Source organism: Chiloscyllium punctatum, chromosome 15, assembly GCF_047496795.1.
Source record: "Chiloscyllium punctatum isolate Juve2018m chromosome 15, sChiPun1.3, whole genome shotgun sequence".
Taxonomy (NCBI): domain Eukaryota; kingdom Metazoa; phylum Chordata; class Chondrichthyes; order Orectolobiformes; family Hemiscylliidae; genus Chiloscyllium; species Chiloscyllium punctatum.
In genome coordinates this window covers 28078917-28223095 of record NC_092753.1, presented here as the reverse complement: position 1 = coordinate 28223095, position 144179 = coordinate 28078917, and positions in this window count along the sequence as shown.

Here is a 144179-nt window from a genome sequence, read left to right as displayed (position 1 = left end):
ATGAATGAATGCAGTTTCATACATTGAATAAATCAGTTAAGATCGTTACATTGAATGAATGAGACAAGCTCAAAACGTTGAATCAAAACGTCTTATTTAGTTCTTGGAATGAATGAATTATTGCAGTTTGTTTAATTGAATCAAGGCGTTAAGGTGTAGACATTGAATCAATGGGATAAGCTGGATTCAATGAATGAATGAATACCGCTTGTTTCAATGAATGAGTGAGTGTTGTTTGATTCATTGAATGAATGAATGCAGTTTTATCCTTTGAATCAATCAGTTATGCTCATTACATTGAATGAATGAGACAAGCTCAAAACGTTGAATCTAAACGTCTAATATAGTTCTTTGAATGAATGAATGAATGCAGTTTGCTTCATTGAATAAAGGCGTTAATGTGTTGACATTGAATGAATGGGATAAGCTGGATTCAATGAATGAATGAATACCGCTTGTTTCAATGAATGTGTGAGTGTAGTTTGATTCATTGAATGAATGAATGCAGTTTTATCCTTTGAATCAATCAGTTAAGCTCATTACATTGAATGAATGAGACAAGCTCAAAACGTTGAATCAAAACGTCTTATTTAGTTCTTGGAATGAATGAATTATTGCAGTTTGTTTAATTGAATGAAGGCGTTAAGGTGTAGACATTGAATGAATGGGATAAGCTGGATTCAATGAATGAATGAATACCGCTTGTTTCAATGAATGAGTGAGTGTAGTTTGATTCATTGAATGAATGAATGCAGTTTTATCCTTTGAATCAATCAGTTATGCTCATTACATTGAATGAATGAGACAAGCTCAAAACGTTGAATCTAAACGTCTTATATAGTTCTTTGAATGAATGAATGAATGCAGTTTGCTTCATTGAATAAAGGCGTTAATGTGTTGACATTGAATGAATGGGATAAGCTGGATTCAATGAATGAATGAATACCGCTTGTTTCAATGAATGAGTGAGTGTAGTTTGATTCATTGAATGAATGAATGCAGTTTCATACATTGAATAAATCAGTTAAGCTCGTTACGTTAAATGAATGAGACAAGGCAAAACGTTGAATCAAAACGTCTTATTTTGTTGTTAGAATAAATGAATTATTGAAGTTTGTTTCATTGAATAAAGGCGTTAAGGTGTAGACATTGAATCAATGGGATAAGCTGGATTCAATGAATGAATGAATACCGCTTGTTTCAATGAATGAGTGAGTGTAGTTTGATTCATTGAATGAATGAATGCAGTTTTATCCTTTGAATCAATCAGTTAAGCTCGTTACATTGAATGAATGAGACAAGCTCAAAACGTTGAATCAAAACGTCTTATATAGTTCGTTGAATGAATGAATGAATGCAGTTTGCTACATTGAATAAAGGGGTTAAGGTGCAGACATTGAGTCAATGGGATAAGCTGGATTCAATGAATGAATGAATGCAGTTTCATACGTTGATTAAATCAGTTAAGCTCGTTACGTTGAATGAATGAGACAAGCTCAAAACGTTGAATCAAAACGTCTTATTTTGTTCTTGGAATGAATGAATTATTGCAGTTTGTTTCATTGAATAAAGGCGTTAAGGTGTAGACATTGTGTCAATGGTATAAGCTGGATTCAATGAATGAATGAATACCGCTTGTTTCAATGAATGAGTGAGTGTAGTTTGATTCATTGACTGAATGAATGCAGTTTCATACATTGAATAAATCAGTTAAGCTCGTTACATTGAATGAATAAGACAAGCTCAAAACGTTGAATCAAAACGTCTTATTTTCCAGTTGGAATAAATGAATTATTGCAGTTTGTTTCATTGAATAAAGGCGTTAAGGTGTAGACATTGAATCAATGGGATAAGCTGGATTCAATGAATGAATGAATACCGCTTGTTTCATTGAATGTGTTTAGTTTGATTCATTGAATGAATGAATGCAGTTTTATACTTTCTATAAATCAGTTAAGCTCGTTACATTGAATGAATGAGACAAGCACAAAACGTTGAATCAAAACTAATTATTTTGTTCTTGGAATGAATGAATTAATGCAGTTTGTTTGACAGAACTAAGGCGTTAAGGTGTAGACATTGAATGAATGGGATAAGCTGGATTCAATGAATGAATGAATACCGCTTGTTTCAATGAATGAGTGAGTGTAGTTTGATTCATTGAATGAATGAATTCAGTTTCATACAGTGAATAAATCTGTTAAGCTCGTTAAGTTGAATGAATGAGACAAGCTCCAAACGTTGAATCAAAACGTCTTATTTTGTTGTTGGAATGAATGAATTATTGCAGTTTGTTTCATTGAATAAAGGCGTTAAGGTGTAGATATTGAATCAATGGGATAAGCTGGATTCAATGAATGAATGAATACCGTTTGTTTCAATGAATGAGTGAGTGTAGTTTGATTCATTGAATGAATGAATGCAGTTTTATCCTTTGAATCAATCAGTTAAGCTCGTTACATTGAATGAATGAGACAAACTCAAAAGGTTGAATCAAAACGTCTTATTTTGTTCTTGGAATGAACGAATTATTGCAGTTTGTTTCATTAAATGAAGGCGCTAAGGTGTAGGCATTGAATGAATGGGATAAGCTGGATTCAATGAATGAATGAATACCGCTTGTTTCAATGAATGAGTGAGTGTAGTTTGATTCATAGAATGAATGAATGCAGTTTCATACATTGAATAAATCAGTTAAGCTCGTTACATTGAATGAATGAGACAAGCTGAAAACGTTGAATCCAAACGTCTTATTTTGTTGTTGGAATGAATTAAATATTGCAGTTTGTTTCATTGAATAAAGGCGTTAAGGTGTTGACATTGAATCAATGGGATAAGCTGGATACAATGAATGAATGAATACCGCTTGTTTCAATGAATGAGTGAGTGTAGTTTGATTCATTGAATGGATGAATGCAGTTTCATGCATTGAATGAATGAGACAAGCTCAAAACTTGAATCAAAACGTCTTATATAGTTCTTTGAATGAATGAATGAATGCAGTTTGCTTCATTGAATAAAGGCGTTAATGTGTTGACATTGAATGAATGGGATAAGCTGGATTCAATGAATGAATGAATACCGCTTGATTCAATGAATGATTGAGTGTAGTTTGATACATTGAATGAATGAATGCAGTTTCATACATTGAATAAATCAGTTAAGCTCGTTAAGTTGAATGAATGAGGCAAGCTCAAAACGTTGAATCAAAACGTCTTATTTTGTTGTTGGAATGAATGAATTATTGCAGTTTGTTTCATTGAATAAAGGCGTTAAGGTGTAGACATTGAGTCAATGGTATAAGCTGGATTCAATGAATGAATGAATACCGCTTGTTTCAATGAATGAGTGAGTGTAGTTTGATTCATTGACTGAATGAATGCAGTTTCATACATTGAATCAATCAGTTAAGCTCGTTACATTGAATGAATAAGACAAGCTCAAAACGTTGAATCAAAACGTCTTATTTTGCAGTTGGAATAAATGAATTATTGCAGTTTGTTTCATTGATTAAAGGCGTTAAGATGTAGACATTGAATCAATGGGATAAGCTGGATTCAATGAATGAATGAATACCGCTTGTTTCAATGAATGAGTGAGTGTAGTTTGATTCATTGAATGAATGAATGCAGTTTTATCCTTTGAATCAATCAGTTTAGCTCGTTACATTGAATGAATGAGACAAGCTCAAAACGTTGAATCAAAACGTCTTATATAGTTCTTTGAATGAATGAATGAATGAATGCAGTTTGCTACATTGAATAAAGGGGTTAAGGTGCAGACATTGAGTCAATGGGATAAGCTGGATTCAATGAATGAATGAATGCAGTTTCATACGTTGATTAAATCAGTTAAGCTCGTTACGTTGAATGAATGAGACAAGCTCAAAACGTTGAATCAAAACGTCTTATTTTGTTCTTGGAATGAATGAATTATTGCAGTTTGTTTCATTGAATAAAGGCGTTAAGGTGTAGACATTGAGTCAATGGTATAAGCTGGATTCAATGAATGAATGAATACCGCTTGTTTCAATGAATGAGTGATTGTAGTTTGATTCATTGACTGAATGAATGCAGTTTCATACATTGAATAAATCAGTTAAGCTCGTTACATTGAATGAATAAGACAAGCTCAAAACGTTGAATCAAAACGTCTTATTTTGCAGTTGGAATAAATGAACTATTGCAGTTTGTTTCATTGAATAAAGGCGTTAAGGTGTAGACATTGAATCAATGGGATAAGCTGGATTCAATGAATGAATGAATACCGCTTGTTTCAATGAATGAGTGAGTGTAGTTTGATTCATTGAATGAATGAATGCAGTTTCATACATTGAATAAATCAGTTAAGCTCGTTACATTGAATGAATGAGACAAGCTCAAAACGTTGAATCAAAACGTCTTATATAGTTCTTTGAATGAATGAATGAATGCAGTTTGCTACATTGAATAAAGGGGTTAAGGTGCAGACATTGAGTCAATGGGATAAGCTGGATTCAATGAATGAATGAATGCAGTTTCATACGTTGATTAAATCAGTTAAGCTCGTTACGTTGAATGAATGAGACAAGCTCAAAACGTTGAATCAAAACGTCTTATTTTGTTGTTGGAATGAATGAATTATTGCAGTTTGTTTCATTGAATAAAGGCGTTAAGGTGTAGATATTGAATCAATGGGATAAGCTGGATTCAATGAATGAATGAATACCGCTTGTTTCAATGAATGAGTGAGTGTAGTTTGATTCATTGAATGAATGAATGCAGTTTTATCCTTTGAATCAATCAGTTAAGCTCGTTACATTGAATGAATGAGACAAGCGCAAAACGTTGAATCAAAACGTCTTATTTTGCAGTTGGAATAAATGAAATATTGCAGTTTGTGTTTAGTTTGATTCATTGAATGAATGAATGCAGTTTTATACTTTCTATAAATCAGTTAAGCTCGTTACATTAAATGAATGAGACAAGCACAAAACGATGAATCAAAACTAATTATTTTGTTCTTGGAATGAATGAATTATTGCAGTTTGTTTAATAGAATTAAGGCCTTAAGGTGTAGACATTGAATGAATGGGATAAGCTGGATTCAATGGATGAATGAATACCGCTTGTTTCAGTGAATGAGTGAGTGTAGTTTGATTCATTGAATGAATGAATGCAGTTTCATACAGTGAATAAATCTGTTAAGCTCGTTACATTGAATGAATGAGACAAGCTCAAAACGTTGAATCCAAACGTCTTAGTTAGTTCTTTGAATGAATGAATGAATGAATCCAGTTTGTTTCATTGAATGAAGGCGTTACGGTGTAGACATTGAATGATTGGGATAAGCTGGATTCAATGAATGAATGAATACCGCTTGTTTCATTGAATGAATGAATGCAGTTTCATACATTGAATCAATCAGTTAAGCTCGATACATTGAATGAATGAGACAAGCTCAAAACGTTGAATCAAATCGTCTTATTTTGTTCTTGGAATGAATGAATTATTGCAGTTTGTTTCATTAAATGAAGGCGTTAAGGTGTAGACATTGAATGAATGGGATAAGCTGGATTCAATGAATGAATGAATACCGCTTGTTTCAATGAATGAGTGAGTGTAGATTGATTCATTGAATGAATGAATGCAGTTTCAAACATTGAATAAATCAGTTAAGCTTGTTACATTGAATGAATGAGACAAGCTCAAAACGTTGAATCAAAACGTCTTACTTAGTTCTTGGAATGAATGAATTATTGCAGTTTGTTTAATTGAATGAAGGCGTTAAGGTGTAGACAATGAATCAATGGGATAAGCTGGATTCAATGAATGAATGAATACCGCTTGTTTCAATGAATGAGTGAGTGTTGTTTGATTCATTGAATGAATGAATGCAGTTTTATCCTTTGAATCAATCAGTTAAGCTCATTACATTGAATGAATGAGACAAGCTCAAAACGTTGAATCTAAACGTCTTATATAGTTCTTTGAATGAATGAATGAATGCAGTTTGCTTCATTGAATAAAGGCGTTAATGTGTTGACATTCAATGAATGGGATAAGCTGGATTCAATGAATGAATGAATACCGCTTGTTTCAATGAATGTGTGAGTGTAGTGTGATTCATTGAATGAATGAATGCAGTTTTATCCTTTGAATCAATCAGTTAAGCTCATTACATTGAATGAATGAGACAAGCTCACAACGTTGAATCCATACGTCTTAGTTAGTTCTTTGAATGAATGAATGCAGTTTGTTTCATTGAATGAAGGCGTTAAGGTGTAGACATTGAATCAATGGGATAAGCTGGATTCAATGAATGAATGAATACCGCTTGTTTCAATGAATGAGTGAGTGTAGTTTGATTCATTGAATGAATGAATGCAGTTTTATACTTTGAATCAATCAGTTAAGCTCGATACATTGAATGAATGAGACAAGCTCAAAACGTTGAATCAAAACGTCTTATTTTGTTCTTGGAATGAATGCATTATTGCAGTTTGTTTCATTAAATGAAGGCGTTAAGGTGTAGACATTGAATGAATGGGATAAGCTGGATTCAATGAATGAATGAATACCGCTTGTTTCAATGAATGAGTGAGTGTAGATTGATTCATTGAATGAATGAATGCAGTTTCAAACATTGAATAAATCAGTTAAGCTTGTTACATTGAATGAATGAGACAAGCTCAAAACGTTGAATCAAAACGTCTTACTTAGTTCTTGGAATGAATGAATTATTGCAGTTTGTTTAATTGAATGGAGGCGTTAAGGTGTAGACAATGAATCAATGGGATAAGCTGGATTCAATGAATGAATGAATACCGCTTGTTTCAATGAATGAGTGAGTGTTGTTTGATTCATTGAATGAATGAATGCAGTTTTATCCTTTGAATCAATCAGTTAAGCTCATTACATTGAATGAATGAGACAAGCTCAAAACGTTGAATCTAAACGTCTTATATAGTTCTTTGAATGAATGAATGAATGAATGCAGTTTGCTTCATTGAATAAAGGCGTTATTGTGTTGACATTGAATGAATGGGATAAGCTGGATTCAATGAATGAATGAATACCGCTTGTTTCAATGAATGAGTGAGTGTAGTTTGATTCATTGAATGAATGAATGCAGTTTTATCCTTTGAATCAATCAGTTAAGCTCGTTACATTGAATGAATGAGACAAGCTCAAAACGTTGAATCAAAACGTCTTATATAGTTCTTTGAATGAATGAATGAATGCAGTTTGCTACATTGATTAAAGGGGTTAAGGTGCAGACATTGAGTCAATGGGATAAGCTGGATTCAATGAATGAATGAATGCAGTTTCATACGTTGATTAAATCAGTTAAGCTCGTTACGTTGAATGAATGAGACAAGCTCAAAACGTTGAATCAAAACGTCTTATTTTGTTCTTGGAATGAATGAATTATTGCAGTTTGTTTCATTGAATAAAGGCGTTAAGGTGTAGACATTGAGTCAATGGTATAAGCTGGATTCAATGAATGAATGAATACCGCTTGTTTCAATGAATGAGTGAGTGTAGTTTGATTCATTGACTGAATGAATGCAGTTTCATACATTGAATAAATCAGTTAAGCTCGTTACATTGAATGAATAAGACAAGCTCAAAACGTTGAATCAAAACGTCTTATTTTGCAGTTGGAATAAATGAATTATTGCAGTTTGTTTCATTGAATAAAGGCGTTAAGGTGTAGACATTGAATCAATGGGATAAGCTGGATTCAATGAATGAATGAATACCGCTTGTTTCAATGAATGAGTGAGTGTAGTTTGATTCATTGAATGAATGAATGCAGTTTCATACATTGAATAAATCAGTTAAGCTCGTTACATTGAATGAATAAGACAAGCTCAAAACGTTGAATCAAAACGTCTTATATTGTTGTTGGAATGAATGAATTATTGCAGTTTGTTTCATTGAATAAAGGCGTTATGGTGTAGATATTGAATCATTGGGATAAGCTGGATTCAATGAATGAATGAATACCGTTTGTTTCAATGAATGAGTGAGTGTAGTTTGATTCATTGAATGAATGAATGCAGTTTTATCCCTTGAATCAATCAGTTAAGCTCGTTACATTGAATGAATGAGACAAGCTCAAAAGGTTGAATCAAAACGTCTTATTTTGTTCTTGGAATGAATGAATTATTGCAGTTTGTTTCATTAAATGAAGGCGTTAAGGTGTAGACATTGAGTCAATGGGATAAGCTGGATTCAATGAATGAATGAATACCGCTTGTTTCAATGAATGTGTGAGTGTAGTTTGATTCATTGAATGGATGAATGCAGTTTCAAACATTGAATAAATCAGTTAAGCTCGTTACGTTGAATGAATGAGACAAGCTCAAAACGTTGAATCAAAACGTCTTATATAGTTCTTTGAATGAATGAATGAATGCAGTTTGCTTCATTGAATAAAGGCGTTAATGTGTTGACATTGAATGAATGGGATAAGCTGGATTCAATGAATGAATGAATACCGCTTGTTTCAATGATTAAGTGAGTGTAGTTTGATTCATTGAACGAAGGAATGCAGTTTCAAACATTGAATAAATCAGTTAAGCTCGTTACGTTGAATGAATGAGACAAGCTCAAAACGTTGAATCAAAACGTCTTATTTTGTTGTTGGAATGAATGAATTATTGCAGTTTGTTTCATTGAATAAAGGCGTTAAGGTGTAGACATTGAGTCAATTGTATAAGCTGGATTCAATGAATGAAAGAATACCGCTTGTTTCAATGAATGTGTGAGTGTAGTTTGATTCATTGAATGAATGAATGCAGTTTTATCCTTTGAATCAATCAGTTAAGCTCATTACACTGAATGAATGAGACAAGCTCAAAACGTTGAATCCATACGTCTTAGTTAGTTCTTTGAATGAATGCATGCAGTTTGTTTCATTGAATGAAGGCGTTTAGGTGTAGACATTGAATCAATGGGAAGCTGGATTCAATGAATGAATGAATACCGCTTGTTTCAATGAATGAGTGAGTGTAGTTTGATTCATTTAATGAATGAATGCAGTTTCATACATTGAATAAATCAGTTAAGATCGTTACATTGAATGAATGAGACAAGCTCAAAACGTTGAATCAAAACGTCCTATTTTGCAGTTGGAATAAATGAATTATTGCAGTTTGTTTCATTGAATAAAGGCGTTAAGGTGTAGACATTGAATCAATGGGATAACCTGGATTCAATGAATGAATGAATACCGCTTGTTTCAATGAATGAGTGAGTGTAGTTTGATTCATTGAATGAATGAATGCAGTTATATCCTTTGAATCAATCAGTAAAGCTTGTTACATTGAATGAATGAGACAAGCTCAAAACGTTGAATCAAAACGTCTTACTTAGTTCTTGGAATGAATGAATGAATGCAGTTTGCTACATTGAATAAAGGGGTTAAGGTGCAGACATTGAATCAATGGGATAAGCTGGATTCAATGAATGAATGAATGCAGTTTCATACTTTGATTAAATCAGTTAAGCTCGTTACGTTAAATGAATGAGACAAGCTCAAAACGTTGAATCAAAACGTCTTATTTTGTTGTTGGAATGAATGAATTATTGCAGTTTGTTTCATTGAATAAAGGCGTTAAGGTGAATACATTGAATCAATGGGATAAGCTGGATTCAATGAATGAATGAATACCGCTTCTTTCAATGAATGAGTGAGTGTTGTTTGATTCATTGAATGAATGAATGCAGTTTTATCCTTTGAATCAATCAGTTAAGCTCGTTACATTGAATGAATGAGACAAGCGCAAAACGTTGAATCAAAACGTCTTATTTTGCAGTTGGAATAAATGAAATATTGCAGTTTCTTTCATTGAATAAACGCGTTAAGGTGTAGTCATTGAATCAATGGGATAAGCTGGATTCAATGAATGAATGAATACCGCTTGTTTCATTGAATGTGTTTAGTTTGATTCATTGAATGAATGAATGCCGTTTTATACTTTCTATAAATCAGTTAAGCTCGTTACATTGAATGAATGAGTCAAGCTCAAAACGTTGAATCCAAACGTCTTATTTTGTTGTTGGAATGAATGAATTATTGCAGTTTGTTTCATTGAATAAAGGCGTTATGGTGTAGTCATTGAATCAATGGGATAAGCTGGATTCAATGAATGAATGAATACCGCATGTTTCAATGAATGAGTGAGTGTAGTTTGATTCATTGAATGAATGAATGCAGTTTCATACATTGAATAAATCAGTTAAACTCGTTACATTGAATGAATGAGACAAGCTCAAAACGTTGAATCCAAACGTCTTAGTTAGTTCTTTGAATGAATGAATGAATGCAGTTTGTTTCATTGAATGAAGGCGTTAATGTGTAGACATTGAATGAATGGGATAAGCTGGATTCAATGAATGAATGAATACCGCTTGTTTCAATGAATGAGTGAGTGTAGATTGATTCATTGAATGAATGAATGCAGTTTCAAACATTGAATAAATCAGTTAAGCTTGTTACATTGAATGAATGAGACAAGCTCAAAACGTTGAATCAAAACGTCTTACTTAGTTCTTGGAATGAATGAATTATTGCAGTTTGTTTAATTGAATGAAGGCGTTAAGGTGTAGACAATGAATCAATGGGATAAGCTGGATTCAATGAATGAATGAATACCGCTTGTTTCAATGAATGAGTGAGTGTTGTTTGATTCATTGAATGAATGAATGCAGTTTTATCCTTTGAATCAATCAGTTAAGCTCATTACATTGAATGAATGAGACAAGCTCAAAACGTTGAATCTAAACGTCTTATATAGTTCTTTGAATGAATGAATGAATGCAGTTTGCTTCATTGAATAAAGGCGTTAATGTGTTGACATTGAATGAATGGGATAAGCTGGATTCAATGAATGAATGAATACCGCTTGTTTCAATGAATGTGTGAGTGTAGAGTGATTCATTGAATGAATGAATGCAGTTTTATCCTTTGAATCAATCAGTTAAGCTCATTACATTGAATGAATGAGACAAGCACAAAACGTTGAATCCATACGTCTTAGTTAGTTCTTTGAATGAATGAATGCAGATTGTTTCATTGAATGAAGGCGTTTAGGTGTAGACATTGAATCAATGGGAAGCTGGATTCAATGAATGAATGAATACCGCTTGTTTCAATGAATGAGTGAGTGTAGTTTGATTCATTTAATGAATGAATGCAGTTTCATACATTGAGTAAATCAGTTAAGATCGTTACATTGAATGAATGAGACAAGCTCAAAACGTTGAATCAAAACGTCTTATATTGTTGTTGGAATGAATGAATTATTGCAGTTTGTTTCATTGAATAAAGGCGTTATGGTGTAGATATTGAATCATTGGGATAAGCTGGATTCAATGAATGAATGAATACCGCTTGTTTCAATGAATGAGTGAGTGTAGTTTGATTCATTGAATGAATGAATGCAGTTTTATCCTTTGAATCAATCAGTTAAGCTCGTTACATTGAATGAATGAGACAAGCTCAAAAGGTTCAATCAAAACGATTTATTTTGTTCTTGGAATGAATGAATTATTGCAGTTTGTTTCATTAAATGAAGGCGTTAAGGTGTAGACATTGCATGAATGGGATAAGCTGGATTCAATGAATGAACGAATACCGCTTGTTTCAATGAATGAGTGAGTGTAGTTTGATTCATGGAATGAATGAATGCAGTTTCATACATTGAATAAATCAGTTAAGCTCGTTACATTGAATGAATGAGACCAGCTGAAAACGTTGAATCAAAACGTCTTATTTTGATGTTGGAATGAATGAAATATTGCAGTTTGTTTCATTGAATAAAGGCGTTAAGGTGTTGACATTGAATCAATGGGATAAGCTGGATTCAATGAATGAATGAATACCGCTTGTTTCAATGAATGAGTGAGTGTAGTTTGATTCATTGAATGGATGAATGCAGTTTCATGCATTGAATGAATGAGACAAGCTCAAAACGTTGAATCAAAACGTCTTAGTTAGTTCTTTGAATGAATGAATGAATGCAGTTTGCTTCATTGAATAAAGGCGTTAATGTGTTGACATTGAATGAATGGGATAAGCTGGATTCAATGAATGAATGAATACCGCTTGTTTCAATGATTAAGTGAGTGTAGTTTGATTCATTGAACGAAGGAATGCAGTTTCAAACATTGAATAAATCAGTTAAGCTCGTTACGTTGAATGAATGAGACAAGCTCAAAACGTTGAATCAAAACGTCTTATTTTGTTTTTGGAATGAATGAATTATTGCAGTTTGTTTCATTGAATAAAGGCGTTAAGGTGTAGACATTGAGTCAATTGTATAAGCTGGATTCAATGAATGAAAGAATACCGCTTGTTTCAATGAATGTGTGAGTGTAGTTTGATTCATTGAATGAATGAATGCAGTTTTATCCTTTGAATCAATCAGTTAAGCTCATTACACTGAATGAATGAGACAAGCTCAAAACGTTGAATCCATACGTCTTAGTTAGTTCTTTGAATGAATGCATGCAGTTTGTTTCATTGAATGAAGGCGTTTAGGTGTAGACATTGAATCAATGGGAAGCTGGATTCAATGAATGAATGAATACCGCTTGTTTCAATGAATGAGTGAGTGTAGTTTGATTCATTTAATGAATGAATGCAGTTTCATACATTGAATAAATCAGTTAAGATCGTTACATTGAATGAATGAGACAAGCTCAAAACGTTGAATCAAAACGTCTTATTTAGTTCTTGGAATGAATGAATTATTGCAGTTTGTTTAATTGAATGAAGGCGTTAAGGTGTAGACATTGAATGAATGGGATAAGCTGGATTCAATGAATGAATGAATACCGCTTGTTTCAATGAATGAGTGAGTGTAGTTTGATTCATTGAATGAATGAATGCAGTTTTATCCTTTGAATCAATCAGTTATGCTCATTACATTGAATGAATGAGAAAAGCTCAAAACGTTGAATCTAAATGTCTTATATAGTTCTTTGAATGAATGAATGAATGCAGTTTGCTTCTTTTAATAAAGGCGTGAATGTGTTGACATTGAATGAATGGGATAAGCTGGATTCAATGAATGAATGAATACCGCTTGTTTCAATGAATGAGTGAGTGTAGTTTGTTTCATTGAATGAATGAATGCAGTTTCATACATTGAATAAATCAGTTAAGCTCGTTACGTTGAATGAATGAGACAAGGCAAAACGTTGAATCAAAACGTCTTATTTTGTTGTTGGAATGAATGAATTATTGCAGTTTGTTTCATTGAATAAAGGCGTTAAGGTGTAGATATTGAACCATTGGGATAAGCTGGATTCAATCAATGAATGAATACCGCTTGTTTCAATGAATGAGTGAGTGTAGTTTGATTCATTGAATGAATGAATGCAGTTTTATCCTTTGAATCAATCAGTTAAGCTCGTTACATTGAATGAATGAGACAAGCTCAAAAGGTTGAATCAAAACGTCTTATTTTGTTCTTGGAATGAATGAATTATTCCAGTTTGTTTCATTAAATGAAGGCGTTAAGGTGTAGGCATTGAATGAATGGGATAAGCTGGATTCAATGAATGAACGAATACCGCTTGTTTCAATGAATGAGTGAGTGTAGTTTGATTCATGGAATGAATGAATGCAGTTTCATACATTGAATAAATCAGTTAAGCTCGTTACATTGAATGAATGAGACAAGCTGAAAACGTTGAATCAAAACGTCTTATTTTGTTGTTGGAATGAATGAAATATTGCAGTTTGTTTCATTGAATAAAGGCGTTAAGGTGTTGACATTGAATCAATGGGATAAGCTGGATTCAATGAATGAATGAATACCGCTTGTTTCAATGAATGAGTGAGTGTAGTTTGATTCATTGAATGGATGAATGCAGTTTCATGCATTGAATGAATGAGACCTGCTCAAAATTTGAATCAAAACGTCTTATATGGTTCTTTGAATGAATGAATGAATGCCGTTTGCTTCATTGAATAAAGGCGTTAATGTGTTGACATTGAATGAATGGAAAAAGCTGGATTCAATGAATGAATGAATACCGCTTGTTTCAATGAATGAGTGACTGTAGTTTTATTCATTGAATGAAAGAATGCAGTTTCATACATTGAATAAATCAGTTAAGCTCGTTACGTTGAATGAATGAGACAAGCTCAAAACGTTGAATCAAAACGTCTTATTTTGTTCTTGGAATGAATGAATTATTGCAGTTTGTTTCATTGAATAAAGGCGTTAAGGTGTAGACATTGAGTCAATGGTATAAGCTGGATTCAATGAATGAATGAATACCGCTTGTTTCAATGAATGAGTGAGTGTAGTTTGATTCATTGACTGAATGAATGCAGTTTCATACATTGAATCAATCAGTTAAGCTCGTTACATTGAATGAATAAGACAAGCTCAAAACGTTGAATCAAAACGTCTTATTTTGCAGTTGGAATAAATGAATTATTGCAGTTTGTTTCATTGAATAAAGGCGTTAAGGTGTAGACATTGAATCAATGGGATAAGCTGGATTCAATGAATGAATGAATACCGCTTGTTTCAATGAATGAGTGAGTGTAGTTTGATTCATTGAATGAATGAATGCAGTTTCATACAGTGAATAAATCTGTTAAGCTCGTTACGTTGAATGAATGAGACAAGCTCAAAACGTTGAATCAAAACGTCTTATTTTGTTGTTGGAATTAATGAATTATTGCAGTTTGTTTCATTGAATAAAGGCGTTAAGGTGTAGATATTGATTCAATGGGATAAGCTGGATTCAATGAATGAATGAATACCGTTTGTTTCAATGAATGAGTGAGTGTAGTTTGATTCATTGAATGAATGAATGCAGTTTTATCCTTTGAATCAATCAGTTAAGCTCGTTACATTGAATGAATGAGACAAGCTCAAAAGGTTGAATCAAAACGTCTTATTTTGTTCTTGGAATGAATGAATTATTCCAGTTTGTTTCATTAAATGAAGGCGTTAAGGTGTAGGCATTGAATGAATGGGATAAGCTGGATTCAATGAATGAACGAATACCGCTTGTTTCAATGAAAGAGTGAGTGTAGTTTGATTCATGGAATGAATGAATGCAGTTTCATACATTGAATAAATCAGTTAAGCTCGTTACATTGAATGAATGAGACAAGCTGAAAACGTTGAATCAAAACGTCTTATTTTGTTGTTGGAATGAATGAAATATTGCAGTTTGTTTCATTGAATAAAGGCGTTAAGGTGTTGACATTGAATCAATGGGATAAGCTGGATTCAATGAATGAATGAATACCGCTTGTTTCAATGAATGAGTGAGTGTAGTTTGATTCATTGAATGGATGAATGCAGTTTCATGCATTGAATGAATGAGACAAGCTCAAAATTTGAATCATAACGTCTTATATGGTTCTTTGAATGAATGAATGAATGCCGTTTGCTTCATTGAATAAAGGCGTTAATGTGTTGACATTGAATGAATGGGATAAGCTGGATTCAATGAATGAATGAATACCGCTTGTTTCAATGAATGAGTGAGTGTAGTTTGATTCATTGACTGAATGAATGCAGTTTCATACATTGAATCAATCAGTTAAGCTCGTTACATTGAATGAATAAGACAAGCTCAAAACGTTGAATCAAAACGTCTTATTTTGCAGTTGGAATAAATGAATTATTGCAGTTTGTTTCATTGAATAAAGGCGTTTAGGTGTAGACATTGAATCAATGGGATAAGCTGGATTCAATGAATGAATGAATACCGCTTGTTTCAATGAATGAGTGAGTGTAGTTTGATTCATTGAATGAATGAATGCAGTTTCATACAGTGAATAAATCTGTTAAGCTCGTTACGTTGAATGAATGAGACAAGCTCAAAACGTTGAATCAAAACGTCTTATTTTGTTGTTGGAATGAATGAATTATTGCAGTTTGTTTCATTGAATAAAGGCGTTAAGGTGTAGATATTGAATCAATGGGATAAGCTGGATTCAATGAATGAATGAATACCGTTTGTTTCAATGAATGAGTGAGTGTAGTTTGATTCATTGAATGAATGAATGCAGTTTTATCCTTTGAATCAATCAGTTAAGCTCGTTACATTGAATGAATGAGACAAGCTCAAAAGGTTGAATCAAAACGTCTTGTTCTGTTCTTGGAATGAATGAATTATTGCAGTTTGTCTCATTAAATGAAGGCGTTAAGGTGTAGACATTGAATGAATGGGATAAGCTGGATTCAATGAATGAATGAATACCGCTTGTTTGAATGAATGAGTGAGTGTAGATTGATTCATTGAATGAATGAATGCAGTTTCAAACATTGAATAAATCAGTTAAGCTTGTTACATTGAATGAATGAGACAAGCTGAAAACGTTGAATCAAAACGTCTTACTTAGTTCTTGGAATGAATGAATTATTGTAGTTTGTTTAATTGAATGAAGGCGTAAAGGTGTAGACATTGAATCAATGGGAAGCTGGATTCAATGAATGAATGAATACCGCTTGTTTCAATGAATGAGTGAGTGTAGTGTGATTCATTGAATGAATGAATGCAGTTTCAAACATTGAATAAATCAGTTAAGATCGTTACATTGAATGAATGAGACAAGCTCAAAACGTTGAATCAAAACGTCTTATTTAGTTCTTGGAATGAATGAATTATTGCAGTTTGTTTAATTGAATGCAGGCGTTATGGTGTAGATATTGAATCATTGGGATAAGCTGGATTCAATGAATGAATGAATACCGCTTGTTTCAATGAATGAGTGAGTGTAGTTTGATTCATGGAATGAATGAATGCAGTTTCATACATTGAATAAATCAGTTAAGCTCGTTACATTGAATGAATGAGACAAGCTGAAAACGTTGAATCAAAACGTCTTATTTTGATGTTGGAATGAATGAAATATTGCAGTTTGTTTCATTGAATAAAGGCGTTAAGGTGTTGACATTGAATCAATGGGATAAGCTGGATTCAATGAATGAATGAATACCGCTTGTTTCAATGAATGAGTGAGTGTAGTTTGATTCATTGAATGAATGAATGCAGTTTCATACATTGAATAAATCAGTTAAGCTCGTTACATTGAATGAATAAGACAAGCTCAAAACGTTGAATCAAAACGTCTTATTTTGTTGTTCGAATGAATGAATTATTGCAGTTTGTTTCATTGAATAAAGGCTTTAAGGTGTAGACATTGAGTCAATGGTATAAGCTGGATTCAATGAATGAATGAATACCGCTTGTTTCAATGAATGAGTGAGTGCAGTTTGATTCATTGACTGAATGAATGCAGTTTAATACATTGAATCAATCAGTTAAGCTCGTTACATTGAATGAATAAGACAAGCTCAAAACGTTGAATCAAAACGTCTTATTTTGCAGTTGGAATAAATGAATTATTGCAGTTTGTTTCATTGAATAAAGGATTTAAGGTGTAGACATTGAATCAATGGGATAAGCTGGATTCAATGAATGCATGAATGCAGTTTCATACGTTGATTAAATCAGGTAAGCTCGTTACGTTGAATGAATGAGACAAGCTCAAAACGTTGAATCAAAACGTCTTATTTTGTTGTTGGAATGAATGAATTATTGCAGTTTGTTTCATTGAATAAAGGCGTTAAGCTGTAGACATTGAATCAATGGGATAAGATGGATTCAATGAATGAATGAATACCGCTTGTTTCAATGAATGAGTGAGTGTAGTTTGATTCATTGAATGAATGAATGCAGTTTCATACATTGAATAAATCAGTTAAGCTCGTTACATTGAATGAATGAGACAAGCTCAAAACGTTGAATCCATACGTCTTAGTTAGTTCTTTGAATGAATGAATGAATGCAGTTTTTTTCATTGAATGAAGGCGTTAAGGTGTCGACATTGAATCAATGGGATAAGCTGGGTTCAATGAATGAATGAATACCGCTTGTTTCAATGAATGAGTGAGTGTAGTTTGATTCATTGAATGAATGAATGCAGTTTCATACATTGAATAAATCAGTTAAGCTCGTTACATTGAATGACTGAGACAAGCTCAAAACGTTGAATCCATACGTCTTAGTTAATTCTTTGAATGAATGAATGAATGCAGTTTGTTTCATTGAATGAAGGCGTTAAGGTGTCGACATTGAATCAATGGGAAGCTGGATTCAATGAATGAATGAATACCGCTTGTTTCAATGAATGAGTGAGTGTAGTTTGATTCATTTAATGAATGAATGCAGTTTCATACATTGAATAAATCAGTTAAGATCGTTACGTTGAATGAATGAGACAAGCTCAAAACGTTGAATGAAAACGTCTTATTTAGTTCTTGGAATGAATGAATTATTGCAGTTTGCTTCATTGACTAAAGGCGTTAATGTGTTGACATTGAATGAATGGGATAAGCTGGATTCAATGAATGAATGAATACCGCTTGTTTCAATGAATGAGTGAGTGTAGTTTGATTCATTGAATGAATGAATGCAGTTTTATCCTTTGAATCAATCACTTAAGCTCGTTACATTGAATGAATGAGACAAGCTCAAAAGGTTGAATCAAAACGTCTTATTTTGTTGTTGGAATGAATGAATTATTGCAGTTTGTTTCATTGAATAAAGGCGTTAAGCTGTAGACATTGAATCAATGGGATAAGCTGGATTCAATGAATGAATGAATACCGCTTGTTTCAATGAATGAGTGAGTGTAGTTTGATTCATTGAATGAATGAATGCAGTTTCATACATTGAATAAATCAGTTAAGCTCGTTACATTGAATGAATGAGACAAGCTCAAAACGTTGAATCCATACGTCTTAGTTAGTTCTTTGAATGAATGCAGTTTGTTTCATTGAATGAAGGCGTTAAGGTGTCGACATTGAATCAATGGGATAAGCTGGATTCAATGAATGAATGAATACCGCTTGTTTCATTGAATGTGTTTAGTTTGATTCATTGAATGAATGAATGCAGTTTTATACATTCTATAAGTCAGTTAAGCTCGTTACATTGAATGAATGAGACAAGCTCAAAACGTTGAATCAAAACGTCTTATTTTGTTGTTGGAATGAATGAATTATTGCAGTTTGTTTCATTGAATAAAGGCGTTAAGCTGTAGACATTGAATCAATGGGATAAGATGGATTCAATGAATGAATGAATACCGCTTGTTTCAATGAATGAGTGAGTGTAGTTTGATTCATTGAATGAATGAATGCAGTTTTATCCTTTGAATCAATCAGTTAAGCTCGTTACATTGAATGAATGAGACAAGCTCAAAAGGTTGAATCAAAACGTCTTATTTTGTTCTTGGAATGAATGAATTATTCCAGTTTGTTTCATTAAATGAAGGCGTTAAGGTGTAGGCATTGAATGAATGGGATAAGCTGGATTCAATGAATGAACGAATACCGCTTGTTTAAATGAATGAGTGAGTGTAGTTTGATTCATGGAATGGATGAATGCAGTTTCATGCATTGAATGAATGAGACAAGCTCAAAACTTGAATCAAAACGTCTTATATGGTTCTTTGAATGAATGAATGAATGCCGTTTGTTTCATTGAATAAAGGCGTTAATGTGTTGACATTGAATGAATGGGATAAGCTGGATTCAATGAATGAATGAATACCGCTTGTTTCAATGAATGAGTGACTGTAGTTTTATTCATTGAATGAATGAATGCAGTTTCATACATTGAATAAATCAGTTAAGCTCGTTACGTTGAATGAATGAGACAAGCTCAAAACGTTGAAACAAAACGTCTTATTTTGTTATTGGAATGAATGAATTATTGCAGTTTGTTTCATTGAATAAAGGCGTTAAGGTGTAGACATTGAGTCAATGGTATAAGCTGGATTCAATGAATGAATGAATACCGCTTGTTTCAATGAATGAGTGAGTGTAGTTTGATTCATTGACTGAATGAATGCAGTTTCATACATTGAATCAATCAGTTAAGCTCGTTACATTGAATGAATAAGACAAGCTCAAAACGTTGAATCAAAACGTCTTATTTTGCAGTTGGAATAAATGAATTATTGCAGTTTGTTTCATTGAATAAAGGCGTTAAGGTGTAGACATTGAATCAATGGGATAAGCTGGATTCAATGAATGAATGAATACCGCTTGTTTCAATGAATGAGTGAGTGTAGTTTGATTCATTGAATGAATGAATGCAGTTTTATCCTTTGAATCAATCAGTTAAGCTCGTTACATTGAATGAATGAGACAAGCTCAAAACGTTGAATCAAAACGTCTTATATAGTTCTTTGAATGAATGAATGAATGCAGTTTGCTACATTGAATAAAGGGGTTAAGGTGCAGTCATTGAGTCAATGGGATAAGCTGGATTCAATGAATGCATGAATGCAGTTTCATACGTTGATTAAATCAGTTAAGCTCGTTACGTTGAATGAATGAGACAAGCTCAAAACGTTGAATCAAAACGTCTTATTTTGTTGTTGGAATGAATGAATTATTGCAGTTTGTTTCATTGAATAAAGGCGTTAAGGTGTAAATATTGAATCAATGGGATAAGCTGGATTCAATGAATGAATGAATACCGCTTGTTTCAATGAATGAGTGAGTGTAGTTTGATTCATTGAATGAATGAATGCAGTTTTATCCTTTGAATCAATCAGTTAAGCTCGTTACATTGAATGAATGAGACAAGCGCAAAACGTTGAATCAAAACGTCTTAATTTGCAGTTGGAATATATTAAATATTGCAGTTTGTTTCATTGAAAAAAGGCGTCAAGGTGTAGACATTGAATCAATGGGATAAGCTGGATTCAATGAATGAATGAATACCGCTTGTTCATTGAATGTGTTTAGTTTGATTCATTGAATGAATGAATGCAGTTTTATACATTCTATAAGTCAGTTAAGCTCGTTACATTGAATGAATGAGACAAGCTCAAAACGTTGAATCAAAACGTCTTATTTTGTTGTTGGAATGAATGAATGAATGCAGTTTGTTTCATTGAATAAAGGCGTTAAGCTGTAGACATTGAATCAATGGGATAAGCTGGATTCAATGAATGAATGAATACCGCTTGTTTCAATGAATGAGTGAGTGTAGTTTGATTCATTGAATGAATGAATGCAGTTTCATACATTGAATAAATCAGTTAAGCTCGTTACATTGAATGAATGAGACAAGCTCAAAACGTTGAATCCATACGTCTTAGTTAGTTCTTTGAATGAATGAATGAATGCAGTTTGTTTCATTGAATGAAGGCGTTAAGGTGTCGACATTGAATCAATGGGATAAGCTGGATTCAATGAATGAATGAATACCGCTTGTTTCATTGAATGTGTTTAGTTTGATTCATTGAATGAATGAATGCAGTTTTATACATTCTATAAGTCAGTTAAGCTCGTTACATTGAATGAATGAGACAAGCTCAAAACGTTGAATCAAAACGTCTTATTTTGTTGTTGGAATGAATGAATTATTGCAGTTTGTTTCATTGAATAAAGGCGTTAAGCTGTAGACATTGAATCAATGGGATAAGATGGATTCAATGAATGAATGAATACCGCTTGTTTCAATGAATGAGTGAGTGTAGTTTGATTCATTGAATGAATGAATGCAGTTTCATACATTGAATAAATCAGTTAAGCTCGTGACATTGAATGAATGAGACAAGCTCAAAACGTTGAATCCATACGTCTTAGTTAGTTCTTTGAATGAATGAATGAATGCAGTTTGTTTCATTGAATGAAGGCGTTAAGGTGTCGACATTGAATCAATGGGAAGCTGGATTCAATGAATGAATGAATACCGCTTGTTTCAATGAATGAGTGAGTGTAGTTGGATTCATTTAATGAATGAATGCAGTTTCATACATTGAATAAATCAGTTAAGCTCGTTACGTTGAATGAATGAGACAAGCTGAAAACGTTGAATCAAAACGTCTTATTTTGCTGTTGGAATGAATGAATTATTGCAGTTTGTTTCATTGAATAAAGGCGTTAAGGTGTAGATATTGAATCAATGGGATAAGCTGGATTCAATGAATGAATGAATACCGCTTGTTTCAATGAATGAGTGAGTGTAGTTTGATTCATTGAATGAATGAATGCAGTTTCATACATTGAATAAATCAGTTAAGTTCGTTACATTGAATGAATGAGACAAGCTCAAAACGTTGAATCCATACGTCTTAGTTAGTTCTTTGAATGAATGAATGAATGCAGTTTGTTTCATTGAATGAAGGCGTTAAGGTGTCGACATTGAATCAATGGGAAGCTGGATTCAATGAATGAATGAATACCGCTTGTTTCAATGAATGAGTGAGTGTAGTTTGATTCATTTAATGAATGAATGCAGTTTCATACATTGAATAAATCAGTTAAGATCGTTACGTTGAATGAATGAGACAAGCTCAAAACGTTGAATGAAAACGTCTTATTTAGTTCTTGGAATGAATGAATTATTGCAGTTTGCTTCATTGACTAAAGGCGTTAATGTGTTGACATTGAATGAATGGGATAAGCTGGATTCAATGAATGAATGAATACCGCTTGTTTCAATGAATGAGTGAGTGTAGTTTGATTCATTGAATGAATGAATGCAGTTTTATCCTTTGAGTCAATCACTTAAGCTCGTTACATTGAATGAATGAGACAAGCTCAAAAGGTTGAATCAAAACGTCTTATTTTGTTGTTGGAATGAATGAATTATTGCAGTTTGTTTCATTGAATACAGGCGTTAAGCTGTAGACATTGAATCAATGGGATAAGCTGGATTCAATGAATGAATGAATACCGCTTGTTTCAATGAATGAGTGAGTGTAGTTTGATTCATTGAATGAATGAATGCAGTTTCATACATTGAATAAATCAGTTAAGCTCGTTACATTGAATGAATGAGACAAGCTCAAAACGTTGAATCCATACGTCTTAGTTAGTTCTTTGAATGAATGCAGTTTGTTTCATTGAATGAAGGCGTTAAGGTGTCGACATTGAATCAATGGGATAAGCTGGATTCAATGAATGAATGAATACCACTTGTTTCATTGAATGTGTTTAGTTTGATTCATTGAATGAATGAATGCAGTTTTATACATTCTATAAGTCAGTTAAGCTCGTTACATTGAATGAATGAGACAAGCTCAAAACGTTGAATCAAAACGTCTTATTTTGTTGTTGGAATGAATGAATTATTGCAGTTTGTTTCATTGAATAAAGGCGTTAAGCTGTAGACATTGAATCAATGGGATAAGATGGATTCAATGAATGAATGAATACCGCTTGTTTCAATGAATGAGTGAGTGTAGTTTGATTCATTGAATGAATGAATGCAGTTTTATCCTTTGAATCAATCAGTTAAGCTCGTTACATTGAATGAATGAGACAAGCTCAAAAGGTTGAATCAAAACGTCTTATTTTGTTCTTGGAATGAATGAATTATTCTAGTTTGTTTCATTAAATGAAGGCGTTAAGGTGTAGGCATTGAATGAATGGGATAAGCTGGATTCAATGAATGAACGAATACCGCTTGTTTAAATGAATGAGTGAGTGTAGTTTGATTCATGGAATGGATTAATGCAGTTTCATGCATTGAATGAATGAGACAAGCTCAAAACTTGAATCAAAACGTCTTATATGGTTCTTTGAATGAATGAATGAATGCCGTTTGCTTCATTGAATAAAGGCGTTAATGTGTTGACATTGAATGAATGGGATAAGCTGGATTCAATGAATGAATGAATACCGCTTGTTTCAATGAATGAGTGACTGTAGTTTTATTCATTGAATGAATGAATGCAGTTTCATACATTGAATAAATCAGTTAAGCTCGTTACGTTGAATGAATGAGACAAGCTCAAAACGTTGAATCAAAACGTCTTATTTTGTTATTGGAATGAATGAATTATTGCAGTTTGTTTCATTGAATAAAGGCGTTAAGGTGTAGACATTGAGTCAATGGTATAAGCTGGATTCAATGAATGAATGAATACCGCTTGTTTCAATGAATGAGTGAGTGTAGTTTGATTCATTGACTGAATGAATGCAGTTTCATACATTGAATCAATCAGTTAAGCTCGTTACATTGAATGAATAAGACAAGCTCAAAACGTTGAATCAAAACGTCTTATTTTGCAGTTGGAATAAATGAATTATTGCAGTTTGTTTCATTGAATAAAGGCGTTAAGGTGTAGACATTGAATCAATGGGATAAGCTGGATTCAATGAATGAATGAATACCGCTTGTTTCAATGAATGAGTGAGTGTAGTTTGATTCATTGAATGAATGAATGCAGTTTTATCCTTTGAATCAATCAGTTAAGCTCGTTACATTGAATGAATGAGACAAGCTCAAAACGTTGAATCAAAACGTCTTAAATAGTTCTTTGAATGAATGAATGAATGCAGTTTGCTACATTGAATAAAGGGGTTAAGGTGCAGTCATTGAGTCAATGGGATAAGCTGGATTCAATGAATGCATGAATGCAGTTTCATACGTTGATTAAATCAGTTAAGCTCGTTACGTTGAATGAATGAGACAAGCTCAAAACGTTGAATCAAAACGTCTTATTTTGTTGTTGGAATGAATGAATTATTGCAGTTTGTTACATTGAATAAAGGCGTTAAGGTGTAAATATTGAATCAATGGGATAAGCTGGATTCAATGAATGAATGAATACCGCTTGTTTCAATGAATGAGTGAGTGTAGTTTGATTCATTGAATGAATGAATGCAGTTTTATCCTTTGAATCAATCAGTTAAGCTCGTTACATTGAATGAATGAGACAAGCGCAAAACGTTGAATCAAAACGTCTTAATTTGCAGTTGGAATATATTAAATATTGCAGTTTGTTTCATTGAAAAAAGGCGTCAAGGTGTAGACATTGAATCAATGGGATAAGCTGGATTCAATGAATGAATGAATACCGCTTGTTCATTGAATGTGTTTAGTTTGATTCATTGAATGAATGAATGCAGTTTTATACATTCTATAAGTCAGTTAAGCTCGTTACATTGAATGAATGAGACAAGCTCAAAACGTTGAATCAAAACGTCTTATTTTGTTGTTGGAATGAATGAATTATTGCAGTTTGTTTCATTGAATAAAGGCGTTAAGCTGAAGACATTGAATCAATGGGATAAGCTGGATTCAATGAATGAATGAATACCGCTTGTTTCAATGAATGAGTGAGTGTAGTTTGATTCATTGAATGAATGAATGCAGTTTCATACATTGAATAAATCAGTTAAGCTCGTTACATTGAATGAATGAGACAAGCTCAAAACGTTGAATCCATACGTCTTAGTTAGTTCTTTGAATGAATAAATGAATGCAGTTTGTTTCATTGAATGAAGGCGTTAAGGGGTCGACATTGAATCAATGGGATAAGCTGGATTCAATGAATGAATGAATACCGCTTGTTTCATTGAATGTGTTTAGTTTGATTCATTGAATGAATGAATGCAGTTTTATACATTCTATAAGTCAGTTAAGCTCGTTACATTGAATGAATGAGACAAGCTCAAAACGTTGAATCAAAACGTCTTATTTTGTTGTTGGAATGAATGAATTATTGCAGTTTGTTTCATTGAATAAAGGCGTTAAGCTGTAGACATTGAATCAATGGGATAAGCTGGATTCAATGAATGAATGAATACCGCTTGTTTCAATGAATGAGTGAGTGTAGTTTGATTCATTGAATGAATGAATGCAGTTTCATACATTGAATAAATCAGTTAAGCTCGTTACATTGAATGAATGAGACAAGCTCAAAACGTTGAATCCATACGTCTTAGTTAGTTCTTTGAATGAATGAATGAATGCAGTTTGTTTCATTGAATGAAGGCGTTAAGGTGTCGACATTGAATCAATGGGAAGCTGGATTCAATGAATGAATGAATACCGCTTGTTTCAATGAATGAGTGAGTGTAGTTTGATTCATTTAATGAATGAATGCAGTTTCATACATTGAATAAATCAGTTAAGCTCGTTACGTTGAATGAATGAGACAAGCTGAAATCGTTGAATCAAAACGTCTTATTTTGCTGTTGGAATGAATGAATTATTGAGGTTGTTTCATTGAATAAAGGCGTTAAGGTGTAGATATTGAATCAATGGGATAAGCTGGATTCAATGAATGAATGAATACCGCTTGTTTCAATGAATGAGTGAGTGTAGTTTGATTCATTTAATGAATGAATTCAGTTTCATACATTGAATAAATCAGTTAAGTTCGTTACATTGAATGAATGAGACAAGCTCAAAACGTTGAATCCATACGTCTTAGTTAGTTCTTTGAATGAATGAATGAATGCAGTTTGTTTCATTGAATGAAGGCGTTAAGGTGTCGACATTGAATCAATGGGAAGCTGGATTCAATGAATGAATGAATACCGCTTGTTTCAATGAATGAGTGAGTGTAGTTTGATTCATTTAATGAATGAATGCAGTTTCATACATTGAATAAATCAGTTAAGCTCGTTACGTTGAATGAATGAGACAAGCTCAAAACGTTGAATCAAAACGTCTTATTTTGTTGTTGGAATGAATGAATTATTGCAGTTTGTTTCATTGAATAAAGGCGTTAAGGTGTAGACATTGAATCAATGGGATAAGCTGGATTCAATGAATGAATGAATACCGCTTGTTTCAATGAATGAGTGAGTGTAGTTTGATTCATTGAATGGATGAATGCAGTTTTATCCTTTGAATCAATCAGTAAAGCTCGTTACATTGAATGAATGAGACAAGCTCAAAAGGTTGAATCAAAACGTCTTATATAGTTCGTTGAATGAATGAATGAATGCAGTTTGCTACATTGAATAAAGGGGTTAAGGTGCAGACATTGAATGAATGGGATAAGCTGGATTCAATGAATGAATAAATGCAGTTTCATACGTTGATTAAATCAGTTAAGCTCGTTACGTTGAATGAATGAGACAAGCTCAAACCGTTGAATCAAAACGTCTTATTTTGTTCTTGGAATGAATGAATTATTGCAGTTTGTTTCATTGAATAAAGGCGTTACGGTGTAGACATTGAGTCAATGGTATCAGCTGGATTCAATGAATGAATGAATACCGCTTGTTTCAATGAATGAGTGAGTGTAGTTTGATTCATTTACTGAATGAATGCAGTTTCATACATTGAATCAATCAGTTAAGCTCGTTACATTGAATGAATAAGACAAGCTCAATACGTTGAATCAAAACGTCTTATTTTGCAGTTGGAATAAATGAATTATTGCAGTTTGTTTCATTGAATAAAGGCGTTAAGGTGTAGACATTGAATCAATGGGATAAGCTGGATTCAATGAATGAATGAATACCGCTTGTTTCAATGAATGAGTGAGTGTAGTTTGATTCATTGAATGAATGAATGCAGTTATATCATTTGAATCAATCAGTTAAGCTCGTTACATTGAATGAATGAGACAAGCTCAAAACGTTGAATCAAAACGTCTTATATAGTTCGTTGAATGAATGAATTATTGCAGTTTGTTTCATTGAATAAAGGCGTTAAGGTGTAGATATTGAATCAATGGGACAAGCTGGATTCAATGAATGAATGAATACCGCTTGTTTCAATGAATGAGTGAGTGTTGTTTGATTCATTGAATGAATGAATGCAGTTTTATCCTTTGAATCAATCAGTTAAGCTCGTTACATCGAATGAATAAGACAAGCGCAAAACGTTGAATCAAAACGTCTTATTTTGCAGTTGGAATATATGAAATATTGCAGTTTGTTTCATTGAATAAAGGCGTTAAGGTGAAGACATTGAATCAATGGGATAAGCTGGATTCAATGAATGAATGAATACCGCTTGTTTCATTGAATGTGTTTAGTTTGATTCATTGAATGAATGAATGCAGTTTTATACATTCTATAAGTCAGTTAAGCTCGTTACATTGAATGAATGAGACAAGCTCAAAACGTTGAATCAAAACGTTTTATTTTGTTGTTGGAATGAATGAATTTTTGCAGTTTGTTTCATTGAATAAAGGCGTTAAGCTGTAGACATTGAATCAATGGGATAAGCTGGATTCAATGAATGAATGAATACCGCTTGTTTCAATGAATGAGTGAGTGTAGTTTGATTCATTGAATGAATGAATGCAGTTTCATACATTGAATAAATCAGTTAAGCTCGTTACATTGAATGAATGAGACAAGCACAAAACGTTGAATCCATACGTCTTAGTTAGTTCTTTGAATGAATGAATGAATGCAGTTTGTTTCATTGAATGAAGGCGTTAAGCTGAAGACATTGAATCAATGGGATAAGCTGGATTCAATGAATGAATGAATACCGCTTGTTTCAATGAATGAGTGAGTGTAGTTTGATTCATTGAATGAATGAATGCAGTTTCATACATTGAATAAATCAGTTAAGCTCGTTACATTGAATGAATGAGACAAGCTCAAAACGTTGAATCCATACGTCTTAGTTAATTCTTTGAATGAATGAATGAATGCAGTTTGTTTCATTGAATGAAGGCGTTAAGGTGTCGACATTGAATCAATGGGAAGCTGGATTCAATGAATGAATGAATACCGCTTGTTTCAATGAATGAGTGAGTGTAGTTTGATTCATTTAATGAATGAATGCAGTTTCATACATTGAATAAATCAGTTAAGATCGTTACTTTGAATGAATGAGACAAGCTCAAAACGTTGAATGAAAACGTCTTATTTAGTTCTTGGAATGAATGAATTATTGCAGTTTGCTTCATTGACTAAAGGCGTTAATGTGTTGACATTGAATGAATGGGATAAGCTGGATTCAATGAATGAATGAATACCGCTTGTTTCAATGAATGAGTGAGTGTAGTTTGATTCATTGAATGAATGAATGCAGTTTTATCCTTTGAATCAATCACTTAAGCTCGTTACATTGAATGAATGAGACAAGCTCAAAAGGTTGAATCAAAACGTCTTATTTTGTTGTTGGAATGAATGAATTATTGCAGTTTGTTTCATTGAATAAAGGCGTTAAGCTGTAGACATTGAATCAATGGGATAAGATGGATTCAATGAATGAATGAATACCGCTTGTTTCAATGAATGAGTGAGTGTAGTTTGATTCATTGAATGAATGAATGCAGTTTCATACATTGAATAAATCAGTTAAGCTCGTTACATTGAATGAATGAGACAAGCTCAAAACGTTGAATCCATACGTCTTAGTTAGTTCTTTGAATGAATGAATGAATGCAGTTTGTTTCATTGAATGAAGGCGTTAAGGTGTCGACATTGAATCAATGGGATAAGCTGGATTCAATGAATGAATGAATACCGCTTGTTTCATTGAATGTGTTTAGTTTGATTCATTGAATGAATGAATGCAGTTTTATACATTCTATAAGTCAGTTAAGCTCGTTACATTGAATGAATGAGACAAGCTCAAAACGTTGAATCAAAACGTCTTATATTGTTGTTGGAATGAATGAATTATTGCAGTTTGTTTCATTGAATAAAGGCGTTATGGTGTAGATATTGAATCATTGGGATAAGCTGGATTCAATGAATGAATGAATACCGCTTGTTTCAATGAATGAGTGAGTGTAGTTTGATTCATTGAATGAATGAATGCAGTTTTATCCTTTGAATCAATCAGTTAAGCTCGTTACATTGAATGAATGAGACAAGCTCAAAAGGTTCAATCAAAACGATTTATTTTGTTCTTGGAATGAATGAATTATTGCAGTTTGTTTCATTAAATGAAGGCGTTAAGGTGTAGACATTGCATGAATGGGATAAGCTGGATTCAATGAATGAACGAATACCGCTTGTTTCAATGAATGAGTGAGTGTAGTTTGATTCATGGAATGAATGAATGCAGTTTCATACATTGAATAAATCAGTTAAGCTCGTTACATTGAATGAATGAGACAAGCTGAAAACGTTGAATCAAAACGTCTTATTTTGATGTTGGAATGAATGAAATATTGCAGTTTGTTTCATTGAATAAAGGCGTTAAGGTGTTGACATTGAATCAATGGGATAAGCTGGATTCAATGAATGAATGAATACCGCTTGTTTCAATGAATGAGTGAGTGTAGTTTGATTCATTGAATGGCTGAATGCAGTTTCATGCATTGAATGAATGAGACAAGCTCAAAACTTGAATCAAAACGTCTTATATAATTCTTTGAATGAATGAATGAATGCAGTTTGCTTCATTGAATAAAGGCGTTAATGTGTTGACATTGAATGAAGGGGATAAACTGGATTCAATGAATGAATGAATACCGCTTGTTTCAATGATTGAGTGAGTGTAGTTTGATTCATTGAATGAATGAATGCAGTTTCATACATTGAATGAATCAGTTAAGTTCGTTACGTTGAATGAATGAGACAAGCTCAAAACGTTGAATCAAAACGTCTTATTTTGTTGTTGGAATGAATGAATTATTGCAGTTTGTTTCATTGAATAAAGGCGTTAAGGTGTAGACATTGAATCAATGGGATAAGCTGGATTCAATGAATGAATATTTACCGCTTGTTTCAATGAATGTGTGAGTGTAGTTTGATTCATTGAATGGATGAATGCAGTTTCATGCATTGAATGAATGAGACTAGCTCAAAACGTTGAATCAAAACGTCTTATTTTGTTATTGGAATGAATGAATTATTGCAGTTTGTTTCATTGAATAAAGGCGTTAAGGTGTAGACATTGAGTCAATGGTATAAGCTGGATTCAATGAATGAATGAATACCGCTTGTTTCAATGAATGAGTGAGTGTAGTTTGATTCATTGACTGAATGAATGCAGTTTCATACATTGAATCAATCAGTTAAGCTCGTTACATTGAATGAATAAGACAAGCTCAAAACGTTGAATCAAAACGTCTTATTTTGCAGTTGGAATAAATGAATTATTGCAGTTTGTTTCATTGAATAAAGGCGTTAAGGTGTAGACATTGAATCAATGGGATTAATGCAGTTTCATGCATTGAATGAATGAGACAAGCTCAAAACTTGAATCAAAACGTCTTATATGGTTCTTTGAATGAATGAATGAATGCCGTTTGCTTCATTGAATAAAGGCGTTAATGTGTTGACATTGAATGAATGGGATAAGCTGGATTCAATGAATGAATGAATACCGCTTGTTTCAATGAATGAGTGAGTGTAGTTTTATTCATTGAATGAATGAATGCAGTTTCATACATTGAATAAATCAGTTAAGCTCGTTACGTTGAATGAATGAGACAAGCTCAAAACGTTGAATCAAAACGTCTTATTTTGTTATTGGAATGAATGAATTATTGCAGTTTGTTTCATTGAATAAAGGCGTTAAGGTGTAGACATTGAGTCAATGGTATAAGCTGGATTCAATGAATGAATGAATACCGCTTGTTTCAATGAATGAGTGAGTGTAGTTTGATTCATTGACTGAATGAATGCAGTTTCATACATTGAATCAATCAGTTAAGCTCGTTACATTGAATGAATAAGACAAGCTCAAAACGTTGAATCAAAACGTCTTATTTTGCAGTTGGAATAAATGAATTATTGCAGTTTGTTTCATTGAATAAAGGCGTTAAGGTGTAGACATTGAATCAATGGGATAAGCTGGATTCAATGAATGAATGAATACCGCTTGTTTCAATGAATGAGTGAGTGTAGTTTGATTCATTGAATGAATGAATGCAGTTTTATCCTTTGAATCAATCAGTTAGGCTCGTTACATTGAATGAATGAGACAAGCTCAAAACGTTGAATCAAAACGTCTTATATAGTTCTTTGAATGAATGAATGAATGCAGTTTGCTACATTGAATAAAGGGGTTAAGGTGCAGACATTGAGTCAATGGGATAAGCTGGATTCAATGAATGAATGAATGCAGTTTCATACGTTGATTAAATCAGTTAAGCTCGTTACGTTGAATGAATGAGACAAGCTCAAAACGTTGAATCAAAACGTCTTATTTTGTTGTTGGAATGAATGAATTATTGCAGTTTATTTCATTGAATAAAGGCGTTAAGGTGTAGACATTGAGTCAATGGTATAAGCTGGATTCAATGAATGAATGAATACCGCTTGTTTCAATGAATGAGTGAGTGTAGTTTGATTCGTTGACTGAATGAATGCAGTTTCATACATTGAATAAATCAGTTAAGCTCGTTACATTGAATGAATAAGACAAGCTCAAAACGTTGAATCAAAACGTCTTATTTTGCAGTTGGAATAAATGAATTATTGCAGTTTGTTTCATTGAATAAAGGCGTTAAGGTGTAGACATTGAATCAATGGGATAAGCTGGATTCAATGAATGAATGAATACCGCTTGTTTCAATGAATGAGTGAGTGTAGTTTGATTCATGGAATGAATGAATGCAGTTTCATACATTGAATAAATCAGTTAAGCTCGTTACATTGAATGAATGAGACAAGCTGAAAACGTTGAATCAAAACGTCTTATTTTGATGTTGGAATGAATGAAATATTGCAGTTTGTTTCATTGAATAAAGGCGTTAAGGTGTTGACATTGAATCAATGGGATAAGCTGGATTCAATGAATGAATGAATACCGCTTGTTTCAATGAATGAGTGAGTGTAGTTTGATTCATTGAATGGCTGAATGCAGTTTCATGCATTGAATGAATGAGAAAAGCTCAAAACTTGAATCAAAACGTCTTATATAATTCTTTGAATGAATGAATGAATGCAGTTTGCTTCATTGAATAAAGGCGTTAATGTGTTGACATTGAATGAAGGGGATAAGCTGGATTCAATGAATGAATGAATACCGCTTGTTTCAATGATTGAGTGAGTGTAGTTTGATTCATTGAATGAATGAATGCAGTTTCATACATTGAATGAATCAGTTAAGCTCGTTACGTTGAATGAATGAGACAAGCTCAAAACGTTGAATCAAAACGTCTTATTTTGTTGTTGGAATGAATGAATTATTGCAGTTTGTTTCATTGAATAAAGGCGTTAAGGTGTAGACATTGAATCAATGGGATAAGCTGGATTCAATGAATGAATATTTACCGCTTGTTTCAATGAATGTGTGAGTGTAGTTTGATTCATTGAATGGATGAATGCAGTTTCATGCATTGAATGAATGAGACTAGCTCAAAACTTGAATCAAAACGTCTTATATAGTTCTTTGAATGAATGAATGAATGCAGTTTGCTTCATTGAATAAAGGCGTTAATGTGTTGACATTGAATGCATGGGATAAGCTGGGTTCAATGAATGAATGAATACCGCTTGTTTCAATGATTGAGTGAGTGTAGTTTGATTCATTGAATGAATGAATGCAGTTTCATACATTGAATAAATCAGTTCAGCTCGTTACGTTGAATGAATGAGACAAGCTCAAAACGTTGAATCAAAACGTCTTATTTTGTTCTTGGAATGAATGAATTATTGCAGTTTGTTTCATTGAATAAAGGCGTTAAGGTGTAGACATTGAGTCAATTGTATAAGCTGGATTCAATGAATGAAAGAATACCGCTTGTTTCAATGAATGTGTGAGTGTAGTTTGATTCATTGAATGAATGAATGCAGTTTTATCCTTTGAATCAATCAGTTAAGCTCATTACACTGAAAGAATGAGACAAGCTCAAAACGTTGAATCCATACGTCTTAGTTAGTTCTTTGAATGAATGCATGCAGTTTGTTTCATTGAATGAAGGCGTTAAGGTGTAGACATTGAATCAATGGGAAGCTGGATTCAATGAATGAATGAATACCGCTTGTTTCAATGAATGAGTGAGTGTAGTTTGATTCATTTAATGAATGAATGCAGTTTCGTACATTGAATAAATCAGTTAAGATCGTTACATTGAATGAATGAGACAAGCTCAAAAGGTTGAATCAAAACGTCTTATTTAGTTCTTGGAATGAATGAATTATTGCAGTTTGTTTAATTGAATGAAGGATTTAAGGTGTAGACATTGAATGAATGGGATAAGCTGGATTCAATGAATGAATGAATACCGCTTGTTTCAATGAATGAGTGAGTGTAGTTTGATTCATTGAATGAATGAATGCAGTTTTATCCTTTGAATCAATCAGTTATGCTCATTACATTGAATGAATGAGACAAGCTCAAAACGTTGAATCTAAACGTCTTATATAGTTCTTTGAATGAATGAATGAATGCAGTTTGCTTCTTTTAATAAAGGCGTTAATGTGTTGACATTGAATGAATGGGATAAGCTGGATTCAATGAATGAACGAATACCGCTTGTTTCAATGAATGAGTGAGTGTAGTTTGATTCATTGAATGAATGAATGCAGTTTCATACAGTGAATAAATCTGTTAAGCTCGTTACGTTGAATGAATGAGACAAGCTCAAAACGTTGAATCAAAACGTCTTATTTTGTTGTTGGAATGAATGAATTATTGCGGTTTGTTTCATTGAATAAAGGCGTTAAGGTGTAGATATTGAATCATTGGGATAAGCTGGATTCAATGAATGAATGAATACCGCTTGTTTCAATGAATGAGTGAGTGTAGTTTGATTCATTTAATGAATGAATGCAGTTTCGTACATTGAATAAATCAGTTAAGATCGTTACATTGAATGAATGAGACAAGCTCAAAAGGTTGAATCAAAACGTCTTATTTAGTTCTTGGAATGAATGAATTATTGCAGTTTGTTTCATTGAATGAAGGCGTTAAGGTGTCGACATTGAACCAATGGGAAGCTGGATTCAATGAATGAATGAATACCGCTTGTTTCATTGAATGAGTGAGTGTAGTTTGATTCATTGACTGAATGAATGCAGTTTAATACATTGAATCAATCAGTTAGGCTCGTTACATTGAATGAATAAGACAAGCTGAAAACGTTGAATCAAAACGTCTTATTTTGATGTTGGAATGAATGAAATATTGCAGTTTGTTTCATTGAATAAAGGCTTTAAGGTGTAGACATTGAGTCAATGGTATAAGCTGGATTCAATGAATGAATGAATACCGCTTGTTTCAATGAATGAGTGAGTGTAGTTTGATTCATTGACTGAATGAATGCAGTTTAATACATTGAATCAATCAGTTAGGCTCGTTACATTGAATGAATAAGACAAGCTCAAAACGTTGAATCAAAACGTCTTATTTTGCAGTTGGAATAAATGAATTATTGCAGTTTGTTTCATTGAATAAAGGATTTAAGGTGTAGACATTGAATCAATGGGATAAGCTGGATTCAATGAATGCATGAATGCAGTTTCATACGTTGATTAAATCAGGTAAGCTCGTTACGTTGAATGAATGAGACAAGCGCAAAACGTTGAATCAAAACGTCTTAATTTGCAGTTGGAATATATTAAATATTGCAGTTTGTTTCATTGAAAAAAGGCGTCAAGGTGTAGACATTGAATCAATGGGATAAGCTGGATTCAATGAATGAATGAATACCGCTTGTTTCATTGAATGTGTTTAGTTTGATTCATTGAATGAATGAATGCAGTTTTATACATTCTATAAGTCAGTTAAGCTCGTTACATTGAATGAATGAGACAAGCTCAAAACGTTGAATCAAAACGTCTTATTTTGTTGTTGGAATGAATGAATTATTGCAGTTTGTTTCATTGAATAAAGGCGTAAAGGTGTAGACATTGAATCAATGGGATAAGCTGGATTCAATGAATGAATGAATACCGCTTGTTTCAATGAATGAGTGAGTGTAGTTTGATTCATTGAATGAATGAATGCAGTTTCATACATTGAATAAATCAGTTAAGCTCGTTACATTGAATGAATGAGACAAGCTCAAAACGTTGAATCCATACGTCTTAGTTAGTTCTTTGAATGAATGAATGAATGCAGTTTGTTTCATTGAATGAAGGCGTTAAGGTGTCGACATTGAATCAATGGGATAAGCTGGATTCAATGAATGAATGAATACCGCTTGTTTCATTGAATGTGTTTAGTTTGATTCATTGAATGAATGAATGCAGTTTTATACATTCTATAAGTCAGTTAAGCTCGTTACATTGAATGAATGAGACAAGCTCAAAACGTTGAATCAAAACGTATTATTTTGTTGTTGGAATGAATGAATTATTGCAGTTTGTTTCATTGAATAAAGGCGTTAAGCTGTAGACATTGAATCAATGGGATAAGATGGATTCAATGAATGAATGAATACCGCTTGTTTCAATGAATGAGTGAGTGTAGTTTGATTCATTGAATGAATGAATGCAGTTTTATCCTTTGAATCAATCAGTTAAGCTCGTTACATTGAATGAATGAGACAAGCTCAAAAGGTTGAATCAAAACGTCTTATTTTGTTCTTGGAATGAATGAATTATTCCAGTTTGTTTCATTAAATGAAGGCGTTAAGGTGTAGGCATTGAATGAATGGGATAAGCTGGATTCAATGAATGAACGAATACCGCTTGTTTAAATGAATGAGTGAGTGTAGTTTGATTCATGGAATGGATTAATGCAGTTTCATGCATTGAATGAATGAGACAAGCTCAAAACTTGAATCAAAACGTCTTATATGGTTCTTTGAATGAATGAATGAATGCCGTTTGCTTCATTGAATAAAGGCGTTAATGTGTTGACATTGAATGAATGGGATAAGCTGGATTCAATGAATGAATGAATACCGCTTGTTTCAATGAATGAGTGACTGTAGTTTTATTCATTGAATGAATGAATGCAGTTTCATACATTGAATAAATCAGTTAAGCTCGTTACGTTGAATGCATGAGACAAGCTCAAAACGTTGAATCAAAACGTCTTATTTTGTTATTGGAATGAATGAATTATTGCAGTTTGTTTCATTGAATAAAGGCGTTAAGGTGTAGACATTGAGTCAATGGTATAAGCTGGATTCAATGAATGAATGAATACCGCTTGTTTCAATGAATGAGTGAGTGTAGTTTGATTCATTGACTGAATGAATGCAGTTTCATACATTGAATCAATCAGTTAAGCTCGTTACGTTAAATGAATGAGACAAGCTCAAAACGTTGAATCAAAACGTCTTATTTTGTTGTTGGAATGAATGAATTATTGCAGTTTGTTTCATTGAATAAAGGCGTTAAGGTGAATACATTGAATCAATGGGATAAGCTGGATTCAATGAATGAATGAATACCGCTTCTTTCAATGAATGAGTGAGTGTTGTTTGATTCATTGAATGAATGAATGCAGTTTTATCCTTTGAATCAATCAGTTAAGCTCGTTACATTGAATGAATGAGACAAGCGCAAAACGTTGAATCAAAACGTCTTATTTTGCAGTTGGAATAAATGAAATATTGCAGTTTCTTTCATTGAATAAACGCGTTAAGGTGTAGTCATTGAATCAATGGGATAAGCTGGATTCAATGAATGAATGAATACCGCTTGTTTCATTGAATGTGTTTAGTTTGATTCATTGAATGAATGAATGCAGTTTTATACTTTGAATCAATCAGTTAAGCTCGTTACATTGAATGAATGAGTCAAGCTCAAAACGTTGAATCCAAACGTCTTATTTTGTTGTTGGAATGAATGAATTATTGCAGTTTGTTTCATTGAATAAAGGCGTTATGGTGTAGACATTGAATCAATGGGATAAGCTGGATTCAATGAATGAATGAATACCGCATGTTTCAATGAATGAGTGAGTGTAGTTTGATTCATTGAATGAATGAATGCAGTTTCAAACATTGAATAAATCAGTTAAGCTTGTTACATTGAATGAATGAGACAAGCTCAAAACGTTGAATCCAAACGTCTTAGTTAGTTCTTTGAATGAATGAATGAATGCAGTTTGTTTCATTGAATGAAGGCGTTAATGTGTAGACATTGAATGAATGGGATAAGCTGGATTCAATGAATGAATGAATACCGCTTGTTTCAATGAATGAGTGAGTGTAGATTGATTCATTGAATGAATGAATGCAGTTTCAAACATTGAATAAATCAGTTAAGCTTGTTACATTGAATGAATGAGACAAGCTCAAAACGTTGAATCAAAACGTCTTACTTAGTTCTTGGAATGAATGAATTATTGCAGTTTATTTAATTGAATGAAGGCGTTAAGGTGTAGACAATGAATCAATGGGATAAGCTGGATTCAATGAATGAATGAATACCGCTTGTTTCAATGAATGAGTGTGTCTTGTTTGATTCATTGAATGAATGAATGCAGTTTTATCCTTTGAATCAATCAGTTAAGCTCATTACATTGAATGAATGAGACAAGCTCAAAACGTTGAATCTAAACGTCTTATATAGTTCTTTGAATGAATGAATGAATGCAGTTTGCTTCATTGAATAAAGGCGTTAATGTGTTGACATTGAATGAATGGGATAGGCTGGATTCAATGAATGAATGAATACCGCTTGTTTCAATGAATGTGTGAGTGTAGAGTGATTCATTGAATGAATGAATGCAGTTTTATCCTTTGAATCAATCAGTTAAGCTCATTACATTGAATGAATGAGACAAGCTCAAAACGTTGAATCCATACGTCTTAGTTAGTTCTTTGAATGAATGAATGCAGATTGTTTCATTGAATAAAGGCGTTAATGTGTTGACATTGAATGAATGGGATAGGCTGGATTCAATGAATGAATGAATACCGCTTGTTTCAATGAATGTGTGAGTGTAGAGTGATTCATTGAATGAATGAATGCAGTTTTATCCTTTGAATCAATCAGTTAAGCTCATTACATTGAATGAATGAGACAAGCTCAAAACGTTGAATCCATACGTCTTAGTTAGTTCTTTGAATGAATGAATGCAGATTGTTTCATTGAATGAAGGCGTTAAGGTGTAGACATTGAATCAATGGGAAGCTGGATTCAATGAATGAATGAATACCGCTTGTTTCAATGAATGAGTGAGTGTAGTTTGATTCATTTAATGAATGAATGCAGTTTCATACATTGAGTAAATCTGTTAAGATCGTTACATTGAATGAATGAGACAAGCTCAAAACGTTGAATCAAAACGTCTTATATTGTTGTTGGAATGAATGAATTATTGCAGTTTGTTTCATTGAATAAAGGCGTTATGGTGTAGATATTGAATCATTGGGATAAGCTGGATTCAATGAATGAATGAATACCGCTTGTTTCAATGAATGAGTGAGTGTAGTTTGATTCATTGAATGAATGAATGCAGTTTTATCCTTTGAATCAATCAGTTAAGCTCGTTACATTGAATGAATGAGACAAGCTCAAAAGGTTCAATCAAAACGATTTATTTTGTTCTTGGAATGAATGAATTATTGCAGTTTGTTTCATTAAATGAAGGCGTTAAGGTGTAGACATTGCATGAATGGGATAAGCTGGATTCAATGAATGAACGAATACCGCTTGTTTCAATGAATGAGTGAGTGTAGTTTGATTCATGGAATGAATGAATGCAGTTTCATACATTGAATAAATCAGTTAAGCTCGTTACATTGAATGAATGAGACAAGCTGAAAACGTTGAATCAAAACGTCTTATTTTGATGTTGGAATGAATGAAATATTGCAGTTTGTTTCATTGAATAAAGGCGTTAAGGTGTTGACATTGAATCAATGGGATAAGCTGGATTCAATGAATGAATGAATACCGCTTGTTTCAATGAATGAGTGAGTGTAGTTTGATTCATTGAATGGCTGAATGCAGTTTCATGCATTGAATGAATGAGACAAGCTCAAAACTTGAATCAAAACGTCTTATATAATTCTTTGAATGAATGAATGAATGCAGTTTGCTTCATTGAATAAAGGCGTTAATGTGTTGACATTGAATGAAGGGGATAAGCTGGATTCAATGAATGAATGAATACCGCTTGTTTCAATGATTGAGTGAGTGTAGTTTGATTCATTGAATGAATGAATGCAGTTTCATACATTGAATGAATCAGTTAAGCTCGTTACGTTGAATGAATGAGACAAGCTCAAAACGTTGAATCAAAACGTCTTATTTTGTTGTTGGAATGAATGAATTATTGCAGTTTGTTTCATTGAATAAAGGCGTTAAGGTGTAGACATTGAATCAATGGGATAAGCTGGATTCAATGAATGAATATTTACCGCTTGTTTCAATGAATGTGTGAGTGTAGTTTGATTCATTGAATGGATGAATGCAGTTTCATGCATTGAATGAATGAGACTAGCTCAAAACTTGAATCAAAACGTCTTATATAGTTCTTTGAATGAATGAATGAATGCAGTTTGCTTCATTGAATAAAGGCGTTAATGTGTTGACATTGAATGCATGGGATAAGCTGGGTTCAATGAATGAATGAATACCGCTTGTTTCAATGATTGAGTGAGTGTAGTTTGATTCATTGAATGAATGAATGCAGTTTCATACATTGAATAAATCAGTTCAGCTCGTTACGTTGAATGAATGAGACAAGCTCAAAACGTTGAATCAAAACGTCTTATTTTGTTCTTGGAATGAATGAATTATTGCAGTTTGTTTCATTGAATAAAGGCGTTAAGGTGTAGACATTGAGTCAATTGTATAAGCTGGATTCAATGAATGAAAGAATACCGCTTGTTTCAATGAATGTGTGAGTGTAGTTTGATTCATTGAATGAATGAATGCAGTTTTATCCTTTGAATCAATCAGTTAAGCTCATTACACTGAAAGAATGAGACAAGCTCAAAACGTTGAATCCATACGTCTTAGTTAGTTCTTTGAATGAATGCATGCAGTTTGTTTCATTGAATGAAGGCGTTAAGGTGTAGACATTGAATCAATGGGAAGCTGGATTCAATGAATGAATGAATACCGCTTGTTTCAATGAATGAGTGAGTGTAGTTTGATTCATTTAATGAATGAATGCAGTTTCGTACATTGAATAAATCAGTTAAGATCGTTACATTGAATGAATGAGACAAGCTCAAAAGGTTGAATCAAAACGTCTTATTTAGTTCTTGGAATGAATGAATTATTGCAGTTTGTTTAATTGAATGAAGGATTTAAGGTGTAGACATTGAATGAATGGGATAAGCTGGATTCAATGAATGAATGAATACCGCTTGTTTCAATGAATGAGTGAGTGTAGTTTGATTCATTGAATGAATGAATGCAGTTTTATCCTTTGAATCAATCAGTTATGCTCATTACATTGAATGAATGAGACAAGCTCAAAACGTTGAATCTAAACGTCTTATATAGTTCTTTGAATGAATGAATGAATGCAGTTTGCTTCTTTTAATAAAGGCGTTAATGTGTTGACATTGAATGAATGGGATAAGCTGGATTCAATGAATGAACGAATACCGCTTGTTTCAATGAATGAGTGAGTGTAGTTTGATTCATTGAATGAATGAATGCAGTTTCATACAGTGAATAAATCTGTTAAGCTCGTTACGTTGAATGAATGAGACAAGCTCAAAACGTTGAATCAAAACGTCTTATTTTGTTGTTGGAATGAATGAATTATTGCGGTTTGTTTCATTGAATAAAGGCGTTAAGGTGTAGATATTGAATCATTGGGATAAGCTGGATTCAATCAATGAAAGAATACCGCTTGTTTCAATGAATGTGTGAGTGTAGTTTGATTCATTGAATGAATGAATGCAGTTTTATCCTTTGAATCAATCAGTTAATCTCATTACACTGAAAGAATGAGACAAGCTCAAAACGTTGAATCCATACGTCTTAGTTAGTTCTTTGAATGAATGCATGCAGTTTGTTTCATTGAATGAAGGCGTTAAGGTGTAGACATTGAATCAATGGGAAGCTGGATTCAATGAATGAATGAATACCGCTTGTTTCAATGAATGAGTGAGTGTAGTTTGATTCATTTAATGAATGAATGCAGTTTCGTACATTGAATAAATCAGTTAAGATCGTTACATTGAATGAATGAGACAAGCTCAAAAGGTTGAATCAAAACGTCTTATTTAGTTCTTGGAATGAATGAATTATTGCAGTTTGTTTAATTGAATGAAGGCGTTAAGGTGTAGACATTGAATGAATGGGATAAGCTGGATTCAATGAATGAATGAATACCGCTTGTTTCAATGAATGAGTGAGTGTAGTTTGATTCATTGAATGAATGAATGCAGTTTTATCCTTTGAATCAATCAGTTATGCTCATTACATTGAATGAATGAGACAAGCTCAAAACGTTGAATCTAAACGTCTTATATAGTTCTTTGAATGAATGAATGAATGCAGTTTGCTTCTTTTAATAAAGGCGTTAATGTGTTGACATTGAATGAATGGGATAAGCTGGATTCAATGAATGAACGAATACCGCTTGTTTCAATGAATGAGTGATTGTAGTTTGATTCATTGAATGAATGAATGCAGTTTCATACATTGAATAAATCAGTTAAGCTCGTTAAGTTGAATGAATGAGACAAGGCAAAACGTTGAATCAAAACGTCTTATTTTGTTGTTGGAATGAATGAATTATTGCGGTTTGTTTCATTGAATAAAGGCGTTAAGGTGTAGATATTGAATCATTGGGATAAGCTGGATTCAATGAATGAATGAATACCGCTTGTTTCAATGAATGAGTGAGTGTAGTTTGATTCATTGAATGAATGAATGCAGTTTTATCCTTTGAATCAATCAGTTAAGCTCGTTACATTGAATGAATGAGACAAGCTCAAAAGGTTGAATCAAAACGTCTTATTTTGTTGTTGGAATGAATGAATTATTCCAGTTTGTTTCATTAAATGAAGGCGTTAAGGTGTAGGCATTGAATGAATGGGATAAGCTGGATTCAATGAATGAACGAATACCGCTTGTTTCAATGAATGAGTGAGTGTAGTTTGATTCATGGAATGAATGAATGCAGTTTCATACATTGAATAAATCAGTTAAGCTCGTTACATTGAATGAATGAGACAAGCTGAAAACGTTGAATCAAAACGTCTTATTTTGTTGTTGGAATGAATGAAATATTGCAGTTTGTTTCATTGAATAAAGGCGTTAAGGTGTTGACATTGAATCAATGGGATAAGCTGGATTCAATGAATGAATGAATACCGCTTGTTTCAATGAATGAGTGAGTGTAGTTTGATTCATTGAATGGATGAATGCAGTTTCATGCATTGAATGAATGAGACAAGCTTAAAATTTGAATCAAAACGTCTTATATGGTTCTTTGAATGAATGAATGAATGCCGTTTGCTTCATTGAATAAAGGCGTTAATGTGTTGACATTGAATGAATGGGATAAGCTGGATTCAATGAATGAATGAATACCGCTTGTTTCAATGAATGAGTGACTGTAGTTTTATTCATTGAATGAATGAATGCAGTTTCATACATTGAATAAATCAGTTAAGCTCGTTACGTTGAATGAATGAGACAAGCTCAAAACGTTGAATCAAAACGTCTTATTTTGTTCTTGGAATGAATGAATTATTGCAGTTTGTTTCATTGTATAAAGGCGTTAAGGTGTAGACATTGAGTCAATGGTATAAGCTGGATTCAATGAATGAATGAATACCGCTTGTTTCAATGAATGAGTGAGTGTAGTTTGATTCATTGACTGAATGAATGCAGTTTCATACATTGAATAAATCAGTTAAGCTCGTTACATTGAATGAATAAGACAGGCTCAAAACGTTGAATCAAAACGTCTTATTTTTCAGTTGGAATAAATGAATTATTGCAGTTTGTTTCATTGAATAAAGGCGTTAAGGTGTAGACATTGAATCAATGGGATAAGCTGGATTCAATGAATGAATGAATACCGCTTGTTTCAATGAATGAGTGAGTGTAGTTTGATTCATTGAATGAATGAATGCAGTTTCATACAGTGAATAAATCTGTTAAGCTCGTTACGTTGAATGAATGAGACAAGCTCAAAACGTTGAATCAAAACGTCTTATTTTGTTGTTGGAATGAATGAATTATTGCAGTTTGTTTCATTGAATAAAGGCGTTAAGGTGTAGATATTGAATCAATGGGATAAGCTGGATTCAATGAATGAATGAATACCGTTTGCTTCAATGAATGAGTGAGTGTAGTTTGATTCATTGAATGAATGAATGCAGTTTTATCCTTTGAATCAATCAGTTAAGCTCGTTACATTGAATGAATGAGACAAGCTCAAAAGGTTGAATCAAAACGTCTTATTCTGTTCTTGGAATGAATGAATTATTGCAGTTTGTCTCATTAAATGAAGGCGTTAAGGTGTAGACATTGAATGAATGGGATAAGCTGGATTCAATGAATGAATGAATACCGCTTGTTTGAATGAATGAGTGAGTGTAGATTGATTCATTGAATGAATGAATGCAGTTTCAAACATTGAATAAATCAGTTAAGCTTGTTACATTGAATGAATGAGACAAGCTCAAAACGTTGAATCAAAACGTCTTACTTAGTTCTTGGAATGAATGAATTATTGTAGTTTGTTTAATTGAATGAAGGCGTAAAGGTGTAGACATTGAATCAATGGGAAGCTGGATTCAATGAATGAATGAATACCGCTTGTTTCAATGAATGAGTGAGTGTAGTGTGATTCATTGAATGAATGAATGCAGTTTCAAACATTGAAAAAATCAGTTAAGATCGTTACATTGAATGAATGAGACAAGCTCAAAACGTTGAATCAAAACGTCTTATTTAGTTCTTGGAATGAATGAATTATTGCAGTTTGTTTAATTGAATGAAGGCGTTAAGGTGTAGACAATGAATCAATGGGATAAGCTGGATTCAATGAATGAATGAATACCGCTTGTTTCAATGAATGAGTGAGTGTTGTTTGATTCATTGAATGAATGAATTAAGTTTTATCCTTTGAATCAATCAGTTAAGCTCATTACATTGAATGAATGAGACAAGCTCAAAACGTTGAATCTAAACGTCTTATATAGTTCTTTGAATGAATGAATGAATGCAGTTTGCTTCATTGAATAAAGGCGTTAATGTGTTGACATTGAATGAATGGGATAAGCTGGATTCAATGAATGAATGAATACCGCTTGTTTCAATGAATGTGTGAGTGTAGTTTGATTCATTGAATGAATGAATGCAGTTTTAACCTTTGAATCAATCAGGTAAGCTCATTACATTGAATGAATGAGACAAGCTCAAAACGTTGAATCCATACGTCTTAGTTAGTTCTTTGAATGAATGAATGTAGTTTGTTTCATTGAATGAAGGCGTTAAGGTGTAGACATTGAATCAATGAGAAGCTGGATTCAATGAATGAATGAATACCGCTTGTTTCAATGAATGTGTGAGTGTAGTTTGATTCCTTTAACGAATGAATGCAGTTTCATACATTGAGTAAATCAGTTAAGATCGTTACATTGAATGAATGAGACAAGCTCAAAACGTTGAATCAAAACGTCTTATTTTGTTGTTGGAATGAATGAATTATTGCAGTTTGTTTCATTGAATAAAGGCGTTATGGTGTAGATATTGAATCATTGGGATAAGCTGGATTCAATGAATGAATGAATACCGCTTGTTTCAATGAATGAGTGAGTGTAGTTTGATTCATGGAATGAATGAATGCAGTTTCATACATTGAATAAATCAGTTAAGCTCGTTACATTGAATGAATGAGACAAGCTCAAAACGTTGAATCAAAACGTCTTATTTTGATGTTGGAATGAATGAAATATTGCGGTTTGTTTCATTGAATAAAGGCGTTAAGGTGTTGATATTGAATCAATGGGATAAGCTGGATTCAATGAATGAATGAATACCGCTTGTTTCAATGAATGAGTGAGTGTAGTTTGATTCATTGAATGAATGAATGCAGTTTTATCCTTTGAATCAATCAGTTAAGCTCGTTACATTGAATGAATGAGACAAGCTGAAAACGTTGAATCAAAACGTCTTATTTTGATGTTGGAATGAATGAAATATTGCAGTTTGTTTCATTGAATAAAGGCGTTAACGTGTTGACATTGAATCAATGGGATAAGCTGGATTCAATGAATGAATGAATACCGCTTGTTTCAATGAATGAGTGAGTGTAGTTTGATTCATTGAATGAATGAATGCAGTTTCATACATTGAATAAATCAGTTAAGCTCAAAACGTTGAATCAAAACGTCTTATTTTGTTCTTGGAATGAATGAATTATTGCAGTTTGTTTCATTGTATAAAGGCGTTAAGGTGTAGACATTGAGTCAATGGTATAAGCTGGATTCAATGAATGAATGAATACCGCTTGTTTCAATGAATGAGTGAGTGTAGTTTGATTCATTGACTGAATGAATGCAGTTTCATACATTGAATAAATCAGTTAAGCTCGTTACATTGAATGAATAAGACAAGCTCAAAACGTTGAATCAAAACGTCTTATTTTGCAGTTGGAATAAATGAATTATTGCAGTTTGTTTCATTGAATAAAGGCGTTAAGGTGTAGACATTGAATCAATGGGATAAGCTGGATTCAATGAATGAATGAATACCGCTTGTTTCAATGAATGAGTGAGTGTAGTTTGATTCATTGAATGAATGAATGCAGTTTCATACAGTGAATAAATCTGTTAAGCTCGTTACGTTGAATGAATGAGACAAGCTCAAAACGTTGAATCAAAACGTCTTATTTTGTTGTTGGAATGAATGAATTATTGCAGTTTGTTTCATTGAATAAAGGCGTTAAGGTGTAGATATTGAATCAATGGGATAAGCTGGATTCAATGAATGAATGAATACCGTTTGTTTCAATGAATGAGTGAGTGTAGTTTGATTCATTGAATGAATGAATGCAGTTTTATCCTTTGAATCAATCAGTTAAGCTCGTTACATTGAATGAATGAGACAAGCTCAAAAGGTTGAATCAAAACGTCTTATTCTGTTCTTGGAATGAATGAATTATTGCAGTTTGTCTCATTAAATGAAGGCGTTAAGGTGTAGACATTGAATGAATGGGATAAGCTGGATTCAATGAATGAATGAATACCGCTTGTTTGAATGAATGAGTGAGTGTAGATTGATTCATTGAATGAATGAATGCAGTTTCAAACATTGAATAAATCAGTTAAGCTTGTTACATTGAATGAATGAGACAAGCTCAAAACGTTGAATCAAAACGTCTTACTTAGTTCTTGGAATGAATGAATTATTGTAGTTTGTTTAATTGAATGAAGGCGTAAAGGTGTAGACATTGAATCAATGGGAAGCTGGATTCAATGAATGAATGAATACCGCTTGTTTCAATGAATGAGTGAGTGTAGTGTGATTCATTGAATGAATGAATGCAGTTTCAAACATTGAAAAAATCAGTTAAGATCGTTACATTGAATGAATGAGACAAGCTCAAAACGTTGAATCAAAACGTCTTATTTAGTTCTTGGAATGAATGAATTATTGCAGTTTGTTTAATTGAATGAAGGCGTTAAGGTGTAGACAATGAATCAATGGGATAAGCTGGATTCAATGAATGAATGAATACCGCTTGTTTCAATGAATGAGTGAGTGTTGTTTGATTCATTGAATGAATGAATTAAGTTTTTTCCTTTGAATCAATCAGTTAAGCTCATTACATTGAATGAATGAGACAAGCTCAAAACGTTGAATCTAAACGTCTTATATAGTTCTTTGAATGAATGAATGAATGCAGTTTGCTTCATTGAATAAAGGCGTTAATGTGTTGACATTGAATGAATGGGATAAGCTGGATTCAATGAATGAATGAATACCGCTTGTTTGAATGAATGTGTGAGTGTAGTTTGATTCATTGAATGAATGAATGCAGTTTTAACCTTTGAATCAATCAGGTAAGCTCATTACATTGAATGAATGAGACAAGCTCAAAACGTTGAATCCATACGTCTTGGTTAGTTCTTTGAATGAATGAATGTAGTTTGTTTCATTGAATGAAGGCGTTAAGGTGTAGACATTGAATCAATGAGAAGCTGGATTCAATGAATGAATGAATACCGCTTGTTTCAATGAATGTGTGAGTGTAGTTTGATTCCTTTAACGAATGAATGCAGTTTCATACATTGAGTAAATCAGTTAAGATCGTTACATTGAATGAATGAGACAAGCTAAAAACGTTGAATCAAAACGTCTTATTTTGTTGTTGGAATGAATGAATTATTGCAGTTTGTTTCATTGAATAAAGGCGTTATGGTGTAGATATTGAATCATTGGGATAAGCTGGATTCAATGAATGAATGAATACCGCTTGTTTCAATGAATGAGTGAGTGTAGTTTGATTCATGGAATGAATGAATGCAGTTTCATACATTGAATAAATCAGTTAAGCTCGTTACATTGAATGAATGAGACAAGCTGAAAACGTTGAATCAAAACGTCTTATTTTGATGTTGGAATGAATGAAATATTGCGGTTTGTTTCATTGAATAAAGGCGTTAAGGTGTTGATATTGAATCAATGGGATAAGCTGGATTCAATGAATGAATGAATACCGCTTGTTTCAATGAATGAGTGAGTGTAGTTTGATTCATTGAATGAATGAATGCAGTTTTATCCTTTGAATCAATCAGTTAAGCTCGTTACATTGAATGAATGAGACAAGCTGAAAACGTTGAATCAAAACGTCTTATTTTGATGTTGGAATGAATGAAATATTGCAGTTTGTTTCATTGAATAAAGGATTTAAGGTGTAGACATTGAATCAATGGGATAAGCTGGATTCAATGAATGCATGAATGCAGTTTCATACGTTGATTAAATCAGGTAAGCTCGTTACGTTGAATGAATGAGACAAGCTCAAAACGTTGAATCAAAACGTCTTATTTTTGTTGTTGGAATGAATGAATTATTGCAGTTTGTTTCATTGAATAAAGGCGTTAAGGTGTAGATATTGAATCAATGGGATAAGCTGGATTCAATGAATGAATGAATACCGCTTGTTTCAATGAATGAGTGAGTGTAGCTTGATTCATTGAATGAATGAATGCAGTTTTATCCTTTGAATCAATCAGTTAAGCTCGTTACATTGAATGAATGAGACAAGCGCAAAACGTTGAATCAAAACGTCTTAATTTGCAGTTGGAATATATTAAATATTGCAGTTTGTTTCATTGAAAAAAGGCGTCAAGGTGTAGACATTGAATCAATGGGATAAGCTGGATTCAATGAATGAATGAATACCGCTTGTTTCATTGAATGTGTTTAGTTTGATTCATTGAATGAATGAATGCAGTTTTATACATTCTATAAGTCAGTAAAGCTCGTTACATTGAATGAATGAGACAAGCTCAAAACGTTGAATCAAAACGTCTTATTTTGTTGTTGGAATGAATGAATTATTGCAGTTTGTTTCATTGAATAAAGGCGTTAAGCTGTAGACATTGAATCAATGGGATAAGCTGGATTCAATGAATGAATGAATACCGCTTGTTTCAATGAATGAGTGAGTGTAGTTTGATTCATTGAATGAATGAATGCAGTTTCATACATTGAATAAATCAGTTAAGCTCGTTACATTGAATGAATGAGACAAGCTCAAAACGTTGAATCCATACGTCTTAGTTAGTTCTTTGAATGAATGAATGAATGCAGTTTGTTTCATTGAATGAAGGCGTTAAGGTGTCGACATTGAATCAATGGGATAAGCTGGATTCAATGAATGAATGAATACCGCTTGTTTCATTGAATGTGTTTAGTTTGATTCATTGAATGAATGAATGCAGTTTTATACATTCTATAAGTCAGTTAAGCTCGTTACATTGAATGAATGAGACAAGCTCAAAACGTTGAATCAAAACGTCTTATTTTGTTGTTGGAATGAATGAATTATTGCAGTTTGTTTCATTGAATAAAGGCGTTAAGCTGTAGACATTGAATTAATGGTATAAGATGGATTCAATGAATGAATGAATACCGCTTGTTTCAATGAATGAGTGAGTGTAGTTTGATTCATTGAATGAATGAATGCAGTTTCATACATTGAATAAATCAGTTAAGCTCGTTACATTGAATGAATGAGACAAGCTCAAAACGTTGAATCCATACGTCTTAGTTAGTTCTTTGAATGAATGAATGAATGCAGTTTGTTTCATTGAATGAAGGCGTTAAGGTGTCGACATTGAATCAATGGGAAGCTGGATTCAATGAATGAATGAATACCGCTTGTTTCAATGAATGAGTGAGTGTAGTTTGATTCATTTAATGAATGAATGCAGTTTCATACATTGAATAAATCAGTTAAGCTCGTTACGTTGAATGAATGAGACAAGCTCAAAACGTTGAATCAAAACGTCTTATTTTGTTGTTGGAATGAATGAATTATTGCAGTTTGTTTCATTGAATAAAGGCGTTAAGCTGTAGACATTGAATCAATGGGATAAGATGGATTCAATGAATGAATGAATACCGCTTGTTTCAATGAATGAGTGAGTGTAGTTTGATTCATTGAATGAATGAATGCAGTTTCATACATTGAATAAATCAGTTAAGCTCGTTACATTGAATGAATGAGACAAGCTCAAAACGTTGAATCCATACGTCTTAGTTAGTTCTTTGAATGAATGAATGAATGCAGTTTGTTTCATTGAATGAAGGCGTTAAGGTGTCGACATTGAATCAATGGGATAAGCTGGATTCAATCAATGAATGAATACCGCTTGTTTCAATGAATGAGTGAGTGTAGTTTGATTCATTTAATGAATGAATGCAGTTTCATACATTGAATAAATCAGTTAAGCTCGTTACGTTGAATGAATGAGACAAGCTGAAAACGTTGAATCAAAACGTCTTATTTTGTTGTTGGAATGAATGAATTATTGCAGTTTGTTTCATTGAATAAAGGCGTTAAGCTGTAGATATTGAATCAATGTGTTAAGCTGGATTCAATGAATGAATGAATACCGGTTGTTTCAATGAATGAGTGAGTGTAGTTTGATTCATTGAATGAATGAATGCAGTTTCATACATTGAATAAATCAGTTAAGTTCGTTACATTGAATGAATGAGACAAGCTCAAAACGTTGAATCCATACGTCTTAGTTAGTTCTTTGAATGAATGAATGAATGCAGTTTGTTTCATTGAATGAAGGCGTTAAGGTGTCGACATTGAATCAATGGGAAGCTGGATTCAATGAATGAATGAATACCGCTTGTTTCAATGAATGAGTGAGTGTAGTTTGATTCATTTAATGAATGAATGCAGTTTCATACATTGAATAAATCAGTTAAGCTCGTTACGTTGAATGAATGAGACAAGCTCAAAACGTTGAATCAAAACGTCTTATTTTGTTGTTGGAATGAATGAATTATTGCAGTTTGTTTCATTGAATAAAGGCGTTAAGGTGTAGATATTGAATCAATGGGATAAGCTGAATTCAATGAATGAATGAATACCGCTTGTTTCAATGAATGAGTGAGTGTAGTTTGATTCATTGAATGAATGAATGCAGTTTTATCCTTTGAATCAATCACTTAAGCTCGTTACATTGAATGAATGAGACAAGCTCAAAAGGTTGAATCAAAACGTCTTATTTTGTTCTTGGAATGAATGAATTATTGTAGTTTGTTTCATTAAATGAAGGCGTTAAGGTGTAGACATTGAATCAATGGGATAAGCTGGATTCAATCAATGAATGAATACCACTTGTTTCAATGAATGAGTGAGTGTAGTTTGATTCATTGAATGAATGAATGCAGTTTTATCCTTTGAATCAATCAGTTAAGCTCGTTACATTGAATGAATGAGACAAGCTCAAAAGGTTGAATCAAAACGTCTTATTTTGTTCTTGGAATGAATGAATTATTCCAGTTTGTTTCATTAAATGAAGGCGTTAAGGTGTAGGCATTGAATGAATGGGATAAGCTGGATTCAATGAATGAACGAATACCGCTTGTTTCAATGAATGAGTGAGTGTAGTTTGATTCATGGAATGAATGAATGCAGTTTCATACATTGAATAAATCAGTTAAGCTCGTTACATTGTATGAATGAGACAAGCTGAAAAAGTTGAATCAAACCGTCTTATTTTGTTGTTGGAATGAATGAAATATTGCAGTTTGTTTCATTGAATAAAGGCGTTAAGGTGTAGACATTGAGTCAATGGTATAAGCTGGATTCAATGAATGAATGAATACCGCTTGTTTCAATGAATGAGTGAGTGTAGTTTGATTCATTGACTGAATGAATGCAGTTTCTTACATTGAATCAATCAGTTAAGCTCGTTACATTGAATGAATAAGACAAGCTCAAAACGTTGAATCAAAACGTCTTATTTTGCAGTTGGAATAAATGAATTATTGCAGTTTGTTTCATTGAATAAAGGCGTTAAGGTGTAGACATTGAATCAATGGGATAAGCTGGATTCAATGAATGAATGAATACCGCTTGTTTCAATGAATGAGTGAGTGTAGTTTGATTCATTGAATGGATGAATGCAGTTTTATCCTTTGAATCAATCAGTTAAGCTCGTTACATTGAATGAATGAGACAAGCTCAAAAGGTTGAATCAAAACGTCTTATATAGTTCGTTGAATGAATGAATGAATGCAGTTTGCTACATTGAATAAAGGGGTTAAGGTGCAGACATTGAGTCAATGGGATAAGCTGGATTCAATGAATGAATGAATGCAGTTTCATACGTTGATTAAATCAGTTAAGCTCGTTACGTTGAATGAATGAGACAAGCTCAAACCGTTGAATCAAAACGTCTTATTTTGTTCTTGGAATGAATGAATTATTGCAGTTTGTTTCATTGAATAAAGGCGTTAAGGTGTAGACATTGAGTCAATGGTATAAGCTGGATTCAATGAATGAATGAATACCGCTTGTTTCAATGAATGAGTGAGTGTAGTTTGATTCATTGACTGAATGAATGCAGTTTCATACATTGAATCAATCAGTTAAGCTCGTTACATTGAATGAATAAGACAAGCTCAAAACGTTGAATCAAAACGTCTTATTTTGCAGTTGGAATAAATGAATTATTGCAGTTTGTTTCATTGAATAAAGGCGTTAAGGTGTAGACATTGAATCAATGGGATAAGCTGGATTCAATGAATGAATGAATACCGCTTGTTTCAATGAATGAGTGAGTGTAGTTTGATTCATTGAATGAATGAATGCAGTTATATCATTTGAATCAATCAGTTAAGCTCGTTACATTGAATGAATGAGACAAGCTCAAAACGTTGAATCAAAACGTCTTATATAGTTCGTTGAATGAATGAATGAATGCAGTTTGCTACATTGAATAAAGGGGTTAAGGTGCAGACATTGAGTCAATGGGATAAGCTGGATTCAATGAATGAATGAATGCAATTTCATAAGTTGATTAAATCAGTTAACCGCGTTACGTTGAATGAATGAGACAAGCTCAAAACGTTGAATCAAAACGTCTTATTTTGTTGTTGGAATGAATGAATTATTGCAGTTTGTTTCATTGAATAAAGGCGTTAAGGTGTAGATATTGAATCAATGGGACAAGCTGGATTCAATGAATGAATGAATACCGCTTGTTTCAATGAATGAGTGAGTGTTGTTTGATTCATTGAATGAATGAATGCAGTTTTATACTTTGAATCAATCAGTTAAGCTCGTTACATCGAATGAATAAGACAAGCGCAAAACGTTGAATCAAAACGTCTTATTTTGCAGTTGGAATATATGAAATATTGCAGTTTGTTTCATTGAATAAAGGCGTTAAGGTGAAGACATTGAATCAATGGGATAAGCTGGATTCAATGAATGAATGAATACCGCTTGTTTCATTGAATGTGTTTAGTTTGATTCATTGAATGAATGAATGCAGTTTTATACATTCTATAAGTCAGTTAAGCTCGTTACATTGAATGAATGAGACAAGCTCAAAACGTTGAATCAAAACGTTTTATTTTGTTGTTGGAATGAATGAATTTTTGCAGTTTGTTTCATTGAATAAAGGCGTTAAGCTGTAGACATTGAATCAATGGGATAAGCTGGATTCAATGAATGAATGAATACCGCTTGTTTCAATGAATGAGTGAGTGTAGTTTGATTCATTGAATGAATGAATGCAGTTTCATACATTGAATAAATCAGTTAAGCTCGTTACATTGAATGAATGAGACAAGCTCAAAACGTTGAATCCATACGTCTTAGTTAGTTCTTTGAATGAATGAATGAATGCAGTTTGTTTCATTGAATGAAGGCGTTAAGGTGTCGACATTGAATCAATGGGAAGCTGGATTCAATGAATGAATGAATACCGCTTGTTTCAATGAATGAGTGAGTGTAGTTTGATTCATTTAATGAATGAATGCAGTTTCATACATTGAATAAATCAGTTAAGATCGTTACGTTGAATGAATGAGACAAGCTCTAAACGTTGAATGAAAACGCCTTATTTAGTTCTTGGAATGAATGAATTATTGCAGTTTGCTTCATTGACTAAAGGCGTTAATGTGTTGACATTGAATGTATGGGATAAGCTGGATTCAATGAATGAATGAATACCGCTTGTTTCAATGAATGAGTGAGTGTAGTTTGATTCATTGAATGAATGAATGCAGTTTTATCCTTTGAATCAATCACTTAAGCTCGTTACATTGAATGAATGAGACAAGCTCAAAAGGTTGAATCAAAACGTCTTATTTTGTTGTTGGAATGAATGAATTATTGCAGTTTGTTTCATTGAATAAAGGCGTTAAGCTGTAGATATTGAATCAATGGGATAAGCTGGATTCAATGAATGAATGAATACCGCTTGTTTCAATGAATGAGTGAGTGTAGTTTGATTCATTGAATGAATGAATGCAGTTTCATACATTGAATAAATCAGTTAAGCTCGTTACATTGAATGAATGAGACAAGCTCAAAACGTTGAATCAAAACGTCTTATTTTGTTGTTGGAATGAATGAATTATTGCAGTTTGTTTCATTGAATAAAGGCGTTAAGCTGTAGACATTGAATCAATGGGATAAGCTGGATTCAATGAATGAATGAATACCGCTTGTTTCAATGAATGAGTGAGTGTAGTTTGATTCATTGAATGAATGAATGCAGTTTCATACATTGAATAAATCAGTTAAGCTCGTTACATTGAATGAATGAGACAAGCTCAAAACGTTGAATCCATACGTCTTAGTTAGTTCTTTGAATGAATGAATGAATGCAGTTTGTTTCATTGAATGAAGGCGTTAAGGTGTCGACATTGAATCAATGGGAAGCTGGATTCAATGAATGAATGAATACCGCTTGTTTCAATGAATGAGTGAGTGTAGTTTGATTCATTTAATGAATGAATGCAGTTTCATACATTGAATAAATCAGTTAAGCTCGTTACGTTGAATGAATGAGACAAGCTCAAAACGTTGAATCAAAACGTCTTATTTTGTTGTTGGAATGAATGAATTATTGCAGTTTGTTTCATTGAATAAAGGCGTTAAGGTGTAGGTATTGAATCAATGGGATAAGCTGGATTCAATGAATGAATGAATACCGCTTGTTTCAATGAATGAGTGAGTGTAGTTTGATTCATTGAATGAATGAATGCAGTTTTATCCTTTGAATCAATCACTTAAGCTCGTTACATTGAATGAATAAGACAAGCTCAAAACGTTGAATCAAAACGTCTTATTTTGTTCTTGGAATGAATGAATTATTGTAGTTTGTTTCATTAAATGAAGGCGTTAAGGTGTAGACATTGAATCAATGGGATAAGCTGGATTCAATCAATGAATGAATACCGCTTGTTTCAATGAATGAGTGAGTGTAGTTTGATTCATTGAATGAATGAATGCAGTTTTATCCTTTGAATCAATCAGTTAAGCTCGTTACATTGAATGAATGAGACAAGCTCAAAAGGTTGAATCAAAACGTCTTATTTTGTTGTTGGAATGAATGAATTATTGCAGTTTGTTTCATTGAATAAAGGCGTTAAGCTGTAGACATTGAATCAATGGGATAAGCTGGATTCAATGAATGAATGAATACCGCTTGTTTCAATGAATGAGTGAGTGTAGTTTGATTCATTGAATGAATGAATGCAGTTTCATACATTGAATAAATCAGTTAAGCTCGTTACATTGAATGAATGAGACAAGCTCAAAACGTTGAATCCATACGTCTTAGTTAGTTCTTTGAATGAATGAATGAATGCAGTTTGTTTCATTGAATGAAGGCGTTAAGGTGTCGACATTGAATCAATGGGAAGCTGGATTCAATGAATGAATGAATACCGCTTGTTTCAATGAATGAGTGAGTGTAGTTTGATTCATTTAATGAATGAATGCAGTTTCATACATTGAATAAATCAGTTAAGCTCGTTACGTTGAATGAATGAGACAAGCTCAAAACGTTGAATCAAAACGTCTTATTTTGTTGTTGGAATGAATGAATTATTGCAGTTTGTTTCATTGAATAAAGGCGTTAAGGTGTAGGTATTGAATCAATGGGATAAGCTGGATTCAATGAATGAATGAATACCGCTTGTTTCAATGAATGAGTGAGTGTAGTTTGATTCATTGAATGAATGAATGCAGTTTTATCCTTTGAATCAATCACTTAAGCTCGTTACATTGAATGAATAAGACAAGCTCAAAAGGTTGAATCAAAACGTCTTATTTTGTTCTTGGAATGAATGAATTATTGTAGTTTGTTTCATTAAATGAAGGCGTTAAGGTGTAGACATTGAATCAATGGGATAAGCTGGATTCAATGAATGAATGAATACCGCTTGTTTCAATGAATGAGTGAGTGTAGTTTGATTCATTGAATGAATGAATGCAGTTTTATCCTTTGAATCAATCAGTTAAGCTCGTTACATTGAATGAATGAGACAAGCTCAAAAGGTTGAATCAAAACGTCTTATTTTGTTCTTGGAATGAATGAATTATTCCAGTTTGTTTCATTAAATGAAGGCGTTAAGGTGTAGGCATTGAATGAATGGGATAAGCTGGATTCAATGAATGAACGAATACCGCTTGTTTCAATGAATGAGTGAGTGTAGTTTGATTCATGGAATGAATGAATGCAGTTTCATACATTGAATCAATCAGTTAAGCTCGTTACATTGAATGAATGAGACAAGCTCAAAAGGTTGAATCAAAACGTCTTATATAGTTCGTTGAATGAATGAATGAATGCAGTTTGCTACATTGAATAAAGGGGTTAAGGTGCAGACATTGAGTCAATGGGATAAGCTGGATTCAATGAATGAATGAATGCAGTTTCATACGTTGATTAAATCAGTTAAGCTCGTTACGTTGAATGAATGAGACAAGCTCAAACCGTTGAATCAAAACGTCTTATTTTGTTCTTGGAATGAATGAATTATTGCAGTTTGTTTCATTGAATAAAGGCGTTAAGGTGTAGACATTGAGTCAATGGTATAAGCTGGATTCAATGAATGAATGAATACCGCTTGTTTCAATGAATGAGTGAGTGTAGTTTGATTCATTGACTGAATGAATGCAGTTTCATACATTGAATCAATCAGTTAAGCTCGTTACATTGAATGAATAAGACAAGCTCAAAACGTTGAATCAAAACGTCTTATTTTGCAGTTGGAATAAATGAATTATTGCAGTTTGTTTCATTGAATAAAGGCGTTAAGGTGTAGACATTGAATCAATGGGATAAGCTGGATTCAATGAATGAATGAATACCGCTTGTTTCAATGAATGAGTGAGTGTAGTTTGATTCATTGAATGAATGAATGCAGTTATATCATTTGGATCAATCAGTTAAGCTCGTTACATTGAATGAATGAGACAAGCTCAAAACGTTGAATCAAAACGTCTTATATAGTTCGTTGAATGAATGAATGAATGCAGTTTGCTACATTGAATAAAGGGGTTAAGGTGCAGACATTGAGTCAATGGGATAAGCTGGATTCAATGAATGAATGAATGCAATTTCATACGTTGATTAAATCAGTTAACCGCGTTACGTTGAATGAATGAGACAAGCTCAAAACGTTGAATCAAAACGTCTTATTTTGTTGTTGGAATGAATGAATTATTGCAGTTTGTTTCATTGAATAAAGGCGTTAAGGTGTAGATATTGAATCAATGGGACAAGCTGGATTCAATGAATGAATGAATACCGCTTGTTTCAATGAATGAGTGAGTGTTGTTTGATTCATTGAATGAATGAATGCAGTTTTATCCTTTGAATCAATCAGTTAAGCTCGTTACATCGAATGAATAAGACAAGCGCAAAACGTTGAATCAAAACGTCTTATTTTGCAGTTGGAATATATGAAATATTGCAGTTTGTTTCATTGAATAAAGGCGTTAAGGTGAAGACATTGAATCAATGGGATAAGCTGGATTCAATGAATGAATGAATACCGCTTGTTTCATTGAATGTGTTTAGTTTGATTCATTGAATGAATGAATGCAGTTTTATACATTCTATAAGTCAGTTAAGCTCGTTACATTGAATGAATGAGACAAGCTCAAAACGTTGAATCAAAACGTTTTATTTTGTTGTTGGAATGAATGAATTTTTGCAGTTTGTTTCATTGAATAAAGGCGTTAAGCTGTAGACATTGAATCAATGGGATAAGCTGGATTCAATGAATGAATGAATACCGCTTGTTTCAATGAATGAGTGAGTGTAGTTTGATTCATTGAATGAATGAATGCAGTTTCATACATTGAATAAATCAGTTAAGCTCGTTAAATTGAATGAATGAGACAAGCACAAAACGTTGAATCCATACGTCTTAGTTAGTTCTTTGAATGAATGAATGAATGCAGTTTGTTTCATTGAATGAAGGCGTTAAGGTGTCGACATTGAACCAATGGGAAGCTGGATTCAATGAATGAATGAATACCGCTTGTTTCAATGAATGAGTGAGTGTAGTTTGATTCATTTAATGAATGAATGCAGTTTCATACATTGAATAAATCAGTTAAGCTCGTTAAGTTGAATGAATGAGACAAGGCAAAACGTTGAATCAAAACGTCTTATTTTGTTGTTGGAATGAATGAATTATTGCGGTTTGTTTCATTGAATAAAGGCGTTAAGGTGTAGATATTGAATCATTGGGATAAGCTGGATTCAATCAATGAATGAATACCGCTTGTTTCAATGAATGAGTGAGTGTAGTTTGATTCATTGAATGAATGAATGCAGTTTTATCCTTTGAATCAATCAGTTAAGCTCGTTACATTGAATGAATGAGACAAGCTCAAAAGGTTGAATCAAAACGTCTTATTTTGTTCTTGGAATGAATGAATTATTCCAGTTTGTTTCATTAAATGAAGGCGTTAAGGTGTAGGCATTGAATGAATGGGATAAGCTGGATTCAATGAATGAACGAATACCGCTTGTTTCAATGAATGAGTGAGTGTAGTTTGATTCATGGAATGAATGAATGCAGTTTCATACATTGAATAAATCAGTTAAGCTCGTTACATTGAATGAATGAGACAAGCTCAAAACGTTGAATCAAAACGTCTTATTTTGTTGTTGGAATGAATGAATTATTGCAGTTTGTTTCATTGAATAAAGGCGTTAAGCTGTAGACATTGAATCAATGGGATAAGCTGGATTCAATGAATGAATGAATACCGCTTGTTTCAATGAATGAGTGAGTGTAGTTTGATTCATTGAATGAATGAATGCAGTTTCATACATTGAATAAATCAGTTAAGTTCGTTACATTGAATGAATGAGACAAGCTCAAAACGTTGAATCAAAACGTCTTATATAGTTCATTGAATGAATGAATGAATGCAGTTTGCTACATTGAATAAAGGGGTTAAGGTGCAGACATTGAGTCAATGGGATAAGCTGGATTCAATGAATGAATGAATGCAATTTCATAAGTTGATTAAATCAGTTAACCGCGTTACGTTGAATGAATGAGACAAGCTCAAAACGTTGAATCAAAACGTCTTATTTTGTTGTTGGAATGAATGAATTATTGCAGTTTGTTTCATTGAATAAAGGCGTTAAGGTGTAGATATTGAATCAATGGGACAAGCTGGATTCAATGAATGAATGAATACCGCTTGTTTCAATGAATGAGTGAGTGTTGTTTGATTCATTGAATGAATGAATGCAGTTTTATACTTTGAATCAATCAGTTAAGCTCGTTACATCGAATGAATAAGACAAGCGCAAAACGTTGAATCAAAACGTCTTATTTTGCAGTTGGAATATATGAAATATTGCAGTTTGTTTCATTGAATAAAGGCGTTAAGGTGAAGACATTGAATCAATGGGATAAGCTGGATTCAATGAATGAATGAATACCGCTTGTTTCATTGAATGTGTTTAGTTTGATTCATTGAATGAATGAATGCAGTTTTATACATTCTATAAGTCAGTTAAGCTCGTTACATTGAATGAATGAGACAAGCTCAAAACGTTGAATCAAAACGTCTTATATAGTTCGTTGAATGAATGAATGAATGCAGTTTGCTACATTGAATAAAGGGGTTAAGGTGCAGACATTGAGTCAATGGGATAAGCTGGATTCAATGAATGAATGAATGCAATTTCATACGTTGATTAAATCAGTTAACCGCGTTACGTTGAATGAATGAGACAAGCTCAAAACGTTGAATCAAAACGTCTTATTTTGTTGTTGGAATGAATGAATTATTGCAGTTTGTTTCATTGAATAAAGGCGTTAAGGTGTAGGTATTGAATCAATGGGATAAGCTGGATTCAATGAATGAATGAATACCGCTTGTTTCAATGAATGAGTGAGTGTAGTTTGATTCATTGAATGAATGAATGCAGTTTTATCCTTTGAATCAATCACTTAAGCTCGTTACATTGAATGAATAAGACAAGCTCAAAACGTTGAATCAAAACGTCTTATTTTGTTCTTGGAATGAATGAATTATTGTAGTTTGTTTCATTAAATGAAGGCGTTAAGGTGTAGACATTGAATCAATGGGATAAGCTGGATTCAATCAATGAATGAATACCGCTTGTTTCAATGAATGAGTGAGTGTAGTTTGATTCATTGAATGAATGAATGCAGTTTTATCCTTTGAATCAATCAGTTAAGCTCGTTACATTGAATGAATGAGACAAGCTCAAAAGGTTGAATCAAAACGTCTTATTTTGTTGTTGGAATGAATGAATTATTGCAGTTTGTTTCATTGAATAAAGGCGTTAAGCTGTAGACATTGAATCAATGGGATAAGCTGGATTCAATGAATGAATGAATACCGCTTGTTTCAATGAATGAGTGAGTGTAGTTTGATTCATTGAATGAATGAATGCAGTTTCATACATTGAATAAATCAGTTAAGCTCGTTACATTGAATGAATGAGACAAGCTCAAAACGTTGAATCCATACGTCTTAGTTAGTTCTTTGAATGAATGAATGAATGCAGTTTGTTTCATTGAATGAAGGCGTTAAGGTGTCGACATTGAATCAATGGGAAGCTGGATTCAATGAATGAATGAATACCGCTTGTTTCAATGAATGAGTGAGTGCAGTTTGATTCATTTAATGAATGAATGCAGTTTCATACATTGAATAAATCAGTTAAGCTCGTTACGTTGAATGAATGAGACAAGCTCAAAACGTTGAATCAAAACGTCTTATTTTGTTGTTGGAATGAATGAATTATTGCAGTTTGTTTCATTGAATAAAGGCGTTAAGGTGTAGGTATTGAATCAATGGGATAAGCTGGATTCAATGAATGAATGAATACCGCTTGTTTCAATGAATGAGTGAGTGTAGTTTGATTCATTGAATGAATGAATGCAGTTTTATCCTTTGAATCAATCACTTAAGCTCGTTACATTGAATGAATAAGACAAGCTCAAAAGGTTGAATCAAAACGTCTTATTTTGTTCTTGGAATGAATGAATTATTGTAGTTTGTTTCATTAAATGAAGGCGTTAAGGTGTAGACATTGAATCAATGGGATAAGCTGGATTCAATCAATGAATGAATACCGCTTGTTTCAATGAATGAGTGAGTGTAGTTTGATTCATTGAATGAATGAATGCAGTTTTATCCTTTGAATCAATCAGTTAAGCTCGTTACATTGAATGAATGAGACAAGCTCAAAAGGTTGAATCAAAACGTCTTATTTTGTTCTTGGAATGAATGAATTATTCCAGTTTGTTTCATTAAATGAAGGCGTTAAGGTGTAGGCATTGAATGAATGGGATAAGCTGGATTCAATGAATGAACGAATACCGCTTGTTTCAATGAATGAGTGAGTGTAGTTTGATTCATGGAATGAATGAATGCAGTTTCATACATTGAATCAATCAGTTAAGCTCGTTACATTGAATGAATGAGACAAGCTCAAAAGGTTGAATCAAAACGTCTTATATAGTTCGTTGAATGAATGAATGAATGCAGTTTGCTACATTGAATAAAGGGGTTAAGGTGCAGACATTGAGTCAATGGGATAAGCTGGATTCAATGAATGAATGAATGCAGTTTCATACGTTGATTAAATCAGTTAAGCTCGTTACGTTGAATGAATGAGACAAGCTCAAACCGTTGAATCAAAACGTCTTATTTTGTTCTTGGAATGAATGAATTATTGCAGTTTGTTTCATTGAATAAAGGCGTTAAGGTGTAGACATTGAGTCAATGGTATAACCTGGATTCAATGAATGAATGAATACCGCTTGTTTCAATGAATGAGTGAGTGTAGTTTGATTCATTGACTGAATGAATGCAGTTTCATACATTGAATCAATCAGTTAAGCTCGTTACATTGAATGAATAAGACAAGCTCAAAACGTTGAATCAAAACGTCTTATTTTGCAGTTGGAATAAATGAATTATTGCAGTTTGTTTCATTGAATAAAGGCGTTAAGGTGTAGACATTGAATCAATGGGATAAGCTGGATTCAATGAATGAATGAATACCGCTTGTTTCAATGAATGAGTGAGTGTAGTTTGATTCATTGAATGAATGAATGCAGTTATATCATTTGGATCAATCAGTTAAGCTCGTTACATTGAATGAATGAGACAAGCTCAAAACGTTGAATCAAAACGTCTTATATAGTTCGTTGAATGAATGAATGAATGCAGTTTGCTACATTGAATAAAGGGGTTAAGGTGCAGACATTGAGTCAATGGGATAAGCTGGATTCAATGAATGAATGAATGCAATTTCATACGTTGATTAAATCAGTTAACCGCGTTACGTTGAATGAATGAGACAAGCTCAAAACGTTGAATCAAAACGTCTTATTTTGTTGTTGGAATGAATGAATTATTGCAGTTTGTTTCATTGAATAAAGGCGTTAAGGTGTAGATATTGAATCAATGGGACAAGCTGGATTCAATGAATGAATGAATACCGCTTGTTTCAATGAATGAGTGAGTGTTGTTTGATTCATTGAATGAATGAATGCAGTTTTATCCTTTGAATCAATCAGTTAAGCTCGTTACATCGAATGAATAAGACAAGCGCAAAACGTTGAATCAAAACGTCTTATTTTGCAGTTGGAATATATGAAATATTGCAGTTTGTTTCATTGAATAAAGGCGTTAAGGTGAAGACATTGAATCAATGGGATAAGCTGGATTCAATGAATGAATGAATACCGCTTGTTTCATTGAATGTGTTTAGTTTGATTCATTGAATGAATGAATGCAGTTTTATACATTCTATAAGTCAGTTAAGCTCGTTACATTGAATGAATGAGACAAGCTCAAAACGTTGAATCAAAACGTTTTATTTTGTTGTTGGAATGAATGAATTTTTGCAGTTTGTTTCATTGAATAAAGGCGTTAAGCTGTAGACATTGAATCAATGGGATAAGCTGGATTCAATGAATGAATGAATACCGCTTGTTTCAATGAATGAGTGAGTGTAGTTTGATTCATTGAATGAATGAATGCAGTTTCATACATTGAATAAATCAGTTAAGCTCGTTAAATTGAATGAATGAGACAAGCACAAAACGTTGAATCCATACGTCTTAGTTAGTTCTTTGAATGAATGAATGAATGCAGTTTGTTTCATTGAATGAAGGCGTTAAGGTGTCGACATTGAACCAATGGGAAGCTGGATTCAATGAATGAATGAATACCGCTTGTTTCAATGAATGAGTGAGTGTAGTTTGATTCATTTAATGAATGAATGCAGTTTCATACATTGAATAAATCAGTTAAGCTCGTTAAGTTGAATGAATGAGACAAGGCAAAACGTTGAATCAAAACGTCTTATTTTGTTGTTGGAATGAATGAATTATTGCGGTTTGTTTCATTGAATAAAGGCGTTAAGGTGTAGATATTGAATCATTGGGATAAGCTGGATTCAATCAATGAATGAATACCGCTTGTTTCAATGAATGAGTGAGTGTAGTTTGATTCATTGAATGAATGAATGCAGTTTTATCCTTTGAATCAATCAGTTAAGCTCGTTACATTGAATGAATGAGACAAGCTCAAAAGGTTGAATCAAAACGTCTTATTTTGTTCTTGGAATGAATGAATTATTCCAGTTTGTTTCATTAAATGAAGGCGTTAAGGTGTAGGCATTGAATGAATGGGATAAGCTGGATTCAATGAATGAACGAATACCGCTTGTTTCAATGAATGAGTGAGTGTAGTTTGATTCATGGAATGAATGAATGCAGTTTCATACATTGAATAAATCAGTTAAGCTCGTTACATTGAATGAATGAGACAAGCTCAAAACGTTGAATCAAAACGTCTTATTTTGTTGTTGGAATGAATGAATTATTGCAGTTTGTTTCATTGAATAAAGGCGTTAAGCTGTAGACATTGAATCAATGGGATAAGCTGGATTCAATGAATGAATGAATACCGCTTGTTTCAATGAATGAGTGAGTGTAGTTTGATTCATTGAATGAATGAATGCAGTTTCATACATTGAATAAATCAGTTAAGTTCGTTACATTGAATGAATGAGACAAGCTCAAAACGTTGAATCAAAACGTCTTATATAGTTCATTGAATGAATGAATGAATGCAGTTTGCTACATTGAATAAAGGGGTTAAGGTGCAGACATTGAGTCAATGGGATAAGCTGGATTCAATGAATGAATGAATGCAATTTCATAAGTTGATTAAATCAGTTAACCGCGTTACGTTGAATGAATGAGACAAGCTCAAAACGTTGAATCAAAACGTCTTATTTTGTTGTTGGAATGAATGAATTATTGCAGTTTGTTTCATTGAATAAAGGCGTTAAGGTGTAGATATTGAATCAATGGGACAAGCTGGATTCAATGAATGAATGAATACCGCTTGTTTCAATGAATGAGTGAGTGTTGTTTGATTCATTGAATGAATGAATGCAGTTTTATACTTTGAATCAATCAGTTAAGCTCGTTACATCGAATGAATAAGACAAGCGCAAAACGTTGAATCAAAACGTCTTATTTTGCAGTTGGAATATATGAAATATTGCAGTTTGTTTCATTGAATAAAGGCGTTAAGGTGAAGACATTGAATCAATGGGATAAGCTGGATTCAATGAATGAATGAATACCGCTTGTTTCATTGAATGTGTTTAGTTTGATTCATTGAATGAATGAATGCAGTTTTATACATTCTATAAGTCAGTTAAGCTCGTTACATTGAATGAATGAGACAAGCTCAAAACGTTGAATCAAAACGTTTTATTTTGTTGTTGGAATGAATGAATTTTTGCAGTTTGTTTCATTGAATAAAGGCGTTAAGCTGTAGACATTGAATCAATGGGATAAGCTGGATTCAATGAATGAATGAATACCGCTTGTTTCAATGAATGAGTGAGTGTAGTTTGATTCATTGAATGAATGAATGCAGTTTCATACATTGAATAAATCAGTTAAGCTCGTTACATTGAATGAATGAGACAAGCTCAAAACGTTGAATCCATACGTCTTAGTTAGTTCTTTGAATGAATGAATGAATGCAGTTTGTTTCATTGAATGAAGGCGTTAAGGTGTCGACATTGAATCAATGGGAAGCTGGATTCAATGAATGAATGAATACCGCTTGTTTCAATGAATGAGTGAGTGTAGTTTGATTCATTTAATGAATGAATGCAGTTTCATACATTGAATAAATCAGTTAAGATCGTTACGTTGAATGAATGAGACAAGCTCAAAACGTTGAATGAAAACGCCTTATTTAGTTCTTGGAATGAATGAATTATTGCAGTTTGCTTCATTGACTAAAGGCGTTAATGTGTTGACATTGAATGTATGGGATAAGCTGGATTCAATGAATGAATGAATACCGCTTGTTTCAATGAATGAGTGAGTGTAGTTTGATTCATTGAATGAATGAATGCAGTTTTATCCTTTGAATCAATCACTTAAGCTCGTTACATTGAATGAATGAGACAAGCTCAAAAGGTTGAATCAAAACGTCTTATTTTGTTGTTGGAATGAATGAATTATTGCAGTTTGTTTCATTGAATAAAGGCGTTAAGCTGTAGATATTGAATCAATGGGATAAGCTGGATTCAATGAATGAATGAATACCGCTTGTTTCAATGAATGAGTGAGTGTAGTTTGATTCATTGAATGAATGAATGCAGTTTCATACATTGAATAAATCAGTTAAGCTCGTTACATTGAATGAATGAGACAAGCTCAAAACGTTGAATCAAAACGTCTTATTTTGTTGTTGGAATGAATGAATTATTGCAGTTTGTTTCATTGAATAAAGGCGTTAAGCTGTAGACATTGAATCAATGGGATAAGCTGGATTCAATGAATGAATGAATACCGCTTGTTTCAATGAATGAGTGAGTGTAGATTGATTCATTGAATGAATGAATGCAGTTTCATACATTGAATAAATCAGTTAAGCTCGTTACATTGAATGAATGAGACAAGCTCAAAACGTTGAATCCATACGTCTTAGTTAGTTCTTTGAATGAATGAATGAATGCAGTTTGTTTCATTGAATGAAGGCGTTAAGGTGTCGACATTGAATCAATGGGAAGCTGGATTCAATGAATGAATGAATACCGCTTGTTTCAATGAATGAGTGAGTGTAGTTTGATTCATTTAATGAATGAATGCAGTTTCATACATTGAATAAATCAGTTAAGCTCGTTACGTTGAATGAATGAGACAAGCTCAAAACGTTGAATCAAAACGTCTTATTTTGTTGTTGGAATGAATGAATTATTGCAGATTGTTTCATTGAATAAAGGCGTTAAGGTGTAGGTATTGAATCAATGGGATAAGCTGGATTCAATGAATGAATGAATACCGCTTGTTTCAATGAATGAGTGAGTGTAGTTTGATTCATTGAATGAATGAATGCAGTTTTATCCGTTGAATCAATCACTTAAGCTCGTTACATTGAATGAATAAGACAAGCTCAAAACGTTGAATCAAAACGTCTTATTTTGTTCTTGGAATGAATGAATTATTGTAGTTTGTTTCATTAAATGAAGGCGTTAAGGTGTAGACATTGAATCAATGGGATAAGCTGGATTCAATCAATGAATGAATACCGCTTGTTTCAATGAATGAGTGAGTGTAGTTTGATTCATTGAATGAATGAATGCAGTTTTATCCTTTGAATCAATCAGTTAAGCTCGTTACATTGAATGAATGAGACAAGCTCAAAAGGTTGAATCAAAACGTCTTATTTTGTTGTTGGAATGAATGAATTATTGCAGTTTGTTTCATTGAATAAAGGCGTTAAGCTGTAGACATTGAATCAATGGGATAAGCTGGATTCAATGAATGAATGAATACCGCTTGTTTCAATGAATGAGTGAGTGTAGTTTGATTCATTGAATGAATGAATGCAGTTTCATACATTGAATAAATCAGTTAAGCTCGTTACATTGAATGAATGAGACAAGCTCAAAACGTTGAATCCATACGTCTTAGTTAGTTCTTTGAATGAATGAATGAATGCAGTTTGTTTCATTGAATGAAGGCGTTAAGGTGTCGACATTGAATCAATGGGAAGCTGGATTCAATGAATGAATGAATACCGCTTGTTTCAATGAATGAGTGAGTGTAGTTTGATTCATTTAATGAATGAATGCAGTTTCATACATTGAATAAATCAGTTAAGCTCGTTACGTTGAATGAATGAGACAAGCTCAAAACGTTGAATCAAAACGTCTTATTTTGTTGTTGGAATGAATGAATTATTGCAGTTTGTTTCATTGAATAAAGGCGTTAAGGTGTAGGTATTGAATCAATGGGATAAGCTGGATTCAATGAATGAATGAATACCGCTTGTTTCAATGAATGAGTGAGTGTAGTTTGATTCATTGAATGAATGAATGCAGTTTTATCCTTTGAATCAATCACTTAAGCTCGTTACATTGAATGAATAAGACAAGCTCAAAAGGTTGAATCAAAACGTCTTATTTTGTTCTTGGAATGAATGAATTATTGTAGTTTGTTTCATTAAATGAAGGCGTTAAGGTGTAGACATTGAATCAATGGGATAAGCTGGATTCAATCAATGAATGAATACCGCTTGTTTCAATGAATGAGTGAGTGTAGTTTGATTCATTGAATGAATGAATGCAGTTTTATCCTTTGAATCAATCAGTTAAGCTCGTTACATTGAATGAATGAGACAAGCTCAAAAGGTTGAATCAAAACGTCTTATTTTGTTCTTGGAATGAATGAATTATTCCAGTTTGTTTCATTAAATGAAGGCGTTAAGGTGTAGGCATTGAATGAATGGGATAAGCTGGATTCAATGAATGAACGAATACCGCTTGTTTCAATGAATGAGTGAGTGTAGTTTGATTCATGGAATGAATGAATGCAGTTTCATACATTGAATCAATCAGTTAAGCTCGTTACATTGAATGAATGAGACAAGCTCAAAAGGTTGAATCAAAACGTCTTATATAGTTCGTTGAATGAATGAATGAATGCAGTTTGCTACATTGAATAAAGGGGTTAAGGTGCAGACATTGAGTCAATGGGATAAGCTGGATTCAATGAATGAATGAATGCAGTTTCATACGTTGATTAAATCAGTTAAGCTCGTTACGTTGAATGAATGAGACAAGCTCAAACCGTTGAATCAAAACGTCTTATTTTGTTCTTGGAATGAATGAATTATTGCAGTTTGTTTCATTGAATAAAGGCGTTAAGGTGTAGACATTGAGTCAATGGTATAAGCTGGATTCAATGAATGAATGAATACCGCTTGTTTCAATGAATGAGTGAGTGTAGTTTGATTCATTGACTGAATGAATGCAGTTTCATACATTGAATCAATCAGTTAAGCTCGTTACATTGAATGAATAAGACAAGCTCAAAACGTTGAATCAAAACGTCTTATTTTGCAGTTGGAATAAATGAATTATTGCAGTTTGTTTCATTGAATAAAGGCGTTAAGGTGTAGACATTGAATCAATGGGATAAGCTGGATTCAATGAATGAATGAATACCGCTTGTTTCAATGAATGAGTGAGTGTAGTTTGATTCATTGAATGAATGAATGCAGTTATATCATTTGGATCAATCAGTTAAGCTCGTTACATTGAATGAATGAGACAAGCTCAAAACGTTGAATCAAAACGTCTTATATAGTTCGTTGAATGAATGAATGAATGCAGTTTGCTACATTGAATAAAGGGGTTAAGGTGCAGACATTGAGTCAATGGGATAAGCTGGATTCAATGAATGAATGAATGCAATTTCATACGTTGATTAAATCAGTTAACCGCGTTACGTTGAATGAATGAGACAAGCTCAAAACGTTGAATCAAAACGTCTTATTTTGTTGTTGGAATGAATGAATTATTGCAGTTTGTTTCATTGAATAAAGGCGTTAAGGTGTAGATATTGAATCAATGGGACAAGCTGGATTCAATGAATGAATGAATACCGCTTGTTTCAATGAATGAGTGAGTGTTGTTTGATTCATTGAATGAATGAATGCAGTTTTATCCTTTGAATCAATCAGTTAAGCTCGTTACATCGAATGAATAAGACAAGCGCAAAACGTTGAATCAAAACGTCTTATTTTGCAGTTGGAATATATGAAATATTGCAGTTTGTTTCATTGAATAAAGGCGTTAAGGTGTCGACATTGAATCAATGGGATAAGCTGGATTCAATGAATGAATGAATACCGCTTGTTTCATTGAATGTGTTTAGTTTGATTCATTGAATGAATGAATGCAGTTTCATACATTGAATCAATCAGTTAAGCTCGTTACATTGAATGAATGAGACAAGCTCAAAACGTTGAATCCATACGTCTTAGTTAATTCTTTGAATGAATGAATGAATGCAGTTTGTTTCATTGAATGAAGGCGTTAAGGTGTCGACATTGAATCAATGGGATAAGCTGGATTCAATGAATGAATGAATACCGCTTGTTTCATTGAATGTGTTTAGTTTGATTCATTGAATGAATGAATGCAGTTTTATACATTCTATAAGTCAGTTAAGCTCGTTACATTGAATGAATGAGACAAGCTCAAAACGTTGAATCAAAACGTTTTATTTTGTTGTTGGAATGAATGAATTTTTGCAGTTTGTTTCATTGAATAAAGGCGTTAAGCTGTAGACATTGAATCAATGGGATAAGCTGGATTCAATGAATGAATGAATACCGCTTGTTTCAATGAATGAGTGAGTGTAGTTTGATTCATTGAATGAATGAATGCAGTTTCATACATTGAATAAATCAGTTAAACTCGTTACATTGAATGAATGAGACAAGCACAAAACGTTGAATCCATACGTCTTAGTTAGATCTTTGAATGAATGAATGAATGCAGTTTGTTTCATTGAATGAAGGCGTTAAGGTGTCGACATTGAATCAATGGGATAAGCTGGATTCAATGAATGAATGAATACCGCTTGTTTCAATGAATGAGTGAGTGTAGTTTGATTCATTTAATGAATGAATGCAGTTTCATACATTGAATAAATCAGTTAAGATCGTTACGTTGAATGAATGAGACAAGCTCAAAACGTTGAATGAAAACGTCTTATTTAGTTCTTGGAATGAATGAATTATTGCAGTTTGCTTCATTGACTAAAGGCGTTAATGTGTTGACATTGAATGAATGGGATAAGCTGGATTCAATGAATGAATGAATACCGCTTGTTTCAATGAATGAGTGAGTGTAGTTTGATTCATTGAATGAATGAATGCAGTTTTATCCTTTGAATCAATCACTTAAGCTCGTTACATTGAATGAATGAGACAAGCTCAAAAGGTTGAATCAAAACGTCTTATTTTGTTGTTGGAATGAATGAATTATTGCAGTTTGTTTCATTGAATAAAGGCGTTAAGATGTAGACATTGACACAATGGGATAAGCTGGATTCAATGAATGAATGAATACCGCTTGTTTCAATGAATGAGTGAGTGTAGTTTGATTCATTGAATGAATGAATGCAGTTTCATACATTGAATAAATCAGTTAAGCTCGTTACATTGAATGAATGAGACAAGCTAAAAACGTTGAATCAAAACGTCTTATTTTGTTGTTGGAATGAATGAATTATTGCAGTTTGTTTCATTGAATAAAGGCGTTAAGCTGTAGACATTGAATCAATGGTATAAGCTGGATTCAATGAATGAATGAATACCGCTTGTTTCAATGAATGAGTGAGTGTAGTTTGATTCATTGACTGAATGAATGCAGTTTAATACATTGAATCAATCAGTTAGGCTCGTTACATTGAATGAATAAGACAAGCTCAAAACGTTGAATCAAAACGTCTTATTTTGCAGTTGGAATAAATGAATTATTGCAGTTTGTTTCATTGAATAAAGGATTTAAGGTGTAGACATTGAATCAATGGGATAAGCTGGATTCAATGAATGCATGAATGCAGTTTCATACGTTGATTAAATCAGGTAAGCTCGTTACGTTGAATGAATGAGACAAGCGCAAAACGTTGAATCAAAACGTCTTAATTTGCAGTTGGAATATATTAAATATTGCAGTTTGTTTCATTGAAAAAAGGCGTCAAGGTGTAGACATTGAATCAATGGGATAAGCTGGATTCAATGAATGAATGAATACCGCTTGTTTCATTGAATGTGTTTAGTTTGATTCATTGAATGAATGAATGCAGTTTTATACATTCTATAAGTCAGTTAAGCTCGTTACATTGAATGAATGAGACAAGCTCAAAAGGTTGAATCAAAACGTCTTATTTTGTTGTTGGAATGAATGAATTATTGCAGTTTGTTTCATTGAATAAAGGCGTAAAGGTGTAGACATTGAATCAATGGGATAAGCTGGATTCAATGAATGAATGAATACCGCTTGTTTCAATGAATGAGTGAGTGTAGTTTGATTCATTGAATGAATGAATGCAGTTTCATACATTGAATAAATCAGTTAAGCTCGTTACATTGAATGAATGAGACAAGCTCAAAACGTTGAATCCATACGTCTTAGTTAGTTCTTTGAATGAATGAATGAATGCAGTTTGTTTCATTGAATGAAGGCGTTAAGGTGTCGACATTGAATCAATGGGATAAGCTGGATTCAATGAATGAATGAATACCGCTTGTTTCATTGAATGTGTTTAGTTTGATTCATTGAATGAATGAATGCAGTTTTATACATTCTATAAGTCAGTTAAGCTCGTTACATTGAATGAATGAGACAAGCTCAAAACGTTGAATCAAAACGTCTTATTTTGTTGTTGGAATGAATGAATTATTGCAGTTTGTTTCATTGAATAAAGGCGTTAAGCTGTAGACATTGAATCAATGGGATAAGATGGATTCAATGAATGAATGAATACCGCTTGTTTCAATGAATGAGTGAGTGTAGTTTGATTCATTGAATGAATGAATGCAGTTTCATACATTGAATAAATCAGTTAAGCTCGTTACATTGAATGAATGAGACAAGCTCAAAACGTTGAATCCATACGTCTTAGTTAGTTCTTTGAATGAATGAATGAATGCAGTTTGTTTCATTGAATGAAGGCGTTAAGGTGTCGACATTGAATCAATGGGATAAGCTGGATTCAATGAATGAATGAATACCGCTTGTTTCATTGAATGTGTTTAGTTTGATTCATTGAATGAATGAATGCAGTTTTATACATTCTATAAGTCAGTTAAGCTCGTTACATTGAATGAATGAGACAAGCTCAAAACGTTGAATCAAAACGTCTTATTTTGTTGTTGGAATGAATGAATTATTGCAGTTTGTTTCATTGAATAAAGGCGTTAAGCTGTAGGTATTGAATCAATGGGATAAGCTGGATTCAATGAATGAATGAATACCGCTTGTTTCAATGAATGAGTGAGTGTAGTTTGATTCATTGAATGAATGAATGCAGTTTCATACATTGAATAAATCAGTTAAGCTCGTTACATTGAATGAATGAGACAAGCTCAAAACGTTGAATCCATACGTCTTAGTTAGTTCTTTGAATGAATGAATGAATGCAGTTTGTTTCATTGAATAAAGGCGTTAAGGTGTCGACATTGAATCAATGGGAAGCTGGATTCAATGAATGAATGAATACCGCTTGTTTCAATGAATGAGTGAGTGTAGTTTGATTCATTTAATGAATGAATGCAGTTTCATACATTGAATAAATCAGTTAAGCTCGTTACGTTGAATGAATGAGACAAGCTGAAAACGTTGAATCAAAACGTCTTATTTTGTTGTTGGAATGAATGAATTATTGCAGTTTGTTTCATTGAATAAAGGCGTTAAGCTGTAGACATTGAATCAATGGGATAAGATGGATTCAATGAATGAATGAATACCGCTTGTTTCAATGAATGAGTGAGTGTAGTTTGATTCATTGAATGAATGAATGCAGTTTCATACATTGAATAAATCAGTTAAGCTCGTTACATTGAATGAATGAGACAAGCTCAAAACGTTGAATCCATACGTCTTAGTTAGTTCTTTGAATGAATGAATGAATGCAGTTTGTTTCATTGAATGAAGGCGTTAAGGTGTCGACATTGAATCAATGGGATAAGCTGGATTCAATGAATGAATGAATACCGCTTGTTTCATTGAATGTGTTTAGTTTGATTCATTGAATGAATGAATGCAGTTTTATACATTCTATAAGTCAGTTAAGCTCGTTACATTGAATGAATGAGACAAGCTCAAAACGTTGAATCAAAACGTCTTATTTTGTTGTTGGAATGAATGAATTATTGCAGTTTGTTTCATTGAATAAAGGCGTTAAGCTGTAGGTATTGAATCAATGGGATAAGCTGGATTCAATGAATGAATGAATACCGCTTGTTTCAATGAATGAGTGAGTGTAGTTTGATTCATTGAATGAATGAATGCAGTTTCATACATTGAATAAATCAGTTAAGCTCGTTACATTGAATGAATGAGACAAGCTCAAAACGTTGAATCCATACGTCTTAGTTAGTTCTTTGAATGAATGAATGAATGCAGTTTGTTTCATTGAATAAAGGCGTTAAGGTGTCGACATTGAATCAATGGGAAGCTGGATTCAATGAATGAATGAATACCGCTTGTTTCAATGAATGAGTGAGTGTAGTTTGATTCATTTAATGAATGAATGCAGTTTCATACATTGAATAAATCAGTTAAGCTCGTTACGTTGAATGAATGAGACAAGCTGAAAACGTTGAATCAAAACGTCTTATTTTGTTGTTGGAATGAATGAATTATTGCAGTTTGTTTCATTGAATAAAGGCGTTAAGGTGTAGATATTGAATCAATGGGATAAGCTGGATTCAATGAATGAATGAATACCGCTTGTTTCAATGAATGAGTGAGTGTAGTTTGATTCATTGAATGAATGAATTCAGTTTTATCCTTTGAATCAATCAGTTAAGCTCGTTACATTGAATGAATGAGACAAGCTGAAAACGTTGAATCAAAACGTCTTATTTTGATGTTGGAATGAATGAAATATTGCAGTTTGTTTCATTGAATAAAGGCGTTAAGCTGTAGACATTGAGTCAATGGTATAAGCTGGATTCAATGAATGAATGAATACCGCTTGTTTCAATGAATGAGTGAGTGTAGTTTGATTCATTGAATGAATGAATGCAGTTTTATCCTTTGAATCAATCAGTTAAGCTCGTTACATTGAATGAATGAGACAAGCTCAAAACGTTGAATCAAAACGTCTTATTTTGTTCTTGGAATGAATGAATTATTCCAGTTTGTTTCATTAAATGAAGGCGTTAAGGTGTAGGCATTGAATGAATTGGATAAGCTGGATTCAATGAATGAATGAATACCGCTTGTTTCATTGAATGAGTGAGTGTAGTTTGATTCATTGACTGAATGAATGCAGTTTCATACATTGAATCAATCAGTTAAGCTCGTTACATTGAATGAATAAGACAAGCTCAAAACGTTGAATCAAAACGTCTTATTTTGCAGTTGGAATAAATGAATTATTGCAGTTTGTTTCATTGAATAAAGGCGTTAAGGTGTAGACATTGAATCAATGGCATAAGCTGGATTCAATGAATGAATGAATACCGCTTGTTTCAATGAATGAGTGAGTGTAGTTTGATTCATTCAATGAATGAATGCAGTTATATCATTTGAATCAATCAGTTAATCTCGTTACATTGAATGAATGAGACAAGCTCAAAACGTTGAATCAAAACGTCTTATATAGTTCTTTGAATGAATGAATGAATGCAGTTTGCTACATTGAATAAAGGGGTTAAGGTGCAGACATTGAGTCAATGGGATAAGCTGGATTCAATGAATGAATGAATGCAGTTTCATACGTTGATTAAATCAGTTAAGCGCGTTACGTTGAATGAATGAGACAAGCTCAAAACGTTGAATCAAAACGTCTTATTTTGTTGTTGGAATGAATGAATTATTACAGTTTGTTTCATTGAATAAAGGCGTTAAGGTGTAGACATTGAATCAATGGGATAAGCTGGATTCAATGAATGAATGAATACCGCTTGTTTCAATGAATGAGTGAGTGTAGTTTGATTCATTGACTGAATGAATGCAGTTTTATACATTCTATAAGTCAGTTAAGCTCGTTACATTGAATGAATGAGACAAGCTGAAAACGTTGAATCAAAACGTCTTATTTTGTTGTTGGAATGAATGAATTATTGCAGTTTGTTTCATTGAATAAAGGCGTTAAGGTGTAGATATTGAATCAATGGGATAAGCTGGATTCAATGAATGAATGAATACCGCTTGTTTCAATGAATGAGTGAGTGTAGTTTGATTCATTGAATGAATGAATGCAGTTTTATCCTTTGAATCAATCAGTTAAGCTCGTTACATTGAATGAATGAGACAAGCTGAAAACGTTGAATCAAAACGTCTTATTTTGATGTTGGAATGAATGAAATATTGCAGTTTGTTTCATTGAATAAAGGCGTTAAGCTGTAGACATTGAGTCAATGGTATAAGCTGGATTCAATGAATGAATGAATACCGCTTGTTTCAATGAATGAGTGAGTGTAGTTTGATTCATTGAATGAATGAATGCAGTTTTATCCTTTGAATCAATCAGTTAAGCTCGTTACATTGAATGAATGAGTCAAGCTCAAAACGTTGAATCAAAACGTCTTATTTTGTTCTTGGAATGAATGAATTATTACAGTTTGTTTCATTGAATAAAGGCGTTAAGGTGTAGACATTGAGTCAATGGTATAAGCTGGATTCAATGAATGAATGAATACCGCTTGTTTCAATGAATGAGTGAGTGTAGTTTGATTCATTGACTGAATGAATGCAGTTTCATACATTGAATCAATCAGTTAAGCTCGTTACATTGAATGAATAAGACAAGCTCAAAACGTTGAATCAAAACGTCTTATTTTGCAGTTGGAATAAATGAATTATTGCAGTTTGTTTCATTGAATAAAGGCGTTAAGGTGTAGACATTGAATCAATGGCATAAGCTGGATTCAATGAATGAATGAATACCGCTTGTTTCAATGAATGAGTGAGTGTAGTTTGATTCATTCAATGAATGAATGCAGTTATATCATTTGAATCAATCAGTTAATCTCGTTACATTGAATGAATGAGACAAGCTCAAAACGTTGAATCAAAACGTCTTATATAGTTCTTTGAATGAATGAATGAATGCAGTTTGCTACATTGAATAAAGGGGTTAAGGTGCAGACAATGAGTCAATGGGATAAGCTGGATTCAATGAATGAATGAATGCAGTTTCATACGTTGATTAAATCAGTTAAGCTCGTTACGTTGAATGAATGAGACAAGCTCAAAACGTTGAATCAAAACGTCTTATTTTGTTCTTGGAATGAATGAATTATTACAGTTTGTTTCATTGAATAAAGGCGTTAAGGTGTAGACATTGAATCAATGGGATAAGCTGGATTCAATGAATGAATGAATACCGCTTGTTTCATTGAATGTGTTTAGTTTGATTCATTGAATGAATGAATGCAGTTTTATACATTCTATAAGTCAGTTAAGCTCGTTACATTGAATGAATGAGACAAGCTCAAAACGTTGAATCAAAACGTCTTATTTTGTTGTTGGAATGAATGAATTATTGCAGTTTGTTTCATTGAATAAAGGCGTTAAGCTGTAGACATTGAATCAATGGGATAAGCTGGATTCAATGAATGAATGAATACCGCTTGTTTCAATGAATGAGTGAGTGTAGTTTGATTCATTGAATGAATGAATGCAGTTTCATACATTGAATAAATCAGTTAAGCTCGTTACATTGAATGAATGAGACAAGCTCAAAACGTTGAATCCATACGTCTTAGTTAATTCTTTGAATGAATGAATGAATGCAGTTTGTTTCATTGAATGAAGGCGTTAAGGTGTCGACATTGAATCAATGGGATAAGCTGGATTCAATGAATGAATGAATACCGCTTGTTTCATTGAATGTGTTTAGTTTGATTCATTGAATGAATGAATGCAGTTTTATACATTCTATAAGTCAGTTAAGCTCGTTACATTGAATGAATGAGACAAGCTCAAAACGTTGAATCAAAACGTCTTATTTTGTTGTTGGAATGAATGAATTATTGCAGTTTGTTTCATTGAATAAAGGCGTTAAGCTGTAGACATTGAATCAATGGGATAAGATGGATTCAATGAATGAATGAATACCGCTTGTTTCAATGAATGAGTGAGTGTAGTTTGATTCATTGAATGAATGAATGCAGTTTCATACATTGAATAAATCAGTTAAGCTCGTTACATTGAATGAATGAGACAAGCTCAAAACGTTGAATCCATACGTCTTAGTTAGTTCTTTGAATGAATGCAGTTTGTTTCATTGAATGAAGGCGTTAAGGTGTCGACATTGAATCAATGGGAAGCTGGATTCAATGAATGAATGAATACCGCTTGTTTCAATGAATGAGTGAGTGTAGTTTGATTCATTTAATGAATGAATGCAGTTTCATACATTGAATAAATCAGTTAAGCTCGTTACGTTGAATGAATGAGACAAGCTCAAAACGTTGAATCAAAACGTCTTATTTTGTTGTTGGAATGAATGAATTATTGCAGTTTGTTTCATTGAATAAAAGCGTTAAGGTGTAGGTATTGAATCAATGGGATAAGCTGGATTCAATGAATGAACGAATACCGCTTGTTTCAATGAATGAGTGAGTGTAGTTTGATTCATTGAATGAATGAATGCAGTTTCATACATTGAATAAATCAGTTAAGCTCGTTACATTGAATGAATGAGAGAAACTCAAAACGTTGAATCCATACGTCTTAGTTAGTTCTTTGAATGAATAAATGAATGCAGTTTGTTTCATTGAATGAAGGCGTTAAGGTGTAGACATTGAATCAATGGGATAAGCTGGATTCAATGAATGAATGAATACCGCTTGTTTCATTGAATGTGTTTAGTTTGATTCATTGAATGAATGAATGCAGTTTTATACATTCTATAAGTCAGTTAAGCTCGTTACATTGAATGAATGAGACAAGCTCAAAACGTTGAATCAAAACGTCTTATTTTGTTGTTGGAATGAATGAATTATTGCAGTTTGTTTCATTGAATAAAGGCGTTAAGCTGTAGACATTGAATCAATGGGATAAGATGGATTCAATGAATGAATGAATACGGCTTGTTTCAATGAATGAGTGTGTAGTTTGATTCATTGAATGAATGAATGCAGTTTCATACATTGAATAAATCAGTTAAGCTCGTTACATTGAATGAATGAGACAAGCTCAAAACGTTGAATCCATACGTCTTAGTTAGTTCTTTGAATGAATGCAGTTTGTTTCATTGAATGAAGGCGTTAAGGTGTCGACATTGAATCAATGGGAAGCTGGATTCAATGAATGAATGAATACCGCTTGTTTCAATGAATGAGTGAGTGTAGTTTGATTCATTTAATGAATGAATGCAGTTTCATACATTGAATAAATCAGTTAAGCTCGTTACGTTGAATGAATGAGACAAGCTCAAAACGTTGAATCAAAACGTCTTATTTTGTTGTTGGAATGAATGAATTATTGCAGTTTGTTTCATTGAATAAAAGCGTTAAGGTGTAGGTATTGAATCAATGGGATAAGCTGGATTCAATGAATGAATGAATACCGCTTGTTTCAATGAATGAGTGAGTGTAGTTTGATTCATTGAATGAATGAATCCAGTTTTATCCTTTGAATCAATCAGTTAAGCTCGTTACATTGAATGAATGAGACAAGCTCAAAAGGTTGAATCAAAACGTCTTATTTTGTTCTTGGAATGAATGAATTATTCCAGTTTGTTTCTTTAAATGAAGGCGTTAAGGTGTATGCATTGAATGAATGGGATAAGCTGGATTCAATGAATGAACGAATACCGCTTGTTTCAATGAATGAGTGAGTGTAGTTTGATTCATGGAATGAATGAATGCAGTTTCATACATTGAATAAATCAGTTAAGCTCGTTACATTGAATGAATGAGACAAGCTGAAAACGTTGAATCAAAACGTCTTATTTTGTTGTTGGAATGAATGAAATATTGCAGTTTGTTTCATTGAATAAAGGCGTTAAGGTGTAGACATTGAGTCAATGGTATAAGCTGGATTCAATGAATGAATGAATACCGCTTGTTTCAATGAATGAGTGAGTGTAGTTTGATTCATTGACTGAATGAATGCAGTTTCATACATTGAATCAATCAGTTAAGCTCGTTACATTGAATGAATAAGACAAGCTCAAAACGTTGAATCAAAACGTCTTATTTTGCAGTTGGAATAAATGAATTATTGCAGTTTGTTTCATTGAATAAAGGCGTTAAGGTGTAGACATTGAATCAATGGGATAAGCTGGATTCAATGAATGAATGAATTCCGCTTGTTTCAATGAATGAGTGAGTGTAGTTTGATTCATTGAATGGATGAATGCAGTTTTATCCTTTGAATCAATCAGTTAAGCTCGTTACATTGAATGAATGAGACAAGCTCAAAACGTTGAATCAAAACGTCTTATATAGTTCGTTGAATGAATGAATGAATGCAGTTTGCTACATTGAATAAAGGGGTTAGGGTGCAGACATTGAGTCAATGGGATAAGCTGGATTCAATGAATGAATGAATGCAGTTTCATACGTTGATTAAATCAGTTAAGCTCGTTACGTTGAATGAATGAGACAAGCTCAAAACGTTGAATCAAAACGTCTTATTTTGTTCTTGGAATGAATGAATTATTGCAGTTTGTTTCCTTGAATAAAGGCGTTAAGGTGTAGACATTGAGTCAATGGTATAAGCTGGATTCAATGAATGAATGAATACCGCTTGTTTCAATGAATGAGTGAGTGTAGTTTGATTCATTGACTGAATGAATGCAGTTTCATACATTGAATCAATCAGTTAAGCTCGTTACATTGAATGAATAAGACAAGCTCAAAACGTTGAATCAAAACGTCTTATTTTGCAGTTGGAATAAATGAATTATTGCAGTTTGTTTCATTGAATAAAGGCGTTAAGGTGTAGACATTGAATCAATGGGATAAGCTGGATTCAATGAATGAATGAATACCGCTTGTTTCAATGAATGAGTGAGTGTAGTTTGATTCATTGAATGAATGAATGCAGTTTTATCCTTTGAATCAATCAGTTAAGCTCGTTACATTGAATGAATGAGACAAGCTCAAAACGTTGAATCAAAACGCCTTATATAGTTCTTTGAATGAATGAATGAATGCAGTTTGCTACATTGAATAAAGGGGTTAAGGTGCAGACATTGAGTCAATGGGATAAGATGGATTCAATGAATGAATGAATACGGCTTGTTTCAATGAATGAGTGTGTAGTTTGATTCATTGAATGAATGAATGCAGTTTCATACATTGAATAAATCAGTTAAGCTCGTTACATTGAATGAATGAGACAAGCTCAAAACGTTGAATCCATACGTCTTAGTTAGTTCTTTGAATGAATGCAGTTTGTTTCATTGAATGAAGGCGTTACGGTGTCGACATTGAATCAATGGGAAGCTGGATTCAATGAATGAATGAATACCGCTTGTTTCAATGAATGAGTGAGTGTAGTTTGATTCATTTAATGAATGAATGCAGTTTCATACATTGAATAAATCAGTTAAGCTCGTTACGTTGAATGAATGAGACAAGCTCAAAACGTTGAATCAAAACGTCTTATTTTGTTGTTGGAATGAATGAATTATTGCAGTTTGTTTCATTGAATAAAAGCGTTAAGGTGTAGGTATTGAATCAATGGGATAAGCTGGATTCAATGAATGAATGAATACCGCTTGTTTCAATGAATGAGTGAGTGTAGTTTGATTCATTGAATGAATGAATCCAGTTTTATCCTTTGAATCAATCAGTTAAGCTCGTTACATTGAATGAATGAGACAAGCTCAAAAGGTTGAATCAAAACGTCTTATTTTGTTCTTGGAATGAATGAATTATTCCAGTTTGTTTCTTTAAATGAAGGCGTTAAGGTGTATGCATTGAATGAATGGGATAAGCTGGATTCAATGAATGAACGAATACCGCTTGTTTCAATGAATGAGTGAGTGTAGTTTGATTCATGGAATGAATGAATGCAGTTTCATACATTGAATAAATCAGTTAAGCTCGTTACATTGAATGAATGAGACAAGCTGAAAACGTTGAATCAAAACGTCTTATTTTGTTGTTGGAATGAATGAAATATTGCAGTTTGTTTCATTGAATAAAGGCGTTAAGGTGTAGACATTGAGTCAATGGTATAAGCTGGATTCAATGAATGAATGAATACCGCTTGTTTCAATGAATGAGTGAGTGTAGTTTGATTCATTGACTGAATGAATGCAGTTTCATACATTGAATCAATCAGTTAAGCTCGTTACATTGAATGAATAAGACAAGCTCAAAACGTTGAATCAAAACGTCTTATTTTGCAGTTGGAATAAATGAATTATTGCAGTTTGTTTCATTGAATAAAGGCGTTAAGGTGTAGACATTGAATCAATGGGATAAGCTGGATTCAATGAATGAATGAATTCCGCTTGTTTCAATGAATGAGTGAGTGTAGTTTGATTCATTGAATGGATGAATGCAGTTTTATCCTTTGAATCAATCAGTTAAGCTCGTTACATTGAATGAATGAGACAAGCTCAAAACGTTGAATCAAAACGTCTTATATAGTTCGTTGAATGAATGAATGAATGCAGTTTGCTACATTGAATAAAGGGGTTAGGGTGCAGACATTGAGTCAATGGGATAAGCTGGATTCAATGAATGAATGAATGCAGTTTCATACGTTGATTAAATCAGTTAAGCTCGTTACGTTGAATGAATGAGACAAGCTCAAAACGTTGAATCAAAACGTCTTATTTTGTTCTTGGAATGAATGAATTATTGCAGTTTGTTTCCTTGAATAAAGGCGTTAAGGTGTAGACATTGAGTCAATGGTATAAGCTGGATTCAATGAATGAATGAATACCGCTTGTTTCAATGAATGAGTGAGTGTAGTTTGATTCATTGACTGAATGAATGCAGTTTCATACATTGAATCAATCAGTTAAGCTCGTTACATTGAATGAATAAGACAAGCTCAAAACGTTGAATCAAAACGTCTTATTTTGCAGTTGGAATAAATGAATTATTGCAGTTTGTTTCATTGAATAAAGGCGTTAAGGTGTAGACATTGAATCAATGGGATAAGCTGGATTCAATGAATGAATGAATACCGCTTGTTTCAATGAATGAGTGAGTGTAGTTTGATTCATTGAATGAATGAATGCAGTTTTATCCTTTGAATCAATCAGTTAAGCTCGTTACATTGAATGAATGAGACAAGCTCAAAACGTTGAATCAAAACGCCTTATATAGTTCTTTGAATGAATGAATGAATGCAGTTTGCTACATTGAATAAAGGGGTTAAGGTGCAGACATTGAGTCAATGGGATAAGCTGGATTCAATGAATGAATGAATGCAGTTTCATACGTTGATTAAATCAGTTAAGCGCGTTACGTTGAATGAATGAGACAAGCTCAAAACGTTGAATCAAAACGTCTTATTTTGTTGTTGGAATGAATGAATTATTGCAGTTTGTTTCATTGAATAAAGGCGTTAAGGTGTAGATATTGAATCAATGGGATAAGCTGGATTCAATGAATGAATGAATACCGCTTGTTTCAATGAATGAGTGAGTGTAGTTTGATTCATTGAATGAATGAATGCAGTTTCATACATTGAATCAATCAGTTAAGCTCGTTACATCGAATGAATGAGACAAGCTCAAAACGTTGAATCAAACCGTCTTATTTTGTTGTTGGAATGAATGAATTATTGTAGTTTGTTTCATTGAATAAAGGCGTTAAGCTGTAGACATTGAATCAATGGGATAAGCTGGATTCAATGAATGAATGAATACCGCTTGTTTCAATGAATGAGTGAGTGTAGTTTCATTCATTGAATGAATGAATGCAGTTTTATCCTTTGAATCAATCAGTTAAGCTCGTTACATCGAATGAATGAGACAAGCGCAAAACGTTGAATCATAACGTCTTATTTTGTTGTTGGAATGAATGAATTATTGTAGTTTGTTTCATTGAATAAAAGCGTTAAGCTGTAGACATTGAATCAATGGGATAAGCTGGATTCAATGAATGAATGAATACCGCTTGTTTCAATGAATGAGTGAGTGTAGTTTCATTCATTGAATGAATGAATGCAGTTTCATACATTGAATAAATCAGTTAAGCTCGTTACATTGAATGAATGAGACAAGCACAAAACGTTGAATCCATACGTCTTAGTTAGTTCTTTGAATGAATGAATGAATGCAGTTTGTTACATTGAATAAAGGGGTTAAGGTGCAGACATTGAGTCAATGGGATAAGCTGGATTCAATGAATGAATGAATACCGCTTGTTTCAATGAATGAGTGAGTGTTGTTTGATTCATTGAATGAATGAATGCAGTTTCATACGTTGATTAAATCCGTTAAGCTCGTTACGTTGAATGAATGAGACAAGCTCAAAACGTTGAATCAAAACGTCTTATTTTGCAGTTGGAATATATGAAATATTGCAGTTTGTTTCATTGAATAAAGGCGTTAAGGTGTAGATATTGAATCAATGGGATAAGCTGGATTCAATGAATGAATGAATACCGCTTGTTTCAATGAATGAGTGAGTGTTGTTTGATTCATTGAATGAATGAATGCAGTTTTATCCTTTGAATCAATCAGTTAAGCTCGTTACATCGAATGAATGAGACAAGCGCAAAACGTTGAATCAAAACGTCTTATTTTGCAGTTGGAATATATGAAATATTGCAGTTTGTTTCATTGAATAAAGGCGTTAAGGTGTAGACATTGAATCAATGGGATAAGCTGGATTCAATGAATGAATGAATACCGCTTGTTTCATTGAATGTGTTTAGTTTGATTCATTGAATGAATGAATGCAGTTTTATACATTCTATAAGTCAGTTAAGCTCGTTACATTGAATGAATGAGACAAGCGCAAAACGTTGAATCAAAACGTCTTATTTTGCAGTTGGAATATATGAAATATTGCAGTTTGTTTCATTGAATAAAGGCGTTAAGGTGTAGACATTGAATCAATGGGATAAGCTGGATTCAATGAATGAATGAATACCGCTTGTTTCATTGAATGTGTTTAGTTTGATTCATTGAATGAATGAATGCAGTTTTATACATTCTATAAGTCAGTTAAGCTCGTTACACTGAATGAATGAGACAAGCTCAAAACGTTGAATCAAAACGTCTTATTTTGTTGTTGGAATGAATGAATTATTGTAGTTTGTTTCATTGAATAAAGGCGTTGAGCTGTAAACAGTGAATCAATGGGATAAGCTGGATTCAATGAATGAATGAATACCGCTTGTTTCAATGAATGAGTGAGTGTAGTTTCATTCATTGAATGAATGAATGCAGTTTCATACATTGAATAAATCAGTTAAGCTCGTTACATTGAATGAATGAGACAAGCACAAAACGTTGAATCCATACGTCTTAGTTAGTTCTTTGAATGAATGAATGAATGCAGTTTGTTACATTGAATAAAGGGGTTAAGGTGCAGACATTGAGTCAATGGGATAAGCTGGATTCAACGAATGAATGAATGCAGTTTCATACGTTGATTAAATCCGTTAAGCTCGTTACGTTGAATGAATGAGACAAGCTCAAAACGTTGAATCAAAACGTCTTATTTTGTTGTTGGAATGAATGAATTATTGCAGCTTGTTTCATTGAATAAAGGCGTTAAGGTGTAGATATTGAATCAATGGGATAAGCTGGATTCAATGAATGAATGAATACCGCTTCTTTCAATGAATGAGTGAGTGTTGTTTGATTCATTGAATGAATGAATGCAGTTTTATCCTTTGAATCAATCAGTTAAGCTCGTTACATCGAATGAATGAGACAAGCGCAAAACGTTGAATCAAAACGTCTTATTTTGCAGTTGGAATATATGAAATATTGCAGTTTGTTTCATTGAATAAAGGCGTTAAGGTGTAGACATTGAATCAATGGGATAAGCTGGATTCAATGAATGAATGAATACCGCTTGTTTCATTGAATGTGTTTAGTTTGATTCATTGAATGAATGAATGCAGTTTTATACATTCTATAAGTCAGTTAAGCTCGTTACACTGAATGAATGAGACAAGCTCAAAACGTTGAATCAAAACGTCTTATTTTGTTGTTGGAATGAATGAATTATTGTAGTTTGTTTCATTGAATAAAGGCGTTAAGCTGTAAACATTGAATCAATGGGATAAGCTGGATTCAATGAATGAATGAATACCGCTTGTTTCAATGAATGAGTGAGTGTAGTTTCATTCATTGAATGAATGAATGCAGTTTCATACATTGAATAAATCAGTTTAGCTCGTTACATTGAATGAATGAGACAAGCACAAAACGTTGAATCCATACGTCTTAGTTAGTTCTTTGAATGAATGAATGAATGCAGTTTGTTACATTGAATAAAGGGGTAAGGTGCAGACATTGAGTCAATGGGATAAGCTGGATTCAACGAATGAATGAATGCAGTTTCATACGTTGATTAAATCCGTTAAGCTCGTTACGTTGAATGAATGAGACAAGCTCAAAACGTTGAATCAAAACGTCTTATTTTGTTGTTGGAATGAATGAATTATTGCAGCTTGTTTCATTGAATAAAGGCGTTAAGGTGTAGATATTGAATCAATGGGATAAGCTGGATTCAATGAATGAATGAATACCGCTTCTTTCAATGAATGAGTGAGTGTTGTTTGATTCATTGAATGAATGAATGCAGTTTTATCCTTTGAATCAATCAGTTAAGCTCGTTACATCGAATGAATGAGACAAGCGCAAAACGTTGAATCAAAACGTCTTATTTTGCAGTTGGAATATATGAAATATTGCAGTTTGTTTCATTGAATAAAGGCGTTAAGGTGTAGACATTGAATCAATGGGATAAGCTGGATTCAATGAATGAATGAATACCGCTTGTTTCATTGAATGTGTTTAGTTTGATTCATTGAATGAATGAATGCAGTTTTATACATTCTATAAGTCAGTTAAGCTCGTTACATTGAATGAATGAGACAAGCTCAAAACGTTGAATCAAAACGTCTTATTTTGTTGTTGGAATGAATGAATTATTGCAGCTTGTTTCATTGAATAAAGGCGTTAAGGTGTAGATATTGAATCAATGGGATAAGCTGGATTCAATCAATGAATGAATACCGCTTGTTTCAATGAATGAGTGAGTGTAGTTTGATTCATTGAATGAATGAATGCAGTTTTATCCTTTGAATCAATCAGTTAAGCTCGTTACATCGAATGAATATTCGAGACAAGCGCAAAACGTTGAATCAAAACGTCTTATTTTGCAGTTGGAATAAATGAAATATTGCAGTTTGTTTCATTGAATAAACGCGTTAAGGTGTAGACATTGAGTCAATGGTATAAGCTGGATTCAATGAATGAATGAATACCGCTTGTTTCAATGAATGAGTGAGTGTAGTTTGATTCATTGAATGAATGAATGCAGTTTCATACAATGAAAAAATCAGTTCAGCTCGTTATGTTAAATGAATGAGACAAGCTCAAAACGTTGAATCAAAACGTCTTATTTTGTTGTTGGAATGAATGAATTATTGCAGTTTGTTTCATTGAATAAAGGCGTTAAGGTGTAGACATTGAGTCAATGGTATAAGCTGGATTCAATGAATGAATGAAAACCGCTTGTTTCAATGAATGAGTGAGTGTAGTTTGATTCATTGAATGGATGAATGCAGTTTCATGCATTGAATGAATGAGACAGGCTCAAAACTTGAATCAAAACGTCCTATATAGTTCTTTGAATGAATGAATGAATGCAGTTTGCTTCATTGAATAAAGGCGTTAATGTGTTGACATTGAATGAATGGGATAAGCTGGATTCAATGAATGAATGAATACCGCTTGTTTCAATGAATGAGTGAGTGTAGTTTGATTCATTGAATGAATGAATGCAGTTTTATCCTTTGAATCAATCAGTTAAGCTCGTTACGTTGAATGAATGAGACAAGCTCAAAACGTTGAATCAAAACGTCTTATATAGTTCGTTGAATGAATGAATGAATGCAGTTTGCTACATTGATTAAAGGGGTTAAGGTGCAGACATTGAGTCAATGGGATAAGCTGGATTCAATGAATGAATGAATGCAGTTTCATACGTTGATTAAATCAGTTAAGCTCGTTACGTTGAATGAATGAGACAAGCTCAAAACGTTGAATCAAAATGTCTTATTTTGTTCTTGGAATGAATGAATTATTGCAGTTTGTTTCATTGAATAAAGGCGTTAAGGTGTAGACATTGAGTCAATGGTATAAGCTGGATTCAATGAATGAATGAATACCGCTTGTTTCAATGAATGAGTGAGTGCAGTTTGATTCATTGACTGAATGAATGCAGTTTCATACATTGAATAAATCAGTTAAGTTCGTTACATTGAATGAATAAGACAAGCTCAAAACGTTGAATCAAAACGTCTTATTTTGCATTTGGAATAAATGAATTATTGCAGTTTGTTTCATTGAATAAAGGCGTTAAGGTGTAGACATTGAATCAATGGGATAAGCTGGATTCAATGAATGAATGAATACCGCTTGTTTCATTGATTGTGTTTAGTTTGATTCATTGAATGAATGAATGCAGTTTTATACTTTCTATAAATCAGTTAAGCTCGTTACATTGAATGAATGAGACAAGCACAAAACGTTGAATCAAAACTAATTATTTTGTTCTTGGAATGAATGAATTAATGCAGTTTGTTTAATAGAATTAAGGCGTTAAGGTGTAGACATTGAATGAATGGGATAAGCTGGATTCAATGAATGAATGAATACCGCTTGTTTCAATGAATGAGTGAGTGTAGTTTGATTCATTGAATGAATGAATTCAGTTTCATACAGTGAATAAATCTGTTAAGCTCGTTACATTGAATGAATGAGAAAAGCTCAAAACGTTGAATCAAAACGTCTTATTTTGTTGTTGGAATGAATGAATTATTGCAGTTTGTTTCATTGAATAAAGGCGTTAAGGTGTAGACATTGAATGAATGGGATAAGCTGGATTCAATGAATGAATGAATACCGCTTGTTTCAATGAATGAGTGAGTGTAGTTTGATTCATTGAATGAATGAATGCAGTTATATCATTTGAATCAATCAGTTAAGCTCGTTACATTGAATGAATGAGACAAGCTCAAAACGTTGAATCAAAACGTCTTATATAGTTCTTTGAATGAATGAATGAATGCAGTTTGCTACATTGAATAAAGGGGTTAAGGTGCAGACATTGAGTCAATGGGATAAGCTGGATTCAATGAATGAATGAATGCAGTTTCATACGTTGATTAAATCAGTTAAGCGCGTTACGTTGAATGAATGAGACAAGCTCAAAACGTTGAATCAAAACGTCTTATTTTGTTGTTGGAATGAATGAATTATTGCAGTTTGTTTCATTGAATAAAGGCGTTAAGGTGTAGATATTGAATCAATGGGATAAGCTGGATTCAATGAATGAATGAATACCGCTTGTTTCAATGAATGAGTGAGTGTTGTTTGATTCATTGAATGAATGAATGCAGTTTTATCCTTTGAATCAATCAGTTAAGCTCGTTACATTGAATGAATGAGACAAGCGCAAAACGTTGAATCAAAACGTCTTATTTTGCAGTTGGAATATATGAAATATTGCAGTTTGTTTCATTGAATAAAGGCGTTAAGGTGTAGACATTGAATCAATGGGATAAGCTGGATTCAATGAATGAATGAATACCGCTTGTTTCATTGAATGTGTTTAGTTTGATTCATTGAATGAATGAATGCAGTTTTATACATTCTATAAGTCAGTTAAGCTCGTTACATTGAATGAATGAGACAAGCGCAAAACGTTGAATCAAAACGTCTTATTTTGCAGTTGGAATATATGAAATATTGCAGTTTGTTTCATTGAATAAAGGCGTTAAGGTGTAGACATTGAATCAATGGGATAAGCTGGATTCAATGAATGAATGAATACCGCTTGTTTCATTGATTGTGTTTAGTTTGATTCATTGAATGAATGAATGCAGTTTTATACTTTCTATAAATCAGTTAAGCTCGTTACATTGAATGAATGAGACAAGCACAAAACGTTGAATCAAAACTAATTATTTTGTTCTTGGAATGAATGAATTAATGCAGTTTGTTTAATAGAATTAAGGCGTTAAGGTGTAGACATTGAATGAATGGGATAAGCTGGATTCAATGAATGATTGAATACCGCTTGTTTCAATGAATGAGTGAGTGTAGTTTGATTCATTGAATGAATGAATTCAGTTTCATACAGTGAATAAATCTGTTAAGCTCGTTACATTGAATGAATGAGAAAAGCTCAAAACGTTGAATCAAAACGTCTTATTTTGTTGTTGGAATGAATGAATTATTGCAGTTTGTTTCATTGAATAAAGGCGTTAAGGTGTAGACATTGAATGAATGGGATAAGCTGGATTCAATGAATGAATGAATACCGCTTGTTTCAATGAATGAGTGAGTGTAGTTTGATTCATTGAATGAATGAATGCAGTTATATCATTTGAATCAATCAGTTAAGCTCGTTACATTGAATGAATGAGACAAGCTCAAAACGTTGAATCAAAACGTCTTATATAGTTCTTTGAATGAATGAATGAATGCAGTTTGCTACATTGAATAAAGGGGTTAAGGTGCAGACATTGAGTCAATGGGATAAGCTGGATTCAATGAATGAATGAATGCAGTTTCATACGTTGATTAAATCAGTTAAGCGCGTTACGTTGAATGAATGAGACAAGCTCAAAACGTTGAATCAAAACGTCTTATTTTGTTGTTGGAATGAATGAATTATTGCAGTTTGTTTCATTGAATAAAGGCGTTAAGGTGTAGATATTGAATCAATGGGATAAGCTGGATTCAATGAATGAATGAATACCGCTTGTTTCAATGAATGAGTGAGTGTTGTTTGATTCATTGAATGAATGAATGCAGTTTTATCCTTTGAATCAATCAGTTAAGCTCGTTACATTGAATGAATGAGACAAGCGCAAAACGTTGAATCAAAACGTCTTATTTTGCAGTTGGAATATATGAAATATTGCAGTTTGTTTCATTGAATAAAGGCGTTAAGGTGTAGACATTGAATGAATGGGATAAGCTGGATTCAATGAATGAATGAATACCGCTTGTTTCAATGAATGAGTGAGTGTAGTTTGATTCATTGAATGAATGAATGCAGTTATATCATTTGAATCAATCAGTTAAGCTCGTTATATTGAATGAATGAGACAAGCTCAAAACGTTGAATCAAAACGTCTTATATAGTTCTTTGAATGAATGAATGAATGCAGTTTGCTACATTGAATAAAGGTGTTAAGGTGCAGACATTGAGTCAATGGGATAAGCTGGATTCAATGAATGAATGAATGCAGTTTCATACGTTGATTAAATCCGTTAAGCTCGTTACGTTGAATGAATGAGACAAGCTCAAAACGTTGAATCAAAACGTCTTATTTTGTTGTTGGAATGAATGAATTATTGCAGCTTGTTTCATTGAATAAAGGCGTTAAGGTGTAGATATTGAATCAATGGGATAAGCTGGATTCAATGAATGAATGAATACCGCTTCTTTCAATGAATGAGTGAGTGTAGTTTGATTCATTGAATGAATGAATGCAGTTTCATACATTGAATAAATCAGTTAAGCTCGTTACATTGAATGAATGAGACAAGCTCAAAACGTTGAATCCATACGTCTTAGTTAGTTCTTTGAATGAATGCAGTTTGTTTCATTGAATGAAGGCGTTAAGGTGTCGACATTGAATCAATGGGAAGCTGGATTCAATGAATGAATGAATACCGCTTGTTTCAATGAATGAGTGAGTGTAGTTTGATTCATTTAATGAATGAATGCAGTTTCATACATTGAATAAATCAGTTAAGCTCGTTACGTTGAATGAATGAGACAAGCTCAAAACGTTGAATCAAAACGTCTTATTTTGTTGTTGGAATGAATGAATTATTGCAGTTTGTTTCATTGAATAAAAGCGTTAAGGTGTAGGTATTGAATCAATGGGATAAGCTGGATTCAATGAATGAACGAATACCGCTTGTTTCAATGAATGAGTGAGTGTAGTTTGATTCATTGAATGAATGAATGCAGTTTCATACATTGAATAAATCAGTTAAGCTCGTTACATTGAATGAATGAGAGAAACTCAAAACGTTGAATCCATACGTCTTAGTTAGTTCTTTGAATGAATAAATGAATGCAGTTTGTTTCATTGAATGAAGGCGTTAAGGTGTAGACATTGAATCAATGGGATAAGCTGGATTCAATGAATGAATGAATACCGCTTGTTTCATTGAATGTGTTTAGTTTGATTCATTGAATGAATGAATGCAGTTTTATACATTCTATAAGTCAGTTAAGCTCGTTACATTGAATGAATGAGACAAGCTCAAAACGTTGAATCAAAACGTCTTATTTTGTTGTTGGAATGAATGAATTATTGCAGTTTGTTTCATTGAATAAAGGCGTTAAGCTGTAGACATTGAATCAATGGGATAAGATGGATTCAATGAATGAATGAATACGGCTTGTTTCAATGAATGAGTGTGTAGTTTGATTCATTGAATGAATGAATGCAGTTTCATACATTGAATAAATCAGTTAAGCTCGTTACATTGAATGAATGAGACAAGCTCAAAACGTTGAATCCATACGTCTTAGTTAGTTCTTTGAATGAATGCAGTTTGTTTCATTGAATGAAGGCGTTAAGGTGTCGACATTGAATCAATGGGAAGCTGGATTCAATGAATGAATGAATACCGCTTGTTTCAATGAATGAGTGAGTGTAGTTTGATTCATTTAATGAATGAATGCAGTTTCATACATTGAATAAATCAGTTAAGCTCGTTACGTTGAATGAATGAGACAAGCTCAAAACGTTGAATCAAAACGTCTTATTTTGTTGTTGGAATGAATGAATTATTGCAGTTTGTTTCATTGAATAAAAGCGTTAAGGTGTAGGTATTGAATCAATGGGATAAGCTGGATTCAATGAATGAATGAATACCGCTTGTTTCAATGAATGAGTGAGTGTAGTTTGATTCATTGAATGAATGAATCCAGTTTTATCCTTTGAATCAATCAGTTAAGCTCGTTACATTGAATGAATGAGACAAGCTCAAAAGGTTGAATCAAAACGTCTTATTTTGTTCTTGGAATGAATGAATTATTCCAGTTTGTTTCTTTAAATGAAGGCGTTAAGGTGTATGCATTGAATGAATGGGATAAGCTGGATTCAATGAATGAACGAATACCGCTTGTTTCAATGAATGAGTGAGTGTAGTTTGATTCATGGAATGAATGAATGCAGTTTCATACATTGAATAAATCAGTTAAGCTCGTTACATTGAATGAATGAGACAAGCTGAAAACGTTGAATCAAAACGTCTTATTTTGTTGTTGGAATGAATGAAATATTGCAGTTTGTTTCATTGAATAAAGGCGTTAAGGTGTAGACATTGAGTCAATGGTATAAGCTGGATTCAATGAATGAATGAATACCGCTTGTTTCAATGAATGAGTGAGTGTAGTTTGATTCATTGACTGAATGAATGCAGTTTCATACATTGAATCAATCAGTTAAGCTCGTTACATTGAATGAATAAGACAAGCTCAAAACGTTGAATCAAAACGTCTTATTTTGCAGTTGGAATAAATGAATTATTGCAGTTTGTTTCATTGAATAAAGGCGTTAAGGTGTAGACATTGAATCAATGGGATAAGCTGGATTCAATGAATGAATGAATTCCGCTTGTTTCAATGAATGAGTGAGTGTAGTTTGATTCATTGAATGGATGAATGCAGTTTTATCCTTTGAATCAATCAGTTAAGCTCGTTACATTGAATGAATGAGACAAGCTCAAAACGTTGAATCAAAACGTCTTATATAGTTCGTTGAATGAATGAATGAATGCAGTTTGCTACATTGAATAAAGGGGTTAGGGTGCAGACATTGAGTCAATGGGATAAGCTGGATTCAATGAATGAATGAATGCAGTTTCATACGTTGATTAAATCAGTTAAGCTCGTTACGTTGAATGAATGAGACAAGCTCAAAACGTTGAATCAAAACGTCTTATTTTGTTCTTGGAATGAATGAATTATTGCAGTTTGTTTCCTTGAATAAAGGCGTTAAGGTGTAGACATTGAGTCAATGGTATAAGCTGGATTCAATGAATGAATGAATACCGCTTGTTTCAATGAATGAGTGAGTGTAGTTTGATTCATTGACTGAATGAATGCAGTTTCATACATTGAATCAATCAGTTAAGCTCGTTACATTGAATGAATAAGACAAGCTCAAAACGTTGAATCAAAACGTCTTATTTTGCAGTTGGAATAAATGAATTATTGCAGTTTGTTTCATTGAATAAAGGCGTTAAGGTGTAGACATTGAATCAATGGGATAAGCTGGATTCAATGAATGAATGAATACCGCTTGTTTCAATGAATGAGTGAGTGTAGTTTGATTCATTGAATGAATGAATGCAGTTTTATCCTTTGAATCAATCAGTTAAGCTCGTTACATTGAATGAATGAGACAAGCTCAAAACGTTGAATCAAAACGCCTTATATAGTTCTTTGAATGAATGAATGAATGCAGTTTGCTACATTGAATAAAGGGGTTAAGGTGCAGACATTGAGTCAATGGGATAAGATGGATTCAATGAATGAATGAATACGGCTTGTTTCAATGAATGAGTGTGTAGTTTGATTCATTGAATGAATGAATGCAGTTTCATACATTGAATAAATCAGTTAAGCTCGTTACATTGAATGAATGAGACAAGCTCAAAACGTTGAATCCATACGTCTTAGTTAGTTCTTTGAATGAATGCAGTTTGTTTCATTGAATGAAGGCGTTACGGTGTCGACATTGAATCAATGGGAAGCTGGATTCAATGAATGAATGAATACCGCTTGTTTCAATGAATGAGTGAGTGTAGTTTGATTCATTTAATGAATGAATGCAGTTTCATACATTGAATAAATCAGTTAAGCTCGTTACGTTGAATGAATGAGACAAGCTCAAAACGTTGAATCAAAACGTCTTATTTTGTTGTTGGAATGAATGAATTATTGCAGTTTGTTTCATTGAATAAAAGCGTTAAGGTGTAGGTATTGAATCAATGGGATAAGCTGGATTCAATGAATGAATGAATACCGCTTGTTTCAATGAATGAGTGAGTGTAGTTTGATTCATTGAATGAATGAATCCAGTTTTATCCTTTGAATCAATCAGTTAAGCTCGTTACATTGAATGAATGAGACAAGCTCAAAAGGTTGAATCAAAACGTCTTATTTTGTTCTTGGAATGAATGAATTATTCCAGTTTGTTTCTTTAAATGAAGGCGTTAAGGTGTATGCATTGAATGAATGGGATAAGCTGGATTCAATGAATGAACGAATACCGCTTGTTTCAATGAATGAGTGAGTGTAGTTTGATTCATGGAATGAATGAATGCAGTTTCATACATTGAATAAATCAGTTAAGCTCGTTACATTGAATGAATGAGACAAGCTGAAAACGTTGAATCAAAACGTCTTATTTTGTTGTTGGAATGAATGAAATATTGCAGTTTGTTTCATTGAATAAAGGCGTTAAGGTGTAGACATTGAGTCAATGGTATAAGCTGGATTCAATGAATGAATGAATACCGCTTGTTTCAATGAATGAGTGAGTGTAGTTTGATTCATTGACTGAATGAATGCAGTTTCATACATTGAATCAATCAGTTAAGCTCGTTACATTGAATGAATAAGACAAGCTCAAAACGTTGAATCAAAACGTCTTATTTTGCAGTTGGAATAAATGAATTATTGCAGTTTGTTTCATTGAATAAAGGCGTTAAGGTGTAGACATTGAATCAATGGGATAAGCTGGATTCAATGAATGAATGAATTCCGCTTGTTTCAATGAATGAGTGAGTGTAGTTTGATTCATTGAATGGATGAATGCAGTTTTATCCTTTGAATCAATCAGTTAAGCTCGTTACATTGAATGAATGAGACAAGCTCAAAACGTTGAATCAAAACGTCTTATATAGTTCGTTGAATGAATGAATGAATGCAGTTTGCTACATTGAATAAAGGGGTTAGGGTGCAGACATTGAGTCAATGGGATAAGCTGGATTCAATGAATGAATGAATGCAGTTTCATACGTTGATTAAATCAGTTAAGCTCGTTACGTTGAATGAATGAGACAAGCTCAAAACGTTGAATCAAAACGTCTTATTTTGTTCTTGGAATGAATGAATTATTGCAGTTTGTTTCCTTGAATAAAGGCGTTAAGGTGTAGACATTGAGTCAATGGTATAAGCTGGATTCAATGAATGAATGAATACCGCTTGTTTCAATGAATGAGTGAGTGTAGTTTGATTCATTGACTGAATGAATGCAGTTTCATACATTGAATCAATCAGTTAAGCTCGTTACATTGAATGAATAAGACAAGCTCAAAACGTTGAATCAAAACGTCTTATTTTGCAGTTGGAATAAATGAATTATTGCAGTTTGTTTCATTGAATAAAGGCGTTAAGGTGTAGACATTGAATCAATGGGATAAGCTGGATTCAATGAATGAATGAATACCGCTTGTTTCAATGAATGAGTGAGTGTAGTTTGATTCATTGAATGAATGAATGCAGTTTTATCCTTTGAATCAATCAGTTAAGCTCGTTACATTGAATGAATGAGACAAGCTCAAAACGTTGAATCAAAACGCCTTATATAGTTCTTTGAATGAATGAATGAATGCAGTTTGCTACATTGAATAAAGGGGTTAAGGTGCAGACATTGAGTCAATGGGATAAGCTGGATTCAATGAATGAATGAATGCAGTTTCATACGTTGATTAAATCAGTTAAGCGCGTTACGTTGAATGAATGAGACAAGCTCAAAACGTTGAATCAAAACGTCTTATTTTGTTGTTGGAATGAATGAATTATTGCAGTTTGTTTCATTGAATAAAGGCGTTAAGGTGTAGATATTGAATCAATGGGATAAGCTGGATTCAATGAATGAATGAATACCGCTTGTTTCAATGAATGAGTGAGTGTAGTTTGATTCATTGAATGAATGAATGCAGTTTCATACATTGAATCAATCAGTTAAGCTCGTTACATCGAATGAATGAGACAAGCTCAAAACGTTGAATCAAACCGTCTTATTTTGTTGTTGGAATGAATGAATTATTGTAGTTTGTTTCATTGAATAAAGGCGTTAAGCTGTAGACATTGAATCAATGGGATAAGCTGGATTCAATGAATGAATGAATACCGCTTGTTTCAATGAATGAGTGAGTGTAGTTTCATTCATTGAATGAATGAATGCAGTTTTATCCTTTGAATCAATCAGTTAAGCTCGTTACATCGAATGAATGAGACAAGCGCAAAACGTTGAATCATAACGTCTTATTTTGTTGTTGGAATGAATGAATTATTGTAGTTTGTTTCATTGAATAAAAGCGTTAAGCTGTAGACATTGAATCAATGGGATAAGCTGGATTCAATGAATGAATGAATACCGCTTGTTTCAATGAATGAGTGAGTGTAGTTTCATTCATTGAATGAATGAATGCAGTTTCATACATTGAATAAATCAGTTAAGCTCGTTACATTGAATGAATGAGACAAGCACAAAACGTTGAATCCATACGTCTTAGTTAGTTCTTTGAATGAATGAATGAATGCAGTTTGTTACATTGAATAAAGGGGTTAAGGTGCAGACATTGAGTCAATGGGATAAGCTGGATTCAATGAATGAATGAATACCGCTTGTTTCAATGAATGAGTGAGTGTTGTTTGATTCATTGAATGAATGAATGCAGTTTCATACGTTGATTAAATCCGTTAAGCTCGTTACGTTGAATGAATGAGACAAGCTCAAAACGTTGAATCAAAACGTCTTATTTTGCAGTTGGAATATATGAAATATTGCAGTTTGTTTCATTGAATAAAGGCGTTAAGGTGTAGATATTGAATCAATGGGATAAGCTGGATTCAATGAATGAATGAATACCGCTTGTTTCAATGAATGAGTGAGTGTTGTTTGATTCATTGAATGAATGAATGCAGTTTTATCCTTTGAATCAATCAGTTAAGCTCGTTACATCGAATGAATGAGACAAGCGCAAAACGTTGAATCAAAACGTCTTATTTTGCAGTTGGAATATATGAAATATTGCAGTTTGTTTCATTGAATAAAGGCGTTAAGGTGTAGACATTGAATCAATGGGATAAGCTGGATTCAATGAATGAATGAATACCGCTTGTTTCATTGAATGTGTTTAGTTTGATTCATTGAATGAATGAATGCAGTTTTATACATTCTATAAGTCAGTTAAGCTCGTTACATTGAATGAATGAGACAAGCGCAAAACGTTGAATCAAAACGTCTTATTTTGCAGTTGGAATATATGAAATATTGCAGTTTGTTTCATTGAATAAAGGCGTTAAGGTGTAGACATTGAATCAATGGGATAAGCTGGATTCAATGAATGAATGAATACCGCTTGTTTCATTGAATGTGTTTAGTTTGATTCATTGAATGAATGAATGCAGTTTTATACATTCTATAAGTCAGTTAAGCTCGTTACACTGAATGAATGAGACAAGCTCAAAACGTTGAATCAAAACGTCTTATTTTGTTGTTGGAATGAATGAATTATTGTAGTTTGTTTCATTGAATAAAGGCGTTGAGCTGTAAACAGTGAATCAATGGGATAAGCTGGATTCAATGAATGAATGAATACCGCTTGTTTCAATGAATGAGTGAGTGTAGTTTCATTCATTGAATGAATGAATGCAGTTTCATACATTGAATAAATCAGTTAAGCTCGTTACATTGAATGAATGAGACAAGCACAAAACGTTGAATCCATACGTCTTAGTTAGTTCTTTGAATGAATGAATGAATGCAGTTTGTTACATTGAATAAAGGGGTTAAGGTGCAGACATTGAGTCAATGGGATAAGCTGGATTCAACGAATGAATGAATGCAGTTTCATACGTTGATTAAATCCGTTAAGCTCGTTACGTTGAATGAATGAGACAAGCTCAAAACGTTGAATCAAAACGTCTTATTTTGTTGTTGGAATGAATGAATTATTGCAGCTTGTTTCATTGAATAAAGGCGTTAAGGTGTAGATATTGAATCAATGGGATAAGCTGGATTCAATGAATGAATGAATACCGCTTCTTTCAATGAATGAGTGAGTGTTGTTTGATTCATTGAATGAATGAATGCAGTTTTATCCTTTGAATCAATCAGTTAAGCTCGTTACATCGAATGAATGAGACAAGCGCAAAACGTTGAATCAAAACGTCTTATTTTGCAGTTGGAATATATGAAATATTGCAGTTTGTTTCATTGAATAAAGGCGTTAAGGTGTAGACATTGAATCAATGGGATAAGCTGGATTCAATGAATGAATGAATACCGCTTGTTTCATTGAATGTGTTTAGTTTGATTCATTGAATGAATGAATGCAGTTTTATACATTCTATAAGTCAGTTAAGCTCGTTACACTGAATGAATGAGACAAGCTCAAAACGTTGAATCAAAACGTCTTATTTTGTTGTTGGAATGAATGAATTATTGTAGTTTGTTTCATTGAATAAAGGCGTTAAGCTGTAAACATTGAATCAATGGGATAAGCTGGATTCAATGAATGAATGAATACCGCTTGTTTCAATGAATGAGTGAGTGTAGTTTCATTCATTGAATGAATGAATGCAGTTTCATACATTGAATAAATCAGTTTAGCTCGTTACATTGAATGAATGAGACAAGCACAAAACGTTGAATCCATACGTCTTAGTTAGTTCTTTGAATGAATGAATGAATGCAGTTTGTTACATTGAATAAAGGGGTAAGGTGCAGACATTGAGTCAATGGGATAAGCTGGATTCAACGAATGAATGAATGCAGTTTCATACGTTGATTAAATCCGTTAAGCTCGTTACGTTGAATGAATGAGACAAGCTCAAAACGTTGAATCAAAACGTCTTATTTTGTTGTTGGAATGAATGAATTATTGCAGCTTGTTTCATTGAATAAAGGCGTTAAGGTGTAGATATTGAATCAATGGGATAAGCTGGATTCAATGAATGAATGAATACCGCTTCTTTCAATGAATGAGTGAGTGTTGTTTGATTCATTGAATGAATGAATGCAGTTTTATCCTTTGAATCAATCAGTTAAGCTCGTTACATCGAATGAATGAGACAAGCGCAAAACGTTGAATCAAAACGTCTTATTTTGCAGTTGGAATATATGAAATATTGCAGTTTGTTTCATTGAATAAAGGCGTTAAGGTGTAGACATTGAATCAATGGGATAAGCTGGATTCAATGAATGAATGAATACCGCTTGTTTCATTGAATGTGTTTAGTTTGATTCATTGAATGAATGAATGCAGTTTTATACATTCTATAAGTCAGTTAAGCTCGTTACATTGAATGAATGAGACAAGCTCAAAACGTTGAATCAAAACGTCTTATTTTGTTGTTGGAATGAATGAATTATTGCAGCTTGTTTCATTGAATAAAGGCGTTAAGGTGTAGATATTGAATCAATGGGATAAGCTGGATTCAATCAATGAATGAATACCGCTTGTTTCAATGAATGAGTGAGTGTAGTTTGATTCATTGAATGAATGAATGCAGTTTTATCCTTTGAATCAATCAGTTAAGCTCGTTACATCGAATGAATATTCGAGACAAGCGCAAAACGTTGAATCAAAACGTCTTATTTTGCAGTTGGAATAAATGAAATATTGCAGTTTGTTTCATTGAATAAACGCGTTAAGGTGTAGACATTGAGTCAATGGTATAAGCTGGATTCAATGAATGAATGAATACCGCTTGTTTCAATGAATGAGTGAGTGTAGTTTGATTCATTGAATGAATGAATGCAGTTTCATACAATGAAAAAATCAGTTCAGCTCGTTATGTTAAATGAATGAGACAAGCTCAAAACGTTGAATCAAAACGTCTTATTTTGTTGTTGGAATGAATGAATTATTGCAGTTTGTTTCATTGAATAAAGGCGTTAAGGTGTAGACATTGAGTCAATGGTATAAGCTGGATTCAATGAATGAATGAAAACCGCTTGTTTCAATGAATGAGTGAGTGTAGTTTGATTCATTGAATGGATGAATGCAGTTTCATGCATTGAATGAATGAGACAGGCTCAAAACTTGAATCAAAACGTCCTATATAGTTCTTTGAATGAATGAATGAATGCAGTTTGCTTCATTGAATAAAGGCGTTAATGTGTTGACATTGAATGAATGGGATAAGCTGGATTCAATGAATGAATGAATACCGCTTGTTTCAATGAATGAGTGAGTGTAGTTTGATTCATTGAATGAATGAATGCAGTTTTATCCTTTGAATCAATCAGTTAAGCTCGTTACGTTGAATGAATGAGACAAGCTCAAAACGTTGAATCAAAACGTCTTATATAGTTCGTTGAATGAATGAATGAATGCAGTTTGCTACATTGATTAAAGGGGTTAAGGTGCAGACATTGAGTCAATGGGATAAGCTGGATTCAATGAATGAATGAATGCAGTTTCATACGTTGATTAAATCAGTTAAGCTCGTTACGTTGAATGAATGAGACAAGCTCAAAACGTTGAATCAAAATGTCTTATTTTGTTCTTGGAATGAATGAATTATTGCAGTTTGTTTCATTGAATAAAGGCGTTAAGGTGTAGACATTGAGTCAATGGTATAAGCTGGATTCAATGAATGAATGAATACCGCTTGTTTCAATGAATGAGTGAGTGCAGTTTGATTCATTGACTGAATGAATGCAGTTTCATACATTGAATAAATCAGTTAAGTTCGTTACATTGAATGAATAAGACAAGCTCAAAACGTTGAATCAAAACGTCTTATTTTGCATTTGGAATAAATGAATTATTGCAGTTTGTTTCATTGAATAAAGGCGTTAAGGTGTAGACATTGAATCAATGGGATAAGCTGGATTCAATGAATGAATGAATACCGCTTGTTTCATTGATTGTGTTTAGTTTGATTCATTGAATGAATGAATGCAGTTTTATACTTTCTATAAATCAGTTAAGCTCGTTACATTGAATGAATGAGACAAGCACAAAACGTTGAATCAAAACTAATTATTTTGTTCTTGGAATGAATGAATTAATGCAGTTTGTTTAATAGAATTAAGGCGTTAAGGTGTAGACATTGAATGAATGGGATAAGCTGGATTCAATGAATGAATGAATACCGCTTGTTTCAATGAATGAGTGAGTGTAGTTTGATTCATTGAATGAATGAATTCAGTTTCATACAGTGAATAAATCTGTTAAGCTCGTTACATTGAATGAATGAGAAAAGCTCAAAACGTTGAATCAAAACGTCTTATTTTGTTGTTGGAATGAATGAATTATTGCAGTTTGTTTCATTGAATAAAGGCGTTAAGGTGTAGACATTGAATGAATGGGATAAGCTGGATTCAATGAATGAATGAATACCGCTTGTTTCAATGAATGAGTGAGTGTAGTTTGATTCATTGAATGAATGAATGCAGTTATATCATTTGAATCAATCAGTTAAGCTCGTTACATTGAATGAATGAGACAAGCTCAAAACGTTGAATCAAAACGTCTTATATAGTTCTTTGAATGAATGAATGAATGCAGTTTGCTACATTGAATAAAGGGGTTAAGGTGCAGACATTGAGTCAATGGGATAAGCTGGATTCAATGAATGAATGAATGCAGTTTCATACGTTGATTAAATCAGTTAAGCGCGTTACGTTGAATGAATGAGACAAGCTCAAAACGTTGAATCAAAACGTCTTATTTTGTTGTTGGAATGAATGAATTATTGCAGTTTGTTTCATTGAATAAAGGCGTTAAGGTGTAGATATTGAATCAATGGGATAAGCTGGATTCAATGAATGAATGAATACCGCTTGTTTCAATGAATGAGTGAGTGTTGTTTGATTCATTGAATGAATGAATGCAGTTTTATCCTTTGAATCAATCAGTTAAGCTCGTTACATTGAATGAATGAGACAAGCGCAAAACGTTGAATCAAAACGTCTTATTTTGCAGTTGGAATATATGAAATATTGCAGTTTGTTTCATTGAATAAAGGCGTTAAGGTGTAGACATTGAATCAATGGGATAAGCTGGATTCAATGAATGAATGAATACCGCTTGTTTCATTGAATGTGTTTAGTTTGATTCATTGAATGAATGAATGCAGTTTTATACATTCTATAAGTCAGTTAAGCTCGTTACATTGAATGAATGAGACAAGCGCAAAACGTTGAATCAAAACGTCTTATTTTGCAGTTGGAATATATGAAATATTGCAGTTTGTTTCATTGAATAAAGGCGTTAAGGTGTAGACATTGAATCAATGGGATAAGCTGGATTCAATGAATGAATGAATACCGCTTGTTTCATTGATTGTGTTTAGTTTGATTCATTGAATGAATGAATGCAGTTTTATACTTTCTATAAATCAGTTAAGCTCGTTACATTGAATGAATGAGACAAGCACAAAACGTTGAATCAAAACTAATTATTTTGTTCTTGGAATGAATGAATTAATGCAGTTTGTTTAATAGAATTAAGGCGTTAAGGTGTAGACATTGAATGAATGGGATAAGCTGGATTCAATGAATGATTGAATACCGCTTGTTTCAATGAATGAGTGAGTGTAGTTTGATTCATTGAATGAATGAATTCAGTTTCATACAGTGAATAAATCTGTTAAGCTCGTTACATTGAATGAATGAGAAAAGCTCAAAACGTTGAATCAAAACGTCTTATTTTGTTGTTGGAATGAATGAATTATTGCAGTTTGTTTCATTGAATAAAGGCGTTAAGGTGTAGACATTGAATGAATGGGATAAGCTGGATTCAATGAATGAATGAATACCGCTTGTTTCAATGAATGAGTGAGTGTAGTTTGATTCATTGAATGAATGAATGCAGTTATATCATTTGAATCAATCAGTTAAGCTCGTTACATTGAATGAATGAGACAAGCTCAAAACGTTGAATCAAAACGTCTTATATAGTTCTTTGAATGAATGAATGAATGCAGTTTGCTACATTGAATAAAGGGGTTAAGGTGCAGACATTGAGTCAATGGGATAAGCTGGATTCAATGAATGAATGAATGCAGTTTCATACGTTGATTAAATCAGTTAAGCGCGTTACGTTGAATGAATGAGACAAGCTCAAAACGTTGAATCAAAACGTCTTATTTTGTTGTTGGAATGAATGAATTATTGCAGTTTGTTTCATTGAATAAAGGCGTTAAGGTGTAGATATTGAATCAATGGGATAAGCTGGATTCAATGAATGAATGAATACCGCTTGTTTCAATGAATGAGTGAGTGTTGTTTGATTCATTGAATGAATGAATGCAGTTTTATCCTTTGAATCAATCAGTTAAGCTCGTTACATTGAATGAATGAGACAAGCGCAAAACGTTGAATCAAAACGTCTTATTTTGCAGTTGGAATATATGAAATATTGCAGTTTGTTTCATTGAATAAAGGCGTTAAGGTGTAGACATTGAATGAATGGGATAAGCTGGATTCAATGAATGAATGAATACCGCTTGTTTCAATGAATGAGTGAGTGTAGTTTGATTCATTGAATGAATGAATGCAGTTATATCATTTGAATCAATCAGTTAAGCTCGTTATATTGAATGAATGAGACAAGCTCAAAACGTTGAATCAAAACGTCTTATATAGTTCTTTGAATGAATGAATGAATGCAGTTTGCTACATTGAATAAAGGTGTTAAGGTGCAGACATTGAGTCAATGGGATAAGCTGGATTCAATGAATGAATGAATGCAGTTTCATACGTTGATTAAATCCGTTAAGCTCGTTACGTTGAATGAATGAGACAAGCTCAAAACGTTGAATCAAAACGTCTTATTTTGTTGTTGGAATGAATGAATTATTGCAGCTTGTTTCATTGAATAAAGGCGTTAAGGTGTAGATATTGAATCAATGGGATAAGCTGGATTCAATGAATGAATGAATACCGCTTCTTTCAATGAATGAGTGAGTGTTGTTTGATTCATTGAATGAATGAATGCAGTTTTATCCTTTGAATCAATCAGTTAAGCTCGTTACATCGAATGAATGAGACAAGCGCAAAACGTTGAATCAAAACGTCTTATTTTGCAGTTGGAATATATGAAATATTGCAGTTTGTTTCATTGAATAAAGGCGTTAAGGTGTAGACATTGAATCAATGGGATAAGCTGGATTCAATGAATGAATGAATACCGCTTGTTTCATTGAATGTGTTTAGTTTGATTCATTGAATGAATGAATGCAGTTTTATACATTCTATAAGTCAGTTAAGCTCGTTACACTGAATGAATGAGACAAGCTCAAAACGTTGAATCAAAACGTCTTATTTTGTTGTTGGAATGAATGAATTATTGTAGTTTGTTTCATTGAATAAAGGCGTTAAGCTGTAAACATTGAATCAATGGGATAAGCTGGATTCAATGAATGAATGAATACCGCTTGTTTCAATGAATGAGTGAGTGTAGTTTCATTCATTGAATGAATGAATGCAGTTTGATACATTGAATAAATCAGTTAAGCTCGTTACATTGAATGAATGAGACAAGCACAAAACGTTGAAACCATACGTCTTAGTTAGTTCTTTGAATGAATGAATGAATGCAGTTTGTTACATTGAATAAAGGGGTAAGGTGCAGACATTGAGTCAATGGGATAAGCTGGATTCAACGAATGAATGAATGCAGTTTCATACGTTGATTAAATCCGTTAAGCTCGTTACGTTGAATGAATGAGACAAGCTCAAAACGTTGAATCAAAACGTCTTATTTTGTTGTTGGAATGAATGAATTATTGCAGTTTGTTTCATTGAATAAAGGCGTTAAGGTGTAGATATTGAATCAATGGGATAAGCTGGATTCAATGAATGAATGAATACCGCTTCTTTCAATGAATGAGTGAGTGTTGTTTGATTCATTGAATGAATGAATGCAGTTTTATCCTTTGAATCAATCAGTTAAGCTCGTTACATCGAATGAATGAGACAAGCGCAAAACGTTGAATCAAAACGTCTTATTTTGCAGTTGGAATATATGAAATATTGCAGTTTGTTTCATTGAATAAAGGCGTTAAGGTGTAGACATTGAATCAATGGGATAAGCTGGATTCAATGAATGAATGAATACCGCTTGTTTCATTGAATGTGTTTAGTTTGATTCATTGAATGAATGAATGCAGTTTTATACATTCTATAAGTCAGTTAAGCTCGTTACATTGAATGAATGAGACAAGCTCAAAACGTTGAATCAAAACGTCTTATTTTGTTGTTGGAATGAATGAATTATTGCAGCTTGTTTCATTGAATAAAGGCGTTAAGGTGTAGATATTGAATCAATGGGATAAGCTGGATTCAATCAATGAATGAATACCGCTTGTTTCAATGAATGAGTGAGTGTAGTTTGATTCATTGAATGAATGAATGCAGTTTTATCCTTTGAATCAATCAGTTAAGCTCGTTACATCGAATGAATATTCGAGACAAGCGCAAAACGTTGAATCAAAACGTCTTATTTTGCAGTTGGAATAATGAAATATTGCAGTTTGTTTCATTGAATAAACGCGTTAAGGTGTAGACATTGAGTCAATGGTATAAGCTGGATTCAATGAATGAATGAATACCGCTTGTTTCAATGAATGAGTGAGTGTAGTTTGATTCATTGAATGAATGAATGCAGTTTCATACAATGAAAAAATCAGTTCAGCTCGTTATGTTAAATGAATGAGACAAGCTCAAAACGTTGAATCAAAACGTCTTATTTTGTTGTTGGAATGAATGAATTATTGCAGTTTGTTTCATTGAATAAAGGCGTTAAGGTGTAGACATTGAGTCAATGGTATAAGCTGGATTCAATGAATGAATGAAAACCGCTTGTTTCAATGAATGAGTGAGTGTAGTTTGATTCATTGAATGGATGAATGCAGTTTCATGCATTGAATGAATGAGACAGGCTCAAAACTTGAATCAAAACGTCCTATATAGTTCTTTGAATGAATGAATGAATGCAGTTTGCTTCATTGAATAAAGGCGTTAATGTGTTGACATTGAATGAATGGGATAAGCTGGATTCAATGAATGAATGAATACCGCTTGTTTCAATGAATGAGTGAGTGTAGTTTGATTCATTGAATGAATGAATGCAGTTTTATCCTTTGAATCAATCAGTTAAGCTCGTTACGTTGAATGAATGAGACAAGCTCAAAACGTTGAATCAAAACGTCTTATATAGTTCGTTGAATGAATGAATGAATGCAGTTTGCTAAATTGATTAAAGGGGTTAAGGTGCAGACATTGAGTCAATGGGATAAGCTGGATTCAATGAATGAATGAATGCAGTTTCATACGTTGATTAAATCAGTTAAGCTCGTTACGTTGAATGAATGAGACAAGCTCAAAACGTTGAATCAAAATGTCTTATTTTGTTCTTGGAATGAATGAATTATTGCAGTTTGTTTCATTGAATAAAGGCGTTAAGGTGTAGACATTGAGTCAATGGTATAAGCTGGATTCAATGAATGAATGAATACCGCTTGTTTCAATGAATGAGTGAGTGCAGTTTGATTCATTGACTGAATGAATGCAGTTTCATACATTGAATAAATCAGTTAAGTTCGTTACATTGAATGAATAAGACAAGCTCAAAACGTTGAATCAAAACGTCTTATTTTGCATTTGGAATAAATGAATTATTGCAGTTTGTTTCATTGAATAAAGGCGTTAAGGTGTAGACATTGAATCAATGGGATAAGCTGGATTCAATGAATGAATGAATACCGCTTGTTTCATTGATTGTGTTTAGTTTGATTCATTGAATGAATGAATGCAGTTTTATACTTTCTATAAATCAGTTAAGCTCGTTACATTGAATGAATGAGACAAGCACAAAACGTTGAATCAAAACTAATTATTTTGTTCTTGGAATGAATGAATTAATGCAGTTTGTTTAATAGAATTAAGGCGTTAAGGTGTAGACATTGAATGAATGGGATAAGCTGGATTCAATGAATGAATGAATACCGCTTGTTTCAATGAATGAGTGAGTGTAGTTTGATTCATTGAATGAATGAATTCAGTTTCATACAGTGAATAAATCTGTTAAGCTCGTTACATTGAATGAATGAGAAAAGCTCAAAACGTTGAATCAAAACGTCTTATTTTGTTGTTGGAATGAATGAATTATTGCAGTTTGTTTCATTGAATAAAGGCGTTAAGGTGTAGACATTGAATGAATGGGATAAGCTGGATTCAATGAATGAATGAATACCGCTTGTTTCAATGAATGAGTGAGTGTAGTTTGATTCATTGAATGAATGAATGCAGTTATATCATTTGAATCAATCAGTTAAGCTCGTTACATTGAATGAATGAGACAAGCTCAAAACGTTGAATCAAAACGTCTTATATAGTTCTTTGAATGAATGAATGAATGCAGTTTGCTACATTGAATAAAGGGGTTAAGGTGCAGACATTGAGTCAATGGGATAAGCTGGATTCAATGAATGAATGAATGCAGTTTCATACGTTGATTAAATCAGTTAAGCGCGTTACGTTGAATGAATGAGACAAGCTCAAAACGTTGAATCAAAACGTCTTATTTTGTTGTTGGAATGAATGAATTATTGCAGTTTGTTTCATTGAATAAAGGCGTTAAGGTGTAGATATTGAATCAATGGGATAAGCTGGATTCAATGAATGAATGAATACCGCTTGTTTCAATGAATGAGTGAGTGTTGTTTGATTCATTGAATGAATGAATGCAGTTTTATCCTTTGAATCAATCAGTTAAGCTCGTTACATTGAATGAATGAGACAAGCGCAAAACGTTGAATCAAAACGTCTTATTTTGCAGTTGGAATATATGAAATATTGCAGTTTGTTTCATTGAATAAAGGCGTTAAGGTGTAGACATTGAATCAATGGGATAAGCTGGATTCAATGAATGAATGAATACCGCTTGTTTCATTGAATGTGTTTAGTTTGATTCATTGAATGAATGAATGCAGTTTTATACATTCTATAAGTCAGTTAAGCTCGTTACATTGAATGAATGAGACAAGCTCAAAACGTTGAATCAAAACGTCTTATTTTGTTGTTGGAATGAATGAATTATTGTAGTTTGTTTCATTGAATAAAGGCGTTAAGCTGTAGACATTGAATCAATGGGATAAGCTGGATTCAATGAATGAATGAATACCGCTTGTTTCAATGAATGAGTGAGTGTTGTTTGATTCATTGAATGAATGAATGCAGTTTTATCCTTTGAATCAATCAGTTAAGCTCGTTACATCGAATGAATGAGACAAGCGCAAAACGTTGAATCAAAACGTCTTATTTTGCAGTTGGAATATATGAAATATTGCAGTTTGTTTCATTGAATAAAGGCGTTAAGGTGTAGACATTGAATCAATGGGATAAGCTGGATTCAATGAATGAATGAATACCGCTTGTTTCATTGATTGTGTTTAGTTTGATTCATTGAATGAATGAATGCAGTTTTATACTTTCTATAAATCAGTTAAGCTCGTTACATTGAATGAATGAGACAAGCACAAAACGTTGAATCAAAACTAATTATTTTGTTCTTGGAATGAATTAATTAATGCAGTTTGTTTAATAGAATTAAGGCGTTAAGGTGTAGACATTGAATGAATGGGATAAGCTGGATTCAATGAATGATTGAATACCGCTTGTTTCAATGAATGAGTGAGTGTAGTTTGATTCATTGAATGAATGAATTCAGTTTCATACAGTGAATAAATCTGTTAAGCTCGTTACATTGAATGAATGAGAAAAGCTCAAAACGTTGAATCAAAACGTCTTATTTTGTTGTTGGAATGAATGAATTATTGCAGTTTGTTTCATTGAATAAAGGCGTTAAGGTGTAGACATTGAATGAATGGGATAAGCTGGATTCAATGAATGAATGAATACCGCTTGTTTCAATGAATGAGTGAGTGTAGTTTGATTCATTGAATGAATGAATGCAGTTATATCATTTGAATCAATCAGTTAAGCTCGTTACATTGAATGAATGAGACAAGCTCAAAACGTTGAATCAAAACGTCTTATATAGTTCTTTGAATGAATGAATGCAGTTTGCTACATTGAATAAAGGGGTTAAGGTGCAGACATTGAGTCAATGGGATAAGCTGGATTCAATGAATGAATGAATGCAGTTTCATACGTTGATTAAATCAGTTAAGCGCGTTACGTTGAATGAATGAGACAAGCTCAAAACGTTGAATCAAAACGTCTTATTTTGTTGTTGGAATGAATGAATTATTGCAGTTTGTTTCATTGAATAAAGGCGTTAAGGTGTAGATATTGAATCAATGGGATAAGCTGGATTCAATGAATGAATGAATACCGCTTGTTTCAATGAATGAGTGAGTGTTGTTTGATTCATTGAATGAATGAATGCAGTTTTATCCTTTGAATCAATCAGTTAAGCTCGTTACATTGAATGAATGAGACAAGCGCAAAACGTTGAATCAAAACGTCTTATTTTGCAGTTGGAATATATGAAATATTGCAGTTTGTTTCATTGAATAAAGGCGTTAAGGTGTAGACATTGAATGAATGGGATAAGCTGGATTCAATGAATGAATGAATACCGCTTGTTTCAATGAATGAGTGAGTGTAGTTTGATTCATTGAATGAATGAATGCAGTTATATCATTTGAATCAATCAGTTAAGCTCGTTATATTGAATGAATGAGACAAGCTCAAAACGTTGAATCAAAACGTCTTATATAGTTCTTTGAATGAATGAATGAATGCAGTTTGCTACATTGAATAAAGGGGTTAAGGTGCAGACATTGAGTCAATGGGATAAGCTGGATTCAATGAATGAATGAATGCAGTTTCATACGTTGATTAAATCAGTTAAGCGCGTTACGTTGAATGAATGAGACAAGCTCAAAACGTTGAATCAAAACGTCTTATTTTGTTGTTGGAATGAATGAATTATTGCAGTTTGTTTCATTGAATAAAGGCGTTAAGGTGTAGATATTGAATCAATGGGATAAGCTGGATTCAATGAATGAATGAATACCGCTTGTTTCAATGAATGAGTGAGTGTTGTTTGATTCATTGAATGAATGAATGCAGTTTTATCCTTTGAATCAATCAGTTAAGCTCTTTACATTGAATGAATGAGACAAGCGCAAAACGTTGAATCAAAACGTCTTATTTTGCAGTTGGAATATATGAAATATTGCAGTTTGTTTCATTGAATAAAGGCGTTAAGGTGTAGACATTGAATCAATGGGATAAGCTGGATTCAATGAATGAATGAATACCGCTTGTTTCATTGAATGTGTTTAGTTTGATTCATTGAATGAATGAATGCAGTTTTATACATTCTATAAGTCAGTTAAGCTCGTTACATTGAATGAATGAGACAGGCTCAAAACGTTGAATCAAAACGTCTTATTTTGTTGTTGGAATGAATGAATTATTGTAGTTTGTTTCATTGAATAAAGGCGTTAAGCTGTAGACATTGAATCAATGGGATAAGCTGGATTCAATGAATGAATGAATACCGCTTGTTTCAATGAATGAGTGAGTGTAGTTTCATTCATTGAATGAATGAATGCAGTTTCATACATTGAATAAATCAGTTAAGCTCGTTACATTGAATGAATGAGACAAGCACAAAACGTTGAATCCATACGTCTTAGTTAGTTCTTTGAATGAATGAATGAATGCAGTTTGTTACATTGAATAAAGGGGTTAAGGTGCAGACATTGAGTCAATGGGATAAGCTGGATTCAATGAATGAATGAATGCAGTTTCATACGTTGATTAAATCCGTTAAGCTCGTTACGTTGAATGAATGAGACAAGCTCAAAACGTTGAATCAAAACGTCTTATTTTGTTGTTGGAATGAATGAATTATTGCAGCTTGTTTCATTGAATAAAGGCGTTAAGGTGTAGATATTGAATCAATGGGATAAGCTGGATTCAATGAATGAATGAATACCGCTTGTTTCAATGAATGAGTCAGTGTAGTTTGATTCATTGAATGAATGAATGCAGTTTTATCCTTTGAATCAATCAGTTAAGCTCGTTACATCGAATGAATGAGACAAGCGCAAAACGTTGAATCAAAACGTCTTATATAGTTCGTTGAATGAATGAATGAATGCAGTTTGCTACATTGATTAAAGGGGTTAAGGTGTAGACATTGAATCAATGGGATAAGCTGGATTCAATCAATGAATGAATACCGCTTGTTTCAATGAATGAGTGAGTGTAGTTTGATTCATTTAATGAATGAATGCAGTTTCATACATTGAATAAATCAGTTAAGCTCGTTACATTGAATGAATGAGACAAGCTCAAAACGTTGAATCAAAACGTCTTATTTTGTTCTTGGAATGAATGAATTATTGTAGTTTGTTTCATTGAATAAAGGCGTTAAGGTGTAGACATTGAATCAATGGGATAAGCTGGATTCAATGAATGAATGAATACCGCTTGTTTCAATGAATGAGTGAGTGTAGTTTGATTCATTGAATGGATGAATGCAGTTTTATCCTTTGAATCAATCAGTTAAGCTCGTTACATTGAATGAATGAGACAAGCTCAAAACGTTGAATCAAAACGTCTTATATAGTTCGTTGAATGAATGAATGAATGCAGTTTGCTACATTGAATAAAGGGGTTAGGGTGCAGACATTGAGTCAATGGGATAAGCTGGATTCAATGAATGAATGAATGCAGTTTCATACGTTGATTAAATCAGTTCAGCTCGTTACGTTGAATGAATGAGACAAGCTCAAAACGTTGAATCAAAACGTCTTATTTTGTTCTTGGAATGAATGAATTATTGCAGTTTGTTTCCTTGAATAAAGGCGTTAAGGTGTAGACATTGAGTCAATGGTATAAGCTGGATTCAATGAATGAATGAATACCGCTTGTTTCAATGAATGAGTGAGTGTAGTTTGATTCATTGACTGAATGAATGCAGTTTCATACATTGAATCAATCAGTTAAGCTCGTTACATTGAATGAATAAGACAAGCTCAAAACGTTGAATCAAAACGTCTTATTTTGCAGTTGGAATAATTGAATTATTGCAGTTTGTTTCATTGAATAAAGGCGTTAAGGTGTAGACATTGAATCAATGGGATAAGCTGGATTCAATGAATGAATGAATACCGCTTGTTTCAATGAATGAGTGAGTGTAGTTTGATTCATTCAATGAATGAATGCAGTTATATCATTTGAATCAATCAGTTAAGCTCGTTACATTGAATGAATGAGACAAGCTCAAAACGTTGAATCAAAACGTCTTATATAGTTCTTTGAATGAATGAATGAATGCAGTTTGCTACATTGAATAAAGGGGTTAAGGTGCAGACATTGAGTCAATGGGATAAGCTGGATTCAATGAATGAATGAATGCAGTTTTATACGTTGATTATATCAGTTAAGCGCGTTACGTTGAATGAATGAGACAAGCGCAAAACGTTGAATCAAAACGTCTTATTTTGCAGTTGGAATATATGAAATATTGTAGTTTGTTTCATTGAATAAAGGCGTTAAGCTGTAGACATTGAATCAATGGGATAAGCTGGATTCAATGAATGAATGAATACCGCTTGTTTCAATGAATGAGTGAGTGTAGTTTCATTCATTGAATGAATGAATGCAGTTTCATACATTGAATAAATCAGTTAAGCTCGTTACATTGAATGAATGAGACAAGCACAAAACGTTGAATCCATACGTCTTAGTTAGTTTTTTGAATGAATGAATGAATGCAGTTTGTTACATTGAATAAAGGGGTTAAGGTGCAGACATTGAGTCAATGGGATAAGCTGGATTCAATGAATGAATGAATGCAGTTTCATACGTTGATTAAATCAGTTAAGCGCGTTACGTTGAATGAATGAGACAAGCTCAAAACGTTGAATCAAAACGTCTTATTTTGTTGTTGGAATGAATGAATTATTGCAGTTTGTTTCATTGAATAAAGGCGTTAAGGTGTAGATATTGAATCAATGGGATAAGCTGGATTCAATGAATGAATGAATACCGCTTGTTTCAATGAATGAGTGAGTGTAGTTTGATTCATTGAATGAATGAATGCAGTTTCATACATTGAATCAATCAGTTAAGCTCGTTACATCGAATGAATGAGACAAGCGCAAAACGTTGAATCAAACCGTCTTATTTTGTTGTTGGAATGAATGAATTATTGTAGTTTGTTTCATTGAATAAAGGCGTTAAGCTGTAGACATTGAATCAATGGGATAAGCTGGATTCAATGAATGAATGAATACCGCTTGTTTCAATGAATGAGTGAGTGTAGTTTCATTCATTGAATGAATGAATGCAGTTTCATACATTGAATAAATCAGTTAAGCTCGTTACATTGAATGAATGAGACAAGCACAAAACGTTGAATCCATACGTCTTAGTTAGTTCTTTGAATGAATGAATGAATGCAGTTTGTTACATTGAATAAAGGGGTTAAGGTGCAGACATTGAGTCAATGGGATAAGCTGGATTCAACGAATGAATGAATACCGCTTGTTTCAATGAATGAGTGAGTGTTGTTTGATTCATTGAATGAATGAATGCAGTTTTATCCTTTGAATCAATCAGTTAAGCTCGTTACATTGAATGAATGAGACAAGCGCAAAACGTTGAATCAAAACGTCTTATTTTGCAGTTGGAATATATGAAATATTGCAGTTTGTTTCATTGAATAAAGGCGTTAAGGTGTAGACATTGAATCAATGGGATAAGCTGGATTCAATGAATGAATGTATACCGCTTGTTTCATTGAATGTGTTTAGTTTGATTCATTGAATGAATGAATGCAGTTTTATACATTCTATAAGTCAGTTAAGCTCGTTACATTGAATGAATGAGACAAGCTCAAAACGTTGAATCAAAACGTCTTATTTTGTTGTTGGAATGAATGAATTATTGTAGTTTGTTTCATTGAATAAAGGCGTTAAGCTGTAGACATTGAATCAATGGGATAAGCTGGATTCAATGAATGAATGAATACCGCTTGTTTCAATGAATGAGTGAGTGTTGTTTGATTCATTGAATGAATGAATGCAGTTTTATCGTTTGAATCAATCAGTTAAGCTCGTTACATCGAATGAATGAGACAAGCGCAAAACGTTGAATCAAAACGTCTTATTTTGCAGTTGGAATATATGAAATATTGCAGTTTGTTTCATTGAATAAAGGCGTTAAGGTGTAGACATTGAATCAATGGGATAAGCTGGATTCAATGAATGAATGAATACCGCTTGTTTCATTGATTGTGTTTAGTTTGATTCATTGAATGAATGAATGCAGTTTTATACTTTCTATAAATCAGTTAAGCTCGTTACATTGAATGAATGAGACAAGCACAAAACGTTGAATCAAAACTAATTATTTTGTTCTTGGAATGAATGAATTAATGCAGTTTGTTTAATAGAATTAAGGCGTTAAGGTGTAGACATTGAATGAATGGGATAAGCTGGATTCAATGAATGATTGAATACCGCTTGTTTCAATGAATGAGTGAGTGTAGTTTGATTCATTGAATGAATGAATTCAGTTTCATACAGTGAATAAATCTGTTAAGCTCGTTACATTGAATGAATGAGAAAAGCTCAAAACGTTGAATCAAAACGTCTTATTTTGTTGTTGGAATGAATGAATTATTGCAGTTTGTTTCATTGAATAAAGGCGTTAAGGTGTAGACATTGAATGAATGGGATAAGCTGGATTCAATGAATGAATGAATACCGCTTGTTTCAATGAATGAGTGAGTGTAGTTTGATTCATTGAATGAATGAATGCAGTTATATCATTTGAATCAATCAGTTAAGCTCGTTACATTGAATGAATGAGACAAGCTCAAAACGTTGAATCAAAACGTCTTATATAGTTCTTTGAATGAATGAATGAATGCAGTTTGCTACATTGAATAAAGGGGTTAAGGTGCAGACATTGAGTCAATGGGATAAGCTGGATTCAATGAATGAATGAATGCAGTTTCATACGTTGATTAAATCAGTTAAGCGCGTTACGTTGAATGAATGAGACAAGCTCAAAACGTTGAATCAAAACGTCTTATTTTGTTGTTGGAATGAATGAATTATTGCAGTTTGTTTCATTGAATAAAGGCGTTAAGGTGTAGATATTGAATCAATGGGATAAGCTGGATTCAATGAATGAATGAATACCGCTTGTTTCAATGAATGAGTGAGTGTTGTTTGATTCATTGAATGAATGAATGCAGTTTTATCCTTTGAATCAATCAGTTAAGCTCGTTACATTGAATGAATGAGACAAGCGCAAAACGTTGAATCAAAACGTCTTATTTTGCAGTTGGAATATATGAAATATTGCAGTTTGTTTCATTGAATAAAGGCGTTAAGGTGTAGACATTGAATGAATGGGATAAGCTGGATTCAATGAATGAATGAATACCGCTTGTTTCAATGAATGAGTGAGTGTAGTTTGATTCATTGAATGAATGAATGCAGTTATATCATTTGAATCAATCAGTTAAGCTCGTTACATTGAATGAATGAGACAAGCTCAAAACGTTGAATCAAAACGTCTTATTTTGTTGTTGGAATGAATGAATTATTGCAGTTTGTTTCATTGAATAAAGGCGTTAAGGTGTAGATATTGAATCAATGGGATAAGCTGGATTCAATGAATGAATGAATACCGCTTGTTTCAATGAATGAGTGAGTGTTGTTTGATTCATTGAATGAATGAATGCAGTTTTATCCTTTGAATCAATCAGTTAAGCTCGTTACATTGAATGAATGAGACAAGCGCAAAACGTTGAATCAAAACGTCTTATTTTGCAGTTGGAATATATGAAATATTGCAGTTTGTTTCATTGAATAAAGGCGTTAAGGTGTAGACATTGAATGAATGGGATAAGCTGGATTCAATGAATGAATGAATACCGCTTGTTTCAATGAATGAGTGAGTGTAGTTTGATTCATTGAATGAATGAATGCAGTTATATCATTTGAATCAATCAGTTAAGCTCGTTACATTGAATGAATGAGACAAGCTCAAAACGTTGAATCAAAACGTCTTATATAGTTCTTTGAATGAATGAATGAATGCAGTTTGCTACATTGATTAAAGGGGTTAAGGTGTAGACATTGAATCAATGGGATAAGCTGGATTCAATCAATGAATGAATACCGCTTGTTTCAATGAATGAGTGAGTGTAGTTTGATTCATTTAATGAATGAATGCAGTTTCATACATTGAATAAATCAGTTAAGCTCGTTACATTGAATGAATGAGACAAGCTCAAAACGTTGAATCAAAACGTCTTATTTTGTTCTTGGAATGAATGAATTATTGTAGTTTGTTTCATTGAATAAAGGCGTTAAGGTGTAGACATTGAATCAATGGGATAAGCTGGATTCAATGAATGAATGAATACCGCTTGTTTCAATGAATGAGTGAGTGTAGTTTGATTCATTGAATGGATGAATGCAGTTTTATCCTTTGAATCAATCAGTTAAGCTCGTTACATTGAATGAATGAGACAAGCTCAAAACGTTGAATCAAAACGTCTTATATAGTTCGTTGAATGAATGAATGAATGCAGTTTGCTACATTGAATAAAGGGGTTAGGGTGCAGACATTGAGTCAATGGGATAAGCTGGATTCAATGAATGAATGAATGCAGTTTCATACGTTGATTAAATCAGTTCAGCTCGTTACGTTGAATGAATGAGACAAGCTCAAAACGTTGAATCAAAACGTCTTATTTTGTTCTTGGAATGAATGAATTATTGCAGTTTGTTTCCTTGAATAAAGGCGTTAAGGTGTAGACATTGAGTCAATGGTATAAGCTGGATTCAATGAATGAATGAATACCGCTTGTTTCAATGAATGAGTGAGTGTAGTTTGATTCATTGACTGAATGAATGCAGTTTCATACATTGAATCAATCAGTTAAGCTCGTTACATTGAATGAATGAGACAAGCTCAAAACGTTGAATCAAAACGTCTTATATAGTTCTTTGAATGAATGAATGAATGCAGTTTGCTACATTGATTAAAGGGGTTAAGGTGTAGACATTGAATCAATGGGATAAGCTGGATTCAATCAATGAATGAATACCGCTTGTTTCAATGAATGAGTGAGTGTAGTTTGATTCATTTAATGAATGAATGCAGTTTCATACATTGAATAAATCAGTTAAGCTCGTTACATTGAATGAATGAGACAAGCTCAAAACGTTGAATCAAAACGTCTTATTTTGTTCTTGGAATGAATGAATTATTGTAGTTTGTTTCATTGAATAAAGGCGTTAAGGTGTAGACATTGAATCAATGGGATAAGCTGGATTCAATGAATGAATGAATACCGCTTGTTTCAATGAATGAGTGAGTGTAGTTTGATTCATTGAATGGATGAATGCAGTTTTATCCTTTGAATCAATCAGTTAAGCTCGTTACATTGAATGAATGAGACAAGCTCAAAACGTTGAATCAAAACGTCTTATATAGTTCGTTGAATGAATGAATGAATGCAGTTTGCTACATTGAATAAAGGGGTTAGGGTGCAGACATTGAGTCAATGGGATAAGCTGGATTCAATGAATGAATGAATGCAGTTTCATACGTTGATTAAATCAGTTCAGCTCGTTACGTTGAATGAATGAGACAAGCTCAAAACGTTGAATCAAAACGTCTTATTTTGTTCTTGGAATGAATGAATTATTGCAGTTTGTTTCCTTGAATAAAGGCGTTAAGGTGTAGACATTGAGTCAATGGTATAAGCTGGATTCAATGAATGAATGAATACCGCTTGTTTCAATGAATGAGTGAGTGTAGTTTGATTCATTGACTGAATGAATGCAGTTTCATACATTGAATCAATCAGTTAAGCTCGTTACATTGAATGAATAAGACAAGCTCAAAACGTTGAATCAAAACGTCTTATTTTGCAGTTGGAATAATTGAATTATTGCAGTTTGTTTCATTGAATAAAGGCGTTAAGGTGTAGACATTGAATCAATGGGATAAGCTGGATTCAATGAATGAATGAATACCGCTTGTTTCAATGAATGAGTGAGTGTAGTTTGATTCATTCAATGAATGAATGCAGTTATATCATTTGAATCAATCAGTTAAGCTCGTTACATTGAATGAATGAGACAAGCTCAAAACGTTGAATCAAAACGTCTTATATAGTTCTTTGAATGAATGAATGAATGCAGTTTGCTACATTGAATAAAGGGGTTAAGGTGCAGACATTGAGTCAATGGGATAAGCTGGATTCAATGAATGAATGAATGCAGTTTTATACGTTGATTATATCAGTTAAGCGCGTTACGTTGAATGAATGAGACAAGCGCAAAACGTTGAATCAAAACGTCTTATTTTGCAGTTGGAATATATGAAATATTGCAGTTTGTTTCATTGAATAAAGGCGTTAAGGTGTAGACATTGAATCAATGGGATAAGCTGGATTCAATGAATGAATGAATACCGCTTGTTTCATTGAATGTGTTTAGTTTGATTCATTGAATGAATGAATGCAGTTTTATACATTCTATAAGTCAGTTAAGCTCGTTACATTGAATGAATGAGACAAGCTCAAAACGTTGAATCAAACCGTCTTATTTTGTTGTTGGAATGAATGAATTATTGTAGTTTGTTTCATTGAATAAAGGCGTTAAGCTGTAGACATTGAATCAATGGGATAAGCTGGATTCAATGAATGAATGAATACCGCTTGTTTCAATGAATGAGTGAGTGTAGTTTCATTCATTGAATGAATGAATGCAGTTTCATACATTGAATAAATCAGTTAAGCTCGTTACATTGAATGAATGAGACAAGCACAAAACGTTGAATCCATACGTCTTAGTTAGTTTTTTGAATGAATGAATGAATGCAGTTTGTTACATTGAATAAAGGGGTTAAGGTGCAGATATTGAGTCAATGGGATAAGCTGGATTCAATGAATGAATGAATGCAGTTTCATACGTTGATTAAATCAGTTAAGCGCGTTACGTTGAATGAATGAGACAAGCTCAAAACGTTGAATCAAAACGTCTTATTTTGTTGTTGGAATGAATGAATTATTGCAGTTTGTTTCATTGAATAAAGGCGTTAAGGTGTAGATATTGAATCAATGGGATAAGCTGGATTCAATGAATGAATGAATACCGCTTGTTTCAATGAATGAGTGAGTGTAGTTTGATTCATTGAATGAATGAATGCAGTTTCATACATTGAATCAATCAGTTAAGCTCGTTACATCGAATGAATGAGACAAGCTCAAAACGTTGAATCAAACCGTCTTATTTTGTTGTTGGAATGAATGAATTATTGTAGTTTGTTTCATTGAATAAAGGCGTTAAGCTGTAGACATTGAATCAATGGGATAAGCTGGATTCAATGAATGAATGAATACCGCTTGTTTCAATGAATGAGTGAGTGTAGTTTCATTCATTGAATGAATGAATGCAGTTTCATACATTGAATAAATCAGTTAAGCTCGTTACATTGAATGAATGAGACAAGCACAAAACGTTGAATCCATACGTCTTAGTTAGTTCTTTGAATGAATGAATGAATGCAGTTTGTTACATTGAATAAAGGGGTTAAGGTGCAGACATTGAGTCAATGGGATAAGCTGGATTCAACGAATGAATGAATGCAGTTTCATACGTTGATTAAATCCGTTAAGCTATTTACGTTGAATGAATGAGACAAGCTCAAAACGTTGAATCAAAACGTCTTATTTTGTTGTTGCAATGAATGAATTATTGTAGTTTGTTTCATTGAATAAAGGCGTTAAGCTGTAGACATTGAATCAATGGGATAAGCTGGATTCAATGAATGAATGAATACCGCTTGTTTCAATGAATGAGTGAGTGTAGTTTCATTCATTGAATGAATGAATGCAGTTTTATCCTTTGAATCAATCAGTTAAGCTCGTTACATCGAATGAATGAGACAAGCGCAAAACGTTGAATCATAACGTCTTATTTTGTTGTTGGAATGAATGAATTATTGTAGTTTGTTTCATTGAATAAAAGCGTTAAGCTGTAGACATTGAATCAATGGGATAAGCTGGATTCAATGAATGAATGAATACCGCTTGTTTCAATGAATGAGTGAGTGTAGTTTCATTCATTGAATGAATGAATGCAGTTTCATACATTGAATAAATCAGTTAAGCTCGTTACATTGAATGAATGAGACAAGCACAAAACGTTGAATCCATACGTCTTAGTTAGTTCTTTGAATGAATGAATGAATGCAGTTTGTTACATTGAATAAAGGGGTTAAGGTGCAGACATTGAGTCAATGGGATAAGCTGGATTCAATGAATGAATGAATACCGCTTGTTTCAATGAATGAGTGAGTGTTGTTTGATTCATTGAATGAATGAATGCAGTTTCATACGTTGATTAAATCCGTTAAGCTCGTTACGTTGAATGAATGAGACAAGCTCAAAACGTTGAATCAAAACGTCTTATTTTGCAGTTGGAATATATGAAATATTGCAGTTTGTTTCATTGAATAAAGGCGTTAAGGTGTAGATATTGAATCAATGGGATAAGCTGGATTCAATGAATGAATGAATACCGCTTGTTTCAATGAATGAGTGAGTGTTGTTTGATTCATTGAATGAATGAATGCAGTTTTATCCTTTGAATCAATCAGTTAAGCTCGTTACATTGAATGAATGAGACAAGCGCAAAACGTTGAATCAAAACGTCTTATTTTGCAGTTGGAATATATGAAATATTGCAGTTTGTTTCATTGAATAAAGGCGTTAAGGTGTAGACATTGAATGAATGGGATAAGCTGGATTCAATGAATGAATGAATACCGCTTGTTTCAATGAATGAGTGAGTGTAGTTTGATTCATTGAATGAATGAATGCAGTTATATCATTTGAATCAATCAGTTAAGCTCGTTACATTGAATGAATGAGACAAGCTCAAAACGTTGAATCAAAACGTCTTATATAGTTCTTTGAATGAATGAATGAATGCAGTTTGCTACATTGATTAAAGGGGTTAAGGTGTAGACATTGAATCAATGGGATAAGCTGGATTCAATCAATGAATGAATACCGCTTGTTTCAATGAATGAGTGAGTGTAGTTTGATTCATTTAATGAATGAATGCAGTTTCATACATTGAATAAATCAGTTAAGCTCGTTACATTGAATGAATGAGACAAGCTCAAAACGTTGAATCAAAACGTCTTATTTTGTTCTTGGAATGAATGAATTATTGTAGTTTGTTTCATTGAATAAAGGCGTTAAGGTGTAGACATTGAATCAATGGGATAAGCTGGATTCAATGAATGAATGAATACCGCTTGTTTCAATGAATGAGTGAGTGTAGTTTGATTCATTGAATGGATGAATGCAGTTTTATCCTTTGAATCAATCAGTTAAGCTCGTTACATTGAATGAATGAGACAAGCTCAAAACGTTGAATCAAAACGTCTTATATAGTTCGTTGAATGAATGAATGAATGCAGTTTGCTACATTGAATAAAGGGGTTAGGGTGCAGACATTGAGTCAATGGGATAAGCTGGATTCAATGAATGAATGAATGCAGTTTCATACGTTGATTAAATCAGTTCAGCTCGTTACGTTGAATGAATGAGACAAGCTCAAAACGTTGAATCAAAACGTCTTATTTTGTTCTTGGAATGAATGAATTATTGCAGTTTGTTTCCTTGAATAAAGGCGTTAAGGTGTAGACATTGAGTCAATGGTATAAGCTGGATTCAATGAATGAATGAATACCGCTTGTTTCAATGAATGAGTGAGTGTAGTTTGATTCATTGACTGAATGAATGCAGTTTCATACATTGAATCAATCAGTTAAGCTCGTTACATTGAATGAATAAGACAAGCTCAAAACGTTGAATCAAAACGTCTTATTTTGCAGTTGGAATAATTGAATTATTGCAGTTTGTTTCATTGAATAAAGGCGTTAAGGTGTAGACATTGAATCAATGGGATAAGCTGGATTCAATGAATGAATGAATACCGCTTGTTTCAATGAATGAGTGAGTGTAGTTTGATTCATTCAATGAATGAATGCAGTTATATCATTTGAATCAATCAGTTAAGCTCGTTACATTGAATGAATGAGACAAGCTCAAAACGTTGAATCAAAACGTCTTATATAGTTCTTTGAATGAATGAATGAATGCAGTTTGCTACATTGAATAAAGGGGTTAAGGTGCAGACATTGAGTCAATGGGATAAGCTGGATTCAATGAATGAATGAATGCAGTTTTATACGTTGATTATATCAGTTAAGCGCGTTACGTTGAATGAATGAGACAAGCGCAAAACGTTGAATCAAAACGTCTTATTTTGCAGTTGGAATATATGAAATATTGCAGTTTGTTTCATTGAATAAAGGCGTTAAGGTGTAGACATTGAATCAATGGGATAAGCTGGATTCAATGAATGAATGAATACCGCTTGTTTCATTGAATGTGTTTAGTTTGATTCATTGAATGAATGAATGCAGTTTTATACATTCTATAAGTCAGTTAAGCTCGTTACATTGAATGAATGAGACAAGCTCAAAACGTTGAATCAAACCGTCTTATTTTGTTGTTGGAATGAATGAATTATTGTAGTTTGTTTCATTGAATAAAGGCGTTAAGCTGTAGACATTGAATCAATGGGATAAGCTGGATTCAATGAATGAATGAATACCGCTTGTTTCAATGAATGAGTGAGTGTAGTTTCATTCATTGAATGAATGAATGCAGTTTCATACATTGAATAAATCAGTTAAGCTCGTTACATTGAATGAATGAGACAAGCACAAAACGTTGAATCCATACGTCTTAGTTAGTTTTTTGAATGAATGAATGAATGCAGTTTGTTACATTGAATAAAGGGGTTAAGGTGCAGATATTGAGTCAATGGGATAAGCTGGATTCAATGAATGAATGAATGCAGTTTCATACGTTGATTAAATCAGTTAAGCGCGTTACGTTGAATGAATGAGACAAGCTCAAAACGTTGAATCAAAACGTCTTATTTTGTTGTTGGAATGAATGAATTATTGCAGTTTGTTTCATTGAATAAAGGCGTTAAGGTGTAGATATTGAATCAATGGGATAAGCTGGATTCAATGAATGAATGAATACCGCTTGTTTCAATGAATGAGTGAGTGTAGTTTGATTCATTGAATGAATGAATGCAGTTTCATACATTGAATCAATCAGTTAAGCTCGTTACATCGAATGAATGAGACAAGCTCAAAACGTTGAATCAAACCGTCTTATTTTGTTGTTGGAATGAATGAATTATTGTAGTTTGTTTCATTGAATAAAGGCGTTAAGCTGTAGACATTGAATCAATGGGATAAGCTGGATTCAATGAATGAATGAATACCGCTTGTTTCAATGAATGAGTGAGTGTAGTTTCATTCATTGAATGAATGAATGCAGTTTCATACATTGAATAAATCAGTTAAGCTCGTTACATTGAATGAATGAGACAAGCACAAAACGTTGAATCCATACGTCTTAGTTAGTTTTTTGAATGAATGAATGAATGCAGTTTGTTACATTGAATAAAGGGGTTAAGGTGCAGATATTGAGTCAATGGGATAAGCTGGATTCAATGAATGAATGAATGCAGTTTCATACGTTGATTAAATCAGTTAAGCGCGTTACGTTGAATGAATGAGACAAGCTCAAAACGTTGAATCAAAACGTCTTATTTTGTTGTTGGAATGAATGAATTATTGCAGTTTGTTTCATTGAATAAAGGCGTTAAGGTGTAGATATTGAATCAATGGGATAAGCTGGATTCAATGAATGAATGAATACCGCTTGTTTCAATGAATGAGTGAGTGTAGTTTGATTCATTGAATGAATGAATGCAGTTTCATACATTGAATCAATCAGTTAAGCTCGTTACATCGAATGAATGAGACAAGCTCAAAACGTTGAATCAAACCGTCTTATTTTGTTGTTGGAATGAATGAATTATTGTAGTTTGTTTCATTGAATAAAGGCGTTAAGCTGTAGACATTGAATCAATGGGATAAGCTGGATTCAATGAATGAATGAATACCGCTTGTTTCAATGAATGAGTGAGTGTAGTTTCATTCATTGAATGAATGAATGCAGTTTCATACATTGAATAAATCAGTTAAGCTCGTTACATTGAATGAATGAGACAAGCACAAAACGTTGAATCCATACGTCTTAGTTAGTTCTTTGAATGAATGAATGAATGCAGTTTGTTACATTGAATAAAGGGGTTAAGGTGCAGACATTGAGTCAATGGGATAAGCTGGATTCAACGAATGAATGAATGCAGTTTCATACGTTGATTAAATCCGTTAAGCTATTTACGTTGAATGAATGAGACAAGCTCAAAACGTTGAATCAAAACGTCTTATTTTGTTGTTGCAATGAATGAATTATTGTAGTTTGTTTCATTGAATAAAGGCGTTAAGCTGTAGACATTGAATCAATGGGATAAGCTGGATTCAATGAATGAATGAATACCGCTTGTTTCAATGAATGAGTGAGTGTAGTTTCATTCATTGAATGAATGAATGCAGTTTTATCCTTTGAATCAATCAGTTAAGCTCGTTACATCGAATGAATGAGACAAGCGCAAAACGTTGAATCATAACGTCTTATTTTGTTGTTGGAATGAATGAATTATTGTAGTTTGTTTCATTGAATAAAAGCGTTAAGCTGTAGACATTGAATCAATGGGATAAGCTGGATTCAATGAATGAATGAATACCGCTTGTTTCAATGAATGAGTGAGTGTAGTTTCATTCATTGAATGAATGAATGCAGTTTCATACATTGAATAAATCAGTTAAGCTCGTTACATTGACTGAATGAGACAAGCACAAAACGTTGAATCCATACGTCTTAGTTAGTTCTTTGAATGAATGAATGAATGCAGTTTGTTACATTGAATAAAGGGGTTAAGGTGCAGACATTGAGTCAATGGGATAAGCTGGATTCAATGAATGAATGAATACCGCTTGTTTCAATGAATGAGTGAGTGTTGTTTGATTCATTGAATGAATGAATGCAGTTTCATACGTTGATTAAATCCGTTAAGCTCGTTACGTTGAATGAATGAGACAAGCTCAAAACGTTGAATCAAAACGTCTTATTTTGCAGTTGGAATATATGAAATATTGCAGTTTGTTTCATTGAATAAAGGCGTTAAGGTGTAGATATTGAATCAATGGGATAAGCTGGATTCAATGAATGAATGAATACCGCTTGTTTCAATGAATGAGTGAGTGTTGTTTGATTCATTGAATGAATGAATGCAGTTTTATCCTTTGAATCAATCAGTTAAGCTCGTTACATTGAATGAATGAGACAAGCGCAAAACGTTGAATCAAAACGTCTTATTTTGCAGTTGGAATATATGAAATATTGCAGTTTGTTTCATTGAATAAAGGCGTTAAGGTGTAGACATTGAATGAATGGGATAAGCTGGATTCAATGAATGAATGAATACCGCTTGTTTCAATGAATGAGTGAGTGTAGTTTGATTCATTGAATGAATGAATGCAGTTATATCATTTGAATCAATCAGTTAAGCTCGTTACATTGAATGAATGAGACAAGCTCAAAACGTTGAATCAAAACGTCTTATATAGTTCTTTGAATGAATGAATGAATGCAGTTTGCTACATTGATTAAAGGGGTTAAGGTGTAGACATTGAATCAATGGGATAAGCTGGATTCAATCAATGAATGAATACCGCTTGTTTCAATGAATGAGTGAGTGTAGTTTGATTCATTTAATGAATGAATGCAGTTTCATACATTGAATAAATCAGTTAAGCTCGTTACATTGAATGAATGAGACAAGCTCAAAACGTTGAATCAAAACGTCTTATTTTGTTCTTGGAATGAATGAATTATTGTAGTTTGTTTCATTGAATAAAGGCGTTAAGGTGTAGACATTGAATCAATGGGATAAGCTGGATTCAATGAATGAATGAATACCGCTTGTTTCAATGAATGAGTGAGTGTAGTTTGATTCATTGAATGGATGAATGCAGTTTTATCCTTTGAATCAATCAGTTAAGCTCGTTACATTGAATGAATGAGACAAGCTCAAAACGTTGAATCAAAACGTCTTATATAGTTCGTTGAATGAATGAATGAATGCAGTTTGCTACATTGAATAAAGGGGTTAGGGTGCAGACATTGAGTCAATGGGATAAGCTGGATTCAATGAATGAATGAATGCAGTTTCATACGTTGATTAAATCAGTTCAGCTCGTTACGTTGAATGAATGAGACAAGCTCAAAACGTTGAATCAAAACGTCTTATTTTGTTCTTGGAATGAATGAATTATTGCAGTTTGTTTCCTTGAATAAAGGCGTTAAGGTGTAGACATTGAGTCAATGGTATAAGCTGGATTCAATGAATGAATGAATACCGCTTGTTTCAATGAATGAGTGAGTGTAGTTTGATTCATTGACTGAATGAATGCAGTTTCATACATTGAATCAATCAGTTAAGCTCGTTACATTGAATGAATAAGACAAGCTCAAAACGTTGAATCAAAACGTCTTATTTTGCAGTTGGAATAATTGAATTATTGCAGTTTGTTTCATTGAATAAAGGCGTTAAGGTGTAGACATTGAATCAATGGGATAAGCTGGATTCAATGAATGAATGAATACCGCTTGTTTCAATGAATGAGTGAGTGTAGTTTGATTCATTCAATGAATGAATGCAGTTATATCATTTGAATCAATCAGTTAAGCTCGTTACATTGAATGAATGAGACAAGCTCAAAACGTTGAATCAAAACGTCTTATATAGTTCTTTGAATGAATGAATGAATGCAGTTTGCTACATTGAATAAAGGGGTTAAGGTGCAGACATTGAGTCAATGGGATAAGCTGGATTCAATGAATGAATGAATGCAGTTTTATACGTTGATTATATCAGTTAAGCGCGTTACGTTGAATGAATGAGACAAGCGCAAAACGTTGAATCAAAACGTCTTATTTTGCAGTTGGAATATATGAAATATTGCAGTTTGTTTCATTGAATAAAGGCGTTAAGGTGTAGACATTGAATCAATGGGATAAGCTGGATTCAATGAATGAATGAATACCGCTTGTTTCATTGAATGTGTTTAGTTTGATTCATTGAATGAATGAATGCAGTTTTATACATTCTATAAGTCAGTTAAGCTCGTTACATTGAATGAATGAGACAAGCTCAAAACGTTGAATCAAACCGTCTTATTTTGTTGTTGGAATGAATGAATTATTGTAGTTTGTTTCATTGAATAAAGGCGTTAAGCTGTAGACATTGAATCAATGGGATAAGCTGGATTCAATGAATGAATGAATACCGCTTGTTTCAATGAATGAGTGAGTGTAGTTTCATTCATTGAATGAATGAATGCAGTTTCATACATTGAATAAATCAGTTAAGCTCGTTACATTGAATGAATGAGACAAGCACAAAACGTTGAATCCATACGTCTTAGTTAGTTTTTTGAATGAATGAATGAATGCAGTTTGTTACATTGAATAAAGGGGTTAAGGTGCAGATATTGAGTCAATGGGATAAGCTGGATTCAATGAATGAATGAATGCAGTTTCATACGTTGATTAAATCAGTTAAGCGCGTTACGTTGAATGAATGAGACAAGCTCAAAACGTTGAATCAAAACGTCTTATTTTGTTGTTGGAATGAATGAATTATTGCAGTTTGTTTCATTGAATAAAGGCGTTAAGGTGTAGATATTGAATCAATGGGATAAGCTGGATTCAATGAATGAATGAATACCGCTTGTTTCAATGAATGAGTGAGTGTAGTTTGATTCATTGAATGAATGAATGCAGTTTCATACATTGAATCAATCAGTTAAGCTCGTTACATCGAATGAATGAGACAAGCTCAAAACGTTGAATCAAACCGTCTTATTTTGTTGTTGGAATGAATGAATTATTGTAGTTTGTTTCATTGAATAAAGGCGTTAAGCTGTAGACATTGAATCAATGGGATAAGCTGGATTCAATGAATGAATGAATACCGCTTGTTTCAATGAATGAGTGAGTGTAGTTTCATTCATTGAATGAATGAATGCAGTTTCATACATTGAATAAATCAGTTAAGCTCGTTACATTGAATGAATGAGACAAGCACAAAACGTTGAATCCATACGTCTTAGTTAGTTCTTTGAATGAATGAATGAATGCAGTTTGTTACATTGAATAAAGGGGTTAAGGTGCAGACATTGAGTCAATGGGATAAGCTGGATTCAACGAATGAATGAATGCAGTTTCATACGTTGATTAAATCCGTTAAGCTATTTACGTTGAATGAATGAGACAAGCTCAAAACGTTGAATCAAAACGTCTTATTTTGTTGTTGCAATGAATGAATTATTGTAGTTTGTTTCATTGAATAAAGGCGTTAAGCTGTAGACATTGAATCAATGGGATAAGCTGGATTCAATGAATGAATGAATACCGCTTGTTTCAATGAATGAGTGAGTGTAGTTTCATTCATTGAATGAATGAATGCAGTTTTATCCTTTGAATCAATCAGTTAAGCTCGTTACATCGAATGAATGAGACAAGCGCAAAACGTTGAATCATAACGTCTTATTTTGTTGTTGGAATGAATGAATTATTGTAGTTTGTTTCATTGAATAAAAGCGTTAAGCTGTAGACATTGAATCAATGGGATAAGCTGGATTCAATGAATGAATGAATACCGCTTGTTTCAATGAATGAGTGAGTGTAGTTTCATTCATTGAATGAATGAATGCAGTTTCATACATTGAATAAATCAGTTAAGCTCGTTACATTGAATGAATGAGACAAGCACAAAACGTTGAATCCATACGTCTTAGTTAGTTCTTTGAATGAATGAATGAATGCAGTTTGTTACATTGAATAAAGGGGTTAAGGTGCAGACATTGAGTCAATGGGATAAGCTGGATTCAATGAATGAATGAATACCGCTTGTTTCAATGAATGAGTGAGTGTTGTTTGATTCATTGAATGAATGAATGCGGTTTCATACGTTGATTAAATCCGTTAAGCTCGTTACGTTGAATGAATGAGACAAGCTCAAAACGTTGAATCAAAACGTCTTATTTTGCAGTTGGAATATATGAAATATTGCAGTTTGTTTCATTGAATAAAGGCGTTAAGGTGTAGATATTGAATCAATGGGATAAGCTGGATTCAATGAATGAATGAATACCGCTTGTTTCAATGAATGAGTGAGTGTTGTTTGATTCATTGAATGAATGAATGCAGTTTTATCCTTTGAATCAATCAGTTAAGCTCGTTACATCGAATGAATGAGACAAGCGCAAAACGTTGAATCAAAACGTCTTATTTTGCAGTTGGAATATATGAAATATTGCAGTTTGTTTCATTGAATAAAGGCGTTAAGGTGTAGACATTGAATCAATGGGATAAGCTGGATTCAATGAATGAATGAATACCGCTTGTTTCATTGAATGTGTTTAGTTTGATTCATTGAATGATTGAATGCAGTTTTATACATTCTATAAGTCAGTTAAGCTCGTTACATTGAATGAATGAGACAAGCTCAAAACGTTGAATCAAAACGTCTTATTTTGTTGTTGGAATGAATGAATTATTGTAGTTTGTTTCATTGAATAAAGGCGTTAAGCTGTAGACATTGAATCAATGGGATAAGCTGGATTCAATGAATGAATGAATACCGCTTGTTTCAATGAATGAGTGAGTGTAGTTTCATTCATTGAATGAATGAATGCAGTTTCATACATTGAATAAATCAGTTAAGCTCGTTACATTGAATGAATGAGACAAGCACAAAACGTTGAATCCATACGTCTTAGTTAGTTCTTTGAATGAATGAATGCAGTTTGTTACATTGAATAAAGGGGTTAAGGTGCAGACATTGAGTCAATGGGATAAGCTGGATTCAACGAATGAATGAATGCAGTTTCATACGTTGATTAAATCCGTTAAGCTCGTTACATTGAATGAATGAGACAAGCTCAAAACGTTGAATCAAAACGTCTTATTTTGTTGTTGGAATGAATGAATTATTGCAGCTTGTTTCATTGAATAAAGGCGTTAAGGTGTAGATATTGAATCAATGGGATAAGCTGGATTCAATCAATGAATGAATACCGCTTGTTTCAATGAATGAGTGAGTGTAGTTTGATTCATTGAATGAATGAATGCAGTTTTATCCTTTGAATCAATCAGTTAAGCTCGTTACATCGAATGAATATTCGAGACAAGCGCAAAACGTTGAATCAAAACGTCTTATTTTGCAGTTGGAATAAATGAAATATTGCAGTTTGTTTCATTGAATAAACGCGTTAAGGTGTAGACATTGAGTCAATGGTATAAGCTGGATTCAATGAATGAATGAATACCGCTTGTTTCAATGAATGAGTGAGTGTAGTTTGATTCATTGAATGAATGAATGCAGTTTCATACAATGAAAAAATCAGTTCAGCTCGTTATGTTAAATGAATGAGACAAGCTCAAAACGTTGAATCAAAACGTCTTATTTTGTTGTTGGAATGAATGAATTATTGCAGTTTGTTTCATTGAATAAAGGCGTTAAGGTGTAGACATTGAGTCAATGGTATAAGCTGGATTCAATGAATGAATGAAAACCGCTTGTTTCAATGAATGAGTGAGTGTAGTTTGATTCATTGAATGGATGAATGCAGTTTCATGCATTGAATGAATGAGACAGGCTCAAAACTTGAATCAAAACGTCCTATATAGTTCTTTGAATGAATGAATGAATGCAGTTTGCTTCATTGAATAAAGGCGTTAATGTGTTGACATTGAATGAATGGGATAAGCTGGATTCAATGAATGAATGAATACCGCTTGTTTCAATGAATGAGTGAGTGTAGTTTGATTCATTGAATGAATGAATGCAGTTTTATCCTTTGAATCAATCAGTTAAGCTCGTTACGTTGAATGAATGAGACAAGCTCAAAACGTTGAATCAAAACGTCTTATATAGTTCGTTGAATGAATGAATGAATGCAGTTTGCTACATTGATTAAAGGGGTTAAGGTGCAGACATTGAGTCAATGGGATAAGCTGGATTCAATGAATGAATGAATGCAGTTTCATACGTTGATTAAATCAGTTAAGCTCGTTACGTTGAATGAATGAGACAAGCTCAAAACGTTGAATCAAAATGTCTTATTTTGTTCTTGGAATGAATGAATTATTGCAGTTTGTTTCATTGAATAAAGGCGTTAAGGTGTAGACATTGAGTCAATGGTATAAGCTGGATTCAATGAATGAATGAATACCGCTTGTTTCAATGAATGAGTGAGTGTAGTTTGATTCATTGACTGAATGAATGCAGTTTCATACATTGAATAAATCAGTTAAGTTCGTTACATTGAATGAATAAGACAAGCTCAAAACGTTGAATCAAAACGTCTTATTTTGCATTTGGAATAAATGAATTATTGCAGTTTGTTTCATTGAATAAAGGCGTTAAGGTGTAGACATTGAATCAATGGGATAAGCTGGATTCAATGAATGAATGAATACCGCTTGTTTCATTGATTGTGTTTAGTTTGATTCATTGAATGAATGAATGCAGTTTTATACTTTCTATAAATCAGTTAAGCTCGTTACATTGAATGAATGAGACAAGCACAAAACGTTGAATCAAAACTAATTATTTTGTTCTTGGAATGAATGAATTAATGCAGTTTGTTTAATAGAATTAAGGCGTTAAGGTGTAGACATTGAATGAATGGGATAAGCTGGATTCAATGAATGAATGAATACCGCTTGTTTCAATGAATGAGTGAGTGTAGTTTGATTCATTGAATGAATGAATTCAGTTTCATACAGTGAATAAATCTGTTAAGCTCGTTACATTGAATGAATGAGAAAAGCTCAAAACGTTGAATCAAAACGTCTTATTTTGTTGTTGGAATGAATGAATTATTGCAGTTTGTTTCCTTGAATAAAGGCGTTAAGGTGTAGACATTGAGTCAATGGTATAAGCTGGATTCAATGAATGAATGAATACCGCTTGTTTCAATGAATGAGTGAGTGTAGTTTGATTCATTGACTGAATGAATGCAGTTTCATACATTGAATCAATCAGTTAAGCTCGTTACATTGAATGAATGAGACAAGCTCAAAACGTTGAATCAAAACGTCTTATTTTATAGTTGGAATAAATGAATTATTGCAGTTTGTTTCATTGAATAAAGGCGTTAAGGTGTAGACATTGAATGAATGGGATAAGCTGGATTCAATGAATGAATGAATACCGCTTGTTTCAATGAATGAGTGAGTGTAGTTTGATTCATTGAATGAATGAATGCAGTTATATCATTTGAATCAATCAGTTAAGCTCGTTACATTGAATGAATGAGACAAGCTCAAAACGTTGAATCAAAACGTCTTATATAGTTCTTTGAATGAATGAATGAATGCAGTTTGCTACATTGAATAAAGGGGTTAAGGTGCAGACATTGAGTCAATGGGATAAGCTGGATTCAATGAATGAATGAATGCAGTTTCATACATTGAATAAATCAGTTAAGCTCGTTACATTGAATGAATGAGACAAGCACAAAACGTTGAATCCATACGTCTTAGTTAGTTCTTTGAATGAATGAATGCAGTTTGTTACATTGAATAAAGGGGTTAAGGTGCAGACATTGAGTCAATGGGATAAGCTGGATTCAACGAATGAATGAATGCAGTTTCATACGTTGATTAAATCCGTTAAGCTCGTTACGTTGAATGAATGAGACAAGCTCAAAACGTTGAATCAAAACGTCTTATTTTGTTGTTGGAATGAATGAATTATTGTAGTTTGTTTCATTGAATAAAGGCGTTAAGCTGTAGACATTGAATCAATGGGATAAGCTGGATTCAATGAATGAATGAATACCGCTTGTTTCAATGAATGAGTGAGTGTTGTTTGATTCATTGAATGAATGAATGCAGTTTTATCCTTTGAATCAATCAGTTAAGCTCGTTACATCGAATGAATGAGACAAGCGCAAAACGTTGAATCAAAACGTCTTATTTTGCAGTTGGAATATATGAAATATTGCAGTTTGTTTCATTGAATAAAGGCGTTAAGGTGTAGACATTGAATCAATGGGATAAGCTGGATTCAATGAATGAATGAATACCGCTTGTTTCATTGAATGTGTTTAGTTTGATTCATTGAATGAATGAATGCAGTTTTATACATTCTATAAGTCAGTTAAGCTCGTTACATTGAATGAATGAGACAAGCTCAAAACGTTGAATCAAAACGTCTTATTTTGTTGTTGGAATGAATGAATTATTGCAGCTTGTTTCATTGAATAAAGGCGTTAAGGTGTAGATATTGAATCAATGGGATAAGCTGGATTCAATCAATGAATGAATACCGCTTGTTTTAATGAATGAGTGAGTGTAGTTTGATTCATTGAATGAATGAATGCAGTTTTATCCTTTGAATCAATCAGTTAAGCTCGTTACATCGAATGAATATTCGAGACAAGCGCAAAACGTTGAATCAAAACGTCTTATTTTGCAGTTGGAATAAATGAAATATTGCAGTTTGTTTCATTGAATAAACGCGTTAAGGTGTAGACATTGAGTCAATGGTATAAGCTGGATTCAATGAATGAATGAATACCGCTTGTTTCAATGAATGAGTGAGTGTAGTTTGATTCATTGAATGAATGAATGCAGTTTCATACAATGAAAAAATCAGTTCAGCTCGTTATGTTAAATGAATGAGACAAGCTCAAAACGTTGAATCAAAACGTCTTATTTTGTTGTTGGAATGAATGAATTATTGCAGTTTGTTTCATTGAATAAAGGCGTTAAGGTGTAGACATTGAGTCAATGGTATAAGCTGGATTCAATGAATGAATGAAAACCGCTTGTTTCAATGAATGAGTGAGTGTAGTTTGATTCATTGAATGGATGAATGCAGTTTCATGCATTGAATGAATGAGACAGGCTCAAAACTTGAATCAAAACGTCCTATATAGTTCTTTGAATGAATGAATGAATGCAGTTTGCTTCATTGAATAAAGGCGTTAATGTGTTGACATTGAATGAATGGGATAAGCTGGATTCAATGAATGAATGAATACCGCTTGTTTCAATGAATGAGTGAGTGTAGTTTGATTCATTGAATGAATGAATGCAGTTTTATCCTTTGAATCAATCAGTTAAGCTCGTTACGTTGAATGAATGAGACAAGCTCAAAACGTTGAATCAAAACGTCTTATATAGTTCGTTGAATGAATGAATGAATGCAGTTTGCTACATTGATTAAAGGGGTTAAGGTGCAGACATTGAGTCAATGGGATAAGCTGGATTCAATGAATGAATGAATGCAGTTTCATACGTTGATTAAATCAGTTAAGCTCGTTACGTTGAATGAATGAGACAAGCTCAAAACGTTGAATCAAAATGTCTTATTTTGTTCTTGGAATGAATGAATTATTGCAGTTTGTTTCATTGAATAAAGGCGTTAAGGTGTAGACATTGAGTCAATGGTATAAGCTGGATTCAATGAATGAATGAATACCGCTTGTTTCAATGAATGAGTGAGTGTAGTTTGATTCATTGACTGAATGAATGCAGTTTCATACATTGAATAAATCAGTTAAGTTCGTTACATTGAATGAATAAGACAAGCTCAAAACGTTGAATCAAAACGTCTTATTTTGCATTTGGAATAAATGAATTATTGCAGTTTGTTTCATTGAATAAAGGCGTTAAGGTGTAGACATTGAATCAATGGGATAAGCTGGATTCAATGAATGAATGAATACCGCTTGTTTCATTGATTGTGTTTAGTTTGATTCATTGAATGAATGAATGCAGTTTTATACTTTCTATAAATCAGTTAAGCTCGTTACATTGAATGAATGAGACAAGCACAAAACGTTGAATCAAAAATAATTATTTTGTTCTTGGAATGAATGAATTAATGCAGTTTGTTTAATAGAATTAAGGCGTTAAGGTGTAGACATTGAATGAATGGGATAAGCTGGATTCAATGAATGAATGAATACCGCTTGTTTCAATGAATGAGTGAGTGTAGTTTGATTCATTGAATGAATGAATTCAGTTTCATACAGTGAATAAATCTGTTAAGCTCGTTACATTGAATGAATGAGAAAAGCACAAAACGTTGAATCAAAACTAATTATTTTGTTCTTGGAATGAATGAATTAATGCAGTTTGTTTAATAGAATTAAGGCGTTAAGGTGTAGACATTGAGTCAATGGTATAAGCTGGATTCAATGAATGAATGAATACCGCTTGTTTCAATGAATGAGTGAGTGTAGTTTGATTCATTGACTGAATGAATGCAGTTTCATACATTGAATCAATCAGTTAAGCTCGTTACATTGAATGAATGAGACAAGCTCAAAACGTTGAATCAAAACGTCTTATTTTATAGTTGGAATAAATGAATTATTGCAGTTTGTTTCATTGAATAAAGGCGTTAAGGTGTAGACATTGAATGAATGGGATAAGCTGGATTCAATGAATGAATGAATACCGCTTGTTTCAATGAATGAGTGAGTGTAGTTTGATTCATTGAATGAATGAATGCAGTTATATCATTTGAATCAATCAGTTAAGCTCGTTACATTGAATGAATGAGACAAGCTCAAAACGTTGAATCAAAACGTCTTATATAGTTCTTTGAATGAATGAATGAATGCAGTTTGCTACATTGAATTAAGGGGTTAAGGTGCAGACATTGAGTCAATGGGATAAGCTGGATTCAATGAATGAATGAATGCAGTTTCATACGTTGATTAAATCAGTTAAGCGCGTTACGTTGAATGAATGAGACAAGCTCAAAACGTTGAATCAAAACGTCTTATTTTGTTGTTGGAATGAATGAATTATTGCAGTTTGTTTCATTGAATAAAGGCGTTAAGGTGTAGATATTGAATCAATGGGATAAGCTGGATTCAATGAATGAATGAATACCGCTTGTTTCAATGAATGAGTGAGTGTTGTTTGATTCATTGAATGAATGAATGCAGTTTTATCCTTTGAATCAATCAGTTAAGCTCGTTACATTGAATGAATGAGACAAGCGCAAAACGTTGAATCAAAACGTCTTATTTTGCAGTTGGAATATATGAAATATTGCAGTTTGTTTCATTGAATAAAGGCGTTAAGGTGTAGACATTGAATCAATGGGATAAGCTGGATTCAATGAATGAATGAATACCGCTTGTTTCATTGAATGTGTTTAGTTTGATTCATTGAATGAATGAATGCAGTTTTATACATTCTATAAGTCAGTTAAGCTCGTTACATTGAATGAATGAGACAAGCTCAAAACGTTGAATCAAAACGTCTTATTTTGTTGTTGGAATGAATGAATTATTGTAGTTTGTTTCATTGAATAAAGGCGTTAAGCTGTAGACATTGAATCAATGGGATAAGCTGGATTCAATGAATGGATGAATACCGCTTGTTTCAATGAATGAGTGAGTGTAGTTTCATTCATTGAATGAATGAATGCAGTTTCATACATTGAATAAATCAGTTAAGCTCGTTACATTGAATGAATGAGACAAGCACAAAACGTTGAATCCATACGTCTTAGTTAGTTCTTTGAATGAATGAATGAATGCAGTTTGTTACATTGAATAAAGGGGTTAAGGTGCAGACATTGAGTCAATGGGATAAGCTGGATTCAATGAATGAATGAATGCAGTTTCATACGTTGATTAAATCCGTTAAGCTCGTTACGTTGAATGAATGAGACAAGCTCAAAACGTTGAATCAAAACGTCTTATTTTGTTGTTGGAATGAATGAATTATTGCAGCTTGTTTCATTGAATAAAGGCATTAAGGTGTAGATATTGAATCAATGGGATAAGCTGGATTCAATGAATGAATGAATACCGCTTGTTTCAATGAATGAGTGAGTGTAGTTTGATTCATTGAATGAATGAATGCAGTTTTATCCTTTGAATCAATCAGTTAAGCTCGTTACATCGGATGAATGAGACAAGCGCAAAACGTTGAATCAAAACGTCTTATATAGTTCGTTGAATGAATGAATGAATGCAGTTTGCTACATTGATTAAAGGGGTTAAGGTGTAGACATTGAATCAATGGGATAAGCTGGATTCAATGAATGAATGAATACCGCTTGTTTCAATGAATGAGTGAGTGTAGTTTGATTCATTTAATGAATGAATGCAGTTTCATACATTGAATAAATCAGTTAAGCTCGTTACATTGAATGAATGAGACAAGCTCAAAACGTTGAATCAAAACGTCTTATTTTGTTGTTGGAATGAATGAATTATTGCAGTTTGTTTCATTGAATAAAGGCGTTAAGGTGTAGATATTGAATCAATGGGATAAGCTGGATTCAATGAATGAATGAATACCGCTTGTTTCAATGAATGAGTGAGTGTAGTTTGATTGATTGAATGAATGAATGCAGTTTTATCCTTTGAATCAATCACTTAAGCTCGATACATTGAATGAATGAGACAAGCTCAAAAGGTTGAATCAAAACGTCTTATTTTGTTCTTGGAATGAATGAATTATTGTAGTTTGTTTCATTAAATGAAGGCGTTAAGGTGTAGACATTGAATCAATGGGATAAGCTGGATTCAATCAATGAATGAATACCGCTTGTTTCAATGAATGAGTGAGTGTAGTTTGATTCATTGAATGAATGAATGCAGTTTTATCCTTTGAATCAATCAGTTAAGCTCGTTACATTGAATGAATGAGACAAGCTCAAAAGGTTGAATCAAAACGTCATATTTTGTTCTTGGAATGAATGAATTATTCCAGTTTGTTTCTTTAAATGAAGGCGTTAAGGTGTAGGCATTGAATGAATGGGATAAGCTGGATTCAATGACTGAACGAATACCGCTTGTTTCAATGAATGAGTGAGTGTAGTTTGATTCATGGAATGAATGAATGCTGTTTCATACATTGAATAAATCAGTTAAGCTCGTTACATTGAATGAATGAGACAAGCTGAAAACGTTGAATCAAAACGTCTTATTTTGTTGTTGGAATGAATGAAATATTGCAGTTTGTTTCCTTGAATAAAGGCGTTAAGGTGTAGACATTGAGTCAATGGTATAAGCTGGATTCAATGAATGAATGAATACCGCTTGTTTCAATGAATGAGTGAGTGTAGTTTGATTCATTGACTGAATGAATGCAGTTTCTTACATTGAATCAATCAGTTAAGCTCGTTACATTGAATGAATAAGACAAGCTCAAAACGTTGAATCAAAACGTCTTATTTTGCAGTTGGAATAAATGAATTATTGCAGTTTGTTTCATTGAATAAAGGCGTTAAGGTGTAGACATTGAATCAATGGGATAAGCTGGATTCAATGAATGAATGAATACCGCTTGTTTCAATGAATGAGTGAGTGTAGTTTGATTCATTGAATGGATGAATGCAGTTTTATCCTTTGAATCAATCAGTTAAGCTCGTTACATTGAATGAATGAGACAAGCTCAAAACGTTGAATCAAAACGTCTTATATAGTTCGTTGAATGAATGAATGAATGCAGTTTGCTACATTGATTAAAGGGGTTAAGGTGCAGACATTGAGTCAATGGGATAAGCTGGATTCAATGAATGAATGAATGCAGTTTCATACGTTGATTAAATCAGTTAAGCTCGTTACGTTGAATGAATGAGACAAGCTCAAAACGTTGAATCAAAATGTCTTATTTTGTTGTTGGAATGAATGAATTATTGCAGTTTGTTTCATTGAATAAAGGCGTTAAGGTGTAGACATTGAGTCAATGGTATAAGCTGGATTCAATGAATGAATGAATACCGCTTGTTTCAATGAATGAGTGAGTGTAGTTTGATTCATTGACTGAATGAATGCAGTTTCATACATTGAATAAATCAGTTAAGTTCGTTACATTGAATGAATAAGACAAGCTCAAAACGTTGAATCAAAACGTCTTATTTTGCATTTGGAATAAATGAATTATTGCAGTTTGTTTCATTGAATAAAGGCGTTAAGGTGTAGACATTGAATCAATGGGATAAGCTGGATTCAATGAATGAATGAATACCGCTTGTTTCATTGATTGTGTTTAGTTTGATTCATTGAATGAATGAATGCAGTTTTATACTTTCTATAAATCAGTTAAGCTCGTTACATTGAATGAATGAGACAAGCACAAAACGTTGAATCAAAACTAATTATTTTGTTCTTGGAATGAATGAATTAATGCAGTTTGTTTAATAGAATTAAGGCGTTAAGGTGTAGACATTGAATGAATGGGATAAGCTGGATTCAATGAATGAATGAATACCGCTTGTTTCAATGAATGAGTGAGTGTAGTTTGATTCATTGAATGAATGAATTCAGTTTCATACAGTGATTAAATCTGATAAGCTCGTTACATTGAATGAATGAGAAAAGCTCAAAACGTTGAATCAAAACGTCTTATTTTGTTGTTGGAATGAATGAATTATTGCAGTTTGTTTCCTTGAATAAAGGCGTTAAGGTGTAGACATTGAGTCAATGGTATAAGCTGGATTCAATGAATGAATGAATACCGCTTGTTTCAATGAATGAGTGAGTGTAGTTTGATTCATTGACTGAATGAATGCAGTTTCATACATTGAATCAATCAGTTAAGCTCGTTACATTGAATGAATGAGACAAGCTCAAAACGTTGAATCAAAACGTCTTATTTTATAGTTGGAATAAATGAATTATTGCAGTTTGTTTCATTGAATAAAGGCGTTAAGGTGTAGACATTGAATGAATGGGATAAGCTGGATTCAATGAATGAATGAATACCGCTTGTTTCAATGAATGAGTGAGTGTAGTTTGATTCATTGAATGAATGAATGCAGTTATATCATTTGAATCAATCAGTTAAGCTCGTTACATTGAATGAATGAGACAAGCTCAAAACGTTGAATCAAAACGTCTTATATAGTTCTTTGAATGAATGAATGAATGCAGTTTGCTACATTGAATTAAGGGGTTAAGGTGCAGACATTGAGTCAATGGGATAAGCTGGATTCAATGAATGAATGAATGCAGTTTCATACGTTGATTAAATCAGTTAAGCGCGTTACGTTGAATGAATGAGACAAGCTCAAAACGTTGAATCAAAACGTCTTATTTTGTTGTTGGAATGAATGAATTATTGCAGTTTGTTTCATTGAATAAAGGCGTTAAGGTGTAGATATTGAATCAATGGGATAAGCTGGATTCAATGAATGAATGAATACCGCTTGTTTCAATGAATGAGTGAGTGTTGTTTGATTCATTGAATGAATGAATGCAGTTTTATCCTTTGAATCAATCAGTTAAGCTCGTTACATTGAATGAATGAGACAAGCGCAAAACGTTGAATCAAAACGTCTTATTTTGCAGTTGGAATATATGAAATATTGCAGTTTGTTTCATTGAATAAAGGCGTTAAGGTGTAGACATTGAATCAATGGGATAAGCTGGATTCAATGAATGAATGAATACCGCTTGTTTCATTGAATGTGTTTAGTTTGATTCATTGAATGAATGAATGCAGTTTTATACATTCTATAAGTCAGTTAAGCTCGTTACATTGAATGAATGAGACAAGCTCAAAACGTTGAATCAAAACGTCTTATTTTGTTGTTGGAATGAATGAATTATTGTAGTTTGTTTCATTGAATAAAGGCGTTAAGCTGTAGACATTGAATCAATGGGATAAGCTGGATTCAATGAATGAATGAATACCGCTTGTTTCAATGAATGAGTGAGTGTAGTTTCATTCATTGAATGAATGAATGCAGTTTCATACATTGAATAAATCAGTTAAGCTCGTTACATTGAATGAATGAGACAAGCACAAAACGTTGAATCCATACGTCTTAGTTAGTTCTTTGAATGAATGAATGAATGCAGTTTGTTACATTGAATAAAGGGGTTAAGGTGCAGACATTGAGTCAATGGGATAAGCTGGATTCAATGAATGAATGAATGCAGTTTCATACGTTGATTAAATCCGTTAAGCGCGTTACGTTGAATGAATGAGACAAGCTCAAAACGTTGAATCAAAACGTCTTATTTTGTTGTTGGAATGAATGAATTATTGCAGCTTGTTTCATTGAATAAAGGCATTAAGGTGTAGATATTGAATCAATGGGATAAGCTGGATTCAATGAATGAATGAATACCGCTTGTTTCAATGAATGAGTGAGTGTAGTTTGATTCATTGAATGAATGAATGCAGTTTTATCCTTTGAATCAATCAGTTAAGCTCGTTACATCGAATGAATGAGACAAGCGCAAAACGTTGAATCAAAACGTCTTATATAGTTCGTTGAATGAAAGAATGAATGCAGTTTGCTACATTGATTAAAGGGGTTAAGGTGTAGACATTGAATCAATGGGATAAGCTGGATTCAATGAATGAATGAATACCGCTTGTTTCAATGAATGAGTGAGTGTAGTTTGATTCATTTAATGAATGAATGCAGTTTCATACATTGAATAAATCAGTTAAGCTCGTTACATTGAATGAATGAGACAAGCTCAAAACGTTGAATCAAAACGTCTTATTTTGTTGTTGGAATGAATGAATTATTGCAGTTTGTTTCATTGAATAAAGGCGTTAAGGTGTAGATATTGAATCAATGGGATAAGCTGGATTCAATGAATGAATGAATACCGCTTGTTTCAATGAATGAGTGAGTGTAGTTTGATTGATTGAATGAATGAATGCAGTTTTATCCTTTGAATCAATCACTTAAGCTCGATACATTGAATGAATGAGACAAGCTCAAAAGGTTGAATCAAAACGTCTTATTTTGTTCTTGGAATGAATGAATTATTGTAGTTTGTTTCATTAAATGAAGGCGTTAAGGTGTAGACATTGAATCAATGGGATAAGCTGGATTCAATCAATGAATGAATACCGCTTGTTTCAATGAATGAGTGAGTGTAGTTTGATTCATTGAATGAATGAATGCAGTTTTATCCTTTGAATCAATCAGTTAAGCTCGTTACATTGAATGAATGAGACAAGCTCAAAAGGTTGAATCAAAACGTCTTATTTTGTTCTTGGAATGAATGAATTATTCCAGTTTGTTTCTTTAAATGAAGGCGTTAAGGTGTAGGCATTGAATGAATGGGATAAGCTGGATTCAATGACTGAACGAATACCGCTTGTTTCAATGAATGAGTGAGTGTAGTTTGATTCATGGAATGAATGAATGCTGTTTCATACATTGAATAAATCAGTTAAGCTCGTTACATTGAATGAATGAGACAAGCTGAAAACGTTGAATCAAAACGTCTTATTTTGTTGTTGGAATGAATGAAATATTGCAGTTTGTTTCCTTGAATAAAGGCGTTAAGGTGTAGACATTGAGTCAATGGTATAAGCTGGATTCAATGAATGAATGAATACCGCTTGTTTCAATGAATGAGTGAGTGTAGTTTGATTCATTGACTGAATGAATGCAGTTTCTTACATTGAATCAATCAGTTAAGCTCGTTACATTGAATGAATAAGACAAGCTCAAAACGTTGAATCAAAACGTCTTATTTTGCAGTTGGAATAAATGAATTATTGCAGTTTGTTTCATTGAATAAAGGCGTTAAGGTGTAGACATTGAATCAATGGGATAAGCTGGATTCAATGAATGAATGAATACCGCTTGTTTCAATGAATGAGTGAGTGTAGTTTGATTCATTGAATGGATGAATGCAGTTTTATCCTTTGAATCAATCATTTAAGCTCGTTACATTGAATGAATGAGACAAGCTCAAAACGTTGAATCAAAACGTCTTATATAGTTCGTTGAATGAATGAATGAATGCAGTTTGCTACATTGAATAAAGGGGTTAGGGTGCAGACATTGAGTCAATGGGATAAGCTGGATTCAATGAATGAATGAATGCAGTTTCATACGTTGATTAAATCAGTTCAGCTCGTTACGTTGAATGAATGAGACAAGCTCAAAACGTTGAATCAAAACGTCTTATTTTGTTCTTGGAATGAATGAATTATTGCAGTTTGTTTCCTTGAATAAAGGCGTTAAGGTGTAGACATTGAGTCAATGGTATAAGCTGGATTCAATGAATGAATGAATACCGCTTGTTTCAATGAATGAGTGAGTGTAGTTTGATTCATTGACTGAATGAATGCAGTTTCATACATTGAATCAATCAGTTAAGCTCGTTACATTGAATGAATAAGACAAGCTCAAAACGTTGAATCAAAACGTCTTATTTTGCAGTTGGAATAATTGAATTATTGCAGTTTGTTTCATTGAATAAAGGCGTTAAGGTGTAGACATTGAATCAATGGGATAAGCTGGATTCAATGAATGAATGAATACCGCTTGTTTCAATGAATGAGT